Raw genomic sequence first — 106,762 nt, forward strand, 5'->3', positions numbered from 1 at the left:
CTTCACCCCCCCGCTCTGCGTCTAATTGATAGACGCCGATCTCCCTCGGGTCGAGACGGCAGCTTCTCCTACTCGGCGCGCAGGGAGGTATCCGCGGAGAACGCAGCAGCCGGCTGCGCAGCGCGCAGATCCCGCAGCAGAAACCCACCTGGGTTCTGGTCCCCGGGGAAGGGGAGCCGGCCGAGGGCTGGAAACTAACTGGCTGCCTTTCCCTTCTCGGCTGCCAGGACGGGTCCTTCCAACTTTAGCTCTTGCGCAAGGCGGAGGTCGCCGAAAGGCGCGACCCCCTTTTGGCCGGGATAAAAAAATCGTTTATTGCGCGCGGGGCTCGGCAAGCAGAAAAACCCGGGCGGGAGGCGAACTCCGGCTGGAAACATCACTCGCGATTAACCTTTCACGACGGTTGTGTTTATGGTTATTTGGAGAGCCCCCCGCTTGCCTCTCTCGCAAGACATCGCCTCGTAGGCAGCGATCTGTAAAAATAATGCCCGGAGCCAATCCCACACTTTAGTGCCTGGGTGGTTTGCGCCAGCCTCTGCCACGTGTCCATTTGCAGGCTCCGGCTCATATAATCTCTCCGCTTTCTACCGTACGCAGCACTTTCGAGAAGGTTGCGAGTACCTATTATTGAAACGTCACATTTAGCTTTCGGATGGGGTGGTGGTGAACGGATTACTGAGATAGATGGTTACGGAAGTCAGCCACTTGCATTAAGCCTACTGTATTTCTGTAGCCCTCATTAAATGCCAAATTCTACAGCTTCGGTCTTGAGCAATTACTTTGATTCATTGATTTAAAAATAAACATAGCCCTCCCTTTCGTATGTTGTGTCATTCGAACAGCAAAAAACAAATGACACAATAAGTTATGCATGAAGAGCGAAATGACTAAACCTGGCTACAAACCCCCCCCCCCAAAAAAAAAGCTTGTTGCATTTGCAAAGGGATAGATAGGTAAAGGGACCCCTGACCATTAGGTCCAGTCGTGGCCGACTCTGGGGTTGCGGCGCTCATCTCGCTTTACTGGCCGAGGGAGTCGGCGTACAGCTTCCGGGTCATGTGGCCAGCATGACTAAGCCACTTCTGGTGAACCAGAGCAGCACACGGAAATGTCGATTACCTTCCTGCTAGAGTGATACCTATTTATCTACTTGCACTTTTGACGTGCTTTTGAACTGCTAGGTTGGCAGGAGCTGGGACCAAACAACAGGAGCTCACCCCGTCATGGGGATTCGAACCACTGACCTTCTGATCAGCAAGTCCTAGGTTCTGTGGCTGTGGGTTAAAGCCTCAGCGCCTAGGACTTGCCGATTGAAAGGTTGGCGGTTCGAATCCCTGCGGCGGGGTGCGCTCCCGCTGCTCGGTCCCAGCGCCTGCCAACCTAGCAGTTCAAAAGCACCTCCGGGTGCAAGTAGATAAATAGGGACCGCTTACCAGCGGGAAGGTAAACAGTGTTTCCGTGTGCAGCTCTGGCTCGCCAGATGCAGCTTTGTCACGCTGGCCACGTGACCCAGAAGTGTCTCCGGACAGCGCTGGCCCCTGGCCTCTTAAGTGAGATGGGCGCACAAGACTGGCCCATACGGGCAGGGGTACCTTTACCTTTACCTTTACCTTTATCCCTTGCAAAGGGATAGCATCCCACAAATCAGAGAAGGACCAACCTTCCTTTCTTGACTGATGGTACCTGAGCAAGTTACTGCTTCAAACAAATAACACGATAAATTATGCAAAAACAATAACATAACCAAGGGGGGGGTGTTAATACATACAGAGCCAACTAAAAAAGTCAGACTGTTTAAAACAGTAAAAACACTCAAATTACTTGAGTAAAACAAAAAAAATGTTTTAACTTGGTTCTGCAATAGAAGTGCTGAGGTTGCAAGCACCTTGCAGTGTAGGTGCCACCGCAAAGACCTAATACATGTGAACACAGAACAAGCTCCTGCCCCCATTGGAATGTGAATAACCCCCTTAGGCATGTTGATACAGCGAGTCCTTCATATGCCTAGCCATTTAGGGCTTCATAGGTAACACCCAAAACCTGAAATGGGCTTGGAAGCAAGTAGGCAGCCAACACAGTTCTTTTGTAATCTGTGCAATGTGATTTTATCTAGCTGCACTGGTCAAAATTCTGTCAACGACAATTTGCATTAACGGAAGCTTCTGAGTAGTCTTCAAGCACGGCTCCATGTACAATGCATTATAGTAGTCCAGCTGGGGTCAGGCTATCCAAGGATGGTGATAGCTGAAGAACTATCTTTCTTTTTCCTTTCCACCTTGTTGTATATTGCGGTGAAGCTCTTTTATGTCAGGCCCCTTAGCAACCCAGGCCACTATCAAGTGTAAGAAGATAAAGCAAGCTAATTCCTTCCTTTTCAGTATCCTATTTCCTCACCTCACCTTTCAATGGACACCCTCAACTTTCCAGTAAATATTTCCTTCTAATCTTGGAACAACAAGAGTTTTCTCCTTGGCTGCAATACTGTCATGCAATCTTTGTTAATACTGCCAAAAAGCAATCTCCTTACCTCATGAGGCATGATGGGAATTGTAGTCCAACAATACCTGGAGGGCCACAGGTTGCGCACACCTAGTTTAAAGTAATAAAATACCAGTTATTAAAAGATGGTAGCACTGAAGGCTTGCCTAAAAATAACTGTTTTTAGTGGTTCCCAACTTTTTTTGGGCCATGCCCCACCTAAGCATCTCTAAAATCCTGATGCCACCCCCCCCAGTGACATATAATTCTTATATGTGCCCCACAATGGGAACCATGGGTCTAGAAGGTTCAGATTTTATTTGGAAACCCAAACATAATACATTTTAAAGGATGCATCTTTCAGATTGCTACAGCCTCTTGACTTCTGTTAAAAAAAGGTATGGCTGGCTGACCTAGGTAGTTTGAGATCTAATAAAAAGGGGGGAATTTCAGCACCACCCCACATCACCAGCCAGAGTCCAGAAGCTAGGTCAGATGCTACCATTATTGAGCATGTGCCCATACCCATTCCCTTTGCATCCCATCCACCCTGTTGCCTCCATGCCTGCCTTTCCTAAGTGAATGAGAACTTGCAGGAGGGAGGAAAAGGAACAGGGTTGCTGCTTATCATAACTTAGGCCAGTAGGACTCAGGGCATTGAGTGAATGGTAAAAGGAGGCAGTCAGTGGTGTCGCAAGGGGGGCGGGGTGCCCCAGGAGCCATGTCTGGGGGTGTGTGACAAGATGGCACCCCATGGGGTGCTCACCCCGCCATCCCCAGGCGTGGCGGCGTGAGCTTCCATCACGCTGCCACAGCAGCATGTGGAAGATCCTCCATTCATGGCTGCAGCCATGAGCAGAGGATCCCACCACTGTCCATATGGTGTTTGAGCGGCGCTGGCGGCAAACCGCTACCTAAAATGCATGCACTGTGTCACGCACATGTGCTCTCCCTAGCGGTGCCACGCATGCGTCGTACGTAGCGGTGCCACACATGCGACGTATGTAGCCGCGCAATGCGTGCGCAGCTGGCAATTTGCCCCACCCTGGGTGTCAGTTAGCTTTTGTTCGTCCCTGGAGGCAGTGGTGAAAGTAGCAAGAAGTTGGGCCCTGTCCAAAGGCCTCTCAAATCTGGTTCTGCAGGTTCCCTTAAAGGAAAAGGCAAAAACATTTAAACAGTTCTGAGGATAACTTTTTTGTGGGGGCTGAATATGGGAGTCCCCCGCCTTATGGGTCTGAGTTATCATGTACAGTGAAAGGACAAGAATCCAAAAACCAGGAAGACACCCTACTCGCATAGAGAAAAGTTCTTAAGAGATGAAAGAAGGCAAGGTTTGGCTTGCAGGGGGTCCCAGGGCTCCCTTCTCAAATAATAGCACCTACACGCTATACCTTTTGAAGCACATTCGAAGCACTGTCTTCCCCTTAAGGAATTCTGGGCTCTGTAGTTTGTTATGGGTTGCTAGGATTTGTAACTTTATGCGATGGGTAAACTACATCGCCCAGAATTATGTGAAAGAAAGCATGTGTTTCCGATGCAATTTAAAGGTAAGGTGTGTAACACAGGAGCGACTTTCCCTCACTTGTATTAACTATTGCAGCCAGCCCACATTCTTATAGGTTATGACCTATAACAGGGGTCAGCAAAGTTTACCTTGCCTGGGCTGGTTCACTCCAGCGGAGATCCCTCTGTGGGCTGGATTGTGGCCATGTGAGCATGCACGCCCACAATTTCCAGCATCTGCATCTGTGCAGATGCAATTTTCGGCATCTGTGTCTGCACAGACATGATTTCTGGCACCGCTAAGGTGACTCACTGAGCAGGTGGCTCAGTTTGGGGGCGGCTCGAGGGCTGGTTAAACGACCCCCATGGGCCGCTTGTGGCCCATGGGCTTTGGTTGCTGACCCCTGACCTATAATAATAATAATAATGATTTATTATTTATACCCCACCCATCTGCTGGCTCGGCTGCTCCCAAAAGAATATTAAAAGCACCATAAAACATAAAAAACTTCCCTAAACAGGGTTGCCTTCAGATGTCTTCTAAAAGTCAGATCATTATTTCCTTGACATCCAAAGGGAGGGCCCCACTACCGAGAAGGTTCCACAGGGAAGACACCACTACCGAGAAGACCCTCTGCCTGGTTCCATGTAACTCTGCTTCTCGCAGTGAGGGAACCAGCAGAAGACCCTTGGAGGAGGACCTCAGTGTCCAAGCTGAGCAATAGAAGTAGAGACACTCCTTCAGGTATACTGGGCCAAGGCCGTAGGGCTTTAAAGGTCAGCACCAACAGTTTGAATTGTGCTCAGAAACATACTGGGAGCCAGTGAAGATCCTTTAGGACCAGTGTTATATGGTCCCAGTGGCCATTCTGGATTAGTGCAGTTTCTGAGGCACCTGAGTGCATTGCAGTAGTCCAAGCGGGAGATAACCAGGGCATGCACCAGTCTGTTGAGACAGTCTGCAGGCAGGTAGGGTCTCAGATGGAGATGGTCTAGCTGCCCTGGACAAGGAATTGACCAAGACTCTGGAACTCCCTCCCTAGGGGATGTTAGACTGGCTCCCTCCTTGTCATCCTTCTGACTTGTTCCAACAGGTTCTGGGGAACTGACTGCTCGGACACTGAGATCCAGCGCCAGACACTAAGATCCAGCCCGGACACTGAGATCCAGTGCTGAGGGCTTTCTGGCGGTTCCCTCATTCTGAGAAGTGAGGTTACAGGGAACCAGACAGAGGGCCTTCTTAGTAGTGGCACCCACCCTGTTGAACACCCTCCCTTCAGATGTGAAGGAAATAAGCAGCTATCCTATCTTTAAAAGACATCTGAAGGCAGCCCTGTTTAGGGAAGTTTTTAATATTTAATGCTGTACTGTTTTTAACACTTGATTGGGAGCTGGCTGGGGAAACTCAGCCAGATGGGCCGGATATAAATAATAAATTATTATTATATTATTATTATTTAATGAAAGGGACCACCCTGAGATCTTTGAAGGGCGGTATACAAATTTGAATAAAAATAATAATCTACGATTCTACTATGATGCTATTTGTATAGTTTTAACAGATTGTAGCAAAAAACCTGCTAGCACATTTGAAAAGCTAACCAGGGTCTGATATGGTTTCAGATTGGAGGGGTACCATGTGTTGAGATTCCTGCATTGCAGGGGGTTGGACTAGATGATCCTCATTGTCCCTTCCAACTCTACAAATCTATTGTTGTGTTTATTTGGGTTTTTTAAATGATCTTTAGCTCAGTGGTCCTCAAACCTTTTCTCTGGGTCACAATTTCAGAATAAAAATTTGCTTGCACCACACTATTTTTGTTTGTTGATAAGAAATACATCTAGGATTTCCTCACTTGATGCTCTTGCTCTCATTTTGAAATGCCATATGTCCGGACATTACCTGGATTTCAAAGGCATCTCTGTCCTGAATCTTAGGCAAGTCAATCGAAAAATCACTTTAAAAAAAAAAAAAAAGCTCAACAATTTTAGGGTATTCCTAAAAGAAGCTCAACAACCTTTGGGTGTCCTGGTTTTACTTCTGGAAATATGGTTACGCTATAAGGCTGTGGTTCCCAATCTGATTTTTAAGAGGGGTAATTCAGGAATGAGTTATTAACAGCTAATGGCATGTCAGGCTTTCTCCCTGTGAATAGGAGTTCACTTTTTTAATAATAAGATTATATGTCACAGTGGGGGAAGGAAGCAGGATTTTAGAAATGCTTAGGTGGGGCATGGCCAAATAAAGGTTGGGAACCACTGCTATAAGGTATCTTATCCATAATCTGCAAAACAAACAAACAAACATTACTATACTATACTATACTATACTATACTATACTATACTATACTATACTATACTATACTATACAGTGGTACCTTGGTTTACAACCATAATCCGTTCTGGAGGTCTGTTTGTAAACCAAAACACATTGTAACCCAAGGCGCGCTTTCGCCAATGGGGCCTCAAAAAAAAAGTGTTCGTAATCCCCCCAAAATGGGTTGCAATCCAAAAAAAGTTTGCAAACCGGGACACACACTTCTGGGTTTGACGTGTTTGTAATCCAAAAGGTATGCAAACCAAAGTACCACTGTACTGTACTATACTGTACTAAAATGTTTAAAAGTCGTTGAATCTCTTCACTACACTTGTCATCCTCTCCTGCCACATCAGTAACGTGGTACCTCGGGTTAAGAACTTAATTCTTTCCGGAGGTCCGTTCTTAACCTGAAACTGTTCTTAACCTGAAGCACCACTTTAGCTAATGGGGCCTCCCGCTGGCACCGTGCAATTTCTGTTCTCATCCTGAAGCAAAGTTCTTAACCTGAAGCACTATTTCTGGGTGAGCGGAGTCTGTAACCTGAAGCGTATGTAACCCGAGGTACCACTGTATGGGCAGGCCCCACCATGAGAACCAATGAAGTTATGTGGCTTTAGCAGAAATGTTATAAAGGATTAAGTAAAAATAGATTGTTAATTGGTGAAAGGAGGAAAAGTAAAGTTAGATTATATCAAGATAAATTACAGGATAAAAACTGGGAAAGATGGAAAGGATTTGCTGAAATAGTTAACCGAACTAGAACACAAAAAAGGGAGGTGTGAGGAGGTCAAGGAAACAAGCAAATAAAAGATAAGTTATGGGAATATGCTTTGTGTTTTTAATTGTTTCTATTTTTCTGTTTGTTTGTTTTTTCTCTTTCCTTATTGTGATATGCTGTTTCGTTTTTGTTTAATTTGGTGTTTTCCTTTTTTCCTTTCTGTAACCCTTAAAACTCTAATAAATATTATTATTATTTTTAAAAAAGAGAACCACTGCTTTAGCTGTTCTTGTTTTTATCTGCAAGCCGCCTTGAGTCCCTGGCAGGAAAAAAGGCGGGGCAATAATAATAATAATAATAATAATAATAATAATAATAATAATAATAATAATAATAATAATAATAGTGTCATTCGCCTCTTTGGGGGAGGCGGTTCGAGCCGGGCCTGGGACGTGGCTCCTTCCAGAGGGATGCCCTGCAGTCGTCGGGCGGGCTGCAAACTCTCGGCGCTCTCTCGTGAGGGAAGGGAGTCCGCCATGGCACCTTCGCCCCGCGGCGCCGCCTTCCCTTCCCGCCCAGAGCCGGCGGCGGGGTTGCCGGGGCAACGGGCGCGAGGCCTGCTCTCCTCCGCGCGACCCGCCTCGATTGGTGCGCCGCGGCCGGCGCTTCTCTCTCCTCGCTCGGCCTCGGGGGCTGCAGTGATTAAGATGTCCCTGCTGAGGGCCAGTCGCTTGCCGGCCTCGGGAGCCAAGAGGAAGCCGCCCAAGAAGGCGAGGAGGAAGAAGCAGGACTGGGACGTGAGTACGAGCGGGGGGGGGGGAGCCAAGCTGTGAATAATAATAATAATAATAATAATAATAATAATAATAATAATAATGGCCTATTTCCCTTCTTAGTCCCAAGAGTCGTAGATCTGATTCATAAATGCAACTCACGCTTCCTAAATGCTTTATGACAGATTCCATTTGCTTTTTAAAAAATGAGTCAACCAAAAGCTTTACTTTCCCACTTTATCACCACAACAGTTATCAACACTATTAATAACCAGCAAAGCACATAATTTTAATTAGACAGCGCCTCTGTGACATCGAGCGGCAGAATAATCTGCCCACAAGAAGGAAATGTTGTCGGTGGTAGGATTACTTTCCACCTGGTCGGTCGTCTTGACACTTGGTTAAATTTGCAAAATTTAAGGGTCCCCAAATACAGACGTGCTTCCACTTTGGCAAGTTTGAATATACTGCCCTGGGCTGCACTTGAGAGTCGATTTCCAAAAAATCCCCTGTGGAGATGGCAGGATTGAGTCAGTGGCTCATGTGCTTCTGGCCTGAACTTTAGAAAGATTTGAGGAGTGAGGTGATTTTTTTAAAAAAATAATATTTATTAAAGTTTCAAAGAAGTTACAAAAATGAAAAGAAGAAAGAAAGAAAGAAAGAAAAGAAACAAAAAGTACAAATTACAGAAAAATAAAAACAATTAAAAACAAATCAGTCTTTCCATATCTTATCTTTCATTTGCTTGTTTCCCTGACCTCCTCACACCTCCCTTTTTTGTATTCTAGTTCAATAGTTGTTTCATCAAATCCTTTCCATTTTTGCTTTTATCTTAATAATTTATCTTAATATATTGTATCTTTACATTCTCACCTATTCTTAAGAGGAGTGAGGTGATTATCCCTCTATTATTGTCCATTCCGGGTCGCTCAGCTATTGCTACTGTGTCCTTTCAAGATGATCAGGTGACAGCAAAAACTGGAAGGGCAATTAGAATAATATCTCTTATTTGATTATTGATGTCAACCCCCCAAAATGTATTTTCTAGAGTTAAGTTTTTACCTCTATCTTCAGTATATTTTATTCTATTTTATTGCGATGGCTAGTGGCTGATGCAAATAAAGATTCCTCTGAATTGGAGAAGAAGGCGGGTTTTGCCCAGCGGGTTTGGAATCAAAACCCAAAAGGAACCAAACCCAATAAAGTCTAGTGTGTAAGCTTTTGACTTTACCAACACTTCTGTTCAGGCTGGAGATATATATATATATGCTTTCGTAGATTTTCACGGGTACAGGAATGCAGGTTTTGGTGTCCTCGGGTGTCTTCCCGTGTAAAAGTTGGGGTGTCTAGGCGACGTTTCGACGAGGTCTCACTCGTCATCTTCAGGCTGGTGCTTTCGGCTTCTTGTTACTGGAACAGAGCGGGATCTCAATGTTTGAGTTCCTATAAATACTGTAGAGGGGGTGTGGTGTCTAGCCTCCAATGTTCTGGGCAGAGAGGAAGTTCCCAGGCTAGTGTGCCTTTTCTTCTTTTGTTCCTTAATTACTTGAGAGATACCTTGAGTGATTTCTTGAGTGATATCCTGAGTACCACTTAGGTGGGTCATTAGGTGTGGATTAGTTGCTAAAGTCTTTGTGTCTTGACCTCTTGAACTTTGTGAAGAGTTTTCCTGAGAAGATGGCTGTATTGCACTTAGCTGTGCTTTGGCTTGGCTTCGTGTATAGGGGCGAGCTGTGGTTTTGTGGCTTGTGTCAGCCAGATCTGTGTAGGGATTGCAGGGGGGTGCAGCATCCGGAGGTGCCACCATGGACTGGCTACTGGATGGTGTCAGTAATTCATCTGTGGAGAGGGTCTGGGTTTGGGTCTGGTGTGGTTGATTGGTGTTGGCGTTCTGTGTGCCTCTGGATCTGGTGTCAGTTTTTGTGGGGAGGGCTAATTTCCAGATGTCTGGCAAGCGGGATGTGTCGTCACGCTTGTTCATGTTGTGAGGGTGTTTCTCTATCTCGATGGCTTCCATGATTATTCTCTTGTGGTGATGTTCCGTGTTAAAGAACAATTTGGAATCTGCAAAATTAATTTCGTGTCCTGTTTCTTTCATGTGTTGGAAAAGAGAGGAAGTTTTTTCTTCTTTTTTGACGGCATTCTTGTGTTCTGCGATACGTGCATTTATTCGTCTGTTTAATCAACCACACCAGACCCAAACCCAGACCCTCTCCACAGATGAATTACTGACACCATCCAGTAGCCAGTCCATGGTGGCACCTCCGGATGCTGCACCCCCCTGCAATCCCTACACAGATCTGGCTGACACAAGCCACAAAACCACAGCTCGCCCCTATACACGAAGCCAAGCCAAAGCACAACTAAGTGCAATACAGCCATCTTCTCAGGAAAACTCTTCACAAAGTTCAAGAGGTCAAGACACAAAGACTTTAGCAACTAATCCACACCTAATGACCCACCTAAGTGGTACTCAGGATATCACTCAAGAAATCACTCAAGGTATCTCTCAAGTAATTAAGGAACAAAAGAAGAAAAGGCACACTAGCCTGGGAACTTCCTCTCTGCCCAGAACATTGGAGGCTAGACACCACACCCCCTCTACAGTATTTATAGGAACTCAAACATTGAGATCCCGCTCTGTTCCAGTAACAAGAAGCCGAAAGCACCAGCCTGAAGATGACGAGTGAGACCTCGTCGAAACGTCGCCTAGACACCCCAACTTTTACACGGGAAGACACCCGAGGACACCAAAACCTGCATATATATATATATAGAGAGAGAGAGAGAGAGAGAGAGAGAGAGCGCGAGCAGTGCCTCCCAAACTTTTTTTGGCCATGCCCCACCTAAGCACCTCTAAAATCCTGATGCCACCCCCCACCCCCGTGACATATAATTCTTATTATTCAAAAAGTGAACTATTCAAGTGGAGGAAGCCTAAAAGGCTATTAACTCGGTGTAACTCACTTTCAAATGGCCCCACTTAAAAATCAAATTGTCCCCCTTTGGGGATGGGCCCCACGTTGGGAACCATGGATATATATACCGTGGTACCTCAGGTTAAGTACTTAATTTGTTCCAGAGGTCTGTTCTTAACCTGAAACTGTTCTTAACCTGAAGCACCACTTTAGCTAATGGGGCCTCCCACTGCTGCCGCACAATTTCTGTTCTCATCCTGAAGCAAAGTTCTTAACCCGAGGTACTATGTCTGGGTTAGCGGAGTCTGTAACCTGAAGCGTCTGTAACCTGAAGCATCTGTAACCCGAGGTACCACTGTATAGAGGGAGCGAGAGGGTAGGGGAGAGAAGGTGTTAGGGGTATAAAGGCTGTCGTTTGTGGAAGTTTCCTGTGTGCTTATGCGGGAATTGCTGCCCCAATGGGACACGGAGGGAGATATTTGCGAGGTGTGGAAGTTCTCAGGCTGTGCACGACTTCATGATTTTTTTGTTAGCCTCCATCCTCCATGGAGGAATTAATTCTGGAACTTTTAGTCCAGCTTGGCAACTTGTGCCTGAGTCTCCCCGATTTCACGTGTCAAAACAATCACAGATGTGAGAGCCCAGGCTATCAAAATTTATGAGAATTTAAAACCATTTAAAAAAATGTTTACTTGGAAGTATGCCTGCTTTAGCTATTATTTCCTTTGGTGTAGTAGTCATATTCCAACTGTGCGCAGATATAATATTGCAGCAGTGCCGTACTCATTTTCTTCTTCTTTCAGTAGTGCAGTTCTTCTTGTCAGCAGCTTGCTCGCTTGGCAAAAGATTCCTGCATTACAGGGGCTTGGATTAGATGACCCTTGTGGTCACTTCCAACTCTTAGGATTATAAGACTTTCCTCAACTGAGGAGGCAGCGGTGCTCTTTCCATTGTATTGTATAGCCCTGCCCTCTAGGTTCCTGGGTGTGCTAAAATGGGGTGGGATGGTTAGAACTGACCTATCTATAGATAGAAGAACTTGGAGAACATATGTTATTAATTTGATGCACTTGGTTTCATGTTCTAACCTTGCATTTGGTATGCTTTGTTGCAGAACACTGTTCATGATCTCACCGTGCATCGTGCAACTCCTGAAGATCTCGTAAGCTGGGAATTTGTCTTTCTTGACATACTAGGGAGGGACTTAAGGAGGCTTGTCTTAGACATAAAATTATACAAGTAAACCACAGACTTGCTCTTTTTAATTCTGGATGTGTCCCAGTCATGTATAATGTGGAGGCTGGGGTCCAGTGCTGCATTTTGGATGAAGAGAAAACTGACTAGGGAGAGGGGTTACAAACTGTAATGATGCAAGTGCAAAGGGTGTGTGCAGTTAGCATCCTGTATCCCTTGTATGCTCCCTTCTGCTGCTGATAGTGCAGGTCTCCACTACATTTGATGGCTAGCCCATTGGCCATCCCTTATCCATCCCTTCCATGCTTCTCTGTTGCTTGTTCTCGCGTTCTCTGACATGCTCACAGTCCATTGCAAAGCTTCTATTAGCTGAACCATCTCCAAGTGTTTAGCTTGTGCTTTTGTAACGGTCTGCATAGGGCACTAAGATAGTGACCCTGCTGTCTAGTTTTGCCCAGTGTATAGAAGTGTAAAGACAAGAAAGCCTTCTAGTTGTTTTGTACCGTCACTGTCATCTCCTTCATTTGTTCCTTGGCCTCTGGTCTGAGAAAAAACTATTCATTTCCAGGTTCGACGCCATGAGATGCACAAGTCAAAGAACAAAGGCATTGTACACTTTGAACTGCAAGAAAAAGCACTGAAGAGCAAATGGAAGAAGCAGAGACCAAGAGTTCCAGAATCTCTGGAAAAAAAGAAACTGGCCTTGATGAGAGAGGTAAGAAATGGTTATAGAGTTTCCTTGCGGCTGATATAGTAAGCTAGTCTTCAGCTGGGGGTGGGGAGAGCTCTGTCTGCATGGTGGCATGCATAGTTCTTTCCTCCCAACTATCTGAGATCCAGCTTACTTTTCACGTGTGCAAGCCTTCCTGGTGAACTATTCATTCATTCTGTGCCTGGAGTTCTCTGATTTGGAGAGGGCACACTGAGCCTCATAGTGTGCTTCAACCTTGTAAAGTGAATAAGATCACAAAAGTATGTTTATGCTGGTTAAAAGGGAGTCGGAAACCACATCCTCTGAGACCAGGCGGCTGGGTTTTTTTAAAGCCTACTACCAAGTGTCCTTGTAGAAAGGGAGTGGAATGATCCATAATTTCTCCACTAGCCCAGTGAATTTGTTTGTTTGTTTATAAGGTCTCAGAGCAGGTTACAACAATACAATTATACCTTTATAAAACCAAGTAAAGCAAGTAAAATTGTTTCAGACAAAAACAGAACAGTACACATTAAACAAAACCTGGATCCCTTTTTAAAAATTGGTGCTACGTTGGCTACTTCCCAGCCCTCAAAAGATCTTGGGGACAAGTTATATATTTTTGTTATCCTTTTGCTAGCTATAATGTTGTCTTCATTAAGGCGGGTCATAAAATAACATCATTTTCAAAGAAGCATTTAGTATTCTAGACAATGCTGTACAAATAAGCCTAAGATGAGTGCTAAAGAGTGACTGGCATAGACTGCCTTGGTCATGCCTCAAAATAAGTAATTTCAAATATTTGCCACATGTAGATGTATTTTTAAATGTGTTGTTTATTGAATTAATCATTCCCATTTATTGGTCCTATTAAAAGGTAGCATTTCAAGGATGATATAGGCAGCAGTAGTAATCATTTATATGATTAATAGTGGCATGTAACCTGTTTAGAAGAGTGGGTAGGGCCTGGGGAAGGAAAGAGAAGTATAAAATGTGTGTGTTCTGTGCTTTCATTTTTTTAGATTCTTTCTGATCAGTACCAGTTACAGGAAGTCCTGGAGAGATCTGATCAGGCCATGGCTGTGGTGAAGGATCTATTTGGAGATGCCCCTCGCAGGCATTTAGGTGAAGTTTTACTGAGTGAGAAATAGTTTTGTTTCGCAGACCCAAGCAAACCCAAAATGAAAGCTGTTTGCTGGAAACGATAGCTTCATGTTTCCTAGTGTGATAATAACATAGAAATATGTTCTTTGACGACAGCCACAACCATGCCTCCAAATTTTCCTTGTAGCATACAGGCAACCCCCCAATTTACACGTGTTCACATCTACATGCACATTGTGCCTACCCCAGAAGTAACCTGGAAATGTCATAAAATACATTTTATGTATTTAACATAAAGGGTGGGTTGCAGGCTTTTGCGGGCTTTTTCAGGTACACACAGTTTTACAGAAGTGCTTGATGATCCAGAAACCAAGCCCTGAGCAAATCGGGGGTTGCCTGTATAAGCAAGTGATCTATTTGAACTGAATTCTGTTGGTTTTGCTAAGAGAATAATGGCTGGGTCTTGACTGGTGCTCCAGAGAGTTACACAGTGTAAATTGCCAGTGTGGAAACCATATTTTCCCCCTTTGCGTCTACAGATGTTTCACCTATAGCAGCATATACATGTCCACCCCATTTGGCCTGATTAATTCCACCACATACAGTCCCTTCCTCTGCATTTGTTACTCAGTTGGCAAACTATGAGCTGTATCATGTTTCCTATGAGGAAAGGGTACAGATTTATAAAGTGATACATATATTGTGGAGAAAGTGGATAAAAGACCCTTCTCTCTCTTTCTGGCCCACAAAAGCGTATCATGCAATAAAAACTTTAGTGTTTAAGAGCTTATGGTGCCACACAGTGTTCTATTGTTTTTCTACAACAAACTAACGGTATCTAGAATTTGTAGAAATATAAGATAGTTTCTCCATGGAAGGCAACAAAGGATTGCTACGTTTATGCAGTAGGCTCAACGTCTAATCTTGGGCCTAATGAATGGAAGTCTTCATTTCTTTTCTACCCTCTAGGTTTCCCAAATGTGACTGTGGCTCCTGATTATGATGTAGAATCCTCTCAAGGTCCCATCGTACAAAAATGTGATCCCCCCACACAGCTCTCTCTTCTTAGTGATTCTGTCATGGATCCACAGGTGGCGTGTTTTCCATGTAAACTTTGTCACTAAATAAATAGAATAGACCAAGGACCGTGTCTTTTGCATTTGATACATAGACATGCCTTTTCAAATTATACCAGTGTTAGTCATTCTGTGGAGTGAAATTGAATGGCAAGCACATGCCAATTAAGAGAAGATGTCTGCAGATAAATTGTTGAGGATAAGATCCATAGTTGCAGCAGCGACTCTTAAGACATAACAGAAGAGGCGCTTGAAATAACTCTTAAGACTGCAATCCTTTGCATACTTATGTGGGATTAAGTACCATTGAACTTGGTGGGATTTACTTCTGAGTAGACATGCATAGGGTTGTGCTGCAAATACAAAATTGAATGCAGAAATAAATGTTTGTACTCATTTTATTTTAGCAAATTACTGACAGTAGTGGGTACAAATAATGTTTATGGAAACCTGAACACTTCAGTTTTGACTTTAATGAAATCAAGGCAATATAGATTGAAAGCAATAGTGTGTTTGCACTAGTTGCTTAAAAATGCTGTAGCATTACAGTAAGTGTTCACTTTCCACTTCTGGGCAATTGGGAATTGTCTTTCTGCCCTCTGCTGGTGTGAAATTAAATTTCTTGGGACACAAAAATGTGTGTTTCCTTTAGCTGGGCTTGCAGTAGTTGTGATTTCTGGCTATTGGCTCACTGTGTTTTGTCAGCCTATGAAATATGTCAGTTTAAATTTCTCCCATGCAAATGTTTGAGATGTTATATCTGTCTCCTGAAAGGCTCTCAATGAAGTAGAAGGAGAAAATTATTTGATGTGCAAGACAAACAGTGAGAACGATACATATTTGAGCTTCAGATCTGACACTGATACAGAGAGGTAAGTGTGTATCTCTGTCTACCTTTATAGTTTTATACACTCTGCATAAGCACAAATAGTTTATTGCTTGATACATGATCTACTAATCCAGCTATTCAGCTCTGCTATTATCTCTCATGTATATGATCTTCTAAATGTTGCTATAATGCTTAAATATAATCAAACTTTTGCCTTTTAAATTTATATTAAAAACAATATCACAATAAACCAGAACAAGATATAGTACATATCCTTTACATATTTGTAACATCACTGGGAGATATAATTTAAATATCCAAATACAGGCATGTAACAATGAAGGTTAAGCTAACACACACTGTGGCAATAAATATTTCCAAAATGTCTTCTTAAACTTAGGCAATATTATATTAGCATCTTGTCTAGTTAAAAATGCTGTGAAAGGCCTCCACATTGCTATGGAGTTATCATGACTTGCAGCACCTTTGAGGACTCTACTTTGCTTCCCAGCTACACAATAAACCACATTTTGCCTGCCAGCATTAAACTGTAAATGGTGATGAGTGAAGCCAGTGCTGGGCTATTTCTATTCATGGTGCTGCTAGCAAAAATATAATCAGCTCTTTATAAAAGAGCTCTTGTGTGGCTTCTGGAATCACTGCCCAAAGGGCTAGTGCTGGATCTAATGCAATCAGCTTTGTTCCACTGTAGCTGATATTTACCAAAATACACTTTGCCAAAATAAGTATAGTATGCGGTACTGATAGCTATCTAGCTGCAAGGTAGGAATGATGCTGTAAACTAAGCACAGCATAGGGTATCAAACCATGTCCATTATGGCTAAAATAATGTTTCTGTTAAGGGCATGGCGATACAGTTGTAACCTTCCTAAAGTTGTTCTGCATCTCTGCTCTTCACTTAGGATGTTTCACCTTCTGAAAGAAGAAAACTCTGTCGCCGGTGGCCAGCATGAAGTTTCTAAGCAACAAGTATCATCACAGGAAGTCTATGTGCTTTCAACCCCAACAACAAATGTTCAGCCATTGGGATCCACAGGTTCATTTTACTCTCTTTTTAAACAACAAACCAGTCAGAAATGAAACAGTAGCTGCTGTGGCTTGCTGTAAGGAGGCATGGGGGACCTGCGGCCCTCCAGATGTCACACATCATCTCCTCTTAGCCCCAGCCAGCATGGCCAGTCGCCACGGATGATGGGAACTGTAGTTCAGCGATATCTGGAGGACCACAAGTCCCCCACCTTGCTGTAGGGCATGGATGGAGAACTACAGGCTCAGGAGCCAGATGTGGCCTCTAGATCTCTCTGCCTGGCCCTCAGGCCACAGCCAACACTGGCCTTGTTCCATGCCCTCCTTATCCTAGCTGAAATGTAGCCAAGAGTCTTGGCTGGATGGTGGAATGAAGGCGGTGTTGGTGCATAGAAAGCGCTTTGCATAGATGGAACATAGGCTCGTGTACAAAGGTAGAAGTCCCATTCATTTCTCTGCTCACTTTTGCCTCTGGCCTCATCCGTCACTGGCAGACAGTCCCCAGAAATTTCCCCATGAGTAATTGCAGCCCTCAGATTGAAAAGGTTCCCCAACCCTTCTGTAGGGGAAAGTATGTTTTGGATTATTTTAGACTAATTAAAACACTGCCTACATTTTTTTAAAAAATTCATTTAGCCCTTAATGCTACTAATGTAGTCAAGAAAGTCCACTCAAAACTTCGGTATGAAGAGCAGACTCCGGATGCCACATACATTGTGCAGCAAGTACTGAACGCCAACGTAAGGAAGCAAAAGCAAACCACCAAAGGTATGTCTTAGTGTACCTCTTCTCGCGTATATTTCTCAGTCTCTGTTCGGTTGCGGCCTCCCTTGTGCCCATCTGTGTGGAACAGTTTGTCTTTTGGAAGGAGTGAATTAACCTTTTTAAAATCAGACTTTACCAAATATACGTAGTGTGAAGATTCTTATGTGAAACAATCTGCACCCTTGGGAAATAATAATTCCTGTGTATAATGTGTATGTATATAGCACTCAAATCCAAGATGTGTTTCTACACCTAGAGGGTGCTGCTATTTCGACGAAAGGAGCCAACAAGATCTTCATTTCTTGTGAATTGCTGCTAGCCTTCTGCTGCTCCTTAATCTAGTTTGGAGTTTAATCTAGTTTATGCATAATACTGTTCTGTGCATTTCATAAATATGCCAGATAGAATTACAAAAGCAGTAAATGGAAGAGTTTAGATTCGATAAGAAAATAAGTACTGCATGCATTCCAGCATATTACCCAAAATTATTGTTTCTCCTTCACATCCCCCCACCCCACAATGCTCCCCCCTCCATGGCCTAACTAGATAAGTTTTATTTTGTGCTGTTTTGCAGGTATCTGCAGTAAGGTAATAGTGTAGCATTCACAATTGGATCACCTTGTTGGTCTGCCTCTTACTATTTTGTGACTAGTATACCTTTGAAGGGACACAGGTGGCGCTGTGGGTTAAAGCACAGAGCCTAGGACTTGCTGATCAGAAGTCGGCGGTTTGAATCCCTGCGACGGGGTGAGCTCCCGTTGCTCGGTCCCTGCTCCTGCCAACCTAGCAGTTCGAAAGCACGTCAAAGTGCAAGTAGATAAATAGGTACCGCTCCGGCGGGAAGGTAAACGGCATTTCCATGTGCTGCTCTGGTTCACCAGAAGCGGCTTAGTCATGGTGGCTACATGACCCGGAAGCTGTACGCCAGCTCCCTCAGCCAATAAAGTGAGATGAGCACCGCAACCCCAAAGTCGGTCACGACTGGACCTAATGGTCAGGGGTCCCTTTACCTTTATATAATAATAATAATAATTTTCCCAGCCACTCTGTCTAATTGCTGTCTAAAGCTTGAGTTGTTCTGCAAGGATTTAAAATTTCCAAACTTCATCAAACTTTAGCAAAGTGGCGGGGAACCTTTGTAAGCACCTTAATTCCCTTCAGCTAAAGTCTCCCTCCCATCGCTTTTATTTGCGTCAAAGCACTCTGTTTAAGTGCTAACTTCTGCATTGCTAAGGACAGCATGCTTTCTTGTCCTCTTCTCAGTGAAGAAGAAGCAAAGTGTGCAGACCCCAGAAGCACAGAAGAGGAGTAACTCGAGTGCTGCTGCAGCTTCCCTTGACCTCCCCAATGGCAACAAATCCAGCCTTGAGGTCTTGAACCAAATGGTGCGCGATATGGAGAATGAAATGGAGGAATATGAGAGATGGATGGGCCATGAAGTCCAGCAAGTCCACAGCAGCCAAGGTCTCTCTGGATTTACCCGCTCGCTGGTGAACGCTCTGTGTCGGGTTCTGCGCTACTTGAAGGAGGTGGGAAGATATAGCAAACTGCTGCTTGTAGCCACCATAATATTTTGAGCAATGTTGACTGTGCTTTTTCAGTAGTTTGGTGCTGTTTGTTTTAGTTTGTTTCCCACTGATTTCGAAGAAAGTAGTATTTGCTTTGGATTTATGTCCATTCTGTTGCACCAGCCTCAGAACAGCTATTTTGAATATACATATAGTCAGATGATTAATGAACAAATGTAAACTTGTTTTTTTAAAAAAAAAAACCACACACCACAAACTCCCTTATACCTCTCCCTCTAATAGTGAACTCATGTGGTGGATGCCAAAGCAGGGCCACTGAGAAACAAGAGGGAGGGAGTGGCAAGCTAAAATCTTTAAAAACCATAAACTTAAGACCCTTGTTAGGACTGAGTACAGTCACTAACGAAGTAATATTGAGTGTTAGTTGGACAATAGGTAGTGGGGTTGGACTATCACAACTTGGCTGTCCACACTGACATATGGGTAAAGTTACATTGCATAATTTTGTTGCAGGTTCCACTTGCATACTCATAGTACCATTTCCAAAATTCCAGTTCAAGGTGCCAGTTACTGGTTTGATGCCCCTCAAAGGTTTAGGCCCAGCTGTCCATCCCGGGGAACACCATCCATCATTCCTTTTTCTCTAGGCCCATATAGGATGGAATCACACCTCACTTTGTTTGCCATAATAGTGCAGAAAAATGCAACCAGTTAACTCAAGGAATATTTATAACTGTGGCCACCATGTTATGTTACGCTCTTCAAAGAAGACTCACCAGTTACTGTGGTGTGGTGTGCTTTGCCAGGTGCAATGGCTGCCTTTTAATACATTTAATAATTATAATTGTTTTTATGGGCGTTAGGTTGGATTTACTAGGTCAGACTTTATGTTTAAATTGCTAGTTTTGTACTGCTACATTGTTTTTCCTGTTGCAAAAAAGCATATGGGGATTATACCTGAATTTATTTTTATTTGAAAACATTTATTCTTTGAGTAGGAGGGAGAAAAGGGCACACCATGATCCCTACATTCCATCAATTTACCTGGGATGAAAGTATATTTAGGATGAGCCAAACTTCATTACTGATGACATAGAGGCCCTCATTCTGATAATCCGCAAGTGTAGTTGGGGGAGATTGAGGGTGTCTCTGTACAGAGGATGTTTTTCAATGCTATTCAGGTTAGACCCATTGAAGTCAATGGATATGATTAATTTAGGTTCATTGATTTCCATTGGTCTACTCTCAGTAGGACTTAGTTGAATACCGCCCACTGTATTTAATCCCTGCTTAATGCTGCCAAGGCAAAGCAGACGACACCAAAACAACCTCTTCCTTATAATTAGAGCTGGTAGTAAGATCAGTTTCTGATCTATTTCCTGCAAGGAGAAGGTGCATTGAACATTCAGCTAGTGTAACATGCATCCTTTTCGTACTTCCCCCGCCCCCCTACCCTTTATGCCCCAGTATTTTGGCTTCGACTTTGAAGGTACGGGAGGGAGAGCTTCGCCTTTCACTTTGAAGTCTGCCCTTCATTCAAATGCTGCTGAACCCTGATAACTCCTGCTTTCACAATGAATACTTCAGCTGTCGCTTTACTGGGGCTGATTCCTCCCTCTCCCTCTTTCCCTGTCCCCAAAAGACTGAGACAAGGCTGCGTCAAGAAAAGCTGAACAGGCAACAACTTGAAGGAGAGCTAAGTGAACACAGGGCCCTCATTGATGCTCTAACTGCTGAAGTCCTCCTGGCGAGAGAAGAAAATATTGCTATGCAGGTACTACCCAGAATCACTGTTAAGCTATGTAACCTAGGCACGACCTGCAATTGGAATTTAATGCCGGCATATATTCCCTTTGCTTGGTGATGTGATGTATTTCCAGACACAATGCTTTGAATGCATTGGCAGAGCAGCAAGGGGCTAAATGACTTTAGTAGCTTAACTTGAGCAAGAGATGGACTTGTACCCCTTGTCACCTTATCTCTATGGGGATTCAACTCTGTATCCTCATGATACATTTGCAGTCTTCTCCTTGTTCACACCTAGTATTTTTGCTTCCGCTGTGAGGGCATATCTGACCTTTTGGCTCCAACTTCAGAATTCATGTGATAAACACTTTAGTAGCACTCAGTTATTATTTATGTTATATGTCTATTGCATTAGTACAGTAGAAAGCAAATATGTGCTCATGGGACTACTAGGGGTGTGGGCAGATGCTTGGAAATAACCCATTATGCTTCATGTTTGCCTGTTGGAAGTGAATCAGAATGGTGATTTTGGTCCATTTCTTGCTCCCTTTTTGTCTTCTAGAATAAGTTTCAGCACTACACGGTTGTAACAGATGAACAACTGACTTCACTCACACGTGCATTTAAAGGGCTTCCCATTACAGATTCTGGAGAACTTTCAGTCAGGAGTCCAGAGGCAGCTCAAGGTAAAAGTCTTCACCAGGGAAACCTCAATAATCTGAGTGACACAACAGTTTCAAAACTTAAAGTTTTAAAAAACAGCTGGACTGCTGCTTGATAGCTGTCTGATTTGTTCAGGTGGTGATTGGTTCTGAATGTATAGGTACCTACACATGGTGTTCATTGTGGTTTTTCAGGCCTTTGCCCAATACAGTGGAACCCTGGTTCTCGAACTTAATCTGTTCAACTCCCAAAACCATTCGAAAACCAAGACGCGGCTTCCAATTGGCTGCAGGAGCTTCCTGCACCTCAAGCGGAAAACATTCAAAAACATTCAAAAACCGGAACACTTACTTCCGGGTTTTCGGCGTTGGGGAGCTGATTTGTTTATCAGCTAAGCCGTTCACAAACCAAGGTTTGACTGTACTATATCAAACATGGAAGAGTAAATAGCTGTTATGGTCCCCATTCCAACACTGCACTAAGTAAAGTAAAGGGATCCCTGACCATTAGGTCCAGTCGTGACCGACTCTGGGGTTGTGGTGCTCATCTCGCTTCATTGGCCAAGGGAGCCAGCGTTTGTCTGCAGACAGCTTCCGAGTCATGTGGCCAGGATGACAAAGCTGCTTATGGCGAACCAGAGCAGCACACGGAAACACCGTTTACCTTCCCGCCAGAGTGGTACCTATTTATCTACTTGCACTTTGATGTGCTTTCAAACTGCTAGGTTGGCAGGAGCAGGGACTGAGCAATGGTAGCTCACCCCATCGTGGGGATTCAAACCGCCAACCTTCTGATCAGCAAGTCCTAGGCTCTGTGGTTTAACCCACAGCGCCACCCGCGTCCCCCAACACTGCACTACTTTCCCACTAAAATCCCTCCAGGCCGTTGTTGGTCTCTGAAGGTGATATTTGAAGTCAACAGCAATTCTGGGGGAAATGACAGTCACTGTCCATTTTTTCCTTTAAAATGAAAAGCATCAAGCACATTTTTAAAAAGCATGGTTAACATAACATTTAGTTGGCCCTAAGATTCACTGTTAGATTTGATTAACTGTTTCAAGTTTTCCTCTAATATAATACATTGCCCTCTTTATTCTCTCATCAGAAAAATGCCTCTCAAACTACGTTGGGCCAAAGAGAAATACACAAGTGGATATTCCCAATAAAGCCCCAGTGTTTCCAAATCCTTTGGATAAAATGCATCCAACCCCAACTTTACCAGCTTGTTTATTCCAACCAGCTGTTTTGTTATCTCCACCACAACAGAAGAGCAACCAGGCATGGCCTCCTCTTCAGAATGGTAAGAGGGTCATTTTGACTGCATGACAGCTTCCTGACTTTGTTTCCGTAATCAACCCTCCATCAGTCACATTGTGGACAAGTCCTTTTATGTCTTCTAATCTAGTGTAGTATCTAGTCCTAAAAACATTGGTGACTGTGGCTATTGTTCAGTTAGACAATGTCAGGTCTTTGGTCTCATGCCTAGGAAACCCAGTCTGAATTTATAGGAGGACACTCCTTACTTCTAAACCAGCAAGCAATTGCTACACCTTGTACTTTTCCTCTTTCTCAGCTGGTTGGAGGCCCCTTGTTAAATTTTGCCACCTTGAGGACAGGATAGTGCTTCACCTGGGAGCCCCATTGCTTAAGATAGATCTACTTCGAAGAAAACTAAGGGCCGTCAGAGTTGTGGAAGACGTGATTAATATCATACCATATGTATTAATATATATACTCCCCAATCAGAAAATCATCACAGCACAGATCTAATGAAACAGAAACCAGATATTTGGGCAAGATTGCTTTTAAATTGCAGGCCACAAGCATTTGAGTTTCACCTCACTTGAAGGTCAACTTTGTATGTGAACATTTCCAGATAATAATTTGTGATCCTGAATACAAAATAAATGCACCTCCCAGGGTCTAAAAGGCCTCTAGGCCTATAGCATTGACATTAGATTGCTTTGAACATTTTGAACTGTTTCATTTAGACCTGGGGGCAGGTATGTTTCTTTTGTATTCAGATATCAATCCTTGAGTGTTAAATTAAAAAATGAGAACTGACACTCAAATTGGCATTATAACCAGCCTTCGCCTCTCTTTGGAACGTAGCCTTTTCACTCCCATTTTTTATTAGTCTAGGAATAGGATTTAATATAGTTGTACAGATTTATTTGGTCTCCTATGTTGTCTTTCCCTAGACTCCACTAGGAGAGAATCAGAAGGAGAGCAAAAGTCCTCTCTGTCGAACAAGCCACGGACGGTGGAAGAGGATGGCAGTTCGTTCACCCAGAAAGGTGCTGGTCCTTTGCAGAGTTCTGTACAGCCAGATGGCCAGCCATTAGTAAGTGCCTTCTCTGCGGTGCCAAGCCAAAGCTCTGACGGCTTTTCAGAGAGGCCTAATTCTGATGCGACCATGATGCTCACCCAGAGTGATGATCTGCAGGGACAAATAGCTGAGCTAACACTCCAGAACACTGTCATCAAAGCTCAGCTCAGCAAATTCAGGCATTGCCCTCAGGAGGCATGGGATATTTTGCAGCAGCCATTTTCGGCGCAGAGTGGATCAGTGCTAGAGGGGCAGGTAAGAATGTAAGAGAGAGTTGGGGTGAGCTCCCGTTGCTCTGTCCCAGCTCCTGCCAACCTAGCAGTTTGAAAGCACGCCAGTGCAAGTAGATAAATAGGTACCGCTGTGGCAGGAAGGTAAATGGCATTTCCGTGCGCTCTGGTTTCCGTCAGAGTGTTCCGTTGCGCCAGAAGCAGCGGTTTAGTCATGCTGGCCACATGACCCGGAAAGCTTTGAACAAAGGCCGGCTCCCTTGGCCTAAAAGCAAAATGAGCACCGCAACCCCATAGTCGCCTTTGACTGGACTTAACCGTCCAGAGGTCCTTTACCTTTTTACCTTTTACCGAGTTTTCTGAAACCTAAATAGTTATAGAATCATACGGCTGGATGGGCTGTTGGAGCTCATCTGGTCCAACCACCAGCTCAGCGCAGGGTCTTGAATGCAGGATCTGCCAGCATCCCTAACAGATCGCCGTCCATCCTCTGCTTCAATACCTCCTGCAAAGGAGAGCTCACCGCCTCCTCAAGGCAGTCTGCCACTACCGAACAGCTCTTATCAATAAAGTTTCTATTCCTGCCTTCTAGAGCAACAGAGGACAAATCAGTTCACATCATTAGTGTGATATTTTGATGGCACGGTCATGTCTCCCCTTAATCTCTTCCTCAAGCAAACCATTCAGCACCATCCTCATTACTCTCCTGTGGGTTCATTGCCCTTATTTCAGTTCAGTGTCCTGATTTAAAAGGCAGTGCCTAGAGCTGGACATGGTATTTCAGCCAACTTGGAATAGAGGGTACAGTGGTACCTCTGGTTACGGATTTAATTCGTTTTGGGGTGCCACCCCCCCAAAAAAAAATCCGTAACTAGAGGCACCACTTCTGCGCGTGTGCTTCTGCACATGCGTGAGCGGCGAAACCCGAAAGTATACACTTCTGGGTTTGCCGCGGCTGTAACCCGAAGATTCCGTAACCTGGAGGTTACACAACACAAGGTACTACTGTATCTTCCTTTTTACTCTGGGAATGAGTGCAGTACAAAATGACAAAGTGTTTGTTCCCTCCACCCGCAAATCTTATATGTGATATTATTTTAACTTATTACCTGTTCTTCACCTTAACATCCAAGGGTGGGTTGCAATTAAAAAAAATGTTTAAAACAACTTACTGAATGTCATTACTCCATTCAATGACATACTTTTTGAATGCTATTTTGTGTTCTATTTGAAAGCTGCTTAGCTTGGCATATGCAGAATTCTGTTAGCTCCCTTTTAAAACTCTACTCACAGGTCTCTTTAAAAATACTTTGAGTAAGTTAGGATTGTGGGAACTCCTTTGGTTGCTGTTCTCCAGCTACAAATAATTATAGACTATTACATTTTGCTTCAAACCAGTGATCTGTCATCTATCATGACCTGCCTTTACTTGACCTTGTGCTGCCAGAATGCTTTTTTGTGATTAAAGACCACGTTAGGTGGCTAAAAGTAGATTGTAGGAAAAAAGGTTGCTGATAGCTGCTACCGTTGGGTAACGCAGATGCACTGAGTCTGCCATGCAGCCAAGTTCAGTAATGAAAAGTATGAAAATGACTTTTAACTACCCTCTTGAATACTCATTTAGGGACATGGTGATGCCGTAAGCAGCTTGAAAGAATTACCAAGGAGCTTGGATGAACGAATAGCTGAACTGAACCGCCAGAGTGCAGAAGCACGCAGCAAACTGGTGCAGCTGACCAATCAGCAAACAATACCAACATTTGTCTCTGTGTCTCCGCCAGTTTCACCAATTCCATCACCACCCCTAAATCTGCTTGGTATGTTACCCACTATTTAAAAGCTTTTCTTACATCAGTGTTGGCAATATGGGTTGGTGTATTCTGATGATGGCAGCTGTCTTCACTTGATAATCTTTTTCTTCTTATCTTTTTTTGAATTTTTGAAAACATTCTGTTTCTCTATTTGGTAATTGCTTGATGGGCTTCCTCATTACTGGAACACCTGGACACCTAATAATTCTCTAATCAGATACTGTCTTTTCTAGAAAACGGAAAGAGAAGAACAATTGAGGTATCTGTTCCAGTTGCAGAAATTCTGGATAGTTCTAAAGAAAATAGTCCTTCTCCCGCCAGTGGATCCAGTGCAAAGAGGTCAGCTGCTTAGCTATTCTCTTTTTACAGGCAGGGTGGGTAGTATAAGCTTGTGTAAGGAGAAAAGCAATGACAAACATAGACAGCATCTTAAAAAGCAGAGACATCACCTTGCCAACAAAGGTCCGTATAGTAAAAGCTATGGGTTTCCCAGTAGTGATGTATGGAAGTGAAAGCTGGACCATAAAGAAGGCTGATCACCGAAGAATTGATGCTTTTGAATTATGGTGCTGGAGGAGACTCTTGAGAGTCCCATGGACTGCAAGATCAAACCGCTCCATTCTTAAGGAAACCAGCCCTGAGTGCTCACTGGAAGGACAGATCCTGAAGCTGAGGCTCCAAGACTTTGGCCACCTCATGAGAAGAGAAGACTCCCTGGAAAAGACCCTGATGTTGGGAAAGATGGAGGGCACAAGGAGAAGGGGACGACAGAGGACGAGATGGCTGGATAGTGTTCTCGAAGCTACCAGCATGAGTTTGAGCAGACTGTAGGAGGCAGTGGAAGACAGAAGTGCCTGGTGTGCTCTGGTCCAGGGGGTTACGAAGAGTCGGACACGACTAAACGACTAAACAACAACAAAGGAATACAGCTCAGAGAAGGGGAGCAGGATCTAGACAGAGGCTAGATCCTGAGCCCTTCTCCCCTTCTGTATGAAGTGAGGTTTACCCCAAACTGCCTGGTGGGCCATTCTCAGCAGCCTGGTGGATCCAATTGGGTCCATGGGCCAGATGTTCTCCACCCCATGCTAACTTATAGTCTGAAGATGTGGCTGCGATTTCCAGTGATCGTTACAGATTTTGGCTCTAGAAATAGAAGGTGTCTACCAGACTGCTTTCTTCACTTGAAATGCCTTGATAAGCAAATACAGACATACCTCTTAAGTTGAACGCCTTGTGAGTCGAACATTTTGGCTCCCGAATGCCGCAAACCTGGAAGTTTGCGAACGTTCTTTGGAACCTGAATGTCCGAGGCGGGTTCCTGCAGCCAATCAGAAGCTGCGCCTTGGTTTCCGAACATTTTGTAAGTTGACCAAGGTGCGACTGTACCTGGTTTTTCTCTCAAATAATATCTGCCTCCTAATTCTGTTACACATATAATGGGAAGTTAAATGTACATTAGAGCCTTGTTGAGGTACGTGAGAGGTCTGATGTGTTTCCATTAGCAGTCATCTATGGACTCAGGTGGTTAAATACAAATGTATATTTCCATTCCTTTCTCGCCTGTCTAGGTCTTAATTCATTTAGCTAGCCAATTCCATCAACGTGCATTCCTTTTTACTGAGTGACAGAGAAGCAGTCAAGTAATATATAGGCTTTAGTTAAAATACACGCCCACGCCCACATACACGGGGAAAGTTACCCCAGCCTCTTATTTCCCTAATTTTAGTCAATTCATGGGCCCCACTGGAGTCTTCTACAAAAAGTACCTGAGGGACCAGCCACCAAAGTAAGGAGGGCATAACCCTTTCTGGCCCTCCTACAATTCATACACTTATGTCAAATTATTTCTGATATTTGAATGAGTAAATCATCTACATCCTGGTTGTTGTTATGATTATGATTATTATAACAGGCATGGCCAAACTCGGCCATCCAGATGTTTTGGGACTACAGTTCCCATCATCCCTGACACTGTTAGCTAGGGATGATGGGAGTTGTAGTCCCAAAACATCTGGAGGGCCAAGTTTGGCCATGCCTGTTAGCAGCACCTGGACTCTAGGAGCTATATAATAGTTAAATTTAAGAGAAGACCATTTCTGCCTGCATGTTTATAATATAAAGATACAAGGCAATTAGGAAACAGGACAGTGCACTCAGCACCTGTAATTCTATACACTTCGTCTTTCCTAGCTCTCTATTATTTATGCCTACAGATCTGCAGATGTGTCTAGCCAGGTGTGCTTACCACTAAATACCTCCCTGGGAAATGTACAGTTGACTTATGACAGTCATAGAATAAAGGTAAGTCATTTCTAGACAGCCATACTTCCACCTTTTGGCAGTGTTCAGGGTGAGTGTCAAGCCTTAGATAGTCTAAACAACCAGTAAGATTAAATCATATAAACAAGGAATATTTGGTGTGATGTTGGAGGAGATGCCAGGAAACTGGGACTTACGTTCACATGTGGTGGGGGTGTAAATATGTACAGGGGTTTTTGGCAAAGGGTGTTTAAGGAGAAAACAGAAATCACTGGGTTGAAACTGACCGAAAGTCCAGAGGTAGCATTGTTATCAATTTACAAGGAGGTGGAAGGTTCGCAGGCTATGAAGGGCTTGCTCACAGGTTTATTGACAGCTGCACGAGTTATTATAGCTAGGAAGTGGAAGGGGCAAGGTGAGTATAAAATGGAAGAATGGTATAAAAAGGTGTGGGATATAGCTATTAATGATAAATTAACATGCGCTATTAAGGCAAGATGGGGAATATACAGGGGAAATTATTTTGAGGAGCTATGGAAGGTATTTGTAGAATTTGTACTGTTAAAACGGAAAGGGGTCAAACCATCGCAAAAAGTTGGATAGTTACAATGGAATGGTCTTGGGGTGGGGTGCACATTTTTATTTTTATATTATTATTACTTTGTTAAAATTAATAATAATAATAATTATAATAATAAGATAGTTAAAACAGAACCCCAAGATTGCAGAAGTAATATATATATATATATATATTTAAGGGGAGAACTGAAGGGGAGGCAAGGAATAAGTGACAGTGCAAGGAATGTAACAGTTCACTTTTTTTTCTCCATTCCTGTAGCCTAAAAAGCAAGGAGAAGATGGCTGGTTTGCCTTGTCAACCCATATTGGTTAGCCCCAAGCCCAGATGTTGTTTTAAAAGTGTTTTAACCCTTATAAAGTTCTAGAACAGGGGTGGCAACTCGTGAACCTCCAGATGTTGCATTGGCCATGACAGGAGTTGGGACGTCTGGGGCTGCCCCTGTTCTAGAGCCTTTTCTGCCAGGCCATGGACAAGGTCAGTCCTACCGGTTCTGCTGAGGTCTTTCCACATCTGTGGCTATGTACTTCTCGTCCATATTACAGTTGAACATGGTCTTGGACTTGTGTCATGTGTGCAGTCTGGAGTACAGGAGGCACTTGAACCAAGCAGTGTTGCAAAGGCATCTGTGTGCAGCAGAATTGTGTGGACAACTGCTTGTGTCATTCCTTTGACGTGAACCACAGAAGGATGGAGCGGCTCACATAGACAACTTGCTGTGCAGCTGCCTCCATGCTATTGTGTTTCCACACTGCTGGCCTCAGCATCCATTGGAAACCATTGTGGCTCCTGGATTTGTCCCTTGTTCTTTGATACTCATATCTGAAACATTTGGTATTGTATGAAAGAGGAATCTGTAATTGATAATTAATGTGTGCAGTTAATATAAGAAGATCAAGGCAATGTTTTAACCCTGTTAATGCTGCTGAGCAAATACTTTCTGGAACCAAAGCATTTTTTAAATGGTTGCAATAGTGACAGGCTTTATATCACATAAAGCAAATCCCTGGACTGGAATGTATAACTTTTGGGGTCTAGTTAATTGTTTACTGTGCCCATACCTGTCTTTATTTGCCGGGCAAATTTATCCTGGCATTAAGTCTAATAGTCCATGTGCTGCTGTTAAGAATTCGCCTATGCAAAACCACAGAAGGCAGCTATTTCCTGTTCCATGCAGTGTCTTAAATTTTTATCCAAAAAGTGGTGCTGTTACTATTGGCTCTGCAGAAGAAATACAAGCGTAGTATTTGTCTGTTCCATTACTGCAGTGGGAAGATGTATTAAAGTTATTTTTTACTGTGTTACTTTACATTTACATTTTGCTCTTCTGGTGCAAATGCAACAAAAACCTGTCAGAATAAAACTGTACTGTATTTAGCAATTGACAAAAGACACTGAGGGGAAGGGACCTGTTGTACTTCATGAAACAAGGTGTTCTGTAATCTAGGTGCAGCCACTGAGGAGACCTCTCTCATCCCACTCAAACCTCCTTCTACCCTAGGTGGGATGCAGAAAAGGGACTCTCCTGATCTTTGGGAGCAGAATATACAGAAGGAAGTAGCCCCTAAGGTGTATCCTAAGCTATCACAAGCACTTTGAATCTTGCCTAAAAGCTGACTGGTATCCTTTCAAATCTCTATCCCCAACTCTGTGTGAAATGGTATAATCACATTAATCTACATACAAATGTGGAAGGGCAATTTATAATGGCCATATGAGTACTGTCCTCCTTCCATCAATAGGTATTAGTCCCTTGGTTCCCAACGGCTTGGGGTGCCTTTATGTTACTATCATTTCAGACAGCTGATTTGACAAGGTATGCCAGCACCATTGTAGCTGAACAAACCTGAAACAAAAAATAAACACGTGAATGTGAAAGTTTGACAGGTTCATTCGTGAATGGAAAAATCTGCCGTTGGGCAACATTGGAAGTTCCAATCAGGACCCACAATAATTTAATAGCTGAGTTTGAAGAATTATCCTGTCAGAGATGCTCAGATTTCATAGCAGGCTGCTTAGGAGGCTAACTAAAAGTGACAACTGTATTGAAACCTGATTTCCATTCTTCAAGTATATTAATAAGGAGGTGAGCATATTTCAGGTGCACAAGCTTCTTTTCAGGAAGATCTTCTGCAACTGAAGCTGTTAATAACTTTCACATGTGTAGTGGAGATAGATGTGTTACACCTTACCTTGTTGCAGGAAGACATATATTTATAATTCTCTTTTTCTCAATTGTTGGAAAATTTACTCTGATTAAAATTCAATAAAAACTATATTTTACAAATGGTACGTATGTATAAAAGACAGAATTCTTTCCTGTACTTCATTCACTTTATTGTTCAGAAGTTTTGAAGGCTCTTTCTGTGCCTAAGAATATAGAATGTGAACTAGGCCATCACATGTGATTTGTTGCCCTGTTTGAAGTATGCAAGTCGAGAAGCAGCATGAAAACAGCCAAATTTCCATAGACATTTTTACTGTCCTATTGTCTAGTCTAGTTTTCCTCTTCTTTCTGCTGCATCCAAGAACTGCGCAAAGCTGAAGAATCCATCTGTTGAAAGCAGTAAGGGCTTCTCTTTGCAAGTAGCTTGCGACCAGCTGCTAACCTTCTAATAGTGATTGTACATATTATGGTATTTCCTCTCTGGGAAAAAAAGAAAAAAGGAAGTGTTGTGCAAGCTATCCCTCAAACGGTGCAATCCTGTATATATCTATGCAGAAGCAAGTCCCACTGAGTTCAATGGGGCTTACTCCCAAGTAAGTGAATATAAAATTGTAGCCAGCATTAGATTTTGACTACTCCACCCAAGAAAGGAATGCTGTACTGCAAGCAAACTGAGTTTTAAGGATCTAAGTATTCAGGTAGAAGGTGTTCGCTAACACGATCCAGAAGGAAGGCTGGCGTGCATTAAGAAGCTCAATATAAAGGAAACCCAAAAGAAATTTGTATTCTGACAAGTTTGTCAACAACAACAACAACAACAACAACAACAATAATAATAATAATAATAATAAATAATTAATACTCTGCCCATCTGGCTGGGTTTCCCCAGCCATTCTGAGTAGCTCCCATCATCGTTGTCATAGTAGTAATAAAGTGGTAAAACATCAAACATTAAAAACTTCCCTAAACAGGGCTGCCTTCAGATGTCTTCTAAAAGATGGTTGTTTATTTCCTTGACATCTGATGGGAGGGCGTTTCACAGGGTGGCTGCCACTGCCGAGAAGGCCCTCTGCCTGGTTCCCTGTAGCTTCACTTCTCGCAGTGAGGGAACTGCCAGAAGGCCTTCTCAGTAGTGGCACCCGCCCTGTGGAACGCCCTCCCATCAGATGTCAAGGAAATAAACAACTCTCTGACTTCCAGAAGACATCTGAAGGCCGCCCTGTCAAACTTGCTCAAAGTATGAAGCCCAGGTCTCCAGTTATTCTGCACCTTTCCCATTAGATCTAGAGGCCTTCATTTGTCCTGGAGAGGACAGGTGTCCTTTCTTGACCACACGTCTGATGTCATGTTGCATCAGACCTTCAAGGTCCAAGGGGAGAGCAGCAGATCACTTACTTGGGACTTTGTGGATGGATCGAACAGGCCTGTTGAGCACGTCGTCTTCTTCAATATGGCAAGTGTAGATCTCGTGGAGCAATACAGGGTAGTGCAAGACGGATACCACCCTGTGGGACCCATCCTGCTTCTCTTCCAGGATGTCTGATTTGGCGTAGCTGGAAATGTCCTCTTCCCTTCGGTTCCGCCAAGTTACCTTTGGCATGTGATACCAGCCTGCGGAGATGCACTTGGCCACAAGTGTGTCATTGACGGTGCTGAACTGCACCTGTGGCTCTTCAGCATCTAATTGTTATGGAAGGAAAAACAAAACAATTAGTGACTTAGCTAATTGCAGCTTGGTTAGTAATTGCTCTGGGGTCTCTGAAGAAAGAGGCAATTTTGGAAGGAAAAAAATCTTGTTAGAACGACTCTTTCCTTAAGATTAACGTACAGAAAACCAGCTCCATGACCCTACCTTAATCTTAAATTCCAAGTTTCTGAAGGAGAAAAATAAGAGAACTTACACGAGTCTAGACTGTGGGAGGGGATAAATCTTAACAGTTCTTATTCAGGCATGTGCCATTTTGTAAAACCCATCCTGAAATTGCCCCATTCACTCTTACAGCCCATTTCTATTCAGCATCTATATTCACGATCTTATCTTTTACTCTGTCCATTTTCATTTCTGCTTCTCTGAAACTTACGACTATTTATCCCTCTGGTCTTTTGTGGATGGCCAGGGTTGTGGGGTTTTTTGGTGACCTGTCCCCAGTTCATCTCCTTTTATCCCTTACTCTACCCAGTCCACATTCATCTCATTCTTTTGTCCTCTTTCCTCACACAGCCACCCAACATACCACGATTGTAAAATATTTAAATGGCGGCTATACCCAGCCCTAGTGTGGCTGCTATTGACTGCTTCCAAGTGATGGAGAAGTCTGCTAACCAAAGGCCACTGTGTACAGTGGTACCTCGGGTTAAGTACTTAATTCGTTCTTAACCTGAAACTGTTCTTAACCTGAAGCACCACTTTAGCTAATGGGGCCTCCTGCTGCTGCTGCGCCGCCACCACGTGATTTCTGTTCTCATCCTGAAGCAAAGTTCTTAACCTGAAGCACTATTTCTGGGTTAGCGGAGTCTGTAACCTGAAGCGTATGTAACCCGAAGCGTATGTAACCCGAGGTACCACTGTATTGGATTTCCTCAAACCTGGAGTCAGCACTCTCGGTGATAATAGGGATATCAGACGTACACACCTTCCTATTTTCACCTGTGCAATATTCAAGTGCATTTAAATGTCTTACCTTGCACGAGGAGCTTCACTTTCCTTTGCCCCCTGCCCCGTGAATTGTATGCCTTACATATGTATATTGCCTCATCAGAAAACTGGACTTGCTCCAACATGAGTGCCAGGCTGCCATCGGCGATCTCCTCCTCGTCTACCCAGACTCTCCCCTCATATAGCGAATTCCGCTCCTCCAACTGTTCCTGGTTGTTGCTAAAGCTGTATATCAGCTTTGGGTAAAACTGGTAAAAGTCGTGGAGCCCCACAAAAAATTTGTAAAATTCCTTATCTTCCACTTCGTGTTCTTCCTTAATATCTTCCCTCTCCCACGTAAACGTCAAGCCATCGGTGCCGTCCACAAAGGAGAACTGGCAGGGCAGAGAAATATTGTCGAAGGGACGTACTTTGAATTCCGTCATTGCTGCATCTATGGAATGGAACAGTTAGTACTCCGCTAGCTCAAGTGCTCTGCTGATTAAATCAATCCATCAATCAATCAATCAATCAATCAATCAAGCCACTGGTTTCTTGATCAATCGCCTACCTTTCGGCGTTGTTCTAAAGAATTACATCAACATAACATGTGAAGCATTCTGAATATTTAACACACACAAAAACACCCTATATGAATGCTAAATCTTGTTATTGTGCCTAGTCCTGTAACTAAACCCTTGCCTTCCTAATTTAGCTCTCTGAACAGTGAACCAAAAGAACATGCTGCCCATTTAACCAAACTCATTTTCCCACTTGCACTCAAGCGTAGAATGAGTAACACATTGTTATCCCAACATTTGTTCTCTTGCCTTCAATTACTAGAAGTTTTTTTAAAGGGTGTAAGTGCTTTACATTCGCTAGTATTTTACCTAGTAGAATTGTGGTGAGTTTTTTTTAATCTTCTTTTAAAATAAACATATTAGTATGATGCTGTAGTCTTGTCAAAGTTCCATGCTCGGGGGGGGGGGGGGCGTGCCGCAATTGTGGTTAAGTGAGATTCGTTTAACTTAAATTAAGTAAATACTTAAATGGCAAAAGGCTAGAAACTGTTATAATCCAAGAAAGACACTTGCAGCTCTCAAAAGCTTGAAAGCCCATAAATGTGAAATTTCAACTCCTCTCCAAAAAGGAACATTTCATTCCACACCGACCACAAACATTCCACTTGCCTTCCTGACATTTTGAGCCACTTACCAACGTGATACATCAGCAAGGTGAGCAGGAAGGGAGAGATGAGGTTCAGAAGGGAAGCCATCTTTCTACAAAGCGAGAGATGCAGAGCTTTGGATCAGGCTTCCTGCGACCCCTTCCAGGCTCCAGGGCTCCACGCAGGCGGGTGCCACCACCTGCCAACGAAAAACGACTTCTCAGCCAGCGACTGCTCCTAACAAGTGCATCACTCAGCTTCTTTGCCTCTGTGCTCATCCAGCACCATGTGTCTTAATTCCAGGAGGAGAATTAATGAGCTTACAGTACACATCACAGGAGCAGAACGCAGATGGAGGAGTTTTGTTTGAGAGCCAGTGTGGTGTCGTGGTTCAGAGCGATAGTCTCGTAATCTGGGGAACCGGGTTTGCTTCCCTGCTCCTCCACCTGCAGCTGCTGGGTGACCTTGGGCCAGTCACACTTCTGTGAAGTCTCTCAGCCCCACTCACCTCACAAAGTGTTCGTTGTGGGGGAGGAAGGGAAAGGAGAATGTGATCCGCTTTGAGACTCCTTTGGGGAGTGATAAAGCGGGGTATCAAATCCAAACTCTTCTTGTTGTTGTTTTTCCTCTATTTCAGTTCATGCACATTCTTACATTGCTTACTTTGGTCTAGCTCTGTTGGCCTTTAAAACAGGTAAGGAGTGGTGTCTCCTTGGTTTTCCTGCCCATTTGTCCTGAAAAGAGTGTTCGTAAGCACATGGTAATAATAATAATAATAATAATAATAATAATAATCATAATAATCATAATAATCATAATAATCATAATAATAATAATAATTGTCAGGGGTTCAGAAGGAGGGACACAGGAGGGGGAGCAAATGGAGAGTGAGGAGGAGGAGTACGAGGGGGGCGCAGGCAGTGACAGTGGCCAGAGTTATTCCACAAGCCTCTCTAGCGAATCGGAGGACTCACAGAAGGGAGCGCCGGTGGCCAGAGCGAAGGGGGGTCCAGGGGGGAAGCCCCAGGAGGAAGGGGCCAGCGGGGAATCCCTGAGCAGCAGCTGGAGATCAGGACCAGCGTCTCCACCAGAGCGCAGTGGGGAGGGGGAGTCCCAGGAGTCGGGACCAGTGTCCTCACCACCAGAGGGAGGAGAGGAGTCAGGTTTGGCAACACCCACATCAGGAAGCGGGGAAACGGTCAGAAGGAAAGTCACCGGCTGGGCGCGCGCACCAAGTTCAAATGTACAGGAGGGCGGCACAGCGGGAAGCCCGGGAAGGGAGCCAGGTCCTAAAGCCCGCCGGAGGGAGGGGCAAGACTCAGGAGGCTCAGCGTCAGAGGAGTCCAGGAAGGAGGGAACCCCAGAGGGCAGAAGGACCCAGCGCAGGAAAGAGCAGCGCAAGAGGTGGAGCCGGGCTAGAATCTTAAACTGGTGTGGGTGGAGCAGTGAGTCAGAGGGGACTTGGCCGGTCTAGCGTCAAGACGTGGGTCTGCGCGCCCAGAGCTTGGAAATGGAAACTAAACTTTAATAAAGACTTTTGTATATAACATCCACTGGGCGTTGGTCCTCTGTGAGCTGGGACCTAGCGGCAGTCCTGACAGTAAGTCCCCTCTCGTCATTTTCCACCAATTTTAAAACCTCGTGGAGTGTGGGAAAGCAGCGAGGGGTGAAGATTGGTGCTTCGCGAGCTCACGAAAACCAGGGAAATGACTACCGAAGAGAAGATAGCGAGTCTGCAAAACACAGTGACACAGCTGAACGCAGAAATTTTGGCGTCCAGAAAGAAGGAACAGGAAGCAGCTGCTGCCTGCCAGGATCTGCGAACCAGGTTAGAAGTGCTAACTACACAGAGGCTACCGGCCACCAGACCAGAAGGGATTGGGCTGGGGAACAGAGGAGGGAGCCTTGTGTCTCACTTCAATGGGGACCTGCAGGAGTATCCTAACTTCAGAGCAGATGTACTATATGCACTGCAGCTGCTTGACAAGGACTTTAAAAATGAGGAAGAAAGAGTGGGATTTATTGTTTCGCATTTACGGGGAGAGGCGAAAACGTGGCTGCGCAATCTCTGGAGAGATAAGGATCCAGCCCTCCAAGATGCGGGTGCCTTCCTTAAAGTGATGGATGCGTGTTTTTTGTCTGAGATTGATGTGGATATCGCTAGGAAACAGATTCACGGACTAAGACAAGGTAGAGCCACTGTAAGGCAATATCATTCACGTTTTTTCGCATTGGTGAACGCATTGGGGTGGGAGAGAGAATCGCCTGCCGTCAGAGATCTGTTCTGGGAGGGGCTGAACGGAGCTGTGAAAGACGAAATTGCAAGGGGGGAGAGACCCCAAACCACCAAGGACATTGTGGAGAGGGCACTCACCATTGGGGTTAGGCTGGAAGGACGCTCTTGGGACAAAGAGGAAGGGCATTGGGGCCGCACGCCAACGAAAGCACCACCCCCCTTTCCCAAGGAAGCGGCGCGCGCTCGATCCATGCCTCCACTGGGAGGAGGAGAGGAGCCGATGGAGATAGGTGGTGCTAAGGCTCAGTCCACAGCCGGAGCCCTAACGCCGGGAGCAGTCAAAATGAAGCCTCCTAGAGGGACCAGGAAGTGCTACATCTGTGACAGTGCTCAGCACATGGCGAAAGAGTGTCCCCAGCGGTTTCACAAGCACACTGCAGCCGCAGCGACAGTAACAGAAGCAGTTCAGCAGAGTGAATCACAGCAGGAAAACTCCACTGTCTGGCTGGAAATGGAGTCACTGGGGGCCAGCCAGACAAGTCAGTGAAGCAATCCCCAGTAATGTTACAGCCCACAGACCCCCTCCCACCCAAACCAGTAGTGCAGCTCACCGCATCCCTTCAACTTCCCAATGGGCTCACTGTGGAAATCCCCATTACGATTGACTCTGGGAGCAATGCAGATTTTATAGGCATGGACTTCATCCAGCAACATGGCATAGCCCTTCTGCCAGCGACGGTACCTCTGAACGTCGTCACGGTGGACGGCAGGGAGCTACTGGGAGGGCAAGTGCTGCAGCAGACGCCGCCAATGGTGATGCGCATTGGTAATCACCGCGAAGTCATCAGCTTCAACGTCACCCGCCTGTCAGACACGCCCATTGTGTTGGGCATGAGTTGGCTGGATAGGCACAGCCCGGCATTAGCTTGGTACCAGCGGCAACTGACCTTCGGCTCCTCCTACTGCGCAGAACATTGCATCCTGGCTGACTTGGACGATGAGGGGCACGAGGATGGACCACAGCTGAACTTGGGCATGTTGCAAGCGGTACCTAACAAGTACAAAGAGTTTTTGGAGGTCTTCTGCGAGAAAGAAGCGGACAAGCTGCCTCCCCACAGACCCTACGACTGCAAGATTGACCTCCTGCCGGGGGCGACGCTCCCGACGGGGAAGCTGTATTCCATGTCTGAGGATGAATTGCAGGAGCTCAGGGAGTTCATAGATCACAACTTGAAGCGGGGATTCATCCGAGAGTCCAAGGCGGTGGGGGGCAGTCCTGTATTCTTTGTAAAGAAGCGGGACACGCCCCAAAAGAGGCTTGTAGTTGATTACCGCGTCTTAAATGCGAAAACCAAGCCCTCAGCCTTCCCCATGCCCAAGATCGATGACCTGCTGGCGACGGTGCGGAAGGGGCGCATCTTTACCAAGTTGGATCTACACGGAGCGTACAATCTCATACGAGTGAGGGAGGGTGACGAGTGGAAGACGGCCATGTTTACGCCGCTGGGCACCTATGAATATAGAGTTATGCCTTTTGGATTACAAAATGGCTCCCACTGTTTTCAAGCATTCATGCATCATGTCTTGGCGGGTCTTCTCTACAAGAAGTGCGTCTGCTTCCTGGACGACATCCTCATCTTCTCGGAGTCGCCGGAGGCTCACGAGAGAGATGTCAGGGAAGTACTGCAGCGGCTGCGGGAGCACCGGCTTTACGCCAAGCTGGAGAAGTGCCAGTTCGACAAGACGGAGGTGGACTTCCTGGGCTACAAACTGTCCGACAAGGGACTCACCATGGACAGTACCAAGGTACGGGCAGTGCTGGACTGGAAGAGCCCACGCAATCGAAAGGAAGTCCAGAGGTTTGTCGGCTTTGCCAACTTTTATCGCAAGTTCATCAAAGGTTTCGCCATGCAGACAGCGGCCATCACTGACACCCTCAGTTCCAAGAAGAAGAAGTTCATCTGGACGGAGCAGGCAGAGCAGTCCTTTCAGAAGCTCAAGCACCTCTTCGCGTCCGAGGAACACCTGCTACACGTGAACCCCAGCAGGCCCATGAGAGTGGAGACGGACGCGTCAGACAGGGCCGTGGGGGCCGTCCTGTTGCAGCAAGACCACCAGGGGGACTGGAGGCCGTGCGCTTTCTACTCCAGGAAACTCAGCAAGTCGGAGCAGAACTACACCATCTGGGACAGGGAGTTATTGGCCATACATGCAGCCTTCAAGGCGTGGCGGCATTTCCTCGTCGGGGCCAAACACACGGTGCAGGTCCGTACAGACCATAAGAACTTGGAGTACTGGCGCACGGCGAGGTTCCTGAACCAGAGACACATCCGCTGGGCGGAGTTCTTTGCAGATTTCGACTTCAGAATAGAATACATCCCTGGAAACAACAACATCATGGCGGACGCGCTGTCCAGGAAACCGCAGTATCTCGAAGAAGAGGCGGCGGCGGCGGCCAAGCATATTTTCGCACCAAAGGCGTGGGCATGCGCGTCAGCCACGGTGGACCTGGACGCGGTGCGTCGCGCGCTGCAGACGGACTCCTTCGCGCGAGCCAAGATGGAGGAGGTGCGTAGCGGCACGGCGAGGGACGACGACTTCCAAATACGCGACGGCCTGCTCATCCGCAAAGGAGCCCTCTACGTGCCGGGAGACAACCTCCGCGCGAGGGTCCTGCAACAGCTGCACGACGCGCCCAGCGCGGGACACTTCGGCAAGGAGAAGACGGTGGACCTAGTGGCCAGAGACTTTTGGTGGCCCAAGATGAGGGGGGATGTCGCGGAATACGTCAGGAGGTGCGACACCTGCCAAAGGGCCAAACCAGTGCACCAGCCGCCGGCGGGCCTCTTGGAACCGCTACAGACACCGTTCGAACCGTGGGAGAGGGTGGCCCTGGACTTTGTCACGGATCTGCCCAGCTCGAGAGACAAGACGGCAGTACTCGTGGTAGTAGACTTGTTCACCAAGATGGCCCACTTCATTCCTTGCGCGAAGGTGGCCACAGCCGAGCAGACCGCCAAGCTGTTTATAGACCACGTGTTCAAGGTGCACGGCCTACCACGGTCCATCCTGTCCGACAGGGGGCGCCAGTTCATATCCAACTTCTGGCAAAAGCTGATGGGTTTCCTGAACGTCAAGGTCAGCCTGGCGTCGGCGCGACACCCGCAGACTAACGGACAGGCGGAGAGAGTCAACGCCATCATGCAGCAGTACCTGAGATGCTACGCGAACCAGCAGCCCTCGACCTGGGTGGACTACCTACCGCTAGCCGAGTTTGCCTACAACAACGCGAAACACGTGTCCACGGGGGTGACACCGTTTTTCGCCAACAATGGGCGGCATCCCAGAACCTTCCCGGGTTTAGAGAAAGTGAGGGAGGGGGAGCCGCAGGGAGCAGAGGCCGTGGCAGCGGAGTTGCAGGAGATCCACGAGCAGCTCAGGAGGCAGTTAGAGATGGCGAAACAGGCTTACAAAGTGCAGGCAGACCGACACAGGAGGGTTGGGGAAGACATCCGGGTAGGAGACTGGGTCTGGTTAGCAGCCCAGGCAGTTCTGGCCAGATCGTTGGCCAAGAAGAAGCTCGGGCACAAGCAGCTAGGGCCTTACCAAGTAGAGGCGCAGATCAACCCAGTGGCCTTCCGGTTAACACTCCCGGAGGGGTCCAGAATGCACCCGGTCTTTCATAGATCAGTGCTCACACCCTACAAAGAGCCCCACAGGTTTCAGGCACCAGGGACAGCGCCAGACCCGCTCAGGGAAGCGCCCAAAAAGGGGGGGTCGCCGAGAAGGGGGCCACTCAACGAAGCCACTGAGATTTTAGACTCAAGGTGGGGGGAGGACGGGATTGAATATCTTCTCGCCACAGAGGACACCCCGGCCAGCGCCAACAGGTGGGTGCCGGATTACGCATTGGAGGAGCAGTTGCTCAAGGAAGAATTCCATACACTTTTCCCGCACAAGCCTATGCCGGCGGGCTTTTTCGATGATTGTCTGTTCACACCCACACTCTCGGCCAGCACTTTCCGGGGTTTCTCGTCAGCGGAGGACTCGGCTCCGGGAGGCAGCTCCCCAGAGGGATCGCTCTCAGGTTTTGGCACGGGGGGATCTTACTGGTGGGAGGACCAACCCGAAGTGGGATGGCGCAGAGACGTGCCGGAGGGACCCTGCGAAGTGGCGGCACCTCAGGCGACAGGGGGAGAAGGGGTTGTGAGTGATTTGGGGGCGGCCTCAGATTTCGAACACACCGCCCAGGAGATGGAAGCGGAGGGAATCGCAGTCAACGAGCCCATGGAGGACTTTCCGGACTTCTCACGATGGCTGCACGCCTCGGGGGACGAACTGTATCCTGAACTCACCCCGACAACTCTAGAGCACCCGGAACCCGCACCTGAAGAGGGGGAGGGGGAAGGGGGGGCTTCGAGGGGGGGATGGATGTCAGGGGTTCAGAAGGAGAGACACAGGAGGGGGAGCAAATGGAGAGTGAGGAGGAGGAGTACGAGGGGGGCGCAGGCAGTGACAGTGGCCAGAGTTATTCCACAAACCTCTCTAGCGTATCGGAGGACTCACAGAAGGGAGCGCCGGTGGCCAGAGCGAAGGGGGGTCCAGGGGGGAAGCCCCAGGAGGAAGGGGCCAGCGGGGAATCCCTGAGCAGCAGCTGGAGATCAGGACCAGCGTCTCCACCAGAGCGCAGTGGGGAGGGGGAGTCCCAGGAGTCGGGACCAGTGTCCTCACCACCAGAGGGAGGAGAGGAGTCAGGTTTGGCAACACCCACATCAGGAAGCGGGGAAACGGTCAGAAGGAAAGTCACCGGCTGGGCGCGCGCGCCAAGTTCAAATGTACAGGAGGGCGGCACAGCGGGGAGCCCGGGAAGGGAGCCAGGTCCTAAAGCCCGCCGGAGGGAGGGGCAAGGCTCAGGAGGCTCAGCGTCAGAGGAGTCCAGGAAGGAGGGAACCCCAGAGGGCAGAAGGACCCAGCGCAGGAAAGAGCAGCGCAAGAGGTGGAGCCGGGCTAGAATCTTAAACTGGTGTGGGTGGAGCAGTGAGTCAGAGGGGACTTAGCCGGTCTAGCGTCAAGACGTGGGTCTGCGCGCCCAGAGCTTGGAAATGGAAACTAAACTTTAATAAAGACTTTTGTATATAACATCCACTGGGCGTTGGTCCTCTGTGAGCTGGGACCTAGCGGCAGTCCTGACAATAATAATAATAATAATAATAATAAATAATTTATTTATACCCCACCCATCTGGCTCAGTTTCCCCAGCCACTCTGGGTGGCTCCCAAAAGAATATTAAAAACAGAACAAAACATCAAACATTAAAAACTTTCCTAAACAGGGCTGCCTTCAGATGTCTTCTAAAAGTCAGGTAGTTGTTTATTTCCTTGACATCTGATGGGAGGGCGTTCCACAGGGTGGGTGCCACTACCGAGAAGGCCCTCTGCCTGGTTCCCAATGCAAATTAACTATATTAGGTATGCTGTTGGTGGGAGCAATTTCCCACCCACCCCCATCTTCCTGGTCGGTTGGCAACAATATGTTAACTTTGCCCCGCAGTGCAAGCAGACATAAGGAAGATAGCCATGGATAAAATCTGAATGCTTTCTGAACTGGGAAGAGGATGGGGAGGGAGGTGCCAAACCCTGTCCCTTAAGTTGTCAGTTAAAAAATAAATCACCCAACCAACCCGAACTATTTTTCTACCCACAGTGAGGAAAAATAAGGAGCCAGCATTTTCTCCTGCAAGTGAGGAAGCAGGTGGACAGCAGTGGTTTTGACTGGAAACGTGCCCCATGACTAAAAGGTTAGGTATCTCCTCCAGCCCTAAGTGCTGTATATTTGGGTTAAAAGTTGAAAGGCTGCATTAAAATAGAATTTTCCACCAACATTTGGAGATACTTATTGTGCACCCGACCACCATGTCTAGTTTACCGTATTTTTCGCCCCATAGGACGCACACACATTTCCCCTTCATTTTTGGAGGGGAAAAAGTGTGTCCTATAGGGCAAAAAATACGGTAACCCTCTGTTTGTTCCCTTTGAAAAGCCCAACATGGAAAATTATAGATACTTCTGACAGGAACACTTGCATTCTGTGCATGGGCAGAGGAACCACAGTCCCATTAAGTTCTTTTCTGCATAAAGCAGCAACACAAAGGTTACTCTATTTGCCAGCTTACCTGGATAAATGAGCCCGTATCCAGTGCCCAAATGTGCTGAAGCACCAAGGCGATTTCAGGAGAGGATGATGCAGAAAAACTCTTAGGAAAATGGGGAAGCTGTTTGGCAAAAGTGTTACTAAAAGGCATAGATAAATGGGATTGAATTCTCATTGGACGGGAAGGTCATTCATTCATTCAATGTATGACCTCCCTTTCTGCATAGAGCACTAATAACAGTTAAAATTAGGAAATAGAAGAGTGTTTAAAAAAGCACAATTCAAAGTGTTGGTGCTGACCTATGAAGCCCTAAATGGCCTCAACCCAGTATACCTGAAGGAGCGTCTCCACCCCCATCGTTCTGCCCAGACACTGAGGTCCAGCGTCGAGGGCCTTTTGGCAGTTCCCTCACTGCAAGAAGCCAACTTACAGGGAACCAGGCAGAGGGCCTTCTCGGTGGTGGCACCCGCCTTGTGGAATTCCCTCCCACCAGATGTCAAGGAAATAAACAACTACAGTACAGTGGTACCTCGGGTTACATACACTTCAGGTTACATACGCTTCAGGTTACAGACTCCACTAACCCAGAAATAGTGCTTCAGGTTAAGAACTTTGCTTCAGGATGAGAACAGAAATTGTGCTCCGGCGGCGCGGCAGCAGCGGGAGGCCCCATTAGCTAAAGTGGTGCTTCAGGTTAAGAACAGTTTCAGGTTAAGAACGGACCTCCAGAACAAATTAAGTACTTAACCCAAGGTACCACTGTATCTGACTTTTAGAAGACATCTGAAGGCAGTCCTGTTTAGGGACGTTTTTAATGTTTGATCTTTTATCCTGTTTTTAATATCCTGTTGGAAGCTGCTCTGAGTGGCTGGGGATGCTTGACCAGATGGGCAGGGTATTATTATTATTATTATTATTATTATTATTATTATTATTATTATTATTATTATTATTTAGATTAGGCTCCCGAAAGCAGGTTCACAGCCTCGCTTCGCCCCCCCCCCGTCTTTGTGTAACCTGATGCGCCCCAGCGGAGAACTGCTGGCGACGCGCCTTCTCGCCCTCAGCTCTCCACTAAATCCCAGCCCCCGCCCCAGTTCTCCTCCCCAGCCAGCCATGTGCTGCGTCGCTGGCGCCGCCACCCTCTCCCACATTCTCCAGAGATCTCCAGATCGCGTTGCCAAGGCGCGCCTCGCCGTGCGTAAAGCAGGGCGCAGCTGCTCTAGCCCAGCGCGCTCCGTGCGTAACCAAGTGAACGGTTTCTCTTTCCAGGGGAGGGAAGGAAGGAAGGAAGGAAAGAAAGAAAGGGGAAACGGGCAGCTGACGGGCCTGAAAGCTATCCGAGAAGTCCACGCCACTTTGGGAGGTAAAGGGGGTGAAGGAACAACTCCGGGGGGAGGGGAGCGAAGCGAAGAGAGACTCCGCCTGGAGAATCTGTTCTCTTGGCGCACTTGGCGACACCCAAGGAATGGGGAACGGTGGAAACGAAAGGGCGAGGGAGAAGCGAAATGCCACTCTATTTCGGGCGGAGAGGAGGGGAGCCAAGGGCTGATTCGCTCCCCCCGGGAGAGGGCAAGGCGCTGGGTTGGGGGAGGCAGGGGCCGGACCTGTGTTGCCTCGGTTGAGGAAGGGATCGGCCCTCGCTGACTTTGTCCAGGGTCAGGAATGGAGTCCTCTGTGCCCCTCGGGTCTCCTGCAGTTGAAAGGACAGATCACAGTTGGAGACAGGGCCGGGAAAAGGGAGTGTGGCACAAGCCATCTCGCAAATTCTGTTCTGTGCGCTTATGAAATGGTCAGAATAAAGCAAAGACAATGCTTTGTGGCTTCTCAAGGACAGCATGGCATGAGCGTTTGTGGGCTAGAGCCCATTCTAAGTGAGAGACAAGTTTGGCCAACTCATGTCTTTCCCTCTGGGATAAGAGACTCGATCCCTTCTGACTCCCAGTGTAACCAAAGCTCTTGTGACATAAGGGGGCAATTAGTTTTGTTCAGGGCTGTCTTCAGATTTGCAGAATTATTATAACACACACACACACCCTGACATACACCCAGCTTTATTCTGAGCACAGATATGTCAATATGAACTTAGCACAGCAAGAACATTTGTGGAGCGGTTCGGATACCATTAGAGAGTTATAGAATGTGCTGTTTCTGTAGAGACGGATATGGGAGAGACATGTTTTGTTGAAACCGGGGCAGATGCAACATGGTATTTCTCTCTGTGTGTGTGTGTGCTTCTCCCAAGCACTCATTCCTTCTCTGGGCACTGCTATGGATACACAATTTGACTATCTGTCTCCAGGCACGGAGGTTGTCTGCAAGGGATTTCCATATGGCAGGGTTCATGTCCCGTTTGCTGACACCTTTGTAACACAACAGTTGGTCAGTCATCAGGCCTGGTGCCTGAAGCCAGCTTTTTCATTAATATTTTGGGTGAAGCATAAAAGGTAAAGGTAAAGGGACCCCTGACCATGAGGTCCAGTCGTGGCCGACTCTGGGGTTGCGGCGCTCATCTCACTTTATTGGCCGAGGGAGCCGGCGTACAGCTTCCGGGTCATGTGGCCAGCATGACTAAGCCGCTTCTGGCGAACCAGAGCAGCACATGGAAATGCTGTTTACCTTCCCTCCAGAGCAGTACCTATTTATCTACTTGCACTTTGATGTGTTTTCGAACTGCTAGGTTGGCAGGAGCAGGGACTGAGCAATGGGAGCTCACCCTGTTGCGGGGATTCGAACCGCCGACCTTCTGATCGGCAAGTCCTAGGCTCTGTGGTTTAACCCACAGCGCCATGCCTTGCTGTAAATAGAGTGGAATAACCTGGGACTTTGAGGCTTCTTCCTTTTGTAGGGTGGGGGAACTCCTGTTTTTAAAGAGCAATGATGATTTTCTGATCGTATTGTCTATTAATTCCTATTATTATAGGAATATTGGGTGGTTTTTTTTATTTTTATCATCTATTTTGTGGTTTTATTTCTTGATTTTATTCTGTGAACTGCCCTGAGGCCCCCAGGTACAGGGTGGTATATACAATAAATAATACTAATAAGAGTACTAATAATTGTTATTAAAAAGTTGTTGTTCTTTGTTTTCCAGGAGATGTCTAACACTCGGGAGTTACACGAGGAGCCGACTAGCGTGAGCAAAGCCCTTCCTGAGGCAAAGGAATGTTCCAGAAGCACGTGCCCCCTTTGCGCTCAGCTCTTCTCTGCCCCTAAAATACTGCCCTGTTTACACACCTTCTGCACAGCTTGCCTAGAGCAGCTGGAGCCCTTTTCAGACCTGGGCTTGCCAGGCGAAGACTCGGACTCTAGTCCAGAAGGGCCTTGTCTCCAGAGCTGCCGGCCGCCGCCATCGCCGCTGCTCAGCCTCCTCTGTCCCGTCTGTGATGCTGAGGTAGATTTGCCACCAGGAGGGATCAAAAACTTGACCACCGACCACATGGCTCTGAAAGAGGTGCTGTTGGAGACCTTGCAGGGTGAAGGCCTTGGCTTAGCATGTGACCTCTGCGTGGATGGAGAAGCTGTGAAGCACTGCCAGGCCTGCAGGGTCTGCCTTTGCCAGTTTTGCTGCCAAGCTCACAAGTACGTGTGTCCTGCCCAGACGGAGCTATAGAGTTACCCTACATAATTTTGTGGTGCCTTCCTGCCTTTTATGCCCGTTTAACAATCACAGTAAATAACATGCAGGAGACTTGAACAGACCCCCTTTTATCCTTTAAACTGAACAACAGAATTGGAAGGAAGTGAAAAGGCTACAGAAAGTAGGGTAGAGGCTGCCTGACCCTTCGCTCCCTGCTACTTCAGCTGCTTTCCCACCTGCAGGTAAAATGATATACAGTGGTACCTCAGGTTACAGATGCTTCAGGTTACATACACTTCAGGTTACAGACTCCGCTAACCCAGAAATAGTACCTTCAGAACTTTGCTTCAGGATGAGAACAGAAATCGTGCTCTGGCGGTGTGGCAGCAGCAGGAGGCCCATTAGCTAAAGTGGTGCTTCAGGTTAAGAACAGCTTCAGGTTAAGAACAGACCTCCAGAACGAATTAAGTACGTAACCAGAAGTACCACTGTATTATTATTTCCCCAGCCACTCTGAGCAGCTACCAACAGAATACAGTGGTACCTCTGGTTACGCACTTAATTCATTCCAGAGGTCCGTTCTTAACCTGAAACTGTTCTTAACCTGAAGTACCTGCCGTTAAGAACGGACCTCCATAAGGAATTAAATACTTAACCTGAGGTACCACTGTAGTATCCTTTTTTTCTTTTATACTGCAGATGCAGTTTAGGGCTTTCAAGGTCAGCACCAACACTTTGAATTGTGCTCAGAAACGTACTGATAGCCACTGTAGGTCTTTCAGGACCAGTGGTCCCAGCGGCCACTCCCAGTCACCAGTCTAGCAGTCGCATTCTGGATTAGTTGTAGTTCCCAAGTCACCTTCAAAAGTAGTCCCATGTAGAGCATGTTGCAGTCGTCCAAGCGGAAGATAACAAGAGCATGCACCACTCTAGTGAGACAGTCTCCGGGTAGGTAGGGTCTCAGCCTGCGTACCAGATGGAGCTGGTAGACAGCTGCCCTGGACACAGAATTGACCTGCGCCTCCATGGACAGCTGTGAATTCCAGGCTGCGCACCTGGTCCTTCAGGGGCACAGTTACCCCACTCAGGACCAGGGAGTCCTCCACACTTGCCTGCCCCCTGCCCCCCAAAGTAGTAATCAGGATTACTGTCCCAGTGTGTGTGAGTAGGAATGGTTTTTCTTGTGCTTTGCGGGTGTCGTTTTCTGGGATGCTTAGACGGCTGAACTTTGCACCTTACTCTTCTAGGCGGCAGAAGAAAACCGCTGCCCACCCTGTGGTGGAGCTGCAGGACTTGAAGGGCTTCACCCACATGGAGAAGCCCATCCAGTGCCTTTTGCACCCTTCGGAGGAGCTGACGCTCTTCTGTGAGCAGTGCGACATGTCTGTGTGCCAGGAATGTGTGGTGGGTGCACACCGACAGCATCCCTACAATTTCACCAGCAACGTTATCCACAAGCACGGAGACTCCATTCGGGAGCTCTTGAAGATCACCCAGCTGAATATGAGGACTCTGGAAGGCGCGCTCAGCCGTATTGAAGAGGTGGGCAGTGCCCTCAGCAGCCACGTGGAAGCCGTGGCACGAGAGATCTGCGTTTTTGCAGACGGCTACGTGAAAGCCGTCGAAGAGCACCGAGACCGGCTGCTCAAGTTTCTGAACGAACTGAAGGTCCAAAGGGAGAGCCTGTTGCATTTGCAGAAAGCCCAGCTGCTCCAGCTGCTCCTGGATATGCAGACAGGAGTGGAATTCACTGAGCACCTGCTCACCAACGGCTCGGACCTGGAGATCCTCCTTACCAAAGGAGTGGTGGAGAACCGGCTGAGCAAGCTAACCAGCGTGGACTGCAATATCCACCCTCTTGCGGACGACAGAATCCACTTCTCTCCTCAAAAGAAGGCCGGCGTATACCATGGCTACGAAATCTTTGGGGCCGTTCTCAACAAAGCAGCTCATCCAGCCAAGTGTGTCCTGCAAGGAGCAGGTAAGGGGATGGTTTCTAGCAGCATAAAGACATCATAAGATGCTCCACATCCAATTCTGGAGCAGAGCACAGCCATCGTGGCTAGTAGCCATCAATAGTTCTCTCCTCCATGAATTTGTCTAATCCTCTTTTAAAGACATCCTAACTGGTGGCTTGGGACGCAGGTGGCACTGTGGGTTAAACCACAGAGCCTAGAACTTGCCGATCAGAAGGTCAGCGGTTCGAATCCCTGCGATAGACCCCATTGCTCGGTCCCTGCTCCTGCCAACCTAGCAGTTCGAAAGCACATTAAAGTGCAAGTAGATAAATAGGTACCGCTCCGGCGGGAAGGTAAATGGCATTTCCATGTGCTGCTCTGGTTCGCCAGAAGCGGCTTAGTCATGCTGGCCACATGACCCGGAAGCTGTACGCTGGCTCCCTCAGCCAGTAAAGCGAGATGAGCGTCGCAACCCCAGAGTCGGCCATGACTGGACCTAAATGGTCAGGTGTCCCTTTACCTTTACCTTTAACTGGTGGCTACCACTGCCACTGTAGGGAGGCTGTTAACCTGAGAATGTCTTTCTTTTTTTAATAATAATTTTTATTAGTTTTCAATTACAACAATCCAACAATAGCCTCATTATAACAAGGCCAAATTATAATACAATTAATAATGCCAATCATTGAGATGCCAAATTATACAATTTAGGTGCCTCCCCGCATGCTAGAATTAATGGTTTGATGATTTTCTTTATTTCTGCATTCCAAGATCTTATAAATTTCAATCATGCTCCAGTCCAAATCCCAACCCCTTATATCGCAGCTGCAGTTTTAGTGACTTCCATTTGTGGCTAAATATCTGTTTGGTTTTTTGTTGTCAGAATAAACTGCAGACGTCTGATCTCCCTCTAGACGAAGAGAAGGGATGATAGCTCTGCCTCCTTTTTTTTTTTAGCAAATGTTTTGTGCCACTGGAGAAGTGGTAATTCTGTATTGATTTGTTTTGGATGTTTGTATGTGAAGCCAATAAAAGGTTTGATGTATTGACACATTGAATGATTTCTACGCTTACAGCTGAAGCATTCAAACTCTCTCCTTCCTGTGTGTGGCAATTATTCTGTCCATAGTGTTTCTTCCTGTCCTTGTAAAATATTATATCTATCTTTTGTCAGCTGTTGCTGTTCTCCAGCATGCCTTGGGCAGTGCTAGTGTCCCATTGTTGTTTCAGAAGATCTTTACACACGTCTGTTTAAATGCAGGATTGTAGCTCAGTGGCAGAGAACATGTTTTGCATACAGAGAAAACACCTGAAGCTCAGTGCCAGAAGCCTTGGACAGTAGTGAGGAAGAAAGGGCAGAGTCATTTAAGGGAGGTGAAATATACTCTGAGTCGAGAGTGGATTTCATGCTCTTTATTCAGCTCATAGTGGTGAGGAGGAATGAAAGTTTCCCCAAAGTATTGGCTTTATATACATTATTCACACAATGGGCCCCATGTGATTGGCTAATTCCAGAATTCTCCTGTAGGCCAATCAGGTTGTGGATTCACTTCCATCTGGAGCTGGATTGGGTGGCTCCTGCAGACCAATCATACTGTTGCATTGTTCTAGGACCAATCAGACTGCTGCATTCTGAATCCTATTCTAGGACCAATCAGACTGCTGCAATTTGGATCCTATTGTTCTGGGACCAATCAGACTGCTGCATTTTGGATCCTATTCAACTGAGTACATAACAGGAGGACAAGGCTCTTCATATTTTCTTCCCAATTCCTCTGCTCTGCTTTTCCAGATCTCGGCAGCACTCATCAGAATGAGCAAGCCGGCTTCACTCTGGTCTGCAAGGACGCTTCCGATGAGCAGATGGACAGAGGAGGGGAGCCCGTCCGGGTGTCCATTTTCCATAAAGACAGGAAGGATTGGTTGGTAGCTATTCTGCAAAGTGTTGTCCGTTTCGGTCTCTTTCACGTTTCCTTTTAAGAGTCCCTCCCCAAGCACATTCATGAGCACGAAAAGGGTAAGGAGGTGAATTGCCAGAATCAGAACAGTGGCGGAAGAATCGTACCTGAGAGTCCAGGTGAAGGGATGCATGCAGATTTGCGACAGCCTGCGTTAATTTAGGAGTATACGGGCACTTGAATAGTGAATAGACGGGAAGACATGAGCATCAGCCAACGAGGAGTGACTTGCATCTGGTGGTTGTAGCAGGTGAAGATATTCATTTGCATAGTGGCAACTGGAACACCTGAAAACTAGGAAGATGGGATATGTATATATGCCTTTGCCCAGTGCTTTTTTTCTTAAAAAAAAAAAAAAGTTTAGGGGCACTCTCCTTTTCCTACTCCTATTGAAATACTGCCCCTCAATGAGGCCAAACTTATATTCACAAAATGTTTAGGGGTATGCGTACCCCCAGAAAAAAAGCACTGCCTTTCCCCCATTTTAGCCTCTCTTGCCTATTTTATTTCACTTTAAATATGTTGTAAACTGCCTCAAGATCCTGGTTAATAATAATAATAATAATAATAATAATAATAATAATATTTTTTTATTTATACCCAGCCCACCTGGCTGGGTTTCCCCAGCCACTTTGGGCGGCTTCCAACAAAGATTAAAAATACATTAAATTAGTAGGAAAGGCATAAAGACTCCAAATTAATAGATATTAGGCATTTTCCTTCTGTCTTTCCAAAAGGAATCTTTGCTGGTGGCAGGCATGTTTGCCTCCTTCCGTGAGTCGCCCTCTGATAGTAGCTGCTCATGTGAGTAAACCAGTCCTAGGCATTGCCATTAGTTGAGGTGAGCTGGCTGTGATGAGCAACTCCCTGAGTCTCAAAGAGCTGGATGACAACCTTAAAATTGGATTAATTTAGCAAGTTCAGTTTCTGATGGAAACACTCCATTGTGAGACTTACTGATTTAAGGCTTTCATCAATTCAATCTATTTCTATCACACCTTTCAACCAAAGTATCCAAATCGGTCCATCAGACCTTTTAGTACAAGACATTATAAAGGTTTTCAGAGCACTGTGGCCCAAATACAAATAGTTCCCATATATTCAGAAGTATAAAGTGTTCCTTTAGTGTATTTATAAAAAGCCCCTAAGATTATATCAAATTTGCTGGACGCTGGAGTTGCTTTATACTTTATTCTTCAGTGTATTAATTCCTAAGCATGCCATGCCTTTAATGAGCTGGATTCTAAATGTGTTTAACATTCCAGTAGGGTAATTCATTGCAGATATGCAAAAAGAAAACTTGTTGTTTCACAGCTTGTTCAAATCTGGTTTCTGAGTTTAGGTTTACAGAGCAGTGTTTTTGTGTCTAAGGAATTTGCAGTCATTTAAAGTTCCTGAAGAAGGAATCGTGTGCTTTGACATGCATAGAGAAGCAACAATAAGTACTCCATTGTCCAAACTAACACACGGTGCCAAATTCCTGTAAATCAGTACTGGGGACAGGGGACTTGGTTAAAATATTCACCCAGGGCAGATAGGAAAGGAGCACTGAATCCTTTCCTGGTACAGTGGTACCTTGGTTCTCAAATGCTTTGGTACTCAAACGCAGAAAACCCAGAAGTAAGTGTTCTGGTTTTCGAACATTTTTGGAAGCTGAATGTCCAATGTGGTTGTCAGCTTTTGTTTCCAGGGCACCTGCACCAATCAGAAGCTGCGCCTTGGTTTTTGAACATTTCAGAAGTCAAATGGACTTTCGGAATGGATTAAGTTTTGGGCTTTTGTTTTTGCTATTTATTTTGCGTTTTTGTTTTTGAGGCTTTTTTGGTTAATTTGTTTTTGTGGCTGTGTGGATAATTATCATCTACAATACAGTCTTATTTAATTTATATTATAGTACATTGATGATTGCTTTTATTTTATGGATCCATGGTCTCATTAGATAATAAAATTTCATGATAAATTGCTGTTTTAGGGGTTGTTTTCAAAAGTCTGGAATGGATTAATCTGTTTTGCATTCCTTTCTATGGGAAAGCGTGCCTTGGTTTTGGAACACTTTGGTTTTGGAATGGACTTCCAGAACAGATTAAGTTTGAGAACCAAAGGACCACTGTAGTGTTGTTGTTTTCCCCCACCCAAAACAGCCTTTCCTCAACTGGCTTTCTCATAGCATTGACTACTTCTTTATCTTGAAGAAAACAGGTGTGGAGAGTTGTCTAGTGATGTGAAGAATGTTCCCCAGTCACCAGTAAAAGTAAAGGGACCCCTAACCATTAGGTCCAGCTGTGGCCGACTCTGGGGTTGCGGCGCTCATCTCGCTTTATTGGCCGAGGGAGCCGGCGAACAGCTTCCGGGTCATGTGGCCAGCATGACTAAGCCGCTTCTGGCGAACCAGAGCGGCACACGGAAACACCGTTTTACCTTCCCACTGGAGTGGTACCTATTTATCTACTTGCACTTTGACATGCTTTCGAACTGCTAGGTTGGCAGGAGCTGGGACCGAGCAATGGGAGCTCACCCCATCATGGGGATTCGAACCGCCAACCTTCTGATCAGCAAGCCCTAGGCTCTGTGGTTTAACCCACAGCACCACCCGCGTCCCTTTAGTCACCAGTAGTATAGCTAGGGACGTGGGTGGCGCTGTGGGTAAAAGCCTCAGCGCCTAGGGCTTGCCGATCGAAAGGTCGGCGGTTCGAATCCCCGTGGCGGGGTGCGCTCCCGCTGCTCGGTCCCAGTGCCTGCCAACCTAGCAGTTCGAAAGCACCCCCGGGTGCAAGTAGATAAATAGGGAAGGTAAACGGCGTTTCCGTGTGCTGCGCTGGCTCGCCAGATGCAGCTTTGTCACGCTGGCCACGTGACCCGGAAGTGTCTCCGGACAGCGCTGGCCCCTGGCCTCTTGAGTGAGATGGGCGCACCAACCCCAGAGTCTGTCAAGACTGGCCCGTACGGGCAGGGGTACCTTTACCTTTACCTAGTATAGTTCAAATCCAGTCTTCATTTCTGCTTTACAGCAGTGACCTGATTCTGACACACAGGTCTATCACCATGACATCCAGATTGACTCTTCAGGTCCTGAAGTTGGAAAGAAGTTCATTAGTGGTTCAAAAATACCCGTTGTGGGATATCCTCAATTCTATTAAGCAACTCGCTACTTGAGACCTCTTAAAATAATCATCAACTTCATCAGTCACTGGATCAAAGTCTCTATACAAATGTCTTCCTTTTTTTTGCATGCCTAGCAATTATTTTTCTTTCCTCTCTGTCTTAAATCCAGTGTCATCAAGGCCAGCGTAACTGACAACCAAGATGGGACATACCATATTTCTTACATCCCTGAGGAACCGGGCAAGTACAAGGTCTGCGTCTTTGTCAGAGGTCTACATATACAGGTAACACTTTCTGCTAGCTTTTGTGGGTGTGGCTGATTTTGGGGAGTTAACCCAAAATGGGGAGACCTATGGCAAGAGCAGAAAAGGAGAGATAGGAGAGAGGACTTAGAATCGGAGCTTAAGGCACTTCTGAACTCAGCGCTTGCCCAGGGATAGGAATGGCTGAGGAGGCTTCTCAGTTGGCTTGAGCTTCAAGCTATCAAAGGGGAGTCAAGACACTTCTTCCTCCAACCTGGCTTTAAGTATCATCACTGCCTTAGGTGAATCCACTGGACTTTAGGGGGACAGGACATCTTCCCTCCATTTTCATTGGTTTAAGGGCTTTGGAAACATCTAAAGGCTATCGCCTTTCATTGACATGAAGAAAGAATACATGGGGAAAATGTTGACAAGTTTGATTGTCAGAGAACCACAACAACATAAGTTGGCCCAGAGGGTACATACCAGCTTTTGGATGCAACTCATCAGCATAATTTATACAAACACTTTAATAAATACATAGTAAGTGTGATTGTGTCCAAAGGACTATGACCCTGCAGGCATTATACACATATACAGTGGAACCTTGGTTTTCGAGTGACTCGGAAGCTGAACGTTCTGGTTTTCGAACGCTGAAAACCGGGAAGTAATTGCTTCCGTTTTTGAACAGGCTTTGGAAGCCGAACGGCTTCTGAGGCACATTTCTCAACTGAGTTTGCCGCCCGCCCGTTGCTCCTCAGTTGTCAAACGTTTCAGAAGTCGAATGGTCTTCCAGAACAGATTATGTTCGACAACCAAGGTTCCACTGTATTTAAGACTGGTAAACATTAGTCTAGGCAGAGGGCTTTCTCAGTAGTGGCATCCACTCTGTGGAACGCCCTCTGTCAGATGTCAAGGAAATAAACCGCTATCTGACTTTTAGAAGACATCTGAAGGCAGCCCTGTTTAGGGAAGTTTGTGTTTTAATTTGTACTGTGTTTTAATTTGTTGGAAGCCACCCAGAGTGGCTGGGGCAAACCCAGTCGGATGGGTTGCTGCATAATAATAATAATAATAATAATAATAATAATAATAATAATACTGTTTCAGAAAATGGTTGCTAGCCCTCTCCCCCACTCAAAGTAAGTGTAAGGCCTGTAATAACACCTCCTGCTGCTGCAACCTTTGATGTTGTATTATCCTCTAGTATGACATGCATAGGGACGCGGGTGGTGCTGTGGGTTAAACCACAGAGCCTAGGACTTGCCGATCAGAAGGTCAGCGGTTCGAATCCCCGCAACGGGGTAAGCTCCCGTTGCTCGGTCCCTGCTCAAAAGCACATCAAAGTGCAAGTAGATAAATAGGTACCGCTCTGGCGGGAAGGTAAACAGCGTTTCCATGCACTGCTCTGGTTCATCAGAAGCGGCTTAGTCCTGCTGGCCACATGACCCGGAAGCTGTACACCGGCTCCCTCGGCCAATAAAGCGAGATGAGCCCCACAACCCCAGAGTCATCCGTGACTGGGCCTAATGGTCAGGGGTCCCTTTACCTTTACCTATGACATGCAAATCTGTCCCTTTGGCAACTTGTTCTCTGCAGGGCTCCCCCTTCACCATGATTGTAAAGAACAAGTTCCGCCCCCACCGAGGCGTCTTCCACTGCTGCACGTTCTGCTCTAGTGGGGGGCAGAAGGCTGCGCAATGCGCTTGTGCAGGAGTCATGCCTGGTAAGTCACCCCTTTCCCATAAGCTACTGGGTCAGGCACACTTCTCACTTTCTCTCTCTCTTTTTCTTCAGGGAACTTTTAACGGTCTACAGCAGTGCCTCCCAACCTTTTTTGGGACATGCCCCACCTAAGCATCTCTAAAATCCTGATGCCCCCCCCCCAATAATAATTCTTACTATTCAAAAAGTGAACTCCTATTCGCATAGATAAAGTCTGAATGGCCATTCACTATTAATAACTCATTCTTGAATTGCCCTCCGTAAAAATCAAATTGCCCCCCTGTGGGGCATGTGCCCCACGTTGAGAACCATGGGTCTTCAGAAACGGGGCTTACCGATTTGCACAGCCACCAGGCTTTTCACATCACAGAAATTAAAATTATCATGCAGACAAAGGATATATCATTTATTTCAATTCATCCGTATTGTCCGAGAATAATTTTTACAATGCAATCCTGTCTGTGTATACTCAGAAGTAAGTTCCACTGTGTTTACTGGGGGTTACTCCTAAGGAAAGGGACGCAGGTGGCGCTGTGGGTTAAACCACAGAGCCTAAGGCTTGCTGATCAGAAGGTCGGCGGTTTGAATCCCCGTGACAGGTTGAGCTCCCGTTGCTCGGTCCCTGCTCCTGCCAACCTAGCAGTTCCAAAGCACGTCAAAGTGCAAGTAGATAAATAGGTACCACTCTGATGGGAAGGTAAACGGCGTTTCTATGCACTGCTCTGGTTTGCCAGAAGCGGCTTAGTCATGCTGGCCACATGACCCGGAAGCTGTACGCCGGCCCCCTCGGCCAGTAAAGCGAGATGAGCGCTGCAACCCCAGAGTTGACCATGACTGGACCTAATGGTCAGGGGTCCCCTTTACCTTTACTCCTGAGGAAGCATGTCAGGATCAAATAGCCTTTGGAGTGTTTCAAACACTTGACATGTGCAGGAGCTAGGTTGGTCTCGTTTATGCTGACAGAGTGGCTTACTTTAGCAGGTTGAAAGCAACAGTGACACTCCAATCAGGGATTCCTGAGTTGCACCTCAGCCCGTTAGCCACCTCCCTACACTGGATGCAAAAATGTCTCCAGCAAAATGGCCATAAGTGTAATAGCACAGATGAAAGAGTCCAGCCACCATCATTATAAAACAGACATCCAAGCTGGTAGATGGAAGGCAAAAGCTATTTTTACATTCATAACCTGGAACAGAATTTGTTTGTTTGTTTCCTGCTTTATCTCCATCTTTGTACAAGGTTGAATGTAGTCTTATCTCCTCTGCTGATAAATGACCTAAGGTCAGTAGTTCTCAAACTTTTTCCTCTGGGTCACACTTTCTGAATAAAAAATTATTGCACCACATCAAATATTTTATTGATAAGAAATCCATTGGTGGGGGAGGGGGGAGAGAAACAGCTCCAAGCAGTGCTTGGTTTGTGATATAGCGCACAGCAACTTTATGGGACATCCAGAAAGTAAAAACAACGCAGCTAAAGAAGAACTTGAATCACTCCCAAAATATAATTATAAACAATCCTCTTACTATGTGCCTACAATTCCCATCATCCCTGACCACTGGTCCTGTTAGCTAGAGATGATGGGAATTGTAGTCCGAAACATCTGAAGGGCCGGAGTTTGCCTATGCCTCAGCATGCAGACGAGCTCAGTGAGAGACTTATATTAAGTCTAGTTTGAGACAAACAAATTCTCATCTCCCCACCAGCAGAAAGAAGCCTTTCTCTTTTCTAATTGCCCTTGAATCTTCCTGCCACACTTGCCATCCTCTTCTGCCATGCCAGCATGCAGCACACCACACCTTTGGAGAACCGCTGCCCAAAGTGCAGGAAATGGCAAGTTTACTTGGAGAGCATTTCTAGTAAAGCAGTTTCTTTTCCAATGGGCAGGTGGCTATCAGGGCTGTGGTCACGGGCACAAGGACCACCCTGGCGCTCCTCACTGGTCCTGCTGTGGCAGCGTAGCTGAAGCCTCCGAGTGCTCCATTGGGCCGTCTGGCGAGACCTTGGGAAGGAGCCCACTCAGGACCGTGGTGCTCTGAAGGGATTCGGGCAAGGCGGCAAGGCTTCAGCCCGCAAGGAGTTACTCGGCTGCACTGGCCGCCAGAGAATCTCCTGCGTTGAGAAGATGAAACATGTCAAAATTAAAAAGTGCCTTCTATCCCACCTTTGCACTGTTTGTGAGAATTTATATGTGTGTGTGTGATTGGGGCAAGCTCTGGGAATTGTATACAGTGGCACCTCAGGTTAAGAACTTAATTCGTTCCGGAGGTCCGTTCTTAACCTGAAACTGTTCTTAACCTGAAGCATCACTTTAGCTAATGGGGCCTCCTGCTGCCGCCGCACAATCGCTGCGCGATTTCTGTTCTCATCCTGAAGCAAAGTTCTTAACTTGAAGCACTGTTTCTGGGTTAGCGGAGTCTGTAACCTGAAGCATCTGCAACCCGAGGTACCACTGTAATTGATTTCTGCTCAGTTACTTAAAAAAATTAGCTCAGTTGTTGGAACTATGCCAGGAAGTGCAAAACCCAGTTAAAGGTTTGTATGTTTTCAAAAGCATCATTACACCCAAGGTCAAATATGATGTGTGCTGAACGCTTTCACGCTACAAATGTAAAAATGGAGTTGGCAGGATCCTCCCTCTGCCTACACCAAGTTGGCTTGGCCTCTTTTGGGTCACTCTCCAACCGTTTAAAGGAGAAGGACACACTTAAAGTCTTCCTTTTGCTCTCTGGCTCTTACTACTTGATATGCAGCCCAAATCCTGTCCATACTTACTTGAAACTTGAAAGGTTGCATAGGACTGCAACCTGAATTTACATGCTTTTTCCCAGGTAGTTCTGGGCAGAATAAACACACTTGATGGTATCCAATTTCACATGGTCTTTCACTTCTAACTGCTTTCCTGCAAAATAACAGTCCAACTTCAGTGATGATTATCTGGAAAGTGACTTTATACATTGTGCTAAGATTCATCTGGTTTTGCAAGCTACAATAATTATGCAATCATGTCATGGCGGTTAAAGTTAAGTTATAGAACAGAGAAAGAACACCTAACTTTAAACCGAAAAAGACGCTCTTAAGGGTCAAACACCGAGGTTTTTAATTGTCAAAGTGAAATGAAATTTCTTCTGTAATTAGTGGAGCTGTACATCTAAAAGGGATGCGGGTGGTGCTGTGGTGTGAACCACTGAGCCTAGGGCTTGCTGATCAGAGGGTCGGTGGTTCGAATCCCCGTGATGGGGTGAGCTCCTGTTGCTCAGTCCCTGCTCCTGCCAACCTAGCAGTTCAAAAACACGTCAAAGTGCAAGCAGATAAATAGGTACCGCTCCAGTGGGAAGGTAAACGGTGTTTCTGTGTGCTGCTCTGGTTTCACCAGAAGCGGTTTAGTCATGCTGGCCACATGACCCGGAAAAACTGTCTGTGGACAAACATCGGCTCCCTCGGCCAGTAAAGCAAGATGAGCGCCACAACCCCAGAGTCGTTCGCGACTGGACTTAACTGTCAGGGGTCCTTTACCTTTTTCTTACATCTATTGAAGTCACTCCAAACCCTTCCCATCCACCAACCAGGTATTATATTTCAACAAAGCAATTTTCAAGGGAAAGATGGCCAGTATACTACAAACTGGAACAATGATTTAAAATTACCTCCCCCTTCTTTTTAAAAGCCATTTAAAAAAACAAACAAAAACCAAGCACTGAGTCTTCATTCATTCTAACACAGAATGTTGTGTATACACAGCATCAGGGCCAGATTTAGGTTTGATGAGGCCCTAAGCTACTGAAGGTAATGGGGCCCTTTATATGTCCAGCAGCCCTTTGTCAACAACAAATTGTTGCTTTTTTGTGTTGGTTACATGCTGTATGGTAATTTATGAATCAAATAGGTATCTAAATCCATTTGCACCTAGCATGTAGGCACCCTATATATAGAAATGAGCAAACCAAGGATATTTGAGGGAGCAGGCAGGGCCCATTACTTACATCATAGGAGCCTACACAACACAAAACACTGTTGCTGTATGTAAGTTTTATTTTATTTGTTTTTTATCTTATATTTTGGAAATGTGCATCCAGTTGTTTTTTCCCCTTTTTTTGGGGGGGGGGGCAAGAGAGTGGGGCCCTAAGCTACAGGTTGTTTAGCTTATGCATAAATCGGGCATGCTAGGAAATGTACTCCAGCCAAGAGTAGCTCAAATAGATAAACCTTTCCTGCAATTTAAGGGGCGTTTGTATGGTGGGTTTTTATTTTATTTTGCTTAAAAGGAGAATCCAAACGAACTTCAGCTCAACGCCCATCATTTAATAGCGGGCTACACTGCAGGGCGATTGTCAGCTGTTGTAAATAAAAATTGTCCTTTTCCCTAATGGGGTATCCAAGAGCCCATATAGAGTCCTTACATAGGTTCCCTATAGGTAGGAGAGAATAACAGAAGCCAAGCAGAGAATATTGAGAAGCAAAGCAGCTAGTAAGCTTGATCTTTATTGATCTGTTGCAACAGGGTGCTTCCCTCACACGCAGGAGAGAGGAGGAACCCAGAACAATGGTGCGCAAGGCGTTATAAAGACTATTGAAATTGCCACCCTGTAGATCAAGACCACCCCTAGAAACATCATACATACATCACAGAAGGGGTGTAACCTAAGACCACCCCTCAGATACATCACACCTACATCACAGAAAAGGCGGTCTAAAACAGAAATTTGAATGTTGTGTTTCTCCTGTCCTTGTTTATCTCCTGTCTGGCAGGTTCCTTGATTGGATTGCCTGGGGAACCTGGCTAGTCTTTTGTAATGATAAATACTTAGTTTCTGGGCCAGGTCACAGGCTCACACCCTATTCTAACATAAAGGTAAAGGTAAAGGTACCCCTGCCCGTACGGGCCAGTCTTGACAGACTCTGGGGTTGTGCGCCCATCTCACTCAAGAGGCCAGGGGCCAGCGCTGTCCGGAGACACTTCCGGGTCACGTGGCCAGCGTGACATCGCTGCTCTGGCAAGCCAGAGCCGCACACGGAAACGCCGTTTACCTTCCCGCTGGTAAGCGGTCCCTATTTATCTACTTGCACCCGGAGGTGCTTTCGAACTGCTGGGTTGGCAGGCGCTGGGACCGAGCAGCGGGAGCGCACCCCGCCGCAGGGATTCGAACTGCCGACCTTTCGACCGGCAAGTCCTAGGCGCTGAGGCTTTAACCCACAGCGCCACCTGCGTCCCATTCTAACATAGACATACCCTTAAGACAGGATTTGTGAAGGAAAAGACAACGGAGAGGCTTCTCCATTTTCCTTTGACCTTGCAGAGAAAACATTTGGTCAGTTTGGGACAGTTTGGGAATCAAAATGGTTCCAGGTCGGTCTTCTGTGCTGATCTATGTATGTGCTTGGTTGGTACACTTATGAACATTGAACATATATCCGAGACCTCAAATTGCCTACCACACAGCCCAACTGCCAACCTGCAATGTTAATAACAGCGGGCAAGTAGCTGTCTCGACTTGTTCTGTACTTCTTTAGCCCGATTCCAGAGCCACAATAGGATAACCACAGCGGATCCCATGACTTGGTCCCTGTCGACCTCGCCCTTCTCCCAGTTTGCAACATTAACCGCCGGCAACACACTTCCAAGGCTTTGCAACCCCTTTGCAACCGGCTGCCTTTGTTTTGGAACTAGCAGGGCCGTTTAGCAATAAATGCAATAAATAATCGACACCAGTCGAGGTCTGGGTTGGGCAGAGCATAAATCCGGGGATGCGCGGAGGGCGCTCCAGTCCTTGCAATGCAATGCCCGGTCCCATTTTGGAGCGAAATCCCGGCTTTCTTCTCGGATTTCTCTGCGTGTCTCTCTCGATCTTTGGGGTTGAATAAAAATGGCTTCTGCCCCGCTGAGAAATCCTCCCTTCCTTCCTGATCTGCGTCAGCCTCCTCCTCTCCTCCCTCTCCCCGCCTGCCCAGCTGCATCACTTGACCAGCTGACGGAGGGGCGGCCAGTGGCGAAGGCGCCTTTGCGCACCGGAGTTTCGTTTTTACGCGCAAGGCGCTGCCCGAGGATGAAGTGCGGAGGGACCAGCGAGGCCAAGGCAGCCACGGCCGAGACGCAGCAAATCGCCCAGGAAGTAAGGAAGGGACCTCCTGGCACTTGGACGCAGCTGGAGACATCTCTGGAGGGGGACGGGGGGCTGGCTGGCTGGCTGGCTGGGTGGATGGGGAGGTGGGGAAGAGAAAAGCGCAGCCTGGAGAGAGTTTCCCCCTTCCTTCTCCTCCTCCTCCTCCTGCTCCTCCAGTGGCGCTTCCTCCTCGGCTTCCCAACATCTGGCATGAAAGGCGAGGCACTCCCTTCTCCTCCCTTGGCCCCGGGGCTCATGAGGACTAGCCGCGCCCTTCGCCCACAAAAGTTCTGTAGTCGTCGCCATGTTAGTCCAGGTGCCGAAGAAAGGTCAGCCTGGAAATGCTGAAGGGCGCAGAACAACATATTTGTTGTTTTCATACCTGTTTCAGTGATGCTCAGGTGCCGATCATGTCGTTCCAAGGTTTATTCTCATGCTAGGCGCATTTTGGGCAATTTCCCCAAAACGAAAAGTTGTGCATGGTGAAGGAAGTTTTTTGTGCACTTGGGCAACTGGGGTTTAATTAAGGGGCTGGATAGATTTTAGAAAAGAGATGGACGAGAAATGGAAGGAAGCACTTCGGAGCGGTGCATTGGTTTAAAAGTACCTAAACCAGCCCCCCCCATATTTTTGGGGACTACTGCTTTAATTTATGGAGTCTTCCTTATCCAAAGCAAAAGACAGTGCTGAGATTGGTTACTTAGTCCTAGTTCCTTATTTGTCCTTCCCAGGACATTTTGAAGTGGAATTAAGTGAGCAGCCTCAGTTAAGAGTAGGACTATATGTGAACCTGCATCCCAAAATAAGTTTGGGCTCCCCCAAATGATAGATCAACACTTCCAGGAGAGCATACACCACAATATGCATAACATTTTTTAAAAAATAGGGTTTTTTTATTAACATAAAAAATACAAACAAAACATGATCAAAGTTGCAAAATACAGGAACAGCACAGAGGTTGTGTTTTCCAAATAAGCTGAGAGCAAGTAATGTAGAAAAATAAAAACAGCAAAACGCATAATCAAAGCCAAATTTCATGATTTGGGGAGGCAGGGCAGTGTTTTGTGTTTGCAAATTTGATAAATAAGAAATGAATTCCCACCAAAAGGTGCAGAAATGTTTTGGGTCGTCCTTTCCCTTAGAAACAAGCATCCACATAAGAAGTTCGTTTCTTAGATTAGAAACTTGCCGTTTGATCATCCCACATTAAAAATAGCAAGGAGGGCGTTTTCCCTGAGTCAGCCTTGCGCAGCATTTGACTCAGTGCTTCCTTGTGGTTGAAGTGTCCCAATCTCAAAGTGGACTTGCCCTAAATTATGGAGATATATAGCAATGGGGCAGCTCAAGGCTTATTTCAGGGGCACAGGAGCATTTCTGGTTCCTTACTGGGGGCTGCTCATTCAGCTCTGCTTTGAACCAACATCACCCTCATCAACGAAAGAAAATAAGAATTTGTGCAGTTTAAACCGTTCTTTTAGATCCTGTGACCCACCCCCTGCAATTGCTCAGGAACTTTGGAACTTTGACGGTTCAGCAGTTCCTCTTTCACTTCCTCTATCCCTCCTTGTAGTTGCATATTTTCCATTCTCAGTTACTTGGAACTGTCTGGGTTAGGGCAGCAGAGGATGCAGACAGAATATCTGTCTCAGATATTCTGTTTCTGATGCCTAATCTCATGATTTAAGATTTTAATATAATGCGGAACCTGACTCAGGAATGTGCCTGCTTCCTCTAACCCTAATTCTTTGTGTGCTTTCTCGCTCATATAATCTCTGCACAAGGGCTGGGAGATGCAGTTGGCAACTTCTTATTTGTCTTGCTTCTGCACCTTCATCTGACATGGAAGAAAATGAGCAAGCAAAGCTCTTCGTACCACTTCATTCGTATCAGCAGAATACCTGCATGTCTGATCGCTCATTTCTGTCTATGACAACTTGTTTTCTAATCCCCTTTGCTGAGGTTCTTAGGCTCTGCTCTTGATTCACATTTGCGTGCACGTCATCTTACGATATGAACTGCCTTTTTCAAAAAGTACGCTCTGTGAAGCCAGGTTGTGTCATAGGAAAGCTCTGCCTCTGTCAAGAGAGGATTGCCTGTGTATGAGCTCCCTTTAGGACAGTGCTGGGCAGGGACTAATGAGGTCTGAAATGGGTCCCCATTTGGCCCTCAAATTGCTCCCCACAAACAATCACGTGTGTGGCAGGTATGGACGTGGAGCTCCCGATTGTTCCTTTGCAAGTGGGACTCCCTGTTGGTGCTGATCGGCTGATAGATGTTGACAGGACACCCCACTGGGGTTGGCTGTGCTAGGGAACAGTGTTAGAAAGTGAGATATGAAAGCTAGGAGCTCAATGGCACCTTAAACCTAAGTTATGGGCGCAACAACAGAATGTCTAGGCACATTTTTTTTAATAACAAGAATACAAAGCTGAAAATGAATGAACTGCAGCTAAAATATTATGTTCCTTTTTCACATGGTCTAGTGCTGGGACGTCCAACTCTCAATATTCTGCGATCTACTCACAGTATAAAATAAATTGGCAGTGATCTACCCAAAGTTACCCCCCCTAATATTCTTAAGAGGGTCTCTTCCCCAGTCTTGACAGAGTAGCTGGAAGTGGGGAGGCAGAAAAAGCTCCTCCTTTCCTTCCACTTGTAATTTTAATCTGAAATCTCAGGCACTGTACTGTACCCAGAGTTCAGAAACTGCTCGCGCTGATGAAATTCTCTTTTGCAAAATGCGCCTTGAACAACGGGAGTTTCGAAAACTGCTAGGGCAGGCTTCCTCAACCTCGGCCCTCCAGATGTTTTGAGACTACAATTCCCAGCATCCCTGACCACTGGTCCTGCTAGCTAGGGATCATGGGAGTTGTAGGCAAAAAACATCTGGAGGGCCAAGGTGGAGGAAGCCTGGGAGGAGCTAGGGAGTTTCCTAATGCTGGGTGGGTGGTTTGCTCTATTTCAAAGCAGCTAGGTTTCTATTTTCCACATTGTATTATAGGTCATCTAAAGTGGAGGAGGGGGGAGAAGCTTCCATGGGGTGGGGATCCTGTCTTGACCAGTATCCCCATGGAGAGAAGAACTTTCCCAGCTTTCGGTTCTTCTTTCACCTCTACATCTGGTCTTTAAAACCCCTCCAGGCACAAATGGCAGAGATTTTGGCAGGCCTCACAATATTTTAAGCAGCAAACAAATTCTGATTCCTCCTCCCCCCCCCCACCTTTTTCTGTTCCCAAAAGGTGAAAGGACAAGTGGAAGAGAAAGAAGGTAGAAGCTTTGACGTCTTCGAAGCAGTTGAGTTTAAGACGCAGATAGTTGCTGGAACAAACTACTTCATCAAGGTACCATATATGCCTCCTGTTTTGGTTGCTGTAAAGCACACATTTGCTCTTGCGGCTATCAAGTCAAATGCAGTATATCTGATAATAATGGACAGTTTCTCCATTATATGTCAACAAATTAAAGCATCCAGGGTATTTTCCAGGTGATTTTGCCTGAGTCTGAGCCTTTGGAAGCCAAGCTTAGTGCTGAGGTGATAAATCCTGGATAGTGGCTGGGTGTCAGGTACCGGGCAGAGGGGGAAGGTGGAGACCGCCTGCCCAGCCTGACCCTTCCAGAGAAGAAGAAGACAGTTCATAATTACTGGGAGAGGTTGTGGACTACTGGGCTGAATTTCACTGCATGTAATGCGTTGAGAGAAAATGTTATGAAAATGATATACAGATGGTATATGACCCCAGTCAAACTTGCAAAAATATACCACTTGTCTGACAACAAATGTTGGAAGTGTAAGGAAAATGAAGGAACATCCTTTCACCTCTGGTGGACCTGCCCTAGAGTGAAGGCTTTCTGGGAAATGATATATAATGAGCTGAAAAAGGTATTTAAGTATACCTTCCCTAAGAAACCAGAGGCCTTCCTTTTGGGTATCGTCGGCCAGAAGGTGTTAAAGAAGGACCGAACATTTTTGATGTACGCAACAACAGCAGCAAGGATACTTATCGCTAAGTATTGGAAAACCCAAGATCTACCCACGCTGGAAGAATGGCAGGTGCAACTGACAGACTATATGGAACTGGCTGAAATGACGGGCAGAATCCGAGACCTGGGAGAAGAGACGGTGGAAGAAGACTGGAAGAAATTCAAGATCTATCTACAAAAATATTATAAATTATATGAATGTTAAGGAGGATGCTAGAATGTAAACAATTGGGCACCATTGAGATAGAGGAAGTGATATATGAAGATAAGTTAAATTTAAGAAAAGATAAATTTTTGGAAAATTTTTAAGTTATATTTAATTCTTTTAGATTTGAATAAAGGATATTAAAAATTAGTGATACAATATTGGAAAATTAGACAATAAGAATCGAAATAAGGGGATAAATTTGCTGGAAAAATCTTTTTGGCTAGGAACGCAGGAGCGGGAGATGCGAGGGAGTCCAAAGAAGTTAAGAAGATTATGTTAAAAAATATGTTTTATGGTATTGTTTATTGGAATTGTAATTAAATTAAAAAATTGCTAATAAATATATTAAAAAAAAACAGAATTACAACAGGGGTTTGCGGGAGTTCGCAGCTCAGAGGCAGATGAGGAGAAAAGTTGGGAAAGCATGCGAGAGCCCAGAACAACACACGGCTGACCCTTTGTCACTGGAAAACATTCCAGATCCTCCGTCTCCCAGAACCCGGCGAGCCTTGAAAGTAGGAGAGCAAGGAGCTTGAAGACAGAGGACCTGTAGCAGCACCATAGAAGTGATGATGAGGAAGTGGGAGAGATGGGGGGGGGGTGGAGATTCACTCGGGACAACAACATTATCCAAGAGGCTGGGTTCTATTAAGGGGCTGGAACTCTTGCCTTCTCCCCAGCATACAGTGGTGCCCCGCAAGACGAACACCTCACAAGATGAAAAACCCGCTAGACGAAAGGGTTTTCCGTTTTGGAGGCGCTTCGCAAAATGAATTTCCCTATGGGCTTGCTTCGCAAGAAGAAAGCCCATAGGGAAATCTCCGGGGACCTCTTTTAAATGCTGGCGGTGGGGAGCAAAGCCTTTCCCCCCCCTCCGGCCTTCAGAAGAGGTCCAGGAAGGCCGGCGGGGGCCGAAAGGCTTTGCTCCCCACCACCAGCATTTTAAAAGCAGTCCGGGATAGCAGGGAAGCACTTCCCGCTATCCCGGATGGCTTTTGAAGGCAGGCGGGGGGGAGCAAAGACTTTTGCCCCCCGCCCGCCTTCCTGGACCTCTTCTGAAGGCCGGAGGGGGGAAAAGGCTTTGCTCCTCCCTGCCTGCCTTCCCGGGGGCTTTTAAATCGCCCCGGGACAGCGGAGAAGTCTCCGCTGTCCCGGGGGCTTTTAAAATGCTGGGGGACGGCAGCGAACCCTTCGCTGTCGCCCGCCAGCATTTTAAGATTGCCCCGGGACAGCGGAGAAGTCTCCACTCTCCCGGGAAGGCAGGCGGGGGGGGGGGGAAGCAAAGACTTTCGCCCCCCGCCGGCCTTCAGAAAAGGTCGGGGGACAGACTGTCCCCGGACCTGGTCTGAAGGCGGTTTCCATAGGAACGCATTGATTGATTTTCAATGCATTCCTATGGGAAACCGTGCTTCGCAAGACGAAAAACTCGCAAGACGAAAAGACTTGCGGAACGAATTAATTTCGTCTTGCGAGGCACCACTGTACTGCTTTTAAATGTGGAGATTATTTTGGATGGTGGTAATAGCGTGATGCGGGTGGCACTGTGGGTTAAACCAGAGAGCCTAGGACTTGCCGATCAGAAGGTCGGTGGTTTGAATCCCCACAACAGGGTGAGCTCCCGTTGCTCGGTCCCTGCTCCTGCCAACCTAGCAGTTCCAAAGCACGTCAAAGTGCAAGTAGATCAATAGGTACCGCTCCAGCGGGAAGGTAAACAGCGTTTCCGTGCGCTGCTCTGGTTTGCCAGAAGCAGCTTAGTCATGCTGGCCATGTGACCCGGAAGCTGTACGCCGGCTCCCTTGGCCAATAAAGCGAGATGAGCGCCGCAACCCCAGAGTCGGTCACGACTGGACCTAATGGTCAGGGTTCCCTTTACCTTTTAATAGTGTGAAAGAGAGTTCAGTCATTTGATTCCTCCCCGCACTGTCTGAACTGTTACATCTGCTACAGAAATGTATTGCTTCACTGAGAATTAGGCCCCATTTACTAAATCTTGGTTTTCATTCTAACAATAACAGCAGTGATGCATCTGTGCTGATACTGCAGTTTGCCCTCGTCAAGCAATCATTTGTGTTGGTGCTGCTGAAGCCTCCGAGAAGTGAGGGGTTGGATGATTTCCCTGAGGAACGTTAGGCAGATGAATCCTTTAGGATAGAGTAGGCTAAACAGGAGCTCCTGGCATTTGTTTGGCGTCACGGAGATATGAAAAGCAATCCTTCCATAGGAAAGAAGCTTGATTCCTCCTCCCTTCCCAACTACAGTACAACTATAATGAAGCGAGACGAGTGCTGATGTCTAAGCTATAGAGGATGACCTTTCCCCTAAACGGCCTCGGGCCAGTATACCTGAAGGAGCGTCTCCACCTCCATCGTTTTGCCCGGACACTGAGGTCCAGTGCCGAGGGCCTTCTGGCGGTTCCCTCACTGTGAGAAGCCAAGTTACAGGGAACCAGGCAGAGGGCCTTCTCGGTAGTGGCACCCGCCCTGTGGAACGCCCTTCCATCAGATGTCAAAGAGAAAAATAACTACCAGACTTTTAGAAGACATCTGAAGGCAGCCCTCTTTAGGGAAGCTTTTAATGTTTGATGTATTACAGTATTTCAATATTTTTTCGGAAGCCGCCCAGAGTGGCTGGGGAAGCCCAGCCAGATGGGTGGGGTATAAATAAATTATTATTATTATTATTATTATTATTATTATTATTATTATTATTGTCTTCACTTCACACAATTTACACACCCCTTTTTCTTTCTTCCCAGGTCCACATTGGCAATGACGAGTTCCTTCACGTGAGAGTGTACAAAAGACTCCCTCACGAAAACAAGCCGCTGGAGCTCACCAGTTACCAAAGCAAGAAAGCAAAACACGACGAACTGGCTTACTTCTAAGCGGTTCTGCAGAAACCTTTCTCCCTCTGCAATTTTTTTTACTAAGTTGAAAACCGGTGTTTATTTTGCCAAATGCAAATTATTTTTCTTTCTTTCTTTTTAAAAAATAGCATCGTGCTTTAAAATTGTAGTAATGTAGCCATGCTTTGATCGTATTAATTCTTGTGGCGTACAAGCATTTATGTGTTACTTGTGTGTAAACTGTAAGCGCATAGATCAAGGACTGGGACTGTGCTTTTTACCTCACACGATCACCTCCCCCCCCCATGTGTTTAGCAACGTTTTGTATGAGCAGAAAGCCTAATTCGCGACACTTGACTAATCAGGTGTCCCAGTTGAGATCCCCTACTCATGACCAGGAGTGCACATATTACTGGGATTTCTGCTCACACAACCATGACCATGTGGTTACTAAAAAGAAAAAAGAGGGGGAAGATGCTGATTGGGCTAAAACCAGGTCCCAATCCTCTATGCGCTTATGCCTGACATGTGAGCAATGTCTGAATAAGGCTACATAGTCATTATATACCCAAGAATTGATCTGATGTGCATTCATTTTTGTATACCACTTCTTTGGACCCTCTTCAATAAATCAAGTTGCTTGCTAAAAAAATATATATTCCCATGTTAATAGAGGAAACTTCATAAGTGTTGAAGGTCTAGTTGAACTCAGCTCTTCATTAGGTTGGATGGGAAGTGGGTGAAGACTGGCTGATGGTGTCTGGATCTGGCCACAGTAGTTAAGATGACTGTCACAGGCACAGCCAGGATTTTTGTTGGGGAGAAGGCAAAGAAGTTGTTGAACTTTTAGGGGAGATCACCCCCCAAGGTTACTGAGCTTTTTTGGGAGATCATGGGTAAAGACATTACGAGGGCCAGGCTTCTGACTAAGGGGAACTGGCTTCTGCGATGGCAACAGAACCTCAGCTAGTTGAGTATTTTTAATGCTTTTCAATAATTTCTGAGGATCTAGGGGTTAGCCTGCTGCCTCCCCTTGCCTACACCCATGAGGACTGTAGGAGGTGGTAGCACAGATTCGAATGAGGCTGTGCAGGTTTCAGATTGTGCCCATGGCTGCTGATAAGGATCACAATGGTTGTTCCTTCATATCTGAGAATACCAGCTCTGTCTTCCACACAGTAATTGAAAGAGAATCTTCTTCCCTGTATGTATTTCCTTGGAAAAGAACAACAACCAATGACTGCCTTGGGTGAAGCAGGAAAGAGTGGGCAATCTTTTTATTTATTTATTTGGATGTTCTATCTAAGACAGGGACGTGGGTGGCGCTGTGGGTTAAACCACAGAGCCTAGGACTTGCCGATCAGAAGTTCGGTGGTTCGAATCCCCGTTACGGGGTGAGCTCCCGTTGCTCTGTCCCTGCTCCTGCCAACCTAGCAGTTCGAAAGCACGTCATGTGCAAGTAGATAAATGGGTACCACTCCGGCGGAAAGGTAAACGGCGTTTCCGTGCGCTCTCTGGTTTGCCAGAAGCGGCTCAGTCCTACTGGCCACATGACCCAGAAGCTGTACGCCGGCTCCCTCGGCTAATAATGCGAGATGAGCACCGCAACCCCAGAGTCGGCCACAACTGGGCCTAATGGTCAGGGGTCCCTTTACAAATGTTATGTGGGTCCCGTGAGTGTGAGGTAAATGCAGTTTAGTAGTTTTGCAATCATATCCTTAAATTCCGAAGAGATAAATTATGAAATTGTGCCTACCGGCTATCCTTTGCCTTGTTTTCTGGGAAGCCTGTAAGTGCACGAAGTATACTATTCACTTTCTATCCCTGTGTCTTACTAGTGGAAAAGGAGTACAAGGAATAATCGTTGCTATTACACAGAATACAATGCAGAATCACAACCTAAAACTTCCCAAACGAGATGTTTTATTTGTAGCTGATTTTGACATATCAGTCTGCATCCTGTATTTGTTTAAAAAACCACACAAGATGGCGGTAGAAAGGGCTACTTCTCATTAGAAGTAGTTCAGTGGATCACTTGCTGTCTTCCCAGTCTGGTAAGCGGTCAAAGAAGGGGCTTCGTTCTTGTGAGGAAGGGGCTGGAAGACACGCAAGTGCAAATGTTCACCCTGGCCAACATCAACCTGGAGGGAAGAGAGAATGGGCCAGGGTTAAAATGTTCGATGTTAATTACTACCCGAGTTCACATTAACAATCCTAAAATGTGACCCTCCAGCTACTGTTGGGCTCCCAATTCCTAGCAGCCCCAGCCAAGACAGTTCAAAGTTTGGGGAGATTATGAAATTAAGAGGCCGGCAGAATCACAAATTAGCTACTCCTGTGAGAAGCTTTTAGTTGAGGGAGGGAGGGATGATTGGAACCTAAGGCAAAAGTAGCTTGCATAAAAAGAATTGTGTTAAACAGGAAATGCACATTGCTTAGAGACCCATCGACTGGACAATCTACTGGCCAGCTTTGCACAGTGAGAGGGACAACTTTTTCAGGGTTTTACTGTAGAAACTAAATGAAAAGGTGGAAGGACTAGGTTAAAAATAAAAGGACCCCTGGACGGTTAAGTTTAAGAGTGGCTGGGGAAACCCAGCCAGATGGGCGGGGTATAAATAAATGATAATGATGATGATAATGTCCAGTCAAAGGCAACTATGGGCTTGTGGCACTCATCTCACTTTCAGGCCGAGGGACAGACAGCTTTCCGGGTCATGTGGCCAGCATGACTAAACCGCTTCTGGCACAATCGAACACAGTGACGGAAGCCAGAGCGCACGGAAATGCCGTTTACCTTCCCACTGCAGCGGTACCTATTTATCTACTTGCACTGGTGTGCTTTCGAACTGCTAGGTTGGCAGGAGCTGAGACTGAGCAACGAGAGCTCACCCCGTCATGGGGATTCAAACCGCTAACCTTCCGATCGGCAAGCCCAAGAGCCTCAGAGGTTTAGACCACAGCACCACCTGCGTTTTACCTAACAGGCAGCACCAGGCAGCATTTCTCTCATTTTGAAGAACAAGTGAAGGGACGATACACGTCCATCTCTAAAGGCAAGCCAGACTATTTTTAAAGTGATGCAAGAGCTTCCTGATGAAGTAGTTTTAAACGGCAAAGGTATTCAATAATTAATACTTCAAAGCATATATATATATATATATATATGGCTTTATTAAGCTTCTTCAATAAAAACTAGTGTGGCCCCCAGTCACACTAGTTTGACGGTCTATTGACCCTGTGCTACCACTGTGATTGCTTTTTCCGCTGCCACCACCCCGTATCTCACGGGGACACACGGAGTCCAGTCAGTTGTTAACATAACCAAATAATCAAGTTTATTTTTAAATGCAGGAACAAGCTTATGGTTTCAGTTAATTTTTCTCTTGTCAGTTTCTTATTCTTAGTTCCTAACAACTCCAAACTGATTATTCCAACTACCTATCTGACTCCCCCTAACAATTCCTCTCACTCTCTCACAATACAACTCTACCAACCCACACCTAAACCTCCCTCTTCCTGCTTCAACTCCCAAACCTCAAATGACTTTCAAAACCTCCCACTCTAACTTTTATTCCCCCCTTGCATTCTCAATCACATCACACCTTTTTTAACCCTTTCCTTATGAGCCATCCTAGGAGGCAAACGCCACAACTAGTTTTAAAAATGTAGACTTTTTAGAATAGAAAGTTCATTAATAAAATTCCCGATCATTTCTCAGTTGGAGCACTGACCTTAATGAAATAGTTTGTTCCAGCAACCACCTGTGTTTTGTACTCAACAGCAGTGAAAACAGTGTAAACCTTGTTTTCCTTCTGTTCTATCTGAGATTTCATCTGAAATTAAAAATAAGAAGAGTTGTCATTCTTGGGCAGCAAATAACTGAGCCAAAGCCATAGGAAACGGTGGGCGTTTGCATTGCTCCGTTATTCATTTTAGGTTTGAGAAATTTTGCAGACCCCCAAATCCATTTGGGGCAAGTGCAGAAACAGCCGCTGTTTCCAGACAAGTCCTGATCTAAGGCCAAGGGTGGACGCTCAGGGCTGCCCTTCACAGAGAAGCCAAACCTGCTTGCCTAGAAAAGAGACGCATTTTTGTATGCAACCAAACACTTGAGAAGTTTTTATGAAGAAGAAATGCAGTAAAAATTGCACAAAAGGCTATATGACATTGTGGTCAAAATGCGTGGGCTGACTCAATACATTTGGCCACACCTAACTATTTAGTCTCTGAAAGTATCATCATCAACCTTTATTACGGTCCAGAGACCCAACAAATCGTTACAAAGCAATGCACAATTCATACAGCCTGCCTCCAGGTTAAACAAGCATCTTTTTCAGAATATAGGGATCATTTGTTCTTCCAACCACCAATAAAAACTTTGCCACTGCTAATGTTCTAGCGTTTGTCTGGTCTTCCAAGAGGAACATGACATAGTGAGCCTCTGATTTTCCCGGGAAAGGCACCAGCAAGGGTAGTATCAGTTCAGCCCTGGCTTGCTCATATTCTGCACAGTGCAGCAAAATATGTTTTATGGAAATGATGTCTTGAGCACACGAGCAAAGTCTGTCCTGGTAGGGAACTCCGCTCAACCTGCCACCCAACACTGCAGAAGGAAAGACGTTTAGTCTGGCTTTGGTGAAAAGCCTTCGCTAATTTGGTACTGTCCAGTTTTTAATGTAAGATGTTAAAGACATGCCCATATTGTGCTCTTACTGCCAGCGGACTTCAGACTGCGTTTGATCGAGATCGAAAGTCACTGTGTGCATTATCCCATAATCTTTGCTTTAACGTCTTTAGGGCGCCTTCGTAACCCAGGTAATACAGTTGGGGGGGTGACAGACCAATAGAGGTGGCTTTTTTAGCCATGGTTTTCTGCCATTTGCTGACAAACTCCTAATTGGTCAGGTGTTGGTACAAACCCTTCCCTAGATCAAACAGTGAAATCCTGAGCCAATGTTTTAGGGCAGCTCACCATGCTTTAGTTGAAATTGGGCATTCACCAGCTTCTAACAGAAGTAAAGAGTTGGGGAAACAGTTGGGTACCTGCAGCAGAGATCACAGAAATTTTGCCTGAAAGCCATCTAGCTTTGGCAGGTCCCCATTATGCCAGACATTGGCAGCGTACAGGAGTTGAGAAACGGATTTTGTGTTGAAAACCCTTAAGGCTGCTGGAACATATTTGCCGCCCTTTGTGAAAAAGAATCTGAATATGGCTAGCTTTGTAATCCCTGAAAATATTAAACTGCTCCCCTAGAACAAATAGCATTCTTTCAAAAGAAAGCTACAAAGTCTTATGGCATCTAAGTTTTTGTAGGCTAGAGTCAAAAAAAACACACACACACCACCTTACCTGTGCCACAAGCAGTTTGTAAGCCTGAAAGGTGTCACAAAAACTTATTCCATAATAACCTCTGAGCTGCCACAAGACTCTTTGCGACAGCGCCTATGGATTTTTATTTTGCTTTATTTACAAAATAAAGGGAATCTGAAATCGTGAGACTATCAGCATTGATATTCATTTTCCAAACCTGGTCCCTGCACGGATGACACAAGACAGGGGGTCTGTAGCAGGACAGGAGAGCAAAGAGGTGGGTGGGCTCAATGCCCCCCCCCCCGTCACCATTCGTTAGAATAGGGCATTGTCACTGGCGCCACCAAACTTTGAGTCAAGAGGGGTTATTGATTCTGAAATAACACATGCAATCTGTGGCCAGATAAACGGGTATTCTTATTTCACAACTGAATGACGGCTACTAAAGAAGGTGCATTTTCCACATTGGTTTAATTTATATTCAAAATATAAATTTGTCAATGATTGTTTAATGGGCTCTTTTACTTACCTTGTCAGCCAGCTGCTGAACATCTGGAGTAGAAGGACTGGCATCTGTTAAGCCTCCAGCCATCATGGTGACAAGTCAAACTTGAAGGTGCTGAGAAGTCTCCACAGGCAAATCAGCAGCAACTATGATCCAATAGTTTAGTCGGGCGTATTATATACTCTAACAGTGTCACATGACTCTTATGTAAATGAATTTGAAGAGTCATCACCTGAGCATAAAAAGAAAGAGGTAGACTTCTGTTACAATGGGTTGTTACAGTATGGGGAAATACAAATTTAACATGATTTATCTCTCTGAACATGCAGAAGATAAGATTCCCACACAACACAATCAAGCTTTTGTTTTGTGAGAGCTGAAGAGGAGCGAGGAATCTTCCTGACTCACCAGAAGCTTAACTTCTTGAGTAATGGACACATGACTGACTTTTGTTCTTTGGAACAGCACCTCTTCTTGAGTTGCTCAACTCACAGTCAGATTCCTTGTTTCATTGGTTTAAGGCCAAACAAGAAGGGAGGACAGGATAAATGAAAAAGCTCAAAGGTCTATGAATTAAAACCAGTCTTCCTAAACCTGGTGCTGCTAGACTACAACTCCCATCATCCCTGAACACTGGTCATCCTGGATGGTGCTAGTCCAAAACCTCTGGAGGACACCAGGCTGTGAAACGAGGGTTTAAGTCTATGTAGATAGCAGCTGCAGGAGGGCTTGGCATGCGAGGAGGTTCTATCTTTCCAGTGAAAACCATTCCCACCCCACCCACCCTGCTATTTGCTATGGGAGGGGGAAAAACATACTAACAAAGGGCCTTCTCGGTAGTGGCACCCGCCCTGTGGAACGCCCTCCCATCAGATGTCAAGGAAATAAGCAACTATCTGACTTTTAGAAGACATCTGAAGGCAGCCCTGTTTAGGGAAGTTTTTAATGTTTGATCTTTTATCGTGTTTTTATTGTTCTGTTGGGAGCTGCCCTGAGTGGCTGGGGAAACCCAGCCAGATGGGCAGGGTATAAGTAAAATAAGAATAAGAATAAGAATAAGAATAAGAATAAGAATAAGAATAAGAATAAGAATAATAGCTTTTTTCTGTACCAGTGCCCACTTGGTATCAGCCTGGTAAATTACAATAGCTGACCTGTCCATGAAAACCCACTACATCTAGGACTTTTGAAGTTAGGTATTGGGAGCTGCAGTCACTGGCTTTATATGTGAAGTTTCAGTGTTGCCCTGGATATGGATCAAGGGGCAGTTGTTGCACATTTTATGTCCTATGAAACAAATGGCTATAGAATGTGAAGAGCCGGCTTGTGTTTCTGTTACCCTACAGAAAACCCTAAATTAAGATGACCAGTCTTTTATTTAGAAATACTTAAAACCTCTTGCAGCATGAGGAAAAACGGGGGGGGGGGGGAGGTGCTGCATGTGGTAATTTAAAAACTAAGTGATTTCTCAGCACAATCAGATATTGGTTGCCTGCATCCTTCAATAATTTTGGGAGTCTTCAAGGTGCCACAAGAATAAGGCTGAAATCCTGTACATAGGTGAGTTCAGTGAGACTCTTCCATTCCTGTGTACATAGATTAGGAATGCGCTGTGCATTTAAGTAAACTGGGCATTCCTATCCTCTTTGTGTTTACTGAAAGGCAAGGCTAAGACTTCTACATTGCGAAAGATTCAAGCGCTTTGGTTACCATTTCGCAATACCACAGATAATTAAGTTCTTTCTCTGTGCGTGTGTGTTTTAAAAAAACCAGACTTATGGCAAATTTAATAGTATCTGAAGAGTAACGATTGGGCATTATTTAAACAAGCAATTCCGAGTCTATACATCAATGACATTAAGCATTGCATGAAAGACAAGCACTGAGAATCATTAACAGGAAGAAGGCACAACCTGCCAATGGAACTGCGAAACAAGTTTTTTCGCCTAGAATCACAGGGCTTTTTATTTATAATGTTTACATATTACCTCCAAGGAACTAAGGACAGCATCCTCCCACGACAATTTATTTGCACAGCCAGCCTGTAAGGAAAATTCAGCTGAAAGAATGACTGGCCTAAAAACTGGCCAGGGAGTTGTGGCTGCATGGAATTTTGGCCCCGGATCTCCTTAGTTATTTTCTTATATTTTATCACTATTCCACCCTGGCTTTCCTGAAGCGAGACTGCAGAGTACTTGGTCCAACTCCACCTCAAGGCAGCTTCTCACTGACAGGTGCTAGACCAACTTTGAAAAAGGTAGATTTTATAGCCTCCAACCAGTTACCTTATTAACTTCAGTTTTTCTCTACATAGATGGAAATGGAGGACGCTACTAAGATATATTTGCATGCTGCTCTTAGCCATCAATAGCTTTTGTCAACTTGGTCTAAATCAGTGTTTCTCAATCTTGGGTCTCCAGCTGTTTTTGGACTACAACTCACACCATCCCTAAGCTATCAGGTCAGGGATGATGGGAACTGTAGTCCAAAAACAACTGGAGACCCAAGTTTGGGAAACACCAGTCTAAATAATCGAACTGAGGGAAAGTTGGGTAGTTTGTTCTAGCTGGGACTTGAGAAGAGAATGCCTGAAGCAACAGCACACAGGGAGGTAACTTGGAGGACAGGAGATCAGCTTCCCTTTTTGGTGATCTTCTATTGGGAAAATTAGACCCCACCCTCATGCTTTTATGACTCAATGGGGCAAGCACATGATTAACCAACATGGGTGTTCTTGTCACATCTTGTCTGGCCCAAAGGTCATTCCAAATAGAAAAACCCAGGACTAGTGCATAGTTTTAAAATAGGAAAAACCCACAATGCTGATAAAAGCTAAGCAACTTTTAGGCATTAAGGAAGTGAAGGGGGAGGGTTTGAAAGTGTCAGTAGGGCCACACATTTTGCCCCCCACCCCTGGACACAAAATAAGCCTTTTACACTTCAATCTTCCAAAATGCTGACAGCTCTCAAAACTTTTGATATTTTGGCCAGGGTGGTTGTGATAGGGTTCTGCAGCAGTAAATTCTGTATTTCCCCATTTGATGGAAGGTAAATTGTCAAAGAATTAAGAGAATGCAGCATCTGTTATGGGCATTAAAGCCCAACGTTAGAGGTTTTATTTTCCCTCTGTCACTTTGGATCCCCAGCAGCCACAACAGGGTTACAGTCTTTCAGCTGTTTTGCACATAAAAAATGCAGAAAGTGACGAACCGTGAAATAAGTAAAGAACCAAAAGATAAAACTCTTCAGCTTCGGAAATCAAGTCCATCGGCCTGGAGGCTATGCAGACACCAAGCAATTTCATAGCTTGTCAAAAGAAAAAGACAAGACGGCCACATGGCTCGCTCGCAACGCATCACATCACATGAAACTGGGAAATGTGGGAAGGCTCCAGGATTTTGCTCATTCAGAATGTGAGCCCACCACATGCTATCAAGAGGACACACACTATCGCCCCCACGTGGGTACTTTCCTCTGCATTTCAGCTGCATGGAGGTGAAAACAGGGTCTCTGAATGATCTACAGGGCAATGATTGCATGAGGCATTGCAGTTGAAACATGCAGCACCTCCATTGTGACTTATTAACACATGCACAAAGGTGTGCTAAACAAAATTGCTTGGGCTGAAGCAATCTTAACTCCTAACCCTAAGATCTCAGAATACTCATATATAACATCATTCTAGTGGGCCAAGTAAATAACGGCTTGCACAATCTTCAAATCCAAGTCTACGTTTGGAAATGAAGTACTGTTTAAATAAAGGCATGCAGACTTTAAGCACACCGGCTTGGATGTGTGGTATCTGCTTCTATCGTCTGTCTTGGCACATTATAAACAGGTTCCATTCATTATCTGGAATGTACAGCATTCCCTGAAAGGGTATGGATTATTCAATTCTTCTTTATTTTAAAAAATGTGTTTCTACAGTTCTTCCTTTTGTTTCAATTTAGATCATTACTTGCTGGAAATTCAGAACTAAGGTGAGGTGTATGGCAGGCCAAGCCAAGATCCAGAAAACCCTCGTTACAGGAAATCCTACCCCCATATGCTAAAAATATAATTAGTCTTAATTAAAATAATTACAATCCAACCTCTACTTCCTGATAAAAGGATTTTAAAATAATGAATTAATCATTATAATGGGATGTGGGGAAAAAAGGAATCTGAAGCAGCCGTGTCTTTTCAGGGAGAGCATAAAGGTTTCTATGCACAGGTGGGTTTAGGAAATTGAGTCATCACACAGTGAGAGGCTTGTATCGCGACTCTGGAATGTTGGTAATTATGGCAGGCTTTTATTTTTTGCTTTCTATACACCTTGATGGCTTTTGAAATGAAATATCTACACACTTTGTAGAGTGTAATCATGTGTTCTGTGTGCTTTTCAGAGCCAATTTCCCTCACACTGGAATCTCATGACGAGAGTAAGGCAATCGGTCGGTCTCCTAAAACAAGCCAATTAGATAGCATTTGTGCTTTATTATAAGGCTAAGTTTTTAGAAAATTGTCAGCAAAACTGCATAGTGCTTGAAAATTTATTTTATACATTTAAAATGGCATTAAAGAATTGTATTCAAAATTATATAAGGATAGAACTACTGGAAAGCCTGTCATGTTGTCCAGCTGTTGAGCAGTGTAAATTTCCTTTATTTGAATATCAGACAGTTACATCTAACGAAGGCATATTCTCTCAAGTTCAATTTAACACACACACACACACACACACACACACACACACACACACACACACCCTTTTTCTCTCCCACGAATTAGAACTGTGACTCTTCTAGAACTTGATCAATAGGACTTAATTTCAAGAAACTCTGTTGACATATTGGGGGGGGGGAACCTGCTATTTCCGCAGGTGAGTAATTACACTGTGTAACTCCCTGGTAGGTCACTTATAAAGAGAGACTTACAGTTAGCATGATATGAAGTGAATTTACCTATAGGTCTGTCCACATTGGCATGTCATCCGTGAAATTGATGAGAGGCATTCAGTATTTGCTTCATGTAGCAAATTCATGAGTTTAATATCTTTCACTCTCAAATTATTTCAGCATCCAAGCCAAAAAGATATAGATGTCAACGTCCACACTCCAAAAGTGTCCAGTATAAAGCAATTCACAACTGGCACCAGTCAGACTGCAACTGGAGTCCACAGTTTAAACTGACTACATCGCCAGTCAAAATTGGATTTGTTTACAGAATGCTACATGTAGTTAAAAGGTAAATTCCCAGTTTGTATCAAGTATTACCTATTAACTTCCTTTTATCACAGCAGTAATCTTTTAAGACCTATGCCAGTTTTAGAACCAGGCCAGATGATACAGCCCAAATTTAGCCATCCTAGAAACCAAAATAAAAAGGTGAAACTTTGTGGTCCAAGGAGAGATAGAGACATTATTCTCTCATCCTGTCTAAAGGATACTTGTAGATCTGGAAATGTTGAAGTTAAAATGCTGGCATCACATTCCATCTGGTTTTTTCTTTTCTTTAATAAAAAAAACTTCTTTCCATACAAAATAGCAGTTGATTTATCTTAATTAGCAAAACTATTCACTGGGCTGAACCCCACAGATCTGATTTCCCCCCTCAAAAGGTCCCAAGCAGCTTGTTCCATGTTTCTTCTCTTATTTGCATGATTGAAGTTCACTTTCAGGGGAAGACATCCCCTCCTCTGCGTCACTGACTCTTCGGAGGCTTATAATGAGCTCTGCAGCGTTCATTAAATACCTAAGACACCAAGACAGAAGGATTGGTTCTTGAAATAAATATTGTTAATACAAGTAAGGGTGCAATGAATGTTCAAAACACCTAATCTGCTGGGGAGCAAAATGCTGGGGAAACCCAGCCAGATGGGCGGGATATAAATATATTATTATTATTATTATTATTATTCCTCCTCCTCCCCCTCCAGTAATCGCAACTCAATGGGAAACAGCCCAAATCTTAAACTGGACGCTTGATACCGTTCGCTCTGGAATATACTCTAATAGAGAAAATCATGCATAATTTGAGATTTTGACAAGGACAAGAACCTCCAAACATTTTTATATGATCTGGCAGTCTTTTAAGAAGCATAAAGCAGAACCATCACTCTCAAGACAGCCCCCGTCACAAGCCCGGCAAATCTGGAACTATGCTTGACGATCTGATAAAGCTGATAGCCTTTACTTGGACTTTGTTATTTTAACTCATGTGTGTATATTTTATAGTTTTGTTTTTCATCTTTAAATTTTTGACTGTTGTTATATTTTTAATCTCTGTTTTATATGCATTCTAAAATTATATAATACTAATAAAACTTTGCCCCCCCAAAAAGCCTGAAATTATAAAATAATAAAGGATTAATTACAGTCCAATCAACTATGCATATGTTGCCAACAGATTTATCCATACATAAAATGTGCTTTGTTTTATATTTTTTGTTACGTTTTTACTGTTTTCATTTATTTTGTGTCCATCTTAGATACCTAGGCTATTTGTTTTATTTATTTAGAGCAGTATTTCCCAAAGTGGCCAATACCAACCCCCGGAGGGTGGGGGGAGCTGCTATGAACCAGGGGGGCGGTAGTAGCCTCAGCTGCAATTGGGGGGTGTTGAATAAAAACATGGGGCAGTAAAAGTATATAGAAAGAAGAAAAAAATTAAAAACGATTCATTCTGCTGTGCAATGATTCTTACCACCACGTTGGGTGCCCCTGTGGGACGGTGACGATCCCTTGCCTGGATCCAGAGTGAGGGGTGTGTCAGGGACCGAACTGAGGAGGAATGGTGGGAGGGCTCCCCCCCCCCCCACATTGTCCTGAACCTTCCCAAGAGCAGGAGGACAGTATTGATTTAGAACAGTGGTTTGCAGAGGGGCATAGTCCAGAGGGGGAAAGCTGGGAAATACTGGGTGAGGAACAGCTAGAAGAGGAAACGCCAGGAGAGAGACAGCTGGCAGATTCCCCCCTTCGCCTAAGACTAGACAGGCTTTTGAGAGTGACAGAGAGTGCAGTGACAATAAGCTTAGATTACCTGGCATAGGAGTGATGTAGATTAAGGGGGACAGAAGGGGTGAACCTTTACTGGGAGCAACGCCATTTCAAGAGATGCATTCCTTTGTCTCTCACTGTGATTATTAAAGAAACTAACTGGTAAGAACGCTCCTTTTGTTTGATCTGCTTATTTACTGCCACCGGGGGAGGGATCCGATTCCCCGAAGCCTGACACCTGGGTTTGGGTGAACCCTTTTCAGGTTCACTCAAGCCCAGGAAGTGAATTGCAGCTTGCCTGCCTATTCAGCCAATGGCAGGCGGGCTGAGGTGCTGGACCTGCCCCTGGGGTGGACCAGACTCGAGTCGGCAGGCTTCACTCTGCTCCGCCCCATGGGTTTTTAATCCTGGGGCCTAGTCCACTTCGCAGAACCAAACATTAATAAACTGATAGCAGCACACCAGGTTCATCCTTCTCATTAGTATTATTTTTCATGTTATTCTTAATTTTTATTTTAATATTATCTTTCGTTATCTTAGTTTTCTGTGTGTAGTGCAAATGATACTATGGTTGATTTTTATAAATTATTTTATAATTTCAGGCTTCAAGATGTCTTATTTACAACATCTTTCTTTACTATGTTGTAGGACGTAGGTAGAAATACAGATACATAAAAGAACCAAATTTGTCACTGCATCTTTCTGTTTCTTTGCTTTGTATTTTTTTTCTGAAAAGGGAGCAACAGGCTAAACAAGTTTGAGAACTGCTTATTCAGAGTATTTCTACTCCTCTCCTTATTTTAACCTAGCCTGAATCATGACACTTCATCTCATCACAGTCTTAATGTGTTGCATCAACCAAATATTCACACAGAGGTCCTAAATCTCCAGTCAAGAGGGTGCCATACCTTCCAGCTTCTATCATTTACCACTTCTTCAACGTTCAACTCTGACTGCATTAATCTCAACTGTGGGAGAAAGGAAAGAAGATAAGTACTCTCTGCATTAGGAGCTTGGCAAGATGGATGGGTTCCTATCAGCAGCAGACTGACAGGGATCATGTTCTTTATCATCCAGCGAAACCACGTAGAAGCCGAAACATTTATTCACGTAAATAAAAACATTATGACAAACACTGAAGATCCCTGAACATTAACTAGCAGTGGTCCAGACCCTACCATCCAGCCAGTGAACCTTTCCATGCAAATATGTGAATTTAACATAGGTATCGGGGGCCTGGCCTTGAACAGATATTAGAACATTTCACTGGTGGAAGGGGATTTTTTTCCTGTCCAAGAGACCACAAAGCAGAGATGGGGAATCTTTTTCGGACGGAGGGGCAGGTTCCCTTGCCTTTGTACAGTAGGCTGTTTTCTGCACAGTCTCGCACTCCATCCATGATAATGCAAGAAGCGTCATCAGGGCTCAAGGGCATATTCTAGCCAGGCAAAACATTTACGAAGAGTGCAAGGCAGGGCTGCTAAGGGGTGCAGCCTGAGGAGAAAGGATGTGACTGGTGAGAGGGGCCAGGGAAATGTCCCAAGGGCCAGACAGAAAGGCCTATGTTCAGTAAGCGAGACCTGCATGTACAGTGGTACCTCGGGTTAAGTACTTAATTCCTTCCAGAAGTCCGTACTTAACCTGAAACTGTTCTTAACCTGAAGCACCACTTTAGCTAATGGGGCCTCCTGGTGCTGCCGCGCTGCCGGAGCATGATTTCTGTTCTCATCCTGAAGCAAAGTTCTGAACCCGAGGTACTATTTCTGGGTTAGCAGAGTCTGTAAACCGAAGCATATGTAACCTGAAGCGTATGTAACCTGAGGTACCACTGTACTATCTTTTTTCCGTTTGCGATTATGAATTGTACACTATTTTTCATATAATAATAACAAGGAAATAAGTCTGAAAACTCTTCCACTCACCTTGGTCTGCTCTTTCCTGAGCCTTTTTAACAATGCCGTATCCTCCAGAGATTTCCTCCTCTCTTCCTGCAAAGATTCTACTACACTGGAAGCTTGGGCAATACAGGTTTTGATTATTCTCTCTCTAGTTTCATGAGCCTGTGCCAGCTAAATAAATAGTGAAAAGAAAAGAGTCAGCTATCCAATCACCTGTTAAAAGCAAGGAATAAATGGAATGATTTTTGTACAGAATGTAAATCTTTCAACGTGCATGCAGTGGATGTTCCACAAGATCGTTTTACTCCCAACCAGCTTTCTCGCCTTCTTATTCACAAATGCAGCCAGAAAACCTACAGCTCACCCAGTAACAGTGCAGTCAGTGATACCCTAGAGGTTACGCAGAAATTTAAATGGAAAATTTCTGCTACAGCAGAATGCAAGGAAAAAGTCTGTCAATTTAGATACTAGAGAGAAATCCTCACTGCTTGAGAATAATACAGCTTTAATGAACTGGTTCCACTCCTGTTCACTTTCTTTGAAATGGTAAGCGGAGGGGAGAGTGGCAACACACAGTTCTCGTATTTAAATGTTGTACATGAGATACATTCAAAACCACCTTTCCAACTTTTAATGTATCCTGAAGTTCCAAGAGCTCCTTAGGCTGCTTCTCCAGGGTAGACTATATGCTGCTGGTTGCACCAGTAAGAATTCATTGTCTGATGTTTAAAAAGGTTCTCGGCTTTTTACATGTCAGACAATGAATTCTTACTGGTGCAACCAGCAGCATATAGACTCAACTTTTATTGTACAGCCTGGTTAAGAGCACTGCTAAAGGGAGTAAACAAGCAAATGAAGAGAGAGCCTCTGAACCCATAATATAATGCTATTTAAAATGACAGAAAGCCAATTTAAGATATTTCAATTTAATTTACTTAAAATACAGACAGCTGTTTAAGAGGCTGTCTTAGATATGCACTAAGACCGTAAGTGGGGTGGGGACAGATTCCTTTTCATACAGGATAAGGCCCAGATCATTGAGAACATTGGTACTGACTCGCCTGAGACTGACAGGAGCATTGAAAGATACTGACAGTATTTGGAGGAAGGGGCCAGTGTGAGTGAGAGGCAGTTACAAGACTCATTCTTGAAGGAAGTGAGGCCATGGAGAGAGAGAGAGAGAGAGAGAGAGAGAGAGAGAGAGAGAGAGAGGGGGAGGTGGGTAAAAGGTAAAACTTTTTAGTTTATATTATTATTAAATATTATTCTATTCTACTGTTCCATGGGACTCCCACTGGTGTCCTGTCCAGGCGAATGATAGTTCCAATTTGCTTAACTTCAGCAGCACTACAGTCTCTGATGCTTCTAAGACATTCACAATGCCGGACTTTTCAGATTTATGGTTAACTAATATTAAGTCGTCATGGGGATTATTGATTACAAGCAAAGCTTGAAATAAGATGTTGCAGCATAGGTTTCCAAGTTCCAGTCAGCCATGCTCTTTTCCAGAATAGTCCATTTCCCCCATCCTCCTCCTCCCCGCCCTACAAAAGCCTCTCAGAATTTTGTGCCCACTAAGCATGCTCAGTCCTTATTAATCTGTTTTGCGTGTTCCTCCTATCTCTTAGGGTTTACCCCATTTTTTTGTACTTCTGTTTATTATTAGACTTTAAAATAATTTATAACTATCCCTGCCTGAACCTACCTCTTGACAGTGACAAAAGCAGTAACAATCTCCTTCCAGAGAATGAAGTAATTAAACATAGTCACTATGTAGCATGGCATTAATGAGTGACATGCCTATTACCACTTGTTAAAAACCAAAACGCAAATAATAGAACGGCAACAAATGCATTTACCGACTGATGAAGTTCTTTACACGTTTTGCTAGCATCAACTTTTCCTACAAAAGAAGCTGTTGGGACAGTGGTGTTTAATTCATGGACTATTCTGTCATCGATGGTTCTCATCACCCTGAGCAGCTCCTGTAGAAGAAAGACAGACACGTTGATTCTAAGGTGAAAAAGAGTGAAAAAGAAAAAAAAAAACCCAGGGAAATGAGTGAGGTTACAGGGAACCAGGCAGAGGGTCTCCTCGGTGGTGGCTCCCGCCCTGTGGAAGGCCCTCCCATCGGATGTCAAGGAAATAAACAACTATCTGACTTTTAGAAGACATCTGAAGGCAGCCCTGTTTAGGAAAGTTTTTAATGTTTGATCGCTTATTATTATTATTATCCGTTCCAGAGCCCCATTTGCATCCCGAAGTGAACATAACCCGTGTCCGCACGTGTCACGTTTTGGCGCTTCTGCGCATGCGCGCGCAGCGAAACCCAGAAGTAACACGCTCCGTTACTTCTGGGTCACCGTGGAGCGCAACCTGAATTTGCCTAACCTGAAGCGTATTCATCTCGAGGTATGACTGTACTACTAATACAGTGGTACCTCGGGTTACATACGCTTCAGGTTACAGACTCCGCTAACCCAGAAACAGTGCTTCAGCTTAAGAACTTTGCTTCAGGATGAGAACAGAAATCATGCTCTGGTGGTGCGGCAACAGAAGGACGCCCCATTAGCTAAAGTGGTGCTTCAGGTTAAGAACAGTTTCAGGTTAAGAACGGACCTCCTGAATGAATTAAGTTCTTAACCCAAGGTATCACTGTATATTCTGTTGGTAGCCGCTCAGAGTGGCTGGGGAAATAACAAGACAGTGGTACCTCAGGTTAAGTACTTAATTCATTCCAGAGGTCCGTTCTTAACCTGAAACGGTTCTTAACCTGAAGCACCACTTTAGCTAATAGGGCCTCCCGCTGCTGCCACTGCGATTTCTGTTCTGATCCTGAAGCAAAGTTCTTAACCTGAGGTACTATTTCTGGGTTAGCGGAGTCTGTAACCTGAAGCGTCTGTAACTCGAGGTACCACTGTAATAATACTACTATTTGGCACCAGGAGTTGCCTGAAGGAAGCGTTACCGTCTGAAGAGGCTCCACTCGGGATTTGTGTGGGGTTTTTGCTTCCCTGAGCCTTTTCCCTTCTTCTGCCGCAGAGGTTTCGGCTCCGGGCTGGTCCCCTCTCCCCAGCCGGCTTCCCCCTCCGAGGCCGCGGGAGCCGGGCCACCCTGGCTGCCCTTGCCGCCCCTCGGCCGCAGGAGGAGGAGGAGGAGGAAGAGGGCCAGCGCCGTCCCCAGGAGGGTGGAAGGGGGCGCTGCGGCTGAATGGCCAGCCGGTTCTTCGCTCCCTCTCAGGCAGAGGCCTCTCCGGTCGTGAGGGCAGAGCCGGGCCTCCCGCTCCGACGAAGCAGCCCCGCGCCCCGCTTCCCCTCCGCCGCCGCCGCCGCCGCGTCTCCTACCTGGAACTCGGCGTACTCCTCACAGTTGAGGAAAGAGCTGGGCGCCGCCATCTTGGAGAGGTCGGAGAGCCTGGAGGGCAGCCAATCGGGAGGCGCGACGTCACAGCGACCACGCCCCCCGCCCGGGCCTGCAATCAGGAGAGAGGCGGCTCTCTCTAATTCTAACCTTATTTTTCCCCTTTAATACATTAAAAATCTATTTGTACTTAGTTCCCCCGAGTGGCATCTATTTATAAAAATAATATTTATTAACAGTTTAAACACTACAAAAGAAAAAAATAAAATAAACAAAACAATACAATACAGTACAATGCAAAAACAAAGACACTACATAACACGAAGACGTTAAACTAACAAAACAAAACAAATTTAAGACACATCCAATAATTTCAATATCTTATCTTTCATTCACTTGTTTCCACGACCTCCTCACACCTTCCTTTTTGTATTCCACTTCAGTTATCTGTTTCAGCAATTCCTTTCCATCTTCATCTGTTTTCTGTCCTGTAATTTATCTTAACATATTCTAACCTTATTTTTCCCCTTTAATACATTAATAATCTATTTGTACTTAGTTCCTTATAACATTTCTACTAAAGCCATATAACTTCATTCCAACATCCCCCAGGGGCATCTAGCCCAGCCCCCAGCCAGGCTGCAGGGATTGAAGTCATAGCTGCCAACTTTTCCCTTTTCTTGCGAGGAATCCTATTTGGAAGAAGGGAATGTCCTTTAAAAAAAGGGGAAAAGTTGACAGCTATGATTTAAGTGCCAGATTTAGGTATAAGCTAAACAAGCTCCAGTTTAGGACCTCACACTCTTGGGGGAGGGGGCAAAAAAAATTAAAGGGGAAAAATAACTAGATGTACATTTCCAAATGTATGTGACACAACCTTGATGGCAGAAAGCGAAGAGGCACCACCCGTGGCTCTGACAATGAGAAAGGTATTCTTGATGTGGGTTGCGAACATGCCTCCCGCACGGATCACCTTCGCAACCCAGGGGTCCACTGTGTATTTGTGTGTGACACCCCATCTTCACCCATCATTACTTTGGGTGATATTCAATGCTAGTCTTACTCAGAGTACAGAGGTTAATAGACATCATTACTTCGGTTCATTCATTTCAACAGACTTGAATATGGCTTAGTTTAATGCAACCCATAGTACCAAGAAGCAGGTTTTTTTTGGGGGGGACAGGGAGTTTTAAAACCCAGACCAGTGCCTGGAAAGTGCAAAATGAAATCTGGAAAAGCCTGAACATTTGCTCAGAATAGACTCCGTGAATTTTATGGCCCTAACTTGCTTGTGTTCATTAAAACTGAGTAAAACGCAGCTGAATACCACCCAAAGGTAGCCACATGGGCCTGGGCATGTCTACTCAGAAGCAAGTCCTGTTGAATTCAATGGGGCCTACTCCACCTGCTTTTTCTCCCTCCCAACCTAGGTAAAAGGTAAAGGGATCCCTGACCATTAGGTCCAGTTGTGGCCGACTCTGAGGTTGCGGCGCTCATCTCGCTTTATTGGCCAAGGAAGCCGGCGTACAGCTTCCGGGTCATGTGGCCAGCAGGACGAAGCCGCTTCTGGCGAACCAGAGCAGCGCACGGAAACGCCGTTTACCTTCCCGTGTGGTACCTATTTATCTACTTGCACCTTGATGTGCTTTCGAACTGCTAGGTTGGCAGGAGCAGGGACCGAGCAACAGGAGCTCACCCCGTCGTGGGGATTCGAACTGCCGACCTTCTGATCAGCAAGTCCTAGGCTCTGTGGTTTAACCCACAGCACCACCCACATCCCTCCCTCCCAGCCTAGGCTGGCTCTAAAATGATGAAAAAATTTGAAGGGATATCTGCAGTGCTAATCATTTTCTCTACTTGTGGACAAAGGGAGAAAAGCCTACAGGGTTTTATGCCCTGAAAGCCAGTGTATAAAGCTGTTGCGTAACTGCATAAATAACTAAAATAAAGGCAGAGCAGTCTGGGTTGAGGTCATTTGGTAGGTCATTTGGTAGAAGGGGAGGAGAAACAATGTACTGTATGAGACCTTTGACCAGAGTCGAGGAAAGCCTTGAAACCACACAGTTGCCACAGGGGAAGGAGTTGAGGTGAAAGGTTGCAGATCATACTGAAAACTATTTCTGCAAACTTAATGTTCCAGCATGTATACATTATCTTTCTATTTGTGGGGTGTCCAGATCTTGTAAGATTTACGGGAACTAATCAAAATCAGCACTGGGAGAAAACCAGCAACATTAATTGGATGAGTGAACTGCTGGCCTTGTAGTGTTTCCACAACATTACAAAGGATGTTACCTGTTGCTCATTGACATTAATGGACCTAAGTCAGTCAAGGTCATTAATTTCAATGGGTCTACTCTAACTAAAATTAGTTGACTACAGTCCAGATAATCCAGGCCTGTCAACGGGAGCCTGCTACTGTTTTCTCACTAGGAGTGCCCTCTGAGATATCACTAGACATCTCGGCTGCTGACTATTGGGGGTGGGGATGTTGTTCGCTGACACGATTTTTTTATTGTTTATTAATTTATTATTTTGTTTCTTTTCTATAAGCAGCTGCAAGAATTATGGTGCTGGATAAATTAAAAACAAAAACAAAAACTCAGTCTGCCTTGCCCAAGTCTTCTGTCTCTGGGGACGAACACTTGGCACTTGCTTAAGAATACAAAACTTGTTGCACATGCAGTTGCATTATTCGAGGCTGAATTAACCAAGAATAAAACCTGAGCTATGCAGACGCCTGAACGGTGTCAGAATGCTGAGATAATAGAATAACCTGCTCTACTGCAGCCTATAGGTAGATATCACATTTTCAAAAGTTTAGATTCCAAGAGGGGTAACCATGAGTTAGTCTGTCGCAGCAAAAAACCTAAAACCCCAAAGAGTTTTATTGCACTTTAAATGCCTTAAAAATGAATGGCTACAGGGCCAGAATCTAGGCCTGAGAGCCATGCCAACCAAATTCTGTCTTTTTCTGCTTTTCAACTCTCACTGCTCTCTCACACACAAATCAGGGAGAACCAGAAATACTACTCTTGGTTATTTCTAGCAAAACAGGACCAAAACAGGCATCCCAGACACACCACTTCTTTGTTTCCAGCCCTTGGCCCTAGTTCTCATCAACTTTAGGCTGCTCGTAAGATGGGTAAATGCTCTTCTAAACAACAACAAAAACATGGGTGAAATATACTCAGAGTCGCAAAGTGATTTCATGCTCTTTATTCAGCTCATAATGGTGAGGAGGAATGAATGAAAGTCCCCTCAAAGTATCTGCTTTATATACCGTATTTTTTGCACCACAACACTCACTTTTTTCCTCCTAAAAAATAAGGGGAAATGTCTGTGCGTGTTATGGAAGGAATGCCTATGGGTGGCATGCCTACGGATTTTCCTCCTCTAAAAACTACATGCGTGTTATGGTCGGGTGCGTGCTATAGAGCGAAAAATACGGTACATTATTTACACAATGGGCTGCACATGATTGGATAATTCTGGAATTCTACTGTAAGCCAATCAGGTTGTGGATTCACTTCTATCTGGAGCATGATCGGGTGGTTCCTGCCAACCAATCATACTGCTGCATTGTTCTAAGACCAATCAGACTGCTGCATTCTGAATCCTATTGTTCTAGGACCAATCAGACTGCTGCCTTTTGGATCCTATTGTTCTAGGACCAATCAGACTGCTGCAGTTTGGATCCTATTCAATTCAGGACATAACAATGGGGTTTTTGTTTAGTTGTTTAGTAGTGTCCGCCTCTTTGTGACGCCCTGGACCAGAGCACGCCAGGCCCTCCTGTCTTCCACTGCCTCCCGCAGTTTGGTCAAACTCATGTTGGTCTCTTTGAGAACACTGTCCCACCATCTCGTCCTCTGTCGTCCCCTTCTCCTTGTGCCCTCCATCTTTCCCAACATCAGGGTCTTTTCCAGGGAGTCTTCTCTTCTCATGAGGTGGCCAAAGTCTTGGAGCCTCAGCTTCAGGATCTGTCCTTCCAGTGAGCACTCAGGGCTGATTTCCTTAAGAATGCAGAGGTTTGATCTTCTTGCAGTCCATGGGACTCTCAAGAGTCTCCTCCAGCACCAGAATTCAAAAGCATCCATTCTTCAGCGATCAGAATTAAGTAGTTAACCAGAAGTACCACTGTATTTGCTGCTGCAATACATGATGTTCAGTATTGGGAATTATCCAGTGCTTTTATTCTGGGGGGACGCAGACCGCTAAACTTTTTGTGAATCTAAGTTTGGCCTCATTGAGGGGCAGTATTTCAGTATGAGGAGGAAAAGGAGAGGACAGTGGTACCTCAGGTTAAAGACGCTTCAGGTTACAGACTCTGCTAACCCAGAAACAGTGCTTCAGGTTAAGAACTTTGCTTCAGGATGAGAACAGAAATCGTGCTCCGGCGACACAGCAGCAGCAGGAGGCCCCATTAGCTAAAGTGGTGCTTCAGGTTAAGAACAGTTTCAGGTTAAGAACGGACCTCCGGAACAAATTAAGTACTTAACCCGAGGGACCACTGTATGCTTCTTTTTTGCATCAATGACTCAAATCTTCTCTCAAGGTAATTCTTTCATTGTACAGTGGCACCTCGGGTTACATATGCTTCAGGTTACAGACTCTGCTAACCCAGGAACAGTGCTTCAGGTTAAGAACTTTGCTTCAGGATGAGAACAGAAATTGCACGGTGCCAGCGGGAGGCCCTATTAGCTAAAGTGGTGCTTCAGGTTAAGAACAGTTTCAGGTTAAGAACGGACCTTGGGAAAGAATTAAGTTCTTAACCCGAGGTGCCACAGTTCCCAATCCGTTGTTCCCTATCCAGTTCTGACTTGTCCCTCATAGAGATTTCTCAGGAGACAGAGGCGCGTCCTCCTCCTCGCGAGTAAAGCCGAGGGAGGCGGGCCTGGAGCCTCTTCCCAGCCCGCCATTCGGCCTCCGAGGCCAGCGACGCCCACAGCTCCTCCTCCTCCTGCTTCTCGGCCCCGCTGCTGACCTTCCTTCCCCTCCCAGGCGCCTTTCGTAAGCGGGGAGCCGGGGCCTCGGCGGGGCGAAGCGGCGGCGGCGGCGGCGGCGCCTCTTTCCTGGGGCCATGGCTGCAACTGCCGGTGAGTGCCTCTGCCGCGCCGGGCCTAGTCCTTGCCCGACCTCGGAGGGGGGCCGGGGAGAAGCCGAAGCGAAGGGCCGGCTGGGGAGACCCGGGTTCAGGTGGTGCAGCTCGCCCGGGAGACCTGGGCCTCCGCCTCGCCTACCTGGCGGGGTTGTTGCCCCGCAGAGGAGGAGACTCTGGACACCCCGCGCGCCTTGCAGAAAAAGGGGGAGAGAAATGCAAAGTATTCTGGGCATAACATACTCCAGTGTGTGAGAGGAGTAAGAATGTATTGGAAAATATTCATTAATACATTAATGATGTATTGGTAAATATTGGTTACAGATAGGTAGCCGTGTTGGTCTGCCATAGTCAAAACAAAACAAAATTCCTTCCAGTAGCACCTTAAAGACCAACTAAGTCAGTTCTTGGTATGAGCTTTCGTGTGCATGCACACTTCGTGTATCTGAAGAAGTGTGCATGCACACGAAAGCTCATACCAAGAACTGACTTAGTTGGTCTTTAAGGTGCTACTGGAAGGAATTTTTTTTGTTTTGGTAAATATTGATTAGGGATGCACGTGGCGCTGTGGGTTAAACCACAGAGCCTAGGACTTGCCGATCAGAAGGTCAGCGGTTCGAATCCCCAAGACGGGGTGAGCTGCTGTTGCTCGGTCCCTGCTCCTGCCAACCTAGCAGTTCAAAAGCACCTCAAAGTGCAAGTAGATAAATAGGTACCGCTCCGGCGGGAAGGGAAACGGCATTTCTGTGTGCTGCTCTGGTTTGTCAGAAGCGGCTTAGTCATGCTGGCCACATGATCTGGAAGCTGTATGCCGGCTCCCTCGGCCAATAAAGCAAGATGAGCGCCGCAACCCCAGAGTCGGCCACGACTGGGCCTAATGGTCAGGGGTCCCTTTACCTTTATGCAGCTCCTTAGTAGCTTTCAATACTATTAACCATGGTAATGTTCAGGGTGAGACATGGGTGGTGCTGTGAGTTAAACCACAGAGCCTAGGGCTTGCTGATCAGAAGGTCGGTGGTTCGAATCCCTGCGACGGTGTGAGCTCCCGTTGCTCAGTCCCTGCTCCTGCCAACCTAGCAGTTCGAAATATGTCAAAGTGCAAGTAGATAAATAGGTACCACTCCAGCGGGAAGGTAAACGGCGTTTCCGTGCGCTCTCTGGTTCGCCAGAAGCGGCTCAGTCTTGCTGGCCACATGCCCCGGAAGCTGTACACCGGCCCCTTTGGCCAATAAAGCGAGATGAGCGCCGCAACCCCAAAGTTGGCCACGACTGGACCTAATGCTCAGGGGTCCCTTTACCTAAATATTGATTTGTGTTTGACTTATGGCAGGCCAAATAGTTCCTCACTAAAAATGTTTTAAGAGCGCCTGACCAACTCTTAACTAGCTGGGAAAACCTAGTCTGTGGCTAATTTTTGACACTTTGAAAAATGTGCGGCTTTTTCTGCTTTCTCGTCTTAGTGTTTTGAACAATCCACTAGATACTTTGATTATGACTTAAGTGTGAGATGGCTACTGAATATGCTTTAGTACCCAAAACCGTATCTTTTCCAGTTGTGACCTTATGGAACCCATCAGGGTACATTCTGATGAGCTTTCTCCCCCACAGGATTTTGTTGCTGTTGCTCTTATTAAATTTTCCAAAAAGAAACAAAAGCAAATGCAGTCAGAGAATACTCAAGGGCAGGCTTTGGGTAACAGGTTGTCCTGGGCGAGCACAAAATTTGGCACCCCCCACCCAAATAGGTCATTGTTCTTCCTACTGCTTTGTGCCCCCTCAGCTTGGCGCCTGGTGCGGGTGAACTACCTGCACCATCTCGAATCCGGCGCTGTCGTACTTCTACCAGCACATCTTGCAGAGTTCAGTGGTGCTTTCCCTCTTAAATTCACTGTTTTGCTCAAGGACCTGAAGCCGAGAGTAGGGTCTTCTGCATTGTGTTACGTTTCTCTCTTTATGCTGCAACTTTTTCTAACATGTCACCTTTCTCTCCCCCCCCCCTTCCTCTTGCCAGGCGTAGTTGTTAGGATTTTGGACAAACGTCTTCCTTCTGCCCTGCGTGCAAGTGGAGGACCATGCCGGTTTGTGAACAGGAGGATGTGCAGCAAAACCCAAGCAGAGAACGTGCAGAAGCCAAAACCCCAAGCTTCAGGTAAACCAGAATTATCTTCGTGCTTGATTGGTAATATGCTGTTTCATGGAATCTGCTTCCCAAGTATTTGTGTGTAGGGCAGTAGCCTTACCCTTTGTGTAAATAACTGCATTTTGATGACCTGTCATTGACTACTACGTACAAATTCATTTCTTTATTTTCTGCCATGTTTGGTTGTGCTGGAAAGAGCTGGGCATATAACTATAGGTTCCAGCAGCATGCCTGGAAATCCAACATGTGTATTTGCATGTGACTGCCTCTGGTACTGATTGGTAGTTTTTAAATTGTTTTATATGCATGCCCCAAATCAGATTTCTTTTTCCAGTATCTGAAAGAATGGGCGCATATCCACAAGTGTGCATGTAGCCCATCAACACTGAAGGAGAAGGTATAGCACAATGGGAAGTAGTTGTTGACTGGAAATTAGGACAGTGAATGAACCCCGTGCATTCTCTGTATTGAGGATCTTACTTTCTTCGTTAAATTTGTGCAATTTGAAAATGAGGAAGTAGATCCATATACATTGTATGCAATATGTGTGCTAGCTTTACCTTCACGTGGTGACTTGCTGTTTGATTTCCTTTCCCTATAAACTTTTGACTAACCTTCCTTTCTATGGCTATGTTTGCTTAACTATGTATGCTGCCATATTTTGCAAGCCAAAGTCCATATGTGATTCTTGCTGAAATCAGGCCTTGTCTGTCTAAAGGGTTTGGGTGTCTAAGGCTGCAATCCTAACCTAATTTACCTGGGAGTAAGCCCTACTTCTGAGTTGACGGGCAGCCACTAAGGCAGGCACCCCCAAACTCGGCCCTCCAGATGTTTTGAGACTACAATTCCCATCATCCCTGACCACTGGCCTGTTAGCTATGGATGATGGGAGTTGTAGTCCAAAAACATCTGGAAGGCCGAGTTTGGGGGTGCCTGCACTAAGGCCTTGGAAATGGTTGATCATTAGTAAATGAAGGTGTCGTTGTGTAGGAAGGTGGATAGCTTGAAGATACCTCAGCCCATATTTTCTGAACTTGTTACTGTCTAGAAGCATTAAATCCTTTAATCTCCGGTTGCACCTTTGCCTTTCCGACTGTTTAGCATTTGGGACCAGCTGTCCCCCCACCACACACTTTTTTTTGGTAGATAGATACTCATGAATAGGGAATGGGACATGATTGTTGTGTTCAAACATACTGGTTGGTATGAGCTGAAGAATTTTCACCTTCTTATCAGCAGTCTGAAATGCAGATAGCTTGCTACTGGTATTTTAAGCTCCTAAACCCCCATGGCCAAGACTCTTTAATTCTTTAATCATTCAGAAGTGGCTCAGTGTGCAAAAGTGTTTCATCTAAATGCAGGGAAAAAACCCCATAGGGCTCAAAACCATAGTTGGTAGGATCAGGACTAGCAATAAGTAGAGCTAGCCTACACTCTTGCAGACATGTACATACATAACACCCCCTTCTCGCAGAGGAGACAGGCGCCATCCTTCTATCTCTCTTGCACACAGCTGAGAAGAGGGTGATCCAGAGTCCCAGGATTTACTACGCCGCTGGCTTGTTTGTGTAATCCCAGCCCATATCTCTCCTCTGCCACTGCTAAGATGACCAGGAATAGCTGAGCAGTGGATAAAAGGGGAAAGTTTCAGGTACCTTGAGATGGCAGCTCCTAATGAAGCCATGTTCCTCTGCCCCTCTCATTTCCCAACAGGAAAGGTCAGGGACAAGATAAGCAAACTAGGCTGAAGCTTCTGGATTGGCTTCTGTATTGGTCACCGAGAAAGTGAATCCACTTCCTCTTCAGCCAGTAATAATCATAATTTATTATTTATACCCCGCCCATCTGGCTGAGTTTCCCCAGCCACTCTGGGCGGCTTCCAATCAAGTGTTAAAAACAATACAGCATTAAATATGAAAAACTTCCCTAAACAGGGCTGCCTTCAGATGTCTTTTAAAAAGAAGATAGCTGCTTATTTCCTTCACATCTGAAGGGAGGGCGTTCCACAGGGCGGGGGCCACTACCGAGAAGGCCCTCTGCCTGGTTCCCTGTAACCTCACTTCTCGCAGTGAGGGAACCACCAGAAGGCCCTCGGAGCTGGACCTCAGTGTCCGGGCTGAACGATGGGGGTGGAGACGCTCCTTCAGGTATACTGGACCGAGGCCGTTTAGGGCTTTCAAGGTCAGCACCAACACTTTGAATTGTGCTCAGAAACTCAGTACAGAGCTGATCAGGCTGCTGAAGCAATGACAGAGAGCTCTGCTTTGCCATCCTAACTGGTGGAGCAAGGACTCTGAGGAGAGTCCAGATGAAGGCCTGCGGGGGCCTGAGGCTCCTCATACCTCAAGTCATTGGCTGTGCTGCAAGAGATTGCTATCTCAATTCCACCTTTTGGATAAGATGTTTGGTTCTCACGCACTGCATTTTCTCTTCCCTGCTTTCTACAGCCTCTTTCAAAGTTCCAGGACACAAGCCCAGTGACTGGGACAAGAAGTTGTTGCTATGGACGGGCCGTTTCAAGAAAGAAGAGGATATACCAGAAACAGTGTCGTAAGTCTGAATTTCACAAACCAAGCATTTAAAAACCCGCTTAAAACTGTACTTCCAGTGTAGCTAAAATGACTCTCTCCATATTTGACTCCAGTAATTATTTCATGCTAAAGCTGGGATATGCCCTTCACAAAGGTATAAAGATAATATTCTTTTCTCTCCACCACCCATTTTTTTTAATCAGTGAGATGCAGATAGCTATTACAGCAAGATGTTCAAATTATTATTGGCTGCGTTCACACACAACAAAATAAGTCATGGCTTGTTTTAACCACGTCTTGTTCAACAAACCGTAGGTTGTCTCATAGGCAGGAAAGCAAGCCGCAGCTTGGGTCTTCAGCTTGTTTTCCATCTACTCTTGCCTCGCACATCTGTAGCTTGCTGAAGGATAGGGGAACTATACAGACTGTGGCGAAGCAAGACGGTTGGGTTTGAACATAACGCCAAACAGTGGATCTTGTAAGTTAACCACAAATATTGGCTCTGCATTATGGTTTGTTGCTAGAAAACAGACCTTGGTTAGTTTGGGTTGGGTGTGGATGTTCAAACAAGCCATACTCTGGGAAAGCAAACCACGGCTTAGCATTAAGCGCAAACCAGGCTAAAACTGCCATTTGCATAATTCTGATTGTAATTTTTGGCAACATTCAGAGAATCCAGAATATTTTATAAAAGATGAGTGATTGCGGGTATGTGGATTAGGAGGTATAATGTGGCATGGCTACATTTTAATTCCATCACAAGTAGCCATGTGCAAGCTACGCTCTGAGGGTTCTGAAATTCTCCTTGGAGACTTATTTCTTTGTCTTTCCCTCTGCCAACGTCTAGAATACCAGTTTGTTACGCAGAGATGAACAGAGGCAGCCTGTTTTTTCACTGTGCGTCATTCGATGAGCATAAGGTGTAGGCTGGTTTTTAGGCCTGAGCCCCTTGAGCACTGTCCATCTTGGGGTTCTGAGCTTTCAGTAGATACAGGCTGGATAAAATTGGTGTCCATCTGACCTGTATCAAAGCCTTTTCCGGCCTTATGAAGACTATGTTAGTTTTACATGGAGCAGTGAACCATTTCATAGAGGCTCACCTTCTTGTGCTGCCTGGGTCTGTGTGCTGTTTGACTACGTGTCTCAAGGAAATCCTATCAACAAAGAATATTATTGGGCTTGCAGATAATAATAATAATAATAATAATAATAATAATAATAATAATAATAATAATAATTTTGTTTGTTTGTTTGTTTGTTTGTTTGTTTGTTATTAATACCCCACCCATCTGGCTGGGTCCCCCCAGCCACTCTGGGCGGCTTCCAACAAAACACTAAAATACAATAACCTATTAAACATTAAAAGCTTCCCTAAACAGGGCTGCCTTCAGACGTCTTCTAAAAGTTTGGTAGTTATTTTTCTCTTTGACATCTGGTGGGAGGGCGTTCCACAGGGCGAGCGCCACTACCGAGAAGGCTCTCTGCCTGTAACTTGGCTTCTCGCAGTGAGGGAACCGCCAGAAGGCCTCAGCGCTGGACCTCAGTGTCCGGACAGAACGATGGAGGTGGAGACGTTCTTTAAGATATACAGGGCTGAGGCCGTTTAGGGCTTTAAAGGTCAGCACCAACACTCTGAATTGTGCTCAGAAATGTACTGGGAGCCAGTGTAGGTCTTTCAAGACCGGTGTTATATGGTCTCGGCAGCCACTCCCAGTCACCAGTCTAGCTGCCGCATTCTGGATTAATTGTAGTTTCCGGGTCACCTTCAAAGGTAGCCCCACATAGAGCGCATTGCAGTAGTCCAAGCGGGAGATAATCAGAGCAGGCACCACTCTGGCGAGACAGTCTGCGGGCAGACAGGGTCTCAGCCTGTGTACCAGACAGAGTGCTTTTGTAGCTTCCTACCATATGTTCTTTGTAGTAGTAGTCACCCAGTGTGAAAAATAGTAGCGTAGGGCCTCTGCAAGGCTGATCAAGGGATCCAGACACTCAAAGCTTGCTGCTTGTTTTCTGCTGTGTCGAAGAGCAAAGCAATCGGCAGCAGCTGCCAGAAGCAACTGACTTTGAAATGTGATTACATTATCAGCTCTGTTTCCAGAAGTTACTGACTCTGTCATGCATGTTACTGATTCCACCAATTAACTACTCAAAGGGCAAACTCTTAATGAAATTGTAGAAACAGGCACAATGACAGATTCGGGCAGAATAGATTGCACAGAGCTTCCCAGGCTTTTGTGTTAGCTCTTCCTTGATACAGTTCTGGACCAAGAATTATTTTGCAGATGGGCTTTTAGTGTTCTTAAAAAGCTGCAAAGCAGATTTTGTGGGAACCCTGTTAGGTTTATAGTGAGGGTGCTGAAGCACTAACCCAAATATTCTGAGATTTTGTCAGCTGTTTGCTTCTTATCTTATTGAACATTTTTTCACACTGTTGACAGAGGTGATGACCACATGTTGGCTTGGAAAGGCAACATTAGAAATGTGTCCTCTCATAGGTTCTTTCCAGCTTTGACTTAATTGTGGTAGCAAGTTCCGCAGTTTAACTATGTGCTGTGTGAAGAAGTTTGGCCAAAATATTTCACCGTCCAGCTTCATTGGATGACCCCGGGCTCTAGAACCCTGGATGACCCTTCTCTCTAGAACCCAGGTAAGCGTCTAGAACCCTGGGATCTAGAGAGAAAAGTATCTCTGTACCCACTTTCTTCTTTCTGTGCATCATTTTACATAGCTTTGTGGTGTTCCCCTTTACTTTCTTTTCCAAACTAAAAAGCCCCAAATGTTGTAACCTTTGCTCATAGGGGAGTTCTTTCATCCCCTTGGTCATTCTTTATTGCCTTCTTCTCAACCTTTTCCAGCTTTGCAATATCCTTTTGTGGGGTGAGGAGACCAGAAATGTAGACAGTTCAGTCACACCATAGATTTGTACAATGGTACTGGCCGTTTATTTTCAGCTCCTTTTCTCATGACTCCTAGCATGGAATTCACCTTCCTCACAGCTGCCACAAATTGGGTTATCTGCCATGACCCAAGAACCCTTTTGTAGTGGCTGCCAGCTTAGATCCTATCAGTTGGATAGATCCCTCTGGTGAAGTTGAGGGCTGCTGCTGCTGTTTTGCCCCAGTATAAATCACTTTACACTTGCTTACATTGTATGGCATTTTCCATTTGCCCCTTCACTCAGACCTTCTCAAGCTCCTCTGTGGTTGTTGGTAGATCATATGGGGACATCCTTGCGCACTAGGAATCGGGTTGTGTTGGCCTTTCTATTATGGCTGCCGAGTGACGACACTGTCTTTAATACGGAATAAGATAGATAGATAGATAGATTCTTTATTGTCATTACACAAGTGCAACATTGCACAAGTGCAACGAAATTGGAAATTGAATAAGCCATGTAAGAGAGACACAACCATCAGGAGGGGACCATACTGACATTTCTTCACTGTCAGAAGATCTCTTTTCTTCAGAAGTCCCACACTGTCTTTCTCTCTGCCTGGTCAGGTCCATTCAAGGGTTGATTTTAGGAGTGGTCTGCATCGTGCAAGTATCCCTTTCCCCTTCTCTTTACCAGTGTGGTGTAGTGGTTAAGAGCGGTAGTCTCGTAATCCTGGGGAACCGGGTTCGCGTCTCCGCTCCTCCCCATGCAGCTGCTGGGTGACCTTGGGCCAGTCACCCTTCTCTGAAGTCTCTCAGCCCCACTCACCTCACAGAGTGTTTGTTGTGGGGGAGGAAGGGAAAGGAGAATGTTAGCCGCTTTGAGACTCCTTAAAGGGAGTGAAAGGCGGGATATCAAATCCAAACTCTTCTTCTTCTTCTTCTACCTTGCTTTGCAGCACTTGGCTCCTCCTCCTCCTAGTGTCTGCTAGTTTTTCGCCCTCCCTCAGAAGAGAAGGGACCTGTTGGTCCTTTTGAAGGTCAGAGTTGTGCCCTACCTCGTTCTAGGTCCTACCTCCGCATGCCTCCCAATTCTGCTCTCCTGGTCTAAGGACTTCAAAAGCAGCCAAGCAGGACTGGGACAAGCCAACAGTTCTGCCTGAATAAGAAAAAAATCCAGACACTTTTAACCCAAGCTCTAGGGCAGGGGTCCGCAACTTGCGGCCCATGGGCCACAGGCAGCCCTCGGAGTAGTTTAAACGGTCCCCGAGCCGTTTGAATATGCTGAGTTGGCGAAAATGATAAGATTAGATACGAAAAAGTAACAAAGTTTGAAGAGGAGTGGAGTAAATTTGTTGTGTATATACGGAATAGCTGTAGAAGTTTAAAAACTGTAGCAGGGTTAACTTAAATCTTGTGATGTGGATGGAATGTAAATAAGAATCTGTAAGAGTGGATGTTAATTTGTGAAAGCCGAAGCAAGGAAGGAAGGAAGTCCGAGCGCGACAAAGCGCAGGGTAAATAAGAAAACACTAAGATGCTGGTTGCAAGAGTTTATGTTTTATTTGACTTTGTTTTTGGAAATTTGACTTATGTTTTTATTTGTTTTTGCTTTTGAAAATCTAATAAAAAGTATTTTTTACAAAAAAATTAATGGCCCCCGAGCCGAGCCGGTGAGCCCCTCTCGCACTGTGCTAAACCGGTGCAGCGTGGAGCGGGGATTCGCTTCCACGGTGCCAGAAATCATGTTTGTGCATGTGCAGGCACCAAAGATCACGTCTGTGTAGACACGATCCAGCCCATCTCCGTGGGAGTGAACCAGCCCAGGCAAGGTGAACCTTGCCGGCCCCTGCTCTAGGGGTTATGTAGTCCCCAGAATGGTACAATAATGGGTTTTGCCTTATGGCTTAGCAGCCTTTAACGAGATTCTTCCTTTGATTGCCCCCCATTAACAAGATGGTCAAGGCAGTGGAAGCAGCTATGGCTTGACAGTGCTAATCCGTGATAATTAATTTAGGATAATTCATTCTTTAAAGGTTTGAGATGGTTGATGCGGCAAGGAACAAGATGCGTGTGAAGATCAGCTACGTAATGATTGCCTTGACAATCATGGGCTGCATATTGATGGTCATTCTGGGGAAGCGGGTGAGTACAAAAGAGCTAAGAGGCTGGCAGTAGCGTGGGGGGGAGGGGAGAGCTAAAGGACCAGCCTAACCTCCCAGGAACAGCAATTAAATTGTGGGAATACTGCAGCAGGGGAAACGTGGGTGGTTGTATTCTTAATAAAGTAAACGGAAGGATAAACCTAAGAGATGGGGGGAGGTAGAGAGGAAGAAAGAGGGAATTAGAATCAAAGTCAGGGTAGGATGGGCATGAGAATGGGAATTTCCCCAAATGTGGAATTCAGTGCCTTATCAGCAGTTTATGTCAATAGCTCTGTGGGAGGTTGCTTATAGTTTTCATAAATAATATACTGTAATGTTAGCTGGAAACTGCAATATGGAGAGGGCTTGAAATGGCCCCCCACTGGCAGACAGGATTATAGCATCATGTTTGGCATCTTCATTTCTTGATGCTTAGTTACTCTTTCCTGCTTTTTCTCGAAAGCTCTGCTATTATCTGTTAGGCTCTTAAGGTGAGCAGGAGAGGATATATATGGGGGCTCTTCATCCTGTTATCATTACAGTGGTACCTAGGTTACATATGCTTCAGGTTACAGACTCCACTAACCCAGAAATAGTGCTTCAGGTTAAGAACTTTGCTTCAGGTTGAGAACAGAAATCGTGCTCCGGCGGTGCAGCAGCAGGAGGCCCCATTAGCTAAAGTAGTGCTTCAGGTTAAGAACAGTTTCAGGTTAAGAACGGACCTCCAGAACGAATTAAGTACTTAACCCGAGGTACCACTGTACTTGTTTCTTGAAATAAAGAAATTAACCTGTCTGACATAGAACCAAGCAGTCTGGGTTCAAGTCTTGTAGTCCTTCAAGTAGTGCAGAGTCTTCCATTGAGTGGTCATGTCATAAGTCCTGGAGTCTAAAAAGCCTTTCAGTTCTTCATACAGCAAACCCGCAACTTACTTATGGGTTACATTGCAGGAATCACACTTGAAGCCAAAATAATGTATAGTCACATGGTTACTTTTCTTACATGCTTCTGTGGTCTCTTCTTTGCTGCAGGCTGCTGAGAGGCACGAATCCCTGACGAGCCAGAATCTGGAGAAAAAAGCTCGCTGGAGAGAGGAGGCCGCTCAGAGCGTCTCTGCCAAACCATAGTCAAGAGGAAGGACAATACTACAGAAGGCACGAGTTGTATTGTTGTCTTTTAATTATAGAGGAGGAAGAGGGGCTTGAGGGAAGGCATATTCATTAGTCAAGGGTTGCTTCCGAGCTTCCAGAAAATAAAATTATTTTGTGGTAATCCTATGAAGATTTCATATTTTGGTAGTATCCAGTAACTATTCAGTTTCAAAGAAAGCTAAATACAGTATCCAATTCCGTTCAGTTACTGTATGTATTAAAATATTCATTGCACCTTCTGTATTGGTCGATAGGCTTGTTGAAGCAAGGTATTGAATTCACCGTGACTAATAGCATACATAGGAATCTCTCTCTCTCTCTCTCTCTCTCTCTCTCTCTCTCTCTCTCTCCACACACACACACACACACACACACACACACACACACGGTGGTAGCACAGACATCTTAATGGTGTGTGACCTAACGCTTTGAAACAGTAGTAATGGAATGTAGATGCTACCGCTTGCTCTCATATCATCTACCAGCCATGAATGTTTTGGGATGCTAATATCTGTAATAATTCTGGTTTTCTGTTCTGTTGATATCATCCTAAAACCTTTGATTCTAAATTTCATCATCTCTGGCATCTTCATTATTTCAGGATATAACTGGCATATGTGATTCTGCTCCAGTGCAGAACAAGTGCTCAGAACACAAAACTCATACATCAAAGTTGACAGGGTGCCTAATTCAAAAGTCTTTTGATAAACACAGGGAAGTTCGGAGGTCAGAAAGTCTGGCTATGCATGAATAGACAAGCCTTTGCCCTGAGGATCATGCACTCGAAATCCAACACAGAGGATAGCACTAAAAGGAGATACAATTCAGGACTTCAATCCTATAGCCACTTACATGGGTGTGATACCCTAATGGCTTCAAGGAAGTATTCACAATTTTGGGGATAAAATGGTGGTCTGTGGAACCCACAGGAAAATTGGCAAAGGGTCCTTGGAACACTTTCCTAACACTACTCTCTGGGATTAGTTGCTGATGTAGGAACAGAAACACAATAAAAGTGTGTTCCTGGTAACTAGCAATCTCCTTAAAACTGGCATCAAAAGCTGCAGAAAATTGCTTATACAGTCATACCTTGATTCTCAAATGTAATTGGTTCCAGAATTCCGTTCGACTTCTGAAAATGTTCGAAAACCAAGGTGTGGCTTCCAATTGGCTGCAGGAGCTTCCTGCACTCAACTGGAAGCAGCATTGGGACGTTCAGCTTCCACAAGACATTCACAAACCTGAACACTCACTTCTGGGGTTGCAGCGTTCGGGAGCCAAAATGTACGAGCATCAAAGCATTCGAGAACCCAGGTACGACTGTACTCAGAGTCACTCTTCCCAGGCCTTGATCAGTCTCAATAAGGCCAATTCCAAAAACCAGGCTTGGCCCCACACTGAGATGGGCCTATATAATCAGCATCATCCATGATTACCTCCAGTTGCTCCGCCGTTATCCTCTTGACCAATAATGGGGCATTTGCAACTTGTCAGTTACCATCTGGTCCAGGTTTTACTTCTTTAAGAAATGGGTGCACTGATGCCTCTCTCTAAGAGCAACAGAGTCCACAAAAATATGCTAGGCATGGCACAGACACGACGTAAGATGCCACAACCGTTGTATTAAGATCATTCCAAAGACAAGTATCTTCATCTTCGAAAGTGCTGCCCAAACATGTCAGAGTGGGACTTGGATAGATCCTCCAGGGTCAGCAGCGGCCTTATGGGTACTTGATGCAATGGAGGCAGCGCAGTATGATTTTGCAGTGCTCACCATCATAGGGTAGGTGCAGTTATGCGCTCAAACCAGTGTTCATTATACCAGTATAGGTAAATAATTCCATGTAGGTAAGCAACAGCTACAGCAAAGATGTAGCACAAACCACTCTTTCAGTTTGGGTCTACTTAGCCTTGCCACCATGCATAGGTAAAGGGACCCCTGACCATTTAGGTCCAGTTGTGGCTGACTCTGGGGTTGCGACGCTCATCTCGCTTTACTGGCTGAGGGAGCTGGCATACAGCTTCCGGGTCATGTGGCCAGCATGACTAAGCTGCTTCTAGTGAACCAGAGCAGCGCACGGAAACGCCGTTTCCCTTCCCGCCGGAGTGGTACCTATTTATCTACTTGCACATGACGTGCTTTCGAACTGCTAGGTTGGCAGGAGCAGGGACCGAGCAACGGGAGCTCACCCCGTAACGGGGATTCAAAGCCCTAGGCTCTGTAGTTTAACCCACAGCGCTACCCGCATCCCTTGCATACTAGTACTCAAATTATACAGGCTTTCTCTGGTTGAAAAGTTGTGATGTGATTTAGCAAAAACAGAGACGCCAAGGGAAGGGGTTATGGATCATTAATGGCCCCTCACCCGTCTTTCCCCCATAAAGCACTGTGCATAGAAGCACACGCAGCATAGAATCATAGAACTGTAGAGTTGGAAGGGGGCCACAAAGGTCATCTAGTCCAACGTTTGCCCAATGTAGGGTGTGAATCCACAATCTTGAGATCAAGGCCAAGTAACAGTGGGGTTGTATGGAGTGTAGGTTGTAAAAAGCACAATTTGTTATGGCGCACATCACTGCTGATCACAAGGCATGCCTTGGTCTGTAATTTACTAGCTTTGTGGAGCTTGAGCCAACATGAGATGACCTTTAACCAGCAGGGTTTTTAAAAACAATGGAATAAATTACGCAATTCAGGAGGTCTCTTATCTTTCCCCCCACCCCATCCCCCACCTACCGGTTGTCAAAAAAGTCTACTGATGCCTTATGCAGACAACATGATCCTCATTCCATTTTCCCAATGATTATTATTGCTATTAGCATATGTTTGCCATTTTATGCAAAAAAAGGAGGGGGTCTCCAAGCAACATAAAATAATAAAATAGAAACAGGTAAAATTAATTAGAAACCACATTGAGAAAAGAGACATAAAACACAAAGATTCTTAAAAGTGCTCATTCAACAACACAAATGTACCCCCTTCCCATGTCCCCATCACAGGATAGGCTAAAGTAGCACACAAAGGTTTTTTTCTGAAGTGTAGGTAATCCAGATACTTTATGAAATACTAATTGTGCATTGTAGAAATGTTTTTTTATTGTGCATTTTTGGTCTCACTTTATCTTGCACACTGCTCTGATGGCTTGTGATTTATAATCTGAATCAGTAATTTATAAATATGTAAAATAAAAAGGGGGAAGAGAAGAGAGAATGTTCCATCACACCTGTGTAATATTTACCTTAGTGTTACATTGAATACCTTTTTTTCCAAAAGATCTATGTTATTCCACTGGTGGATCAGGACAGGACACCAACTTCAATTGGGGTGCACTATTGCCACTACAGAAATATTTTATAGAAAAGCCTTGAGCCACTAATTGCTCATTAGCCCACTTGATAGAGAGTTCTTCTGAAGATAAAAATGGTAGGGGAGAACTCCATGCATTGAGTAAGATGCATAGAATTAAAAATAAAAAAGGCCCACTTCCTAGGGCAGAGGATGTTCCTCTCAGTAGTAGCCTGTTATTTTCAAGGGCAATATATCTGAACTCACTTGGTTTATATAGGAGAAAGTAATGGCATACAGTCCAGGCATGGCCAAACTTGGCCCTCCAGCTCTTTTGGGACTACAACTCCCATCATCCCTAGCTAACAGGACCAGTGGTCAGGGATGATGGGAACTGTAGTCCCAAAACAGCTGGAGGGCCAAGTTTGGCCATGCCTGGCATACACTCAGGGGTGTTATTTGAAGCCTCTGGCAAGCAAGGGCAGGTTTTTCTCAGCTGAACCCCCAGCTCCAACCCATTGACTTTGTCCTGTAGAACTCGGTGGCATTTGGGGAACATGCTCCTATGGAGATCCATTTACTCAGTCTATACCGTATCGCTGGCTTTTGTTACAAGGCAAACTTCACAGTCAAATTTTGGGGTTACAAAATTATCTCATCTGTAGCCTTTCATAGTACAGTAGTTTGGCTTGGGCATAATGTATACCATATCCATTTTTCTGGGTACCAATAAGTTCCTTGAACACTGGGGGGGGGGGGCGTCATACTACGCATTCCTATTGAGATTTTTAACTTCTCTAATAAAGAAGAGCGCCATGATCTCTGAATATACAAATTCAGTTCTTGATAGAGCCTAGAAATAGT

General features: G+C 45.5%; 8 protein-coding genes across 10 annotated transcripts in view; 4 read left to right on the forward strand and 4 right to left on the reverse strand.

Annotated features, from left to right (window-relative positions):
* SIDT1 (SID1 transmembrane family member 1) overlaps window positions 1–2,615 on the reverse strand; it is a 44,327-nt gene extending 41,712 nt beyond the window's left edge. For both annotated transcript variants that reach the window (XM_083718821.1, XM_083718820.1), the window contains exon 1: window positions 2,528–2,615. In XM_083718821.1, coding sequence (XP_083574947.1) covers window positions 2,528–2,539 — 12 coding nt within the window. In that variant the 5' untranslated portion in view covers window positions 2,540–2,615. The remainder of the gene's footprint in view (window positions 1–2,527) is intronic.
* A 4,995-nt stretch (window positions 2,616–7,610) lies between these two features.
* Window positions 7,611–30,852, forward strand: SPICE1 (spindle and centriole associated protein 1). Its single transcript, XM_083718804.1, has 17 exons — window positions 7,611–7,817; window positions 11,826–11,873; window positions 12,474–12,620; window positions 13,619–13,721; window positions 14,670–14,791; window positions 15,551–15,648; window positions 16,529–16,662; window positions 17,289–17,420; window positions 18,681–18,946; window positions 20,589–20,720; window positions 21,255–21,378; window positions 22,460–22,654; window positions 23,556–23,938; window positions 25,538–25,730; window positions 25,958–26,063; window positions 27,938–28,025; window positions 28,822–30,852. The coding sequence occupies exons 1-17, from the start codon at window positions 7,728–7,730 to the stop codon at window positions 28,873–28,875; spliced, it is 2,415 nt and encodes an 804-aa protein (XP_083574930.1). The 5' UTR covers window positions 7,611–7,727; the 3' UTR covers window positions 28,876–30,852.
* Window positions 30,853–30,884: 32 nt separating this feature from the next.
* LOC310835080 (V-set domain-containing T-cell activation inhibitor 1-like) lies at window positions 30,885–34,877 on the reverse strand. The gene is made up of 4 exons (XM_083719801.1): window positions 34,578–34,877; window positions 33,409–33,816; window positions 32,123–32,407; window positions 30,885–31,207 (listed from the first exon to the last, which is right to left on the reverse strand). The coding sequence occupies exons 1-4, from the start codon at window positions 34,636–34,638 to the stop codon at window positions 31,173–31,175; spliced, it is 789 nt and encodes a 262-aa protein (XP_083575927.1). The 5' UTR covers window positions 34,639–34,877; the 3' UTR covers window positions 30,885–31,172.
* Window positions 34,878–44,014: 9,137 nt separating this feature from the next.
* On the forward strand, window positions 44,015–57,645 carry TRIM45 (tripartite motif containing 45). Its single transcript, XM_083719144.1, has 7 exons — window positions 44,015–44,283; window positions 46,012–46,499; window positions 47,745–48,478; window positions 50,248–50,377; window positions 53,685–53,799; window positions 55,357–55,483; window positions 57,370–57,645. The coding sequence occupies exons 2-7, from the start codon at window positions 46,015–46,017 to the stop codon at window positions 57,519–57,521; spliced, it is 1,743 nt and encodes a 580-aa protein (XP_083575270.1). The 5' UTR covers window positions 44,015–44,283; window positions 46,012–46,014; the 3' UTR covers window positions 57,522–57,645.
* A 3,686-nt stretch (window positions 57,646–61,331) lies between these two features.
* On the forward strand, window positions 61,332–69,269 carry LOC310835184 (cystatin-B-like). The gene is made up of 3 exons (XM_083719990.1): window positions 61,332–61,592; window positions 64,823–64,924; window positions 68,528–69,269. Exons 1-3 carry the CDS (start codon window positions 61,347–61,349, stop codon window positions 68,654–68,656), a joined length of 477 nt encoding a protein of 158 aa, XP_083576116.1. The 5' UTR covers window positions 61,332–61,346; the 3' UTR covers window positions 68,657–69,269.
* A 1,254-nt stretch (window positions 69,270–70,523) lies between these two features.
* LOC310835222 (cystatin-A-like) lies at window positions 70,524–74,783 on the reverse strand. The gene is made up of 3 exons (XM_083720037.1): window positions 74,461–74,783; window positions 72,352–72,453; window positions 70,524–70,758 (listed from the first exon to the last, which is right to left on the reverse strand). Exons 1-3 carry the CDS (start codon window positions 74,524–74,526, stop codon window positions 70,630–70,632), a joined length of 297 nt encoding a protein of 98 aa, XP_083576163.1. The 5' UTR covers window positions 74,527–74,783; the 3' UTR covers window positions 70,524–70,629.
* A 5,130-nt stretch (window positions 74,784–79,913) lies between these two features.
* MIX23 (mitochondrial matrix import factor 23) lies at window positions 79,914–86,770 on the reverse strand. Its single transcript, XM_083720005.1, has 5 exons — window positions 86,656–86,770; window positions 85,171–85,296; window positions 83,336–83,482; window positions 82,322–82,381; window positions 79,914–80,169 (listed from the first exon to the last, which is right to left on the reverse strand). The coding sequence occupies exons 1-5, from the start codon at window positions 86,704–86,706 to the stop codon at window positions 80,119–80,121; spliced, it is 435 nt and encodes a 144-aa protein (XP_083576131.1). The 5' UTR covers window positions 86,707–86,770; the 3' UTR covers window positions 79,914–80,118.
* A 4,858-nt stretch (window positions 86,771–91,628) lies between these two features.
* Window positions 91,629–103,186, forward strand: FAM162A (family with sequence similarity 162 member A). 2 transcript variants are annotated; one of them, XM_083719994.1, is made up of 5 exons: window positions 91,629–91,770; window positions 93,784–93,921; window positions 96,360–96,462; window positions 101,354–101,462; window positions 102,493–103,186. In XM_083719994.1, the coding sequence occupies exons 1-5, from the start codon at window positions 91,755–91,757 to the stop codon at window positions 102,586–102,588; spliced, it is 462 nt and encodes a 153-aa protein (XP_083576120.1). In that variant the 5' UTR covers window positions 91,629–91,754; the 3' UTR covers window positions 102,589–103,186. The 2 variants fall into 2 exon arrangements, with proteins under 2 accessions (XP_083576120.1, XP_083576121.1); XM_083719995.1 differs by lacking the exon at window positions 91,629–91,770 and adding an exon at window positions 91,964–91,995.
* Window positions 103,187–106,762: the final 3,576 nt, after the last annotated feature.

This window comes from Podarcis gaigeae (genome assembly GCF_964106915.1).
Source record: "Podarcis gaigeae genome assembly, chromosome: 17".
Lineage (NCBI taxonomy): Eukaryota > Metazoa > Chordata > Lepidosauria > Squamata > Lacertidae > Podarcis > Podarcis gaigeae.

Bases quoted from the DNA above. Each gene is read 5' to 3' on its own strand.
- SPICE1 (XM_083718804.1), top strand. From the start codon at position 7,728: ATGTCCCTGCTGAGGGCCAGTCGCTTGCCGGCCTCGGGAGCCAAGAGG. The intron at 17,421-18,680 runs GTATGTCTTAGT...TCCTCTTCTCAG, and splicing joins GCAAAAGCAAACCACCAAAG to TGAAGAAGAAGCAAAGTGTG. The intron at 25,731-25,957 runs GTATGTTACCCA...TGTCTTTTCTAG, and splicing joins ACCACCCCTAAATCTGCTTG to AAAACGGAAAGAGAAGAACA.
- LOC310835080 (XM_083719801.1), bottom strand. From the start codon at position 34,638: ATGGCTTCCCTTCTGAACCTCATCTCTCCCTTCCTGCTCACCTTGCTG. The intron at 33,817-34,577 runs GTAAGTGGCTCA...TCCATTCCATAG, and splicing joins CTTGCTGATGTATCACGTTG to ATGCAGCAATGACGGAATTC. The intron at 32,408-33,408 runs GTAAGACATTTA...CATAACAATTAG, and splicing joins AGTGAAGCTCCTCGTGCAAG to ATGCTGAAGAGCCACAGGTG.
- TRIM45 (XM_083719144.1), top strand. From the start codon at position 46,015: ATGTCTAACACTCGGGAGTTACACGAGGAGCCGACTAGCGTGAGCAAA. The intron at 46,500-47,744 runs GTACGTGTGTCC...TTACTCTTCTAG, and splicing joins TTTTGCTGCCAAGCTCACAA to GCGGCAGAAGAAAACCGCTG. The intron at 48,479-50,247 runs GTAAGGGGATGG...CTGCTTTTCCAG, and splicing joins GTGTGTCCTGCAAGGAGCAG to ATCTCGGCAGCACTCATCAG.
- LOC310835184 (XM_083719990.1), top strand. From the start codon at position 61,347: ATGGCTTCTGCCCCGCTGAGAAATCCTCCCTTCCTTCCTGATCTGCGT. The intron at 61,593-64,822 runs GTAAGGAAGGGA...TGTTCCCAAAAG, and splicing joins CGCAGCAAATCGCCCAGGAA to GTGAAAGGACAAGTGGAAGA. The intron at 64,925-68,527 runs GTACCATATATG...CTTTCTTCCCAG, and splicing joins GAACAAACTACTTCATCAAG to GTCCACATTGGCAATGACGA.
- LOC310835222 (XM_083720037.1), bottom strand. From the start codon at position 74,526: ATGATGGCTGGAGGCTTAACAGATGCCAGTCCTTCTACTCCAGATGTT. The intron at 72,454-74,460 runs GTAAGTAAAAGA...TTTTAATTTCAG, and splicing joins TTCAGCAGCTGGCTGACAAG to ATGAAATCTCAGATAGAACA. The intron at 70,759-72,351 runs GTCAGTGCTCCA...TCTTCCCTCCAG, and splicing joins GAACAAACTATTTCATTAAG to GTTGATGTTGGCCAGGGTGA.
- MIX23 (XM_083720005.1), bottom strand. From the start codon at position 86,706: ATGGCGGCGCCCAGCTCTTTCCTCAACTGTGAGGAGTACGCCGAGTTC. The intron at 83,483-85,170 runs GTAAATGCATTT...CTATTTATTTAG, and splicing joins GTAAAGAACTTCATCAGTCG to CTGGCACAGGCTCATGAAAC. The intron at 82,382-83,335 runs GTGAGTGGAAGA...TTTCTCCCACAG, and splicing joins TCAGGAAAGAGCAGACCAAG to TTGAGATTAATGCAGTCAGA.
- FAM162A (XM_083719994.1), top strand. The intron at 93,922-96,359 runs GTAAACCAGAAT...TGCTTTCTACAG, and splicing joins GCCAAAACCCCAAGCTTCAG to CCTCTTTCAAAGTTCCAGGA. The intron at 96,463-101,353 runs GTAAGTCTGAAT...CATTCTTTAAAG, and splicing joins GATATACCAGAAACAGTGTC to GTTTGAGATGGTTGATGCGG.